Source organism: Sphaeramia orbicularis, chromosome 6, assembly GCF_902148855.1.
Source record: "Sphaeramia orbicularis chromosome 6, fSphaOr1.1, whole genome shotgun sequence".
Taxonomy (NCBI): domain Eukaryota; kingdom Metazoa; phylum Chordata; class Actinopteri; order Kurtiformes; family Apogonidae; genus Sphaeramia; species Sphaeramia orbicularis.
The window spans coordinates 37,537,472-37,681,650 of NC_043962.1; the positions used below are offsets into that span (position 1 = coordinate 37,537,472).

The 144,179-nt window shown below is 36.8% G+C and overlaps 2 protein-coding genes across 2 annotated transcripts; one reads left to right on the top strand and one right to left on the bottom strand.

The window, feature by feature from the left end:
- Positions 1-6,054: 6,054 nt before the first annotated feature.
- On the bottom strand, positions 6,055-70,143 carry spg11 (SPG11 vesicle trafficking associated, spatacsin). The gene is made up of 40 exons (XM_030136802.1): positions 69,794-70,143; positions 67,379-67,569; positions 65,891-66,118; positions 63,737-63,971; positions 62,576-62,713; positions 60,774-61,153; positions 59,853-59,998; positions 58,135-58,240; positions 55,842-55,997; positions 55,563-55,744; positions 53,927-54,103; positions 50,946-51,017; positions 49,801-49,928; positions 48,241-48,413; positions 47,924-48,116; positions 45,621-45,824; positions 43,746-43,852; positions 40,626-40,771; positions 39,780-39,944; positions 39,541-39,607; positions 38,035-38,197; positions 36,206-36,414; positions 34,694-34,802; positions 33,573-33,732; positions 33,082-33,357; positions 30,815-31,015; positions 27,845-27,952; positions 25,200-25,365; positions 23,185-23,399; positions 20,813-21,548; positions 19,987-20,132; positions 18,013-18,217; positions 17,770-17,904; positions 14,032-14,165; positions 13,150-13,269; positions 10,586-10,754; positions 8,688-8,764; positions 8,449-8,604; positions 6,501-6,652; positions 6,055-6,420 (listed from the first exon to the last, which is right to left on the bottom strand). Exons 1-40 carry the CDS (start codon positions 70,000-70,002, stop codon positions 6,246-6,248), a joined length of 7,215 nt encoding a protein of 2,404 aa, XP_029992662.1. The 5' UTR covers positions 70,003-70,143; the 3' UTR covers positions 6,055-6,245.
- Positions 70,144-73,784: 3,641 nt separating this feature from the next.
- ciao2a (cytosolic iron-sulfur assembly component 2A) lies at positions 73,785-102,345 on the top strand. The gene is given in 6 exon segments (XM_030135607.1): positions 73,785-73,813; positions 76,968-77,032; positions 77,035-77,130; positions 87,636-87,685; positions 98,828-98,873; positions 101,595-102,345. Coding segments are annotated over 6 exon segments (387 nt in total). The 3' UTR covers positions 101,696-102,345.
- Positions 102,346-144,179: the final 41,834 nt, after the last annotated feature.

Sequence of the window (144,179 nt, forward strand, 5' to 3'; positions counted from 1 at the left end):
TGCTCCAGTTTCAACCTGAAAGTATCCTATGTTGACATATAAAACTATACAGACCAGGATTTATATTAGGTCTGAAAACCCATTGTTTCAAACTGTTCTAATTTTAAAGAGCTTGGCTTGGAACTATTTGTCTATATTCTCACTTTAAGCTCATATTTACAGCATCTACAGCTGAAATATGTTTATTTACTTGTTATTTATATTTTATAGTTGGGCTAAAATTTACTTAGGGGGTCAAATGAGTGGCCATTTTTGTCAAAAAAAAAAAGTTGTAAGAAATGCATAGAACTGTGTTGAAATAATGCTAATACATTTGTGCACAGACTACTGATATTATTTGACAGTGGAAGCTCTATTTTCAGAAATATTGGATCTTGAATAGCACGTGTATGTGAAAACTTTTGCTGGTGGACGGACGTGACATTACCCATGATGCTCTGGTCAGTACCAGTACTTTATTAGTAATAAACTTATATACTTACTATTGCTAATTCTCCTCTTATTCATAAATGTTAGTATTGTGGATCTAAAACAATAACAGCTGACACAAAAACACAAAATGTGACAGTGGACGGATGTGACATGGTTGTTACAGATCCCATCATACTGATGCTCGGCAGCCATGTCACCGTTTCCACAAATGATCCCTGTGAAAAAACTAGGATCAGAATTATTTATTGTATAGTTTATCATCATACTAAAGAATAAATAACAATATAGAATTGTTATTTCTTTATAAAAATGCTTATTATTAGAAAACTGTTGATTTAAAAAGTGACGTGTGACATTCTTAACGTATGTATTGGTGTAACATAAGCAGGATGGATCAGCACCATACTCCATATTGCAACCTGTGAAAATAAAACATGTGATATGTAGGATAGAATCTTGTAAGAAAAATTGGGGAATCTAAAAGAATAGAATATTTGTTTTTCAGGTAAATTCAGTTAAAATATGACTTGGCCATTTGTGACATGAAAATATAGCATTAATTGTGATGAAATTGGACATTTTTGACCTGAAAACATAGTTCATATGACCATCAACATGTTGCAACAGAACTGAAATCCTGTAAATTTGCAGAACTGCATTTACCAACACAAAGTTCCTTTGGGGATTCACTTATATTGATTTCTTATGCACAAAGACAGAAATAAGACCTCTAAGCAAATTTTAGGCGAGTTATATTCTTAAGTGAAAATTTGCACAATGGATTTAAACTACAAGAGAAATATCATCAAAAAGTACACTTACAAAAAAAAAAAAAAAATTAGGAATGGACATGAATGAATTATTGCTAAATGTAAACAAGACTAAGGCATTGTTGTTTGGTAATTATTAAAAAAAACCTCGGAATTACTCATATGCATAGATAGCATTCCGTTAGAAACAGTGTCAGAACACACATTTCTAGGTATAATTATTGACAGTAAATTAAGCTGGAAATCACGCATCAGATTCATCCAATCAAAAGTATCCAAAGGCATTTCTATTATTAACAAAGCTAAACACATCCTGGATTATAAGGCACTCTATATATTGTGTTGTTGTCTGGTCCTGCCATTCCTAACCTACTGCATAGAATTATGGGGCAATAACTATAAAACTACACTACACCCTCTCTTCATATATTCCTCATCTTCCGGACAAGATTTCGCTGATTAATAGGGTTTAAGGCGCTGGGAGGACCCCTGCAATTAATACATCAAAATGTGCGGTTTCAATGGGTATAGTGTGCTATGACTCAAGGTAGAGATTCATGAATTTTTCACAGAGTTATTGGTGAAAAACATGCGAAAAAAGTCCCATAGAAATGAATGGGGAGAGGAAAAAATCAGCCACAAAAATCCACTTGTTTCTGACTGCTACTGCTTTGCCATACTTTGACCTACAGGCTTCATTTAAACTTTAAAACACAGGCATTTTTGTCGTCTCCGCAGGAATGTAACTTGTCTGAGGATGAGGTTTACAGTTTTTGATAGATGGGTCTTAGAAAAGGGTCAGATTTGTCAAAAATGACCAAAACAGAGCACGCATTCCTGGCATACCAATCTCATCAGAGTGGAAGAGAGCAGAAAAATCACCTCAAAATTTTCTGGATAACTCGTTCTCCTGGCCAAACGATACATTGGAGGCAAATGATTCTTTCCAAAAATGTAGCCACGGTTCCTGGGCTTCATATGAACCTGTGTTTGAAGACCTAGCTCTTTCTAAAGTGAAATGGCAGGCAGTAGAATGGAGGCTGACCCCTCCTTTGCCCGTATTCAAATCAATACAAACAGATTTTCCTGATAAGTTGACTGTTTTTCCACTGCTGTAACTCTGACATCTCTCACAGTACAAGGAAGAAAAACACATCTGTGTGTTCCAGAGCTCTTTGTGCCAGTCATGACCATTTTAGTTTTCACCTATCTTTTACAGTTTTTCCGTAATGCGCAGATGTTTTAGACTTATTCCAGAGCTCTTTCTGCCTGTCTCTGTGTCTTCTGAGGCCACTTCCCCCTAACAGCCTGAACGTCACCGTGGCAACGACAGGTCTATTAAGGGTCATTGGCACGGCCATTGATCAGGGCTGTTAACCTACACAGCTGTGAGGGGGCCCAAGGGAGAGGGGGGCCCATGGGAAGTTAAGATTTTTTTTTAAGTTTTTTTTTTCCTGTTGTTCAACTAAATTATATGATAAATATGGACCTATATGCAAGCTTCACGCATTAGATTTTATAAATTGGTATATTATTGTATTCCATAAAAGTACAGACTGCTGTCACTGCTCTGTGAACACTCCTTGAGAAAAGCGCAAAATGGTTCACTCCACACAGAGTTTGAGAAATGCACTTTGCTTGTTAGGCTGCGGTGACTCGTTGCATCTCTATTATAGAAGAAATCTTATCATGAGTTCGCAGTTTAAAAAAAAAAAAAAAAAAAGTTAGGATTTCAGAAAAGAAAGGAAAGAAAAGAAAGGGAGAGAAGGCAAAATGAAGGAAATCAAGTTCTGACCAACTTCTTTTCAAAGAAAGATGAACACAAACTTTTAAACACACAAGATGAAATGGCATTATTAGGTGCCGTTAATGCCTCCGTTATCGTTGCTAATATAAACAGAGGCAATCCAAAGCAAGAGCAACACTTTCAAATGAGGCTTTTGTTATTAAGGTAAAGGATAAATGAAGTGAACGGTAGGCTAGGATTGCAACAGCAGGCTACTGATTTGAGGCAAGCAAATATTAAACTAGAAGCACTCGGAGAGTGCAGACCTCCGCCAAGGCTGATCAGTGGCCCCCCCCGTGGGCCCCCCCACCCCCGATCACCACCAAAATTTAATCATTTCTTCCTTATCCCATTTCCAACAAACCCTGAAAATTTCATCCAAATCTGTCCATAACTTTTTGAGTTATGTTGCACACTAACGGACAAACAAACAGACAAACAAACAAACCCTGGCAAAAACATAACCTCCTTGGCAGAGGTAAATATTGTAAATTTTGCTTCCCCACCCTGTATATATAGTCACACGCAGTTTCAAAAAATCAAATGCGTGTAGATTTTTTCACTTAATCTACCCTTTACATATTGAACCATACTGGGAACATGAAGAATAATCAACATTAGCCTCTTAACAATTACCAAATGCACTAATGCCCTGTTAGGATGGATGACAGCCACTGGGAAGGCAAATATCATGACATCTGGGAACTATCCGCTATGCTATAGATTATTATTTAACATGTAGCCAGCATAACAGCTTGGTAGGCTATTCATTACCTCCACCAAGGAGGTTATGTTTTTGCCAGGGTTTGTTTGTTTGTTTGTCTGTCCGTTAGTGTGCAACATAATTCAAAAAGTTATGGACAGATTTGGATGAAATTTTCAGGGTTTGTTGGAAATGGGATAAGGAAGAAATGATTAAATTTTGGTGGTGATCGGGGGTGGGGGGGCCCACGGGGGGGCCCACTGATCAGCCTTGGCGGAGGTCTGCGCTCTCCGAGTGCTTCTAGTTTGAGGCGGGTATTGAAAGACAGTGTATGAGCAATTAGTTTATTGAAAGTCATGAGAGTTTATTTGCCACAAGAAAATTGACATAATAGAAAATGTTTTTATTCTATGTGTCCTCCTTCTTTCTCAATAACTGCCTTCACACGCTTCCTGAAACTTGCGCAAGTGTTCCTCAAATATTCAGGTGACAACTTCTCCCATTCTTCTTTAATAGTATCTTCCAGACTTTCTCGTAATAGTTTTGCTCATAGTCATTCTCTTCTTTCCATTATAAACAGTCTTTATGGACACTCCGACTATTTTTGAAATCTCCTTTGGTGTGACGAGTGCATTCAGCAAATCACACACTCTTTGACGTTTGCTTTCCTGATTACTCATATGGGCAAAAGTTTCTGAAAAGGTATGGATAATAGTGTTAGGTATGATTATGACATCAATATATGTTTGGTTTCAAAACAATTGATGTCGTGCCTGCTGAGAAAAAACAACTAAATGTTCATTGTAAATTTTGCTTCCCCACCCTGTACATGTTTCTTCGCTTCAAAAATTAAACGCATGGTGTCCAGCTAAGTGGACATTTTTGCAACTTCATGAAAAATAGGCTCATGAGAATTTTTTTTATTATTATTACTTTTTTGTTTTTAAATGTATTTTTTAAACATTTTTTTTATTGTTTAATTTATTTTATTTATTTTTCAAGAGAAATGAAAACACCCAGGGAAAAAATTCTCATAGTTTGTGCATGAAAGGGTTAAACAAATATCTATCATTTTTCCTTACATTATTACCAATAATACATCCAAAATACATCACCAGACATGTACACTACCAGGCAAAAGTTTGGACTCACCTGGTTTTTCTTTATTTTCATGACTATTTCCATTGTAGATTCTCACTGAAGGCATCAAAACTATAAATGAACACATATGGAATAATGTAGTTTAAAAAGATGTGACAAAACTCAAAGCATGTTTTATATTTTAGATTCTTCAAAATAGCCACATTTTGCTTTTATTACTGCTTTGTGCATTCTTGGCATTCTCTCGATGAGCTTCATGAGGTAATCACCTGAAATGTTTTCCAAATGATGCTGAGCACTTGTTGGCCATCTGTGGTCCATCTCATGTCATTTAAATAAGAAGGTGAGTCCAAACTTTTGCCTGGTAGTGTATTAGGAATTGCATAACCCAATATCTTAACAATTCTTGAATATACATTATCCCTAAATGATGCAAGTTTAGGACATAACCAAAAGACATGTGCATGATTTACACTGACATCTCCACATTCTCTCCAACAAGGTTGAACTCTGGACATATATTTAGCTGTAATTTTAGGAGTTATGAAAAATTGAATTATATTTTCCCAGCAATGTTCCCTCCATGTTCTTGAAGTAGTTGACTGTTGAATTCTCCAGATATTGATCCATTCCTCCTCTGATACACATATTTCTAGTTCTTTTTCCCATTTTCTGTTTCACATCCAAAGTGTTCCAACCTCTCTTCCCCATTAAATGTTTGTAAAGAGATGATATACTTTATTTTTTAGACTGATATACTCCAATTATCATTTTTACAAGCTCACTGTTATTAGAATCAATATTGTGCTTTATTTTTTTGTTATAAAAGTCCCTTAGTTGTAGCTACCGAAAGTGATCTTGATTTGCCAAGTCAAACTCCTGTTTTAATTCTTGAAAACTTTTAAAGCAGCCGTCTTTAATTAGTACACACCCAGCCGTTATACCTTTATTAATCCACTGCTTATATCTCAAGTCCTGGGTACCTGGGGTAAAGTTTTTATTATAAGCAGGCCATTGAAGTAAAGGGAGGTCCCTTTCTAATTTGTATTTTCGTATTACACTTAGCCATGTTCCTAAGGTGAAACTAGTCACTGTATCTACTTGGTTGAGTTTGTTCTTGACTGTATCTGTCTCTGCAATAATACTTGAGATTTCTCTTCCCTGTATCACATGTTCAATACAGTTTGACATTTTACCACCTCGTCTGTCTCCATCTTTACAGTCTATGAACCATGATGTGACAGAAGAAACAAGCCTTGGCATGTGCTCATTTTTTATAAAGTATTTATTCATTCATTTTACACAAAATAGATACCAGGGTGTGTGATTTTGGTCCTACCACACAGTCCTAATTATGATTAAAGGTATTTTAGTTATTGGTTACGGTGTTCATCTGAGTAGTCGGTCAGTCAGTTGATTAAACATCAGTCCAGTCAGTCGGTCGTTCAGCTGATCAGCTGGCCAGCCTGTCATTCAAATAGCTGGACGTCTTGGCATCTTGCAGCATAGCTTTGGTGACGTCGTACAGATTCTGCTGATAGGCCAGTCTGTAGCGGCTGTAAACATCGTCGCAGTGCGTCAGGAGGCGCTTCACATTGGCAGTGACTTTACTAGGAGTCCCGTCCAGCCTGAAACGACAGACACACAATGACATGACAAAGACGAAAACTTATGTCATGAACATTGAAGCCACTGCTGATAAACTCACTTCTTGAAAATGTCTTCAAATAAGCTTGAAGTCAGTGGCCGGTGGCGTTTGAGCTCCTCCAGGTAAACAAAATCTCCATTCAGAATCACTTTCTGGTACAAAATCTCTGCCCAGTCTGGACTGTAGCTGTACGCCTCCGAAACCACAAACACCTGAAACCAAAGAGACAGCGATATAGTCTGGATTCAGTCTGATGCTCTGGACCAGGACTTGACAAGAGGATGGCATACATTAAAAAACATAAAATACGTAATTGACATCATGATCACTGCATATAAATCCAAAGTCACCTGCAGGACAGGAATTGCCCTGAATTTTGACACCAAGCACAACTTGCTTCTATAAATCCCATATTTTAGCCATAAATGGCTGAAATATGGGGGTGAAAACGTCCATATTTAATTTGAACATTTAACATAGAAGGATTTATAGAAGCAAGTTGTGCTTGGTGTCAAAATTTAGGGCAATTCCTGTACTTTCACATGGTGTCTTTTACTTTTAAATTTTGACACCAAGCACAACTTGCTTCGATAAATCCTTCTATGTTAAATGTTCAAATTAAATATGGACGTTTTTGGCTAAAATATGGGATTTATAGAAGCAAGTTGTGCTTGGTGTCAAAATTTAGGGCAATTCCTGTCCTTTCACATGGTGTCTTATTTTGTGATCCTACCTGTCCCACATGCTGATGTTGACCTTTGAATCCAAATGTTGGACAGATATTTTTGATTTTCAGCTGTTCATATATCATACATAACATAACATAGGATCTTCATTTTACACAGATATATTCCCTAAGTAGCCAAGATATAGCACATCAAATTTCTAACGAATATGATGATTAGTTTCTGTGTAATGAGTGGCCAAAAGTAGCATTTTAGAAGTTTGCGATGGATAAAATCTCAAATTTGTCATTCTCTGTAACATGCAATTATAAATTTTAAGTGAATATTTTCACATTTCTTAGGACTATATATCCCAGTGAAATGATTCTGAAAATTTCAGACCTCTAGCTCTTGTTGTTCAGAAGTTATAGAAGCCTGAAAATAGCTGAAAATGTCAAGTCTTAATTTTGGTCGCAATTTTAGGGTACCCCCTACCTACTTCAAATGGTCATAACTTTGGAACTATTTACAATTAAGCCTTGAAAATTTTGGATTTACCCATCATCTACAATGTTCTATAAGTATGTAAAAATTTAGAAAAATCTGAGAGGGTCAGGTGGGAAATTTTCTTAAAATCTGTGGATTTCATACGGACTGACCCATCAATTATTCACATGTATTTATCGGATTAGTGGATCAAGGTATTAACCCTTTCATGCATGAATTATGAGAACCTTAATCAAGACTTTTTTTCCTGAGTGTTTTTATTCCTCTTTAGGCATGGAAAAAAAACCAATGTGATTGATTTTTTTTAAAAATCAACCTGTTTTTCATGGAGTTACAAAAATGTCCACTCAGCTACACCATGAATTTTATTCTTGAAGCAAAGAAACATGTATTTAAAACCCAATATCATAAAGCGATATGAAAACAATGAAATGAAACCATGTTTAATGCAGCTAATCTGATGTTTTCTCACATTTTAACATATTCTAATACTAGTTATTACTCATTTCATGGAGATAATATGCAAAAAATAAATATTAACAATTGATTTCCACTCAAGAACCAATCAAGAACAGCAAAGTTACAATAATGGTATGAATTGCAGTTTATGAGATGATGCATAAGTGTCCACTGTGTTGGTTGATATGGAACTAAAACAACAAAACCCATGAATATACAAGAGTAAAGCTGTAGAGTAATTGTCCACTGTAGTGACCACTATGCATGAAAGGGTTAAAGGTATTAAACAGGTCAGTTCAGTAGATAATTTTGATCAACCAGTGGATGTTTGGGTTTTTATGGGTTAATGTATAGAAATGACTGGAACAGAGGTAAACCTGGTAGCATCGTGGCAGTGCAATGACAGCGTTCAGCAGATCTGCAGGTCGCAGGTTGATGAGTCGCAGGTTTGAGCCCTGGTTCAGGAAGTGGAGCTGTAAAGCTACGAGCTTTGCGGTCCGAACGCAGCGAGTCGCCTGACGTACACATGAGTCCTGCGAACACATGAGGTTAATGTCTCAGTTGTTGGGTGATTAAAGGTATAAACACTGTAGAAAACAGAGGAGGATTCTGGTACCTTAGAGTAGCTCTCTGCAGCGTCCTTCAACAAACCCAAAACCTTCACCAACAAACTCTTCAGATCCGGAGTCACAACTGTTCAACCATAAACCAACAATATTCAGATGTAAGTACACTGATACAAACTACACAAAGAAAGGCAACAAAACACTGTGTATTAACGACAAGAAACAGACACCAGCTCATAAAATATATATATTTTAAAAAAGGCTAATAATATATCTCATTACTTAAGCTTTTCCCTAGTTAACATGACTTTCCTGAAATTCTTTTTTGCACTTACACACTCCTGTTTGGCATCAAGATGAGGCCAGATAACGCTGTAAACGTATGGGGAGTATTCTAAGTGAAGTGAAGTTTTGTAAACCAAAAATATACAGTATTTCTTTTAAAAATGCACCTACGAAACTTATTTTGCTGCTACAAACCTGTTTATTTACTCTTACAAAATGTTTTCTGCGTTTACCAAACTTTTCTGTGGTTACAAAACATTCTGGCGTCTTTTGACATGGGGGCGGGGATAGAAAAGAGGCGTGTCCAGACCCGGTCCAGACAGGAAGCAATATGAGTGGTGATGGACAGACATCGCCTCATTCACTACAATGGAGCGATTGTGAAGTACCACCATAATGTGTCTGCTTCACCTTAACCCTTTCATGCATGAATTATGAAAAAAGGTATCTAGGTTTTTTTTAGATTGATTTTACTACTCAAAATTAGGCTAAAGTTGAAATGTATTTTGATTTTTTTTTTTTTAAATATTGTTTATTAAGAAGATATTTAACCTCCTGACACCCAGGAAAGTACACGTTTTGGCATTTTTTTTTTAGTTAAATAATTGCCTATATTGGAAACATCTTGATACAACAGTTTTTTTCAGATGCATTTTTTCTATGGAATGTCCTTTGCGATGGACAGTTTTTGTTTTTTGTTTGTTTGTTTTTTTGTATAAAGCTGTGAAACTTGTTCACAAACATGGACAGAAAACCATAGCTGGGTCCTAGGAGGTTAACTTTATAAGATCACAGAGCAGTCCGAATTATAAAACTAAAATGATACTTTTTTTTATCGTATTGCTTAGGGTCTATCAGACTGCTCCCATGTGGTTTGGAGAATATTGCTTTTATAACCCTTTGGAAAGTGAACTTAAACTATGTGTCCACAAATGTGGATGTCATGCATGAAAGGGTTAAATAACACCACTTATAATTATCCAGCAGAGTGAAGTTGGTTCTGTTCTCGAAACCAGTTCCGAGATCCATAAACAAAACCAGTTTTGTTTACAGAACTCAGAACTAAGTTGTGCTCCAAGCTCCAAGCCCCACGTCAAAAAGACGCCACAATGTTTTGTAACCGCAGAAAAGTTTTATGAATGCAGAAAGCATTTTGTAAAAGCAAAAAACGGGTTTGTAGGAGTAAAATAAGTTTTGTGGGTGTATTTTTAAACAGAAATATATATTTTTGGTTTACAAAACTTCACTTACGCTTACAATACTTCATGTACATTTAAAATGTTATCTGGCATTATCTTGATGCCATACACTCCTGCTCTTAGTTTAAAATGTTGTATTTTACTTGATTTCATAAACTCTGTGTTTTCTACATTAACTTTGTTTCATTCACAGGGTTTTATTTTCCATCTTAGGCACTGAATATATTATATCACCTTTGTGTTTCTTTTATTATTATTATAAAATAGGCTTTATTTGCAGACTTATGTTATAAAAATGGCAGGTTTTATATGTGTTCTTATGTTCATTCTACAGTATGTCTATCTCATGTGAAGGATTCATTTAGTCTCTCATCTCAAAGCACTGTGAACTGCATTTCTTACATGAAATTATTCTTGTTTTCATTAATATTATTGCCAGTAACGGTTGTGTCCTCCTTCCTCACCCCAGTCCTGAGACTCAATAATCTTCAGTTGTGTTCTCGCAGCCATCTCATGGTTTTCTCCGATCTCTCTCCTCATGCTGAAGCACAGCGCCACCATATTGTGTTTTTCGCTGTCTGCAGGGAGGCAGCGCTTAAGGTAATCCAGCAGAGCCGTCTTCAGACTGGAGCTCTGCAACAGCGGAACATTGGGCATTAAGGTGAGGAGAATGAGGCTACGACATGGTTATGAAGCATAATATGAAGACCTCTACTTTCAGGGTTTGTAACCATTGTTCAAGGTCAAATTCAAGCATTTTTCGAGCACTTTTAAGGGTCCTTTTCAAATTTTTCCACCCCAGCACTTAATCACTGTAGTAAAATACATATCTACAGGAATACATATAGTCATGATTGGTTTTTTTTCAGTTTTTATCACAATGATGCACATTTTAAGTTTAAAAATTAAAGAACACAAAGTTTTATCCAAAAAAAGATTAGCCACTTGGTGCTCTTCAGGCACACTCGCACCCAGCCAAAGATAAAAATGTACCTGGAGTCAACCTGAGAGCACCTGCTAATTTTCCTTTTTGACATAAAGTTTTATTTTTTAAATGTATCACCTCTCTGTTAGTAGCTTTGGTTTGGCATCTAACCTGGTAGAGTTAATATTAAAAATAAAAAAATCACATCAGAGTTATAATTACAAGCACTTAAACTGAAATTCAGGCACTTTTCCAGGGTTCGTACACATTTTTAAATTTGTGCTTCAAAAATAAAAAATGGATTGGATTTTTCAAGGTCAAATTCAAGCACTTTTAAGGGTCATTTGCATGTTTTTCCAGCACAGCACCGTACCACTGGGGAAAAACACATAACTACAGGAATACATATACTTATGTTTTTGTTTTGTTTTTACCCTTCCCCCCCGAAGGGGAGGAAAGGGTTATTGTTTTTTGTTTGGTTTGTTTGTTTCTTTGTTTGTTGGTTAACACCCTAGCAGCAAAAAATATTGGTTGAATTCATACCAAATTGGGTTTATAGATTGCCAGTGACCCAGAATAGATGTCATTAAATTTTGGGAAAAGTATGTCGTAGTTAACATTTTTTATGATTTTTTTTTAATTCTTTTTTTTTTCTCCCATTTACTTCTAATGGGTGAAATATCAAATGTCTGTAGCAATGAAATTATTGGTTGAATTCATACCAAATTGGCTTTATAGATTGCCAGTGACCAGAATAGATGTGGTTATATTTTGGGAAAAATAGGTCAAAGTTCAAATTTTTTATGAATTTTTTTAATTCTTTTTTTTTCTCCCATTTACTTATAATGGATGAAATTTCAAAAGCTTATAAAAACATCAATTTTGTTTCAATTTCCTTCAAACTTGGCACATATATAGAGGCAACTGATATGCTGACATCAGCACACGCATAGACATGATGACACCAGCTGGATCGATGCCAAAACAAGCTACAATACGTGTGATGGGTGGGCCAAGCACCACTTGTGTCGCTTCCTTTTTCGATGTACATTGTAGTATGCTATAAACATCTGAAAGTATGTTTCAGAAAAGCAAAAAGTTTAGATTTAAAGGAGAACACAAAGTTTTATCAAAAAAAGCGAAGCCACTTAGTGTTCTTCTACCTACCTGAAAACACCCGCTAATTTTCTTTTTTGGCATCAAAGTTTTATTTTTTAAATGTATCCCCTCTCTGTTAGTAGCTTTGGCTTGACATCTAACATGGTAGAGTTAATATTGAAAATAAACAGATAAATCACATCACAAAGTTTTAATTGCAGGCACTCTCAAGCACTTAAAAGGTGCTGGAGACTTTCGTGACCAATTTTTCATCAAATCTGTCAAACCTCAGTCATAGCCTGAGTATCATGAATCTGTAAGTCTTTCTGTGATTACTCACCTGAATCTCTTGCATTACGGTGAACAATTTTGAAGTGCCATCCACCATAAACAAACCATGTGTTTACAAACAGTCGGCAGGTAACTCGGGCATCTTCGGAATTTTGTCGTCACGTACTTTGTGGGAAAGGGAGGTCTGTGCAGCCGCCTAGCAGCGACAGCGGCAGTGCAACCATATAATATTGTATGGATGAAAGAAACACGACGCAGAAACAGCTGGAGGAATATGCATAGAGGGAATGGAGCTCCTGCTGTTTCCGCGTTGTGTCTTTAGTAGCTGCCACTGCTAGGCGGCTGTGCAAAACTCCATTTTCCACAATGCATGTCATGACAAAATTCCAAAGATGCCCGAGTGACCTCCCGGCTCTGTTTGTAAACACACGGTTCGTTTATGGTGGATGGCACTAAGAAACTGTTCACTGTGATGCAAGAGATTCAGCTGAGTAATCACAGAAAGACTAACAGATTTGTGACACTTAGGATATGACTGAGGTTTGACAGATTTGATGAAAAATTGGTCATGAAAGTCTCCCGCACCTTTAAACTAAAATTCAAGCACTTTTCAGACCTTGAAAACACAACATTGAAATTCAAGCATTTTCAAGGATTTCAAGCCCCCGTACAAACCCTGTAGTTTACATGGATCACAGTGTAAGGATGTCGAACCTGTCCTCTGTCCGTGTCCATCTTCTTCCTCAACAGCATCTCAAAACGATGGTTCTGATGCAGCAGGTCAAAGATGTACGTCATCTCATTATACCGGCCGATACCCGTTAGCAGTCGCACCTACACACAACCGCACATAAGTAAGTAAGTAAGTAAATTTTATTTATAGAGCACTTTTCACAGACAGAGTCACAAAGTGCTTTATCAATTCAAATCAGAATCAAATTAAGTTTACAGAGACCCAACAGAATCCTTCAGGAGCAAACACTTGTGATTGGTGACAGTGGCGAGGAAAAGCTTCCCTTTAACAGGCAGAAACCTCGAGCAGACCCAGACTCCTGAAGGATGGCTGTCTGCCTTGACCAGTTGGGGTTAAAGAGAGAGAGAGAGAGAGAGAAGGAGGAGAAAAGAGAGAGCGATAGAGATATAGAGAGACTGGGGTGGGGGTGGGGGGGGATGACACATGGAGTACGTTATGATGAATACATAGAGTGTAATCAGTTTGTGGTGGTCCTGGGTCAGGTGGGAGACTAAAAAGCCTTTTTGAACAGGAGGGTTTTGAGGTGTTTCTTAAAGCTCTCTACAGAGTCCATGGACCGTAGGTGTAGAGGCAGGTCCTTCCATAGACGTGGTGCCACAGCTTTAAAAGACCTGTCACCGCGTGTGCTAAAACATGGCTCGTTTTAGCTTACAGTGGAATCAAAACCTGGAAACTCTACCATGAAGACTAACATGTTGTCCTGGTTCAACAGTAGCAGCTGTTTGAACCACATATGTCCTGCGTACGCATTATTGAACACCAATAAGCGCATGAAGCAAAAATGATGCTTACTACCCCATGTCTTAGGAGAAAGTGTGTGATTATAAGTGTGTGGGTCTTACCAACAGACTGTAATGTTCTCCTGGGGCGAGGTAGGTGTGGCTGAGGTGACGGGCAGCCTGCAGGACCCTGACGATCCCCTCCATGTTACAAGTGAGGCTAAAACAGTCATGGGTGACAATCAGCAGCTCCACGACTAAAAGACAAGAAAGATAAGTGATGATTTTTTTCTCAATTGGATCTTAACACTTTCAGTGCCATGGGCCGATTAAATCGGCTTTACGAATACAACCTGTAAAGTGCCACGCGCCGATCAGATCGGCTTTGGAGAACACGCCATATTTGAATGAATGAATGAATGAATGTTTATTTATTTCAGTTAAATACAAGATACAAAACACACACATATAAAAAAGACAACAAAACAAAACACCTACATATTAAAAAAGAAACAAACAAGCATAAAATTAACACATTTTGTAACTGAAAAAGGAAGAAGCTGAAGCCGGAGGCTTATTTCTGCTTCTCCTATTTACACCCTTAGTCCATGTCCACACCTTAAGTTGCAACAGATAAATACTTAAACTTAAATTATACTACATTCAGTGTAATAAGTTATTTTGTAAACATATTACTCTCATAGCCCTTCATAATTTGACCAATTAAATTCTTTTTGAAACTCAACAGTGAGCTACACAATTTCACTTCATCCTTCAATTCGTTCCATAGCTTGACACCAATAACTGAAACACTGTGATATTTAACGTTTGTTCTTACTTTACACTTTTCAAACACAAACATCCCTCTTAAATTATAATGTCCTTTTCTTAACTTAAAGATTTTCTGAATACAAAAAGGAAGGTTTTTACTTTTAACGTGAAACATAAATTCCATTGTTTTTAAATATACAATGTCAAGAAATTTTAGCAAACCAGATTCTACAAAAAGTGGATTACTTGATTGGAGATAACCAGCTTTGTTTATGACTCTAATAGCTTTTTTTTGGAGTTTAATTATTGGGTCTAAATTAGTCTTATACACATTGCCCCATATTTCCACACAATATGACATATATGGCATTACAAGTGAACAATACAACATATGCAAACATTTTTTGCTTAACAAGTCTCGAGTTTTATAAAGAATCGCAACAGCTTTGGACATTTTGCGTTTGATATATTCTATTTGTGGTTTCCAACAGAGTTTATGGTCAATAATCACTCCCAAAAATTTTGTTTCATACACCCTTTCAATTTCAATTTCATTAATTTTCAGTTTTATATCATCACTTCCCCTAGCACCACCAAAAACCATAAATTTTGTTTTATCTTCATTAAGTGATAACTTATTTACATCAAACCATTTGTTTGTTTGTTTGTTTGTGTACAAACAAACCATCCACCCCCATTTCTTTCTCACATTTCGATGACGTTCTTTTTGTGTCCCCCTTTTGAGACCAATCAGACGGGAATTTGAGGTCACGCAACCGAATAATATTTTTATATCTTTTTAATGTTTCTTATTCTCCGGTGTTTCATCAGAGGGAGCCCTCCATGCCGGGGGGCGGCTGTGGACTCTGGGGGCTGTGGCGCCTTCTCTCACTGGGGTCCGCTCCTTTCTGGTGGGTGGGGGTCCCAGTTGGCCCTCTCCCACTAGTTGGGATGCGGGGCTGTGTTGCTGGTGCCTGGTCGCCGGGGTCGGCGGCTGCCTCCTGGTGCGGATGGCTCCCTGAGACAGCGCCTCCTAAATTGATGTTTTACTTTTACTTGTACAATTTTGTTCTGGTCTACCCGTGCTCAGTCAGTCTTCTTAAGTATGTGTGAGCTTGTGGGTTTGCATGTATGTGTGTGTGTGTGTGTGTGTGTGTGTGTGCGGGTGAGTGGGTGGGTGTGGGTGGGGGGCGGTACTGATTTTTAAACTGATATGTAAAGCACTTTGTGCTACAGTTTTTAATGTATGAAAAGTGCTATATAAATAAAGATTATTATTATTATTATTATTATAAATTATGCAAATTACGATCAATAATGAATTGGCTGCGTCCGGTGCGTTTTGAATCTAATCAGCAATCGGTCGGATGTTACCGAGCGGTTTCCTGCAGGATTCTTCAAATATTATAAGAACGACGCGAAATACTGAAAAACGGCCAAATTCTGTGGCACTTTTAAGGCTTATTAGCCCCTTAACTGTCTGGCACCGAAAGAGTTAAAAAAGCCGGCAAAGACCAAAAGCATCAACTGATATAAATAGTTTAATAATTTTTCAATCAATAATCCTACCAATACACTGAAATAATTACAAGTAAAATGCATTTTTTAGCTTTTCACAGCAGCAGATTTGACTCATTTGGACGTTCAGAGGCTCCACAGTGAACGTGGAAACACCATCATCTTCTGGTGCATTGATTCACCAGTGAAACCCATGGAGTTAATACTGGTTATAGATGCTTGTTTTATATTCAGTTAATCATATATTTTGCTGAAAACATCACTTTTGCTTCTGTTTTCTCTGTTCTCATAAAATAAACCTTATGAATTTACTATAAGCTTTTATGAACACATACATGGTCAGTAAATTAACACAGGAAAAGACTTGAAGAGGGAAAAATAATAAATGATATCTCATGCAAAAAATTCATTTTGACGTCACCACAAACATAGTTCTATGTCTTTAAGAGTTAAATAAATTATGTTCTATGACACCTAACCTATGATTACACAGAACTGTTTGGAAGTCTTTAATATATTAATAAATATTCTCTAAATCTGTCAAGAACACTAACAACTACACAGGACAACTCTACAGTAATTAGCCAAGTAAACAAAAAAAAAATCATAGAAATCATAAATGCAGCTCTACTGTACTCTAATATCTAATAATCATATACCACTTGCATCATCTTTAAAAAGAATAATTCCATGATGTACATGTGTTACAGTGTTTACTGTGGAAAAACATAGTTTTGTTATATTAGTAACAGGCTGCTCCTGCAGTGGTGAGGGACCGGGGGTTCAGGGGGCAGATGCGAACATTTATATGATGGTTTTGGTCTGGGTTCCAGAACTGTTCCAGCTCTAGCAGGGTTCCTACAGGTTTCTACAAGTCAAATTTAAGACTTTTTAAGACCTTTTTAAGACTACTTCGAACAGAAGTTAATGCCCATGTCACAGCCTTACTGGCAACAATTCATGACTCCTAGAATCCTACTGTATAATGCACGTTCTGTGTCCGTCCAATCGATGTTGCAGCACAGGAGGGCTTTTGTATGGATTTTCCTCAGCCTTCACAGGCCCGATCGCTGCCAAACCCACCAAATGAATAGAAACGTTACCTGACTATCTACTAGGCACAATTTTATGTCTGTATTCAAATGTTGTGAGGTATTCTGGGTGATTTTAGCCTCTCATGCTATCGTACAATGGCACCATGGGTACAATGCCGCTAGTTTATGAAAATGTACACCTTGATTCCCACTGTTCCGAGTCATTTCTCACCAGGAGCTGCAAAGTTAGTGATAATTGGTCCCTAATTTCAATATAAATTTTCAGGTTGGAACGGGTGGACCTGAGTCGACTGACGTTACTTTCTTTGCAGTTTGGACATTTCCCAGACACATTTAAACACAACACATTGAACAAGTTTATAGTAACATAACTTGAGACCTACCATAGAAATGTAAAACCTTTTTTAAGACTTTTCTAAGGTATTAAATGCAGATTTGTAAATTCAAGACTGTTAAGACTTTTTAAGACCCTGTGGGAACCCTGTCTAGTGTGTGTGTGTGTGTGTGAGAGACGTACTGCAGCTCAGGTCTCTCAGAGGAACTGTGTTCAGGTTTTCCAGTAATTTGACTCCAACCAGGTTGGGGTCTTCACAGAGTTTGATCAGCTGCATTAGCGTGTCCCGCCCCTCTGACGGCCTATACACCTGCCTCTCTGCCGGGGAAAAGGATACAGAACAAACCATTGATATGTTCAGATTTTTACACTTCTTCTTATGTACATTCACAGATACTCGCAGAACTGTGTGGGTTGTAATCTTACCAGGTTGCAGCTCCTGTGTGGAGGCCAGCAGCGCCTGGACGACAGCTGAGGAGATGAGCTCGGACACAGTGTCTGCGCTGAGGCCTTGAGCTTTGATCAGGGCCTGAGCCTTCCTGAAGCGCTCTGGTTGGTCGGACAGCAGCAGCTTCTCCAGGATGGAGCGGGGTTCCTCACTGCAGATCTGACTGAAGGAACACTGCAGCTCCTGGACACACACACAAAGTTACACACAATCACCTGACAGGTGGATTTAATGCCTGCACAGATTGTTGTGGAGGATGAGCAGCTCTTACTTCACCGCTGTCATGTTATACATTTGGATTTACTAATGTTCGTTTTGTAAAGCAATCAGTTCATCACCAGTGATAACTAGATTTATATTTATAAAAGGAAAAGGAAAAATACCAAGGAACAAAGCAGCGGTCAGCAGTTACAGGAAAAACTACAAAGGGCTTAAATATTCCAGGTTTGCTTATTTGTTTCATAAATAAACTCATGTAAATCAAGAATGAGTTTATTAAGCAGTTAGTGTTTAAGTAGGTTACATGTCATAGAAGCAGGGCTGCGACAATTAAATTTTTTTTAGGACGATTTTTAAAAAAGGGAAATTATTAAATCAATTTAATCTCTCTTGTGTCTCCGGCTTGTGCGTCTCCAGGGCTACCATAGGCTCCTCCTCCTAACTGTGAGAGTGGCTTTCACAGAAGTCCATTTAATGACCATGGACCTTAAATCTGTGATGAGTCCGCAGTAGGTATACCAATGTAAGCCGTGGTCCACGCATGGATGCCCCAATTCAAACCTGCGTGAAGTTGGCCCCCCACCCAACGAAAATCTCTGGATAAATAGTCTCATTCGTTTTTGTTCATTTGTGCTGGTTTGTGCTGTTAAAATTTTTGTTTGTGCTATTATAGTTATTAACAATTCTTTTATAGGTCATTCTGAGGTCAGCCAGCCCCCCACTTGCTCCAAATTTAACCGAAATGATGGCGTTTGTTTGTGCTGGTTTGTGCAGTTAAAATTTTCATTTGTGCTGTTATGGTTTTATAGATATTACAAGATTTATTTTCAGCCGATGACATCACACAGCCCCCCACTTCCTCTAAATTGAGAGGAAATGGTTGCGTTTGTTTGTGCTTCGTTTGTGCCGTTTAAAGTTTCATTTGTGCTGTTAGCATTAACCCTGTTCCCCTCAGCTCCAAGTTAACTACAAGAAATTATTTTGTCCGTGTTTCCCGTTCATTAAAATGCGTTAAAAACAGCTGAAGCACAAACCAGATTCTAGAGGTTATGCTGTGGTCCATGCTCGTCTTTTTTCCTCCTAGTTCTATCTGTTTGGGTGCGTTTTTTGGGGGCTGAGTGACGTCATTGGCTGAAAATAAATCTTGTAATATCTATAAAACCATAACAGTACAAACGAAAATTTTAACTGCACAAACCAGCACAAACAAACGACACCATTTCGGTTAAATTTGGAACAAGTGGGGGGCTGGCTGACCTCAGAATGACCTATAAAAGAATTGTTAATAACTCGATAACTATAATAACGCAAACGAAAAGGAGCCCAGACAGCCCTCTCCCCAGATGCATCCACCAGATCTGGGGGAATCCTGAGGCTTTCCCAGGCCAGCCCAGAGATCTAATCCCTCCAGTGTGTCTTGGGTCGGTCTCCTCCACGCATGGATCCCCCAATTTAAATAGAACCACATGGGGATCACTCATATTACACGGTCCATGCACGTATGACTGATGCCTGTCACTGACTTACACTGGTATGACTTCTGTGGAGTTTTTGGGGATTCATTGTGGGCTGCTCACAAAAACAGCACGTCAACTTCTGTTGTCTTTTATAGTTTTACCCAAATATCAAAATTGAAAATCGAGTTTTTGGAGGAAAAAAAATGAGGATTTTATTTTTGGCCAAAATCGTGCAGCCCTATACAATATAGAAGCAGTTCATTTCTGGACTGGTACCTTAGAAAGCTGGTAGAGGCTGAGGACTTGTTTGCAGTAGTTTCCACCATGACGACACTGGTCCACCAGTCTCTGAAGACAGATGGCAACCTCGTCCTCAGGTAGAGGAAACATGATAAAAGATGACAGGCTGCTGAATGAGGTAGCTGGAGATGAGAAATAGAAAAGAAACATTAAAAAAGTGTGATAATAGTGTTTTTCAAGCAGTATCTCAGTCATAACATGATCTTACTGTTCAACAGGATGCCACTGAATTGTTTGTCTGATCTTTTTTGCATGTGTAAAACAAAGATCACATGAGTATAATTGACACCTCATCGTCGTGGTAATTGGACGATGTGTTTTTAACTTCCTCTAGGTTTGATTTCAGGTCACAGCCTTTTTCAGTTTGTATTCTTTTTGCTTTTACTCTGTAAATTGGGTCTGTGTTAACTTTGTTCCAAAACAGCTTTAGTTTTTGAACTGCTACTGTTATCAGCTTATCAAAACTCAACTTTACCCTTGGCCAGTCATTATTGCTTCAAGCCAAGGCAATTGTTAACATTTGCTAATCTGTCAATCATCAGGATTATCCAACCAGACAGATTTTTTATGATCAATGGGGCAAAAAGAACCCATTAAATTTAGTTCATTTTATAAGACAGAAAACAGACCGCTAACATAATCTAGCATCAGGTTCTCAAAAGTGAGACAGAAAAAGCTAATTGAATAAAAATCTGAAACACAATCTGGAGCTGTCAAAGACCAAGAACAATAAAAATAAAGGACAAAATGTTAATTAAACTTAATTTGAGTTTTTCCATGTATATAAGGTCAGAGAACGTACAGCTTTTGATGCCCTTCACTGATGCCGCTTCTGATGCATCTTCTTGCGGTTCTGGACTCAGTTCTCCAGACGCCAGACCTCGGCAGCGCAGCACCACCCACACGTCTGGATGATACAGACAGAAATAACGGCAGGCCCGGCTGGCTTCATGGATACCGCCCTCATCCAATAACTGACCAATCAGAAGAGCCAGAACCCTCCTCTCCTCTGAACTCAACACAGGGTCAACATTCAGCTCCTCCTGGTCCTCAGATGGACCTGGGAGCCCATCAAGACTAAGACAGGTCACGGTGTTCAGGCCTGAAATATTGGAGAAAGAGAACTCCTTCATGAGCGCTTCATACGTGTTCATCTCAGACGTGACGGTCGGCGGTGGCAAATTAAACACGCTCTCCTTCTCCATGGCGACCATCAGGATGTGTTGGCGGACTCTGCTGACCCACAGCTTTTTCTCCAGACTCTCCAGGGTGGACACTGGAGTCGGGCTCAGCTGTGAGAGCCAGTGAGAAGCGAGTCCGAGCAGCAGACAGTGTTCCTGCACGTCCAGCAGCTCCGTCTGATCCTCTGACCGGTCCGTGGTCCTGGTTTCAGCCTGTGACAGGAAAAACTGGGACGCAGATTCTGGATCAGTGCAGTCGGCTGTTAGCTGGTCATGACACCGCTTCCAGAAAGTGACTCGTGTCTCCAACCTCTTCCACTGCCGCTTGGCCTTCTGGGAGTTTACCTCCTGTAGAAGCTGTAGGAAAGAGAGAAAACACATCGCAATAATGATCTGAGTAACACAAACACACAGTTCTTTAAGAAGTACTTAAAAATGCTAATATCACACTGTGAATTATTCTTATTTTTATTATTATTATTTCATTATGACTATTACTGTCATCATCTTATTCTAACTTTTATCCTGTGATTATTAAACTATACATACATAGCATAGACAGTATGCACGAAGCTTGCTCTTGGCAACATGTTGAGAATAGATTATTAAAGAGCCTCCTGGTCTTTGTACAGTCGTGAAAAAAATTATTAGACCACCCTTGTTTTCTTCAATTTCTTGTTCATTTTAATGCCTGATATAACTACAGGTACATTTGTTTGGACAACTTTAATGATAACAACAAAAGTAGCTCATAAGAGTTTAATTTCAGAGCTGATATCTAGCCATTTTCCATGTTTTCTTGATAAAAACCAAAATCACTTCAGTTCTTACATCAATATCTATGGCATTGTACTGACAAAAACAGTGCTTTTAGGCATTCCATGTTTTCTTTTCTGTCTGTTTTAGTCACATGATACACACAGGAGTTAGTACTTGATTGCATAACCAATATTTTTGATGACTTCTGATGGTCTAATAATTTTTTTCTGTGACCGTATGTATCAATATGAAGCCTAGAATTTTGCATTCAAAAATAAATTATGTGGATAACAGACATGGTTATTCTACCAGGTAACGGACAAATGGTGACACAGTTGTTTCTGTAACTGGAACATGTGCAATGAAAAAAAAAAAAAAATCTAACAATATAAGAAGTTTTTAAATTATTCTTAAGAAAAGACTAAGTAAGAATCTGTCCAACTTTGAAAGACATTTGTAAGTTACAATACATTTTGTACATGTTTTAATTGTTTTATTATAAGGCACTGTAGCCATTTTGTAAACTTCTCTTTATATATGTGCATTAAAATGATGCATGTGCTATTTTAAGTGATGGATCCCAGGATGACTAGTTGTTACCTTGGTAGCAACTAATGGTAATCCATTTTAAACAAATAAACATATCATATACATACATAAAATATAATTAGCTATTTATTATTATTATTATTACTTTATTATTACCATATTGCTACTTGTTGTTTCTACTAGTAGCCTACTTTACAATGTACAATTGCCTATTTTTTTCAATACTGTTTTCTTTTTAAGAGTTATTGATTTGCTATTTTCTTGTAGTATTTCTTGTGTGTATATCTGGTGTTTTGTCGCCTGTTGGAACCTCAATTTCTTGAGTGCTCTGCATAAAGGATTAATAAAGTTCTATCTAATTTAATCTAATCTAATCTAATCTGAGAACACTCAAGTAAAAGTATCCAAGTATTATTATTAAGATACACTCGTTTACTGGATATTTTCATTTACAGCAAAACCTTATCTTTTTAAAGCATTTATTTAGTTTATAAAGGAGGAGAATGTTAAACTCAACTCATAAAAGAATATAGTTTATATCAAACACTAACAATCAATAAATATGGAAAAATGTGGTTTTCACTGATCAGGAAGGCAAACTGATAACCAGTGGTTAATTTTACTATAGTAGATTAGCAGTGTTTTATTGTAATTAAATAAGTATGTATTGTGTGCTGAAGTAGACCTGGCTGAGCAGCAGACGGTGGACAGGCAGACCGGCCAACAGGGCCACCTGCCTGGCCTGAGTGTAGCGCCCCCTGGCCTGCAGAGCGTCCACTGCGGCCTGGAATTCCTCCTGTTGGACCGACGTAGAAGTGCTGTGCAGCAGCCGTGTAGACAGGGTGACATCTGATCCCTGCAGCAGCTGACTGAGCTGACTGAGCTTCCTGAAGTCTGGACCTGAATGTACATACAACCACAGAGGACACAACAACCGCTCTAGGATTACAAGTCACGTAAAAAAAAAAAAAAAACACTTTAAAATAAACAACTGATAGTAGAGTTTGTCTAAACTGTAGCTAAATTACTGATAAGTCTCATTAGTGGCCAAAGAGATGTGTTCAGACTTCTTATTTTGTCTGTGCAGTTTAACTCATAAAGACCCAAACAGCCACCAACGACCAAAATCATCTACTGATCTACACTGTTTAATATCTGCTGATCCACTAATCCTATCATTACATGTAAATAACTGGTGCAAAATACAATTTATCATCTTTTCATGGTCATCAGATATGACCCATTTGGACGTTCAGAGGTTCCGTAGTGAATGTGGAAACACCGTCATCTTCTACAACATTGATTCACCAGTAAAACCCATGGAGTTGGATCAATGACAGTAGATGGACACACTTGGTTTATGTTCAGTTAATGATAGATTTTGTTGAAAAAGCCACGTTTTCTTGATTTTTCTCTGTTTCTGATATTATGACAATCAACTTTAATCTGAACTTTTATGAACATCTACATCAGAGGTCGGAAACCTTAAACACTCAAAGAACCATTTGGACCCATTTCCCACGGAAAAGAAAACACCGGGAGCCACAAAACCCTTATGACAACTCAAATGAATATAACACTGAATATATCTTTTTTTTTTTTTTTTTACCTTTATGCTATGTATAAAAAAGACTATATTGCATTGCATTTATGAAATCAACATACTGCTATAGAGAAAACCAAATTTTCTTCCTCCAATCAATAAAAACATTTTGAACTCATTTTGAAAAAAAAGACGCTGGGTCAAATAAAATACACAATGTGTATTTGAGTCCTCCTTGTACAGTATTTATGCAATAAAAAGCTGAATTTTAACTATCCACCTGCAGCAAAACAAACAGGAGTGCCAACTTGTGAGGCATTATTAAGAAAGTTGATGTTTAGTTTTATGTGTCGCCTGGATGAATCAGAGAACCACATTATAGAAGCTCTAGTTAGCCCCCTGAAAAGCTGCTATTATTTTACCTCCAAACTGAGACGGCATTGGTGCAATAGTTTGTATATTTTAGAATGTGCTTATTTTTTTTTATCTCCTTTTTATTCTTTTTTATTCGTTTTATTCTTTTTTTATCCTTTTTATTCTATTTATTCTGTATGTTTCTGTGTGTCATCCTTTTATCACATTCAGCGTGCAGTCTGTCAGCTGTCATCCTGAATAAAAAAAGGACTATTTCACTCAACAATGTCAAATATGGAGTCTCACTTCATTTGTCATTCTAAGCAAGAACATCTTCATCAACAACAGTATCTTCAAGATTAGCTGTCCAGCGTTTCAAACTTTCATACCGTTTAAACCTTTTGCCAGTATTTTATTGAGCGACAAAAAATTTAACATGTTTCATTTTAACGTTACAAGATCACCATAACCTTCAAATTTAGAATTACATCTAAAAAACTAACGGACTAAAATAAAATTAATTTAAATTAAATACTCATTATTAATTTTCCCAAAGCCACAGGGAGTGGCAGCAGAGGGATGAAAGAGCTGTGGGTTGCCGACCCCTGATCAACATGATCAGTGAATTAAATATAGGAAAATACCGGATTTTCACTGAAAATACAGAGGATAATATATGGTGATAAATCCCTTAAAAAAGTTAAATTGAAAGAAAAATTATTTTTGGGAATTGACACAAAAGTAGCACTGGCTCTTCATGGGTTAAAAAACATGGAATTTAACACTTTTAATACAGGTCTCACCATTTGATTTTAGGAACTTATCCACATCTGCCAGGAGCTGCAGCAGACGGTGGAGGTCGTACTGAGAGGAGCAACGCTGCAGCATAGTGAGGAGGAGCACAGAGGCCTGGCTCTCCACCCACTGCAGAGGAAGACCACCAGGGGGCGGTGGGCTACTGTTTCTGAGCTAGAAGTGGAAGGAAGCAGATTAGAGAGGGTAAGCACAATGCACTGTACATGCCAAGCACATGTCTCTAATTATGTGTTTAAGTGAAGAGCTGACTTATAAGGCTGCTTCCATGCTTTACAGTCACATCAATAACCTGCCATACTCATTTAACAGGAAAAGACGTACCAAGTAAGGATAGATATTTGATTAAAATCCTCTTGGTAGGGTCTAAAAAAGCCATCATGTGAAAATGGTATAAAGAGGAACACCCTGCCCTAAATGATTGGAGAGACACTGTGGAAGAAACTAACAACATGGAGAGACTTACTTATATCATAAGACTACAGCAAGCAACATGTGAAGATTGACAGAAAATATGGACAATATAAAGGAAGACAACTGACACTATGTTCTAAATGTTGGTGTTGTAAAATCTCAAAAATGAAACAATAAAAAATAAGTTTAAAAAAATTGACCTGCCATACAAATATTTGTAACTGTGATTGCTTTGTTTGACCACTGCCATTTTGCAAAAAGGTTTAGAATTATTTCCATTCCACTGTATAAAAGCTGAAATGTCGAATTCTCATCACTATTTATTTTTTCTATTGAGATTTCACTGCTCCTCTTTTAGTGACACTTTATTGTGCCTTCTTCTTCAGCTATAGATCACATCTGAGTGCTAACTGTTTATCTCAAAGTGCTTAAACGTCCATTATGTAGTATCAAGTGACATGTAGCAGTAAAGAGTCCCCCTCCCCTAAAATGAACACAAAAATATGAATAACTCAGTGCAATTATTTCTAGAGTAATTAATTGTCAACCAGAACTTCATGAAAGTGATAGTTCTAGTTGTTTGTGATGCCCAGCCACATAAAATCTTGGTTACAATTGTCACAAAACAAAGAAAAGTGTTTTTGAAAGTGTTAATACTAACATTATCTTATGGACACATAAAAACCAAATTAATGTTCAAGTTAAACTCATATTTAATGTACACTGGCCAGCCAAAAAAACATAAAATCACTATCTGGATTTAACTCCCATTGGATATTTACTGCAGCTAACGCTTTAAAACCTGATGTGTTGTCGCTGACACACTCTCTGCATATGCAGTTTAGATGGCTGTAACTCTGTCACTGTTTGTGCAATTGGAAAAATTGCAACGGTTTCCGAAACCTGAGACGTTGCACTTTATAGGTTTTACTGGGTCATTACAGAAATTTCACTCATGCCTGTACTAGAAACTGGAGAAGAAGCCGTTTTAACAGCCTTTTACACAATAATTGGTAGATTTTGAAAGATCTGGGAATAAAGCTTTGCAAAAATGGGCCAACGGACTCACTCACAGTATATTTTCTAACCTTTTTATAGTCAAAATAAGAAACTAGAAAAGCACTCGGAGAGCACAGAGCTCCGACAAGCCAGACCCCCCCCAACACCACCAAAATGTAATCATTTGTTCCTTGTGTCAGTATCAACATTTCCTGAAAATTTCATCCGAATCCATCCATAACTTTTTGAGTTATCTTGCTAACAGCCAAACAAACAAACAAAAAACAAACTAGAAAAGCACTCGGAGAGCACAGACCTCCGCCAAGGCAGATCAGTGCCGCCCCCCCCCCCCCCCCCTCCAATGTTTGTTTGTCTGTCTGTCTGTCCATGTGCAAGATAACGCAAAAAGTCATGGATGGATTTGGATGAAAAATTCAGGAAATGTTGATACTGGCACAAGAAATAAATGATTAAATTTTGGTGGTGATGGGGGGGGGGCGCACGGGGGCCCACTGATCTGCCTTGGTGGAGATCTGTGCTCTCTTTTCTAGAAAAGCACTCAGAGAGCACAGACTTTTATAACTTTTTGAGTTACCTTGCACACAGAAAAACAGACAAACCAATGCCGGCAAAAACATAACCTCCTTGGCAGAGGTAACAAACAGACAGACAGACAAACCCCGATGAAAACATAACCTCCGCTGTTACACTTGGCAGAGGTAAAAAAAAAAAAAAAAAAAAAAATCCAGTTGGACCATGTTAGGCTCAGGGTTTAAAGGGTTAATAATATGTTTCAGTTGCAACAGGTTCTTTAACCCTCTACCTGTAGCTTCTCATTTCTTAAACAACCATCAGTTTGATGGAGAGCGTAAAGATCAGACTGTGTTTCAGTGAAAAACACTCATGTGGTCTGAGTCCAGATTGACCCCAATCCAGAGTGATGGACACATCAGGGTGAGATGAGACGTGGATGAGGTGATCATCCATCATGCTTAGTGCCTACAGTACAAGCAGTAGGGGCAGTGTTCTGATCCGGTGCTGATTCAGTTGGTCAGATTTAGGTTCAGCGACGTTATGCATCCAAAAAAGTGATAGAAAGAAATGTTGTGGAAATGTTTTTGAGACAATGTAACAGCAAAGGTTTAATAAGACTAATATTAAATATGAGACTGTGGGACTTTTTTGGGCTGTCTCTCTTAAAATGTCGACAAGAGGGACTTACAGCAATGAGTGTCCTCTGGAAGTCCAACAACTTCGCTTTAGCCTCAGAGAAGTTCCTGTAGTCACAGCATAACTCAAACATCCTCAGCACCAAAACCAGAGGACAGTCCTGAGAGGAAAGGATACAGATGAATTATGAAGTCCCATTTTCAGTCACAGGTGTCAAACATGTGGACCGTGGACCAAAACTGGCCCGACAAAGGGCCTGATTTACTAAAGGTTTGTGTGTGTAAAAACGTGCGCAAACTTGACTGCGTGTGCAAAAACACATTGAAGCTTATCTACTAACAGGGCGCACTGAGGTTTGCGCCTCTCAAATGGGCAAAATAGCTCGCGCAACCCATTTAGCGTGTTTGCCCTGATGAACATGCAATATGGGCGTTTCTCCCATAACACGCAAAATTATTGGGAGGAGTAAATGCAAATATTTATTTAGCGCATTCAATGTGATTTACCACACCTGAAACTGATTGCAGTGGCTGATTTTGCATCTATATTTAGCGCATCTGAAAGGCAGGTTTTAACTGGCACAGCTTTGCGCAAAACTGGCTGCAGTAGTTGTGGCGAGGAGGCGCATAGGCCCAATGCAGAGAACCAATCTGTTCTGATCACAACAACATTTTTGGAATGACGGAAGAAAAAAAATAATTTGAGACATATGACCCCCCCACTACATGGGCCTGCCCCCCACGCCCAGTTCCTCCTGTGGCACATCACATTAGGCCAGGACCCGATTCCTGAGAGACGTCTCTCTCTCTCTCTCTCTCTCTGTCTCTCTCTCGAAATACCTATTCACCCCTCTGTGTGGAAAAAGAGCAACTTCATATTTATGAGTGCTGGGATATCCCACAGCATTTTTTACAGCGTACTGTCTCCATGACGACAACCAGTAGCACACGCAAAAGCCTCATTTAATTAAGGTGGTCTCCAAGACTTTGCGCCTGTTGTCATTTGCACAGGCAATCTTAGTTGATCACCCCTGACATGCAAATCAATAGTACGCGCATATTTTAGCGTGAGCAAGCACATTTGCACCTGTTATTTGCGATCTTAGTAAATCAGGTCCAAAGGGTCCAGTCTGTCCCGTAGGATGAATCTGTGAAATGCAAAAATTACACTGAAGAAATTATCAATCAATGTTTTTTTTATTTTAATTCAGGTCCCACATTCAGACCAAATCGATCTCAGGTAGGTCAGACCAGTAAAATACTCTCATAATAACTTAGAAATAATGAATAAAACAAAACTAATTTTCTCTTTGTTTTAGTGTAAAAAAAAGTAAAATTACATGAAAATATTTACATTTACAAACTATCCTTTTACAAAAAAATATGAGTAATCTGAAATGTCTTAAGAGAAATAAGTGCAATTTTACAAATTTTCACCCGTTTAAACTGGTTTTCAACCCTTAGCACTGAGACACTATTAGGTTTTAATCTGTGGTCTTTTTTTTAAACTGTGTATTGTGTCCTATTGTTGTATGCATATTTATGGTACTAGACTGTTTCTATCTTATAATTTAATCATGCTTTTAGATGTAAAGCACTTTGGTCTTCTTCATGTTGTTGTAGAGTGCTATATAAATAAACTTTGACTAATTGATTGAATTTTCTGCCTGTTACTAAATGTTTTGTGTATTTGTAATTCAAGGTGTAATGCACATGTGTAAATGATAAACTGAGGCAGAATATTGTTCAAATTGCAACCCTAACCCTTAAGACATTTCAGATTGTTCATGTTATTCAGACTTTTAAGGAAACTTTGTAGATATAAACATTTTCATAATATAATTTTACTTTTTTGACTGTTATCATTTTACTGGTCCGGCCCACTTAAGATCATATTAGATTGCATGTGGCCCCTGAACTAAAATGAGTTTGACACCTCTGTTCACAATGTTGGTTTTCAGGAACACACAAATCCACTATTTTTACAATCTAAAACTTTAAAACTCATTTATTTACGGGGAAATTTTAATTTAACGATTCATTAAGTACGCACTACGTTAAAAAGTTTTTGTATTATCATGTGTGGAGTAAAATTATGGAACAAATTGTGTGTGGAGATAAAACAAATATCAAACATAATTCAGTTTAAAAAAAGATATAAAAAATTGATTCTTAAAAGGTAAAATATTTAATAATGACAATGAGGCCTGTTTGTTTATGGATGATGTTGTACTGATAAATCTGCTGTAATTATCGAAGAAAATGGTTGGATTGTAGAGTCTGCTTGCATGACTGTACTGCCATGAACATTTTGTTGTGAATAATTCAGTTACTGCATTATGGATTTGTTGTGGTTCGATGCTAAAATTAGGAAAATAGCATTGTTTGATTCTTGTATTAAGTTAATGATAAAGGTGTAAAAGCACTGAGGGGTAGGATTAAATAAGTTTATACTTCTTCCTACTCCTTTTTGACCATGCAATATTCAGACTTGTATGTGCTTGAAGATAGATTCTGTCCATTTAAATGTTATTCCGTTTTTGTCTTAATTTGCTTTGTTTTGTTTTATTTTGTTTCTTTGCATGTTTGAAATAAATAAATCAAATCAAATGGTTCAGAACAACGGCATTGTGTATGGAATTTAATCTGCAAACAGAGGCTCATCATCACAACATTATTTGACTGTATGACTGTTTGAAGCCAATCACAAACACACTGGGAAGAACCAGCCAAACACCAGAACGACCCAGATATCAATTCTGGATTTAAATACCCACTTAATGCCTAATAATTCCCTAGAAGCCCTGTCAGGTGGAAACTAGGACACGCTTTTGAAAAGATCTAATATATTCAAAGAAGGAAAATCTGTCACAGTGTATTAAAAGTAGTATTAAAAAGTAGCATTAATCCAATTTGATGACACTTTGATCCAGCATTAGACCCAAAAACTAGGACCTGCAACAAAACCCTGAAGAACAACACTTTAATGAACTAATATTTTTTATGTTGCCTTTCGGTTTTACCCTCTGAAAGAGCTCAAAGCTTCGCAGTAACGGTCTGATGTGGCCCCGGCTCAGGAGGGTCCTCCAGATGATTGACAGGTCATGTAAGGTCCAGTCGTGGTGCTGGGGGGCTTCGTCCAAGTGAGTGGTGGCCTCCTCGACTGTGGCGTCATCGACGGAGGTCAGTACCCACACACAGAGGCATGACAGCAGCTCCACCCCCTGTCAGTCATATATACATTTACATTTACATCCTTCTATTTCCAAACACCCTGAAGCATTAACTGCATCTATCATGTTAAAAACCAACGAGGAGCTGCACATTTGTATTTTTATCCATATGATGAACTGATTATTTGTCAGTGTTTTGGTACCCTGGGGTAATTCTGTCTCATTAAAAGTTGGTCTTGAATGATTTGTATCCTTACTAAATAAACTCAGGAAAAAGTTTATTTAATCAGTGTTTTGGCTCGATGCTGACTCATTGTTCACTGTTGTTCTGCCACATCCAACCGGGGGATATTTATTGAGTCAGGTTTAAATGCAGTAGCTTTAAAAAGTTTTTTTTTTTTTTTTTTAACATTGCTTTCCAATAATTTGGATATTTGGATAACCAGTTAAATATTCTTTTTGTCCTCTGGGCTTTTTCCACAGTTTCATCAAATATTAATTATCTCATTTAGGTTTTTGTGACATGAACAGATGTCAAATCCTACTCTGAGGCACAAAACTTGTGACTGAGTGTGTTTTGTTATTATATGTGTCTATGTGTGATTGAAGTAACATGTACCATTGTTGTCCAAAACAAATGTCCCATATGGGACAATAACGTTTTTCCTGTTCCTGAAAATTAAGGTAATTGCTCCATCGTCTCAGGTAAAAGTTGGAATGTTCTGACAAATGTTGTCGGTCAAGTTTATTGTTTTACATGGATAAACAATTAAGGGGTTTCATTCATTTGGGAATGACGTGGCAACAGATGGCAGAGATGAAATGATGAAAATTAGCAGGATTTTTTTCCTGCAGTGGACTTAAATGTTATTTCAGAGTTTTAGGCCTAAAAAGGATCAACAACACGACAAAGAGTTTGACTCTAACTGAGAATCTTAAAGATCATGAGTATATCTGACCTGCGACTGACCACTGTATTGAACACAGAACTTTAAGCTCATGCAGCCGGAGCCTAGGAGGCTGGAGAGTCAGCCTGTGACCGAAGGGTCGCCGGTTCAATTCCCTGAACTGGCAGAAAGTTGTTGGTGGATGTGTCCTTGAGCAAGGCACTTAACCTCTAATTTGTTCCCTGGGCGCTTGATATGTCAAGCCCACTGCTCCTAGTGTGTGGTGTGTTCCTGCATGTTCTAGTGATGGGTTAAATGCAGAAGGTCCATTTCAGTGTGTGGTGCTTGTCTAAGGTTCAAGGTCACTTTATTTGTACCCGTGGGTAGATTTGTTTTGCAGTCGAGGTGATTGCTTTGGTATTACAGCAAGACATACATTGAACATGTTAGACAGGTAGACAGAACTAGGATAAATAACTAAAATAAGTAAATAAAGTGCAATGTCACTATTTCTTATTGAGCTCAGTGACGGCGACAGGAACAAAGCTGTTTTTATAACGCTGTGTCCTGCACATGTGATCTATACACTGACAAATAAAGAATCTTTAAATCGTGGAAATTTATTCATTTTGCGTTCAATCAAGTAACAATGAATCCTACTATATAGTACACATTCTGTGTCCCATCCATGTTGCAGCACAGGAGGGCGTTTGTATGGATTTTCCTCAGGCTTCACAGGCCCGATCGCTGCCAAACTCGCCAAATGAATAGAAACATTACCTGACTATCTACTAGGCACAATTTGATGTCCGTATTCAAATGTTGTGGGGTATGCTGGGGGATTTTAGCCTCTCTCCACTTTGAATTCTTCATCCCTGCCGCCATACTCCATTTTCAGAAGTGGTTTCATTCATGAAATTTCTACTGCTAGCAGACGATGCTACAATGTGAAGGCTGCATTTACAATAATGTATAGGCATTTTTCACACACAATGGCACCACGGGTACAATGCCGCTAGTTATATCAAACTATAATTATTACTATTACCATTATTAAAACAGAGAATGCCACACCTACTTTTTACTTTGTGTCACCTAAAAGCAGATGGATGACTACTAAAAAATATTAAATGCTGTTATTATAAGCTTTTAATAGAGTAGAGCAAAAAAAACAACTGTTCACAACACTGTAGTAAAACTTGCATCACTGTGGGGGTTTAATCAGTTTACCTGGTGACAGGCAGCCAGCACAGCCAGTGTCGGGCAGTGTTGCACCAATGCCTCCTGCAGGAGATACCTGGGGGGTACCACCTCCTCCTGACTACGCAGAAGGACCTGGAACAGCTCCCTGGGGTGCGCCGAGTTGCCAGGGGCTTCTTCATTAGTCAGAGACCCTATCTGCTCCTCAGGACCTGTGCTCCTCTGGCTGTACACCTGTATGTCCTGAAAGGCCAGGCTCAGGTGGGCCTGGAGGGCGGGGCCAAACTGAGTGGCTAATGACCTCACCTGAAAAACCAAATATGTTCAAAGGAAGAAGATGGACATGAAACACAGAAATTCAGAAACAAAATGACACAGCACTATGATTTTGGATACTTCATACACTATTGGCTGATTATATTCTATAAGTTATATGTTGATATAATGATGGGGTATTTTAAAAAGCATTTATTGGTAATTTAAAAAAAAACAAACAAAAAAAAAAACGTGCTGGTTTGCACCTGCTGTGGTGGGAAGTTGTGCAGTTGGACAAACAACAGGAAATGAATGAACTGTCCATCACTGGCGCAGTGGGTGGGGTAAACAGAACTGAGTGTCAGATTGTGGATCTGACAGAACTGAACAGGCAACGCCCACTCCAGAGCCGCCTCGTAGGATGACCTAACACACACATAGCACAAGAAAACATGTAAACCATATTAATAGAATAGTATAGTGCTTTACATTTGGGTTTTTTTTTGTTTTTTTTTCCTTCAATTTCTTTACTAAACTGTTCATACATAATTTAAGAAAGAACACAAAATCACAGACAAGAACTTACAACAAGAATGTTCAAGGATCAATAACACCGTAAAGCTATTAAAATAAAATAACACAGAAAAAACATACACAAAAAATAAAAAAGACATATAGAACAACACAAAACATGACATATGTATTACAAGCTGCTAGTGAAGCGGTATTGGGTTGTTAACACAAAATTGGAAGAAAAAATTAAAAGTTAAAAAAAAAAAAAATTCAATTGGAGTTTTCAGGGAAGTCCAGCTTCCGAACATATTTGAACATATTCAAAAAAAAGGGTCCCATATTTTAGAAAATTGACATTGTGAGCCCTCCAACAAGTGTCTGATTTTTTCCAAAGTGGTAAAATAAAGTCCATCCCAGACCCAATGAGAGTGAGACGGTGGAGTGGCTGATTTCCATTTTAGAAGAATCAATCGCCGTGCCAACAAACTGACAAAGGCTATAAAAGATCTGTTTCCTGAAGACAATGATAAAACATTTGAAGTTGCACCAAACAGAGCAATAGTAGAGCTTGGCACTTGGCGCTTTACATTTGTAAGTAAAATAACAGTAGAGCTGTTTCCACAACTGTCCTCCTATTTCTATCAGAATAGTTGATGAATCAATAACAAAAAAATCAACTCATGGTGTTTTGCTGTTCTGTAAAGACAGAAAAAGGCTAAAAAAAAAAAAAAAAAAAAAAAACTACCTCTGGTTTGTAGCTTAGAGCTTCTAATCTCCTCTGAGGAATATTTCATGTGAATTTGGAGTGGAACATTACTTGAGGAAAGAGGAGGCACAACGTGAGGAGGCCAACGCAGTAGGTGCTGACATTTACCTGCTGACTCCTTTCTGCTCCAGGCCGTCTGCTACTGCGGCTTCCATCAAACCAATCAGCTCCTCTGCAGCTCCAGGCTCTGCTTCCACTAGCTTCACACCTTTAGACACTTCGACACAAGAAAGCAGAGACAATGAGAGGATGACTGAGTACATGTGTGACTTAATCAAATGAAAATCAACTTATTAACAGACTTTACATTATCTGAAATTAACCCATAAAGACCCAGCGCTACTTTTGTGGTAGTTCCCAAATGATTTTTTTCTCTGTTTTTAACTTTTCTGAAGTGATTTATCACCGTTTATTCTAATAATATGCTCAGTATTTTGCATTCTTAAGTAAAAATAAGGTGCTTCTCTACAATGAATTCACTAATCATGATTGATGTCCATAAAAGCTCAAATTAAAATTGAAGGGTATTATATAAAAAACAGAAAAAATGGAGGAAATACATGACTTTTTCAGTAAAATACACAACCGGTCAAAAGTTTTAGAACACCCCAATTTTTCCAGTTTTGTACTGAAATTCAAGCAGTTCAAGTCCAATGAACAGCTTGAATTTCAATACAAACTAAAAAGAAACTGGACTTACTGACACCTTGACTTTCTTGGCAATTTCTCTGTAGGACAGACCTACATTTTTCAGTGTTATGATGCTCTGTCTCTCTTCTGTCGTTAATTGCCTTTTCCTCTTTTCCACGTTTATAGTAACACACTACTTTCTGCAGTACAATACTGTTCAAATAATGCTCCCAACGGTATGGTACCAAAGTGTGTTCCAACACTACTTTTATGCAGACACAGGGGGTTGGAAGGAATTCACAAATGTTGGGACACCTGTAGGAACTGATGGCACCAACTTTCGAGGCTTGATCAACCTCCATTGCTGCAGAACTGCTTTAAGTTGTTAACCCACTTCTTGTTCGCCTTTTTGTATAATTCTGAAATGTACATTATTTTTCAGTTTTGTTTAACCTTACCTTTTTTTTTTTTTTTTTACCTCTGGCACTTCATCGCTTACCTTTGTACCATTTCAAGCTGTTCATTGGACTTGAACTGCTTGAATTTCAATACAAAACTGGAAAAATTGGGGTGTTCTAAAACTTTTGACCGGTAGCGTATATCATTAACTGAACATAAAAACAAGTGTGTCCATCCACTGTTATTGATCCAACTCCATAGGTTTTACTGGTGAATCAATGCTGTAGAAGATGACGGTGTTTCCATGTTAACTACAGAGCTTCTGAACATCCAAATGGGTCACATCTGATGACCATGAAAAGATGAATTACTGTATTTTACACCAATTATTTACATGTATTGATAGAATTAGTGGATCAACTGTTATTTAACTTTTTATATCAGAAAACGATTTTGGTCGCCAGCGGGTGTTTGGGTCTTTATGGGTTAAACAATGTCAATGTAATGCTCTTTAGAGAAACATTTGTGTGCGCATGTGTGTGTGTGTGTGTGTGTGTGTGATGCAGTTTGAGCTGTGTATGCTGTGTATACCCAGTGTGTGCAGGTGTTGTGCTGGGCTGCTGTCAGTGTTCTGTTGGTTCCAGTGCTGCAGAATGATGTTCATGGCTCTGATGTCGACTCTCAACTTGAGGCTGCAAATCCCGAGCAGCTCACAGAAACAGACAGATGCTGACCCCACAGATGGAACATTAAACAACTGCAGGGCCAACCTGTACACCTGCTGCCAGACCTGCTGCAGCCTGAAACACACACCCAGGGGGATTTATTAGTAACAGATGTGATTAAGCGACAAAACTTCAGCACATGAGTTTTTGAGTAGATAATAGAAAAGTCGGTAACACTTTATAATAAGTACACACTATGAAGCATTAGTTATGGATTAAAAAATACTGAATTCATCATTTATAAAGCATATTTCTGACATGAATACTCATTAATATATGGTTTATAAGCACAGATATATATGTTTTGCTCATCATTAATAAGCTCATCTACATTGTGCTTAATGATTGTATTTTCATACTTCATAAATTATGGATTCAGCGTTTAAACATTTAGTATTGCATCACTTACAAACCAATTATGATGTGCATTTATGCTTGTACGTACACAGTTCTTAATATGGGAATTCATTATTTCAGGTAGTTATAAAGCACTTACTACTCATTAATTAAGTCTATGGTGTGAGCTCATCTAAAGTGTGCACTATTTATGTGCTCTAAAGCATTTACAAATGAGATTTTCTGATTCTGAATCCATAATTCATAAAATATGAAAATACAATCATTAAGCACATTGTAGATGATCTTATTAATGATGAGTAAAACATTTATAACTGTGCTTATAAACCATATATTAATGAGTATTCATGTCAGAAATATGAATGAATGAATGAATGAATGAAATCTTTATTTCGAACATGTAGACAATAAAATAAAAACAAAAATCAACCAGCAAAATATAAGTACTGGTACATAAATGATTGATAAGCAAACAAACCACAAAAGTAAATACACTAATAATAATAATAATAATAATAATAATAATAATAATAATAATAATAATATAAAGAAAACAAAGGAAATTGAATTATACATGCTTGAAAAGGAGTAGGAAGAAGTAAAAACGTATGTTCTTCTACCCCGTTACTATTCCTTATGATCACTATATAGTGATTATTATTTTGCATGAATATCAATATAATAATAATAATAATAATAATAATAATAATAATAATAATAATAATGATGACAATAATAATAGTAACAACAACAATAACAATAATAATAATAGTAGTATAATAATATCATTCATCCTTTTTCCTATATACACTAATATAATAATACCCATTTACAACTTATCCTTCCAGATATTAATAAAAACTTTAAAACAAAAACAAAACAAACAAAAACACCTATACATATATAATATAAAACATATAATATTCTATATTGTCCTCTATCGTAACATAGTAATAATACATTCATATATCCATATTTAAACTAGATATTATCAGCACATATATGGCACAGCCCCACTATGAAAAACACCCGGATTCCCCCCTCAGGCCCTTTCCTCTTTGTATTTTGTAAAAATCATTTGTTTGTATTTGTTTTTAAACTGTTTGATGTTTGGACATTGTTTCACCTTTAATACAGCTGTAATATACTTTATAAATGATGAATTCAGTATTTGTTACTGCTTAACTAATGCTTCATAGTGTGTACTTGTTATAAAGTGTTACCGAAAAGTCTAAATTACTTGGCCATACAAGAAAATAAAATGAGGTCAACAATGACTGTTCTCTTCCCTGACTCACCATAATCTGAGATTGAAAAAGAGACAGGAGTTGTACTCACAGCAGCCTGACGTCACTACAGCTGCTCATCTGCTGGACGAGAAAGGTCGCATAGGCGAAAGACGGTCGACCATGACGGAGGTAATACAAAAAGTCCAGATTCTCCACTAGTGCGAACCTGTTGACCAGATGAGGGCTGGAGAAATGAGGGAGCTCTGATGTTTCTGTGGAGGAAGAAATATTCAAACACACTGTGGATCAGAACCAAAAAACTTGGCTGGGTTTTTTGTTGAAGATCAGAAAGACCAAAGCTCTGGTTTTACTGCAGCCTGCGGCCAAATATATTTGAGGTATTTTATCTGTTCAGTCTGTGCTGAGGAGAAATGAAGCTTGTGAAGACAGGGATTTGTGAGGGATTGTGTAGAAGCATTAGAGCTTCCAGGGTTTGTACAGGTCCTAGTGGTCTTAGAAAGGTCCTATTAGAAGCATTCTAAGACCATTATGAACAAAACTTTAAACCGATTTCATGTCTGTTCAAAGGATATGAAGGCAAACTGTGTGTGAATACAGAACAGCAGCAGGCGTTAACTATGTTTTTCTTCTTTTTTTTTTTTTTTTTTTAACAGTTGCTTTATGTATTTGTGACTTCCTATTTGACTCTAATGCCTTTATACCTTACGTTTCTAATTGAATTTTTCTTGAGTCTTGATAGTGTTCTCAAACCAGATCATTTAACCATTTAATATTAAAAAAACATTTTAAAATTAGGCCAAACTACCCACAACGGAAGAATGGATTGACATCGTACAGGACATTTACATTCTGGAGAAGTTTACATTTTGTTTTAAGGGTCAAAGGGAATCTTTTTTCACTATTCGGTCAAAATGGACAAACTATGTTAAATTAAATAAATATATAAATAAATAAAATTAAACAAAAAAAACACAGAATGAAAAAAAAAAAATAGGCCAAACTTATTTACTTACTTATTTTCTTTATTTATATTTCTCCTCTTTTTTGCATGTGTGTGCTTCATGGACACATCCACAATTATTTATACATGTAGTTAAATGTATGTGCGTGTAAGTAAATGTAAATATGTTTGTTTATAATCTTTATTATACTATTCATGTTATTGTTCTGCAAAATTAGGATGGCCATGAAAAGCATTGATTTTTTTCACAAATTACCCCTCTGTTTTGTATTGCACTGGAAAGTCTATATTCATATGACGATATTCATGCAACAAAGATTCACAAATTATCTTTTTTTTTCTTTCTTTCTTTCTTTCTTTCTGTGAGCAATATTGACACCTTTTTTTCTTTCTTCAAAAAAAAAAAGAGAACAGTGTACTTTGTATCAGTGATGTCCTGTGTAAAATGTGAGACTAATTTTGAATATAAATTTGAATAAAAAAAAATAAAATAAAAAATTAGGCCAAACTTATGACAACGCTTCACAAAAATGAAAAACTAACTTTATCATTCAATAAAAAAAGACATGTCTAAGTTGTACATGTGAGATTGTAAAACATATTTAAAAACCCAGAGCTGTTTTTAGATCTTACCAGTGGAGTTGAGGGTGTTTGCAGTCTGCCAGCCGAACAGTTTGGACGGATCCAGAGGATGAAGTGACTAAAAAACACACACACTTAGAGCTGTCAGTTTATCTCTTGGAGCAACACGACTGACTCCTTATGGATCCTTCTCAGCAAAACCACGAAGTTTAGAATTTCATTAAAACTTGCCCAACTGTGGAACAGCACATTAATTGGCTCCTGGAGTTTCAGCGTTTTAACGGACTGACCTGCAAGAGGTGGTAGACCGAGACATCAGAAGGAAGGCTGTTTCCTCGAGGGCCTGCAGGGAACAGGGCTGCCTTTAATTTAGGGTGAGGGGCCAGAGCCATCTTCAGAAGCTGAGGGTCTAATGATCTCTCTGACCGGCTTGATTTTTCACTCTGAACCAGGACCTGCCCACAGAATGCAGGATGTTACATCATTAGGGAGTTTGTAATGAGAACAAATGGTTATTTTCAAATACTTTTATTGAGTTACTAAATCATGTAACCTCACTAATATCACTGGTCTACAATTTTTTAGAAATGATTTGCTTCAGACATTAAATGTGCTAAATGTTACGTATTTTAATAAGATTAATTGGAAAATAAATGACAAAAGTGCCGGTTTGCTGATGTTTTCAAGGTATATGATAAAGTGTTATTACACATATATATTGGTTTATGTACATTTATATAATAGTTTTATAAATCTTCTACTAAACAGAACCTGTAAAGTGAATGTATTCTAATGTGCAGACAGTGTTTTGAAGTAGATCTTGTAGCTCTGAGACAAATATTCCTTTTGAGTCAAACCCATTCTCTCGTTAATTCTTGAATTTCACATTTTGACCCAAAGCTGTATCTTGGAAAGTTCAGCCAACCAGCATTTTTGACATGATTTTTTTTTTATCAGTGACTCTCATGTCGTAAAATTTCATTACTTTTATTCTGGAAGCATTTTCCTTGTAGACCAGTGTATTTAACAAATGCACCATAAAAAATGTAAACCCATGGCACTGTTTCACCTGACAGCAGATATGGACACTGGCTGGGTTTTTTCATTAAACCCAGTGGGATTGGAGGTTTGTTTACCTGGTCGATTCCCCCAGGAGCAAACATGATAGCAGCCAACACCAGCAGACTGTGACCCTCCAACAGCAGACTGCTAAGAGACGCCTGACTGCCAGGTAACAACACCTGAGCGCTGGTTAGACCGGCCTGGAAGATCAGCCCAGGATCTGGTACAGCACCAAGACAAGACAGACAGTGAGCCCCCTGTGAAAGGCTGAGTCATAATAATGTCAGAGCTGATAGTTAGTCCTTAAAGACCTATTACTATTTTTATGTCAGCTTTTAAATTAATTTTTCTCTACATATAACCTCCTCTAAGTGCATTTTCACTATATCTAATTTACTGATTATGTCGAAGTTCATAAAACCTCACAGTAAAGTAAAAGGTTATCATATCAAAACTGAAGAAAAAGTGTCTATTTTCATATTGGGATGCAAGTGCATTTCAAACAAGGTACAATGAGATGCATATGTATATGCTATAAGTTCCCGAAAGGGGAAATGGAAGATGAGTGAATAAATAAATACACACATAATATATGCATCAAACCAAATAAAACAAGACAAAACAAAGTAACAAGAGAGAAAAAAAAAAAACACAGAAGATGTCATATGTTCTTTAGGTTTTTGTTTTTTTTTGGTCCTATTTATGATGACTTATTTTTAATATAATGGTCAATGAATGGTTGCCATGTTGAATAAAATATGATTACTTTGTCCTGTATTCCATTTAAATCCAGGTTAAAGACCCACTTGTTCTCAGCTGCATTTCAATAGAGTTTTTATTCATCAGTTCAGATCTGCACTGTTTCTTTTAAGCTTAAAGTTTTTATCTGTTTTATCTGTTTATCTGTTTTTGGTTTTTTGTTCTTTTTTTTTTTTTTGTTTGTTTGTTTGGGTTTTTTTTCCTCATGCCTATACTTTTTATTGCTTCCCTGCTGTAATGCGTTGAATGTTTTCTGTAAAGCACTTAGAATTGTCTTGTACATGAAATGTGCTATATAAATACACCTTCCTTGCCTTGCCTTTAGGGAGTATCGTATTTTTTCTAACTGCATGTGCCCCATAACATTATTGAGTAAAGCTAAATGTGCTGGAGGGCTTTTATGTTTCCAGTTCTTCTAGCCAACAGTGTCACAAAGCATATCAAGTTATTATGGTCCAACCCCAAATATGGGAAGGATTGGGTCCAGTGTTAGGGGTTTCTTGATAATCTCAGATAATATTTGAGAAAAAGTGTTATTTTAAGCAAAGTACATCATTAATTGTACACAAAAGGAAGCATCTGCAAATACTGTCATTTGTGAAACTACATGGGTTTTACTGGTGAATCAATGTTGCAGAAAATGGTGTTTCCGTGTTCATTACGGAGCCTCTGAATGTCCAAATGGGTTGCATCTGAAAACCTGAGGAACTGCATTTTACCTGAATTATTTAATTGCATTGATAGGATTAATGATGCAAAGGTTATTAAATATTTTCTATCAGCAGATTTCTTTGGTCTCTGGTGATTGTTTAGGTCTTTGAGTGTTAATGAAATTGTTATAATTCTTTGTCCTGCCTCTGTGGAGTAAAATTCAGCTTTAACTTCTGAGACGCTGATGGTAAATTACAACAGATAACATATGTATTTAAAAAAAAAAAAAAGTTTTTACCAAATATTGCAGAAATGACCAAAAGATCAGCTCAAACACATTAAATCAATGGTTCAGTCCTGTTTTTCTCACAGAAACGCTGCAAGAATTAGATTATTTCCTTCTATCAAAAATCTGGAAACTATTCTATTTTCTAAACTGCTGTAGTTCCTCTCTCTGGTATCAGTAAAAAACATGCTGCTGTGTCTGAAACTCATATAAACTCTGTCAGGATTTTATCATTACAGTGACCCTGGCAACTTGTTGCTTTTAGAAAATGTTTTATAAGTTTTAATTTATTACTCAAAAACAGACAGGCCTTGCAAAAAGCTATTTATCAGATTTTTTCTTGCCTTATGTTATGTCTTGTTTGCTGAAGTCCTTGGTTGTGTTGTTAATACAAGGTCCAGACTGATTTAGAAAAATGAAAGGAGATCAGGTCTACAAATCCAAGTCTCGTTTTTAACTCCTTTTTGAAAACATTTAACTTTTCAGTGCTTTATTATATATTTTACAACATATTAATTAGTGTTACTAGTTTGACAATGTGCTTAGTTTTAACAGTATTTTATTTCTGTGCTTTAAGTATGTTCCATTTTTTACTCTTATTTATAAAACGGGGGAAAAAAATGTGGCACATTTTAGTGAGAGATATTTAACATTGGAGTGAATGAGAGAAAAATCATCAGTCTTTGCACTTGGAGGCCTGTATATCAAAAACTAAACAGTTTAACATCAAAATGTGAACAGTCATTAACAGAAAAGACTTTTTCCAACATTTTGATGTATAATTTGTTACTGAAACCCCAGATATGTGAGAGTTATGAAGAGTTGTTTCTAGATTTTCTAAAATAAAACCCAAACCTCTTATGAGACGTGTGTCTGTGTTCAATTCAGTGAGAAACCAGCTCTCTAATAAACTGCGATTAATCCATAACTACACATCGTATCTGAAAAATTTTTGCACCAGAGACTTGTGGAGAGTCTTGCGAACGTATCAATATATAATATGTGGGGGAAAAGTCTAAAATGAATAATCAGAGTCAGACTTCGCAACTTTCAGGGCTTCTAACAAAAAAACTAAGATTGTTATAAAAAAGTTACTGTGAAGAGTTGTTTCTAGATTTTCTAAAATAAAACCCAAACCTCTTATGAGACGTGTGTCTGTGTTCAATTCAGTGAGAAACCAGCTCTCTAATAAGCTGCGATTAATCCATAACCACAGATCGTATCTGAAAAATTTTTGCACCAGAGACTTGTGGAGAGTCTTGCGAACGTATCAATATATAATATGTGGGGGAAAAGTCCAAAATGAATAATCAGAGTTAGACTTTGCAACTTTCAGGGCTTCTAAAAAAAAAACAACTAAGATTGTTATAAAAAAGTTACTGATAACTTTTTTTGATAAGCGTTTACTCTATCTTTTCGTGCTATTTAGAAGCCAATATGACAACCACCCTAGGACGAAAAGAAAGAAATGTGTCCTCAAATAGGTGACACCTGATACCTGACAGATCTCTGGTGATCTCCTGGATTTTGACCAGCATCTCAAACCATGGATGACTCACACACAGGCTCTGATTAGACAGGAGGGGGCAGTTTCTGGGCGTCAACCTGCAGAGACGAAGCACAGTATTAATGAGCAGTTTATTAACCATCACTAGGGATGTAATGATTACCGGTATAATGATAAACCGCGGTAAAATTGCAGACAGTTAGTATTACCATTTAAATTCTAATTATCATGATAACCGTGTTTGATTACCACACTTCAAGGGGAAAAAACCCTATGTAAAGATCTGCTTTTATGTCAGATATTTGAGTCTAGTTTTAATTTATTACAATTTTAATTTTATATACCTAATATTTGGAACCAATACTCACTTTTAAAGTCTTTGAAAAGGTTTGTTAAGTGTCTTTGTGTTATTTATGCAATAAATTATCAGGGCTCAAAATTAACTTTTTGACCTAGGAGCACTGTGCTCCTAACCCTAAAAAGTTAGGAGCACAGGCTAAAATCTAGGCGCACCACTATTATATAAAAAATTTGGAGAACAAGCAAAACTCTTGGCCATACCAAGTAATATTCCTATATGTATTTAAGCAATGTTAACAACCTAGAATAAAGTATTTGAATAGAGTATGAAAGAAAAAGCTTACATTGACACAGGTGCAAAACAATTGTCAATGTGTGGTATATACTTTAGTATCTTCCACATCGCTCTGGTGCGGTTCATCACGGGTTTCTGTGCTCTTCGGTGGCTCCGGGCGCTCTCGCTCTTTTGAAACAGAAGCCATCAAAAAATAATCCGAAATAGAGCGCTTCATCTTCCCTGTTTACACAAACAACGCCCACAGGCTCGCAGAAACTTTTGACGAATCATGTACACGTCTGGATACCGCTTGTTGTTTATTCATTAGCCCCTCGATTCGCTGGTTATGGTCAGCTGATCGTGTAGCAAGTTGATTCGCGCAACATGATCATCTGACTTGCAGGATACATTACGTCATGGGAAAATACTTGGAACAACGCCAGCGCTACTAACCAGGTTTGGCGGGAGATTGTTTCAAACGTCGGTGGAGTTATTTGATCCCTTTGTTTATGCCGCCTGCGCACGCGAGGGGGCGGGGACTAGATTTTCCGCTTCAGTCAGCGGCGCGTGGAGCTTGTTTATTTTCAGCTGACGAGTTACTTCTGCAGCCATTATTCTAGGCACACGTATTCATTTTCGCTCATTTTTTTATTGGCGCACCGTGCGATCGTAATCTCAAAAACAGTCGCACTACCGAAATTCTCAGGCGCATGCGACCGTAATTCAGTCGCAGTCACGAGCCCTGATTATATACATTTTTCAAATCGGATTTTATATGTTTTTGTGTGTTTTTTGTCCTTTTATGTTGATATAGTAGGTTAAAGTGAAAAAAATAATAAGTAGTTGACATAAATGAAGTTGTGCTGAAAAAAAAAAAGATACCAAACATGGGTATGATAAACATTTGTTTATATAGTATATAAAGGCAGAATCAAAAGTACTGAAAAACGGCCAAAATAGGCTCAGACCATTAAGGGTTAATATTTGAATGTTTCTGCCAACAGAAGGTACATTATGCCAATTATTTTATTTGTTTTTTTTGTTTTTTTTCAAAATACAGTTTGGTGAAATTATTTCAGTGTGTGTATTTCTACTTTTTGAACATTTTAAGCACAGTTTCAACAATGTCACGATAATAATGATAACCATGATAGTTTTGGTCACAATTACTTTGATATGAAATTTTCATATTGTTACATCCCTAACCATCACACAGAATAGCAGCGAGTGTGTGGAATGTTTTCAACACACGCGCATGCGCACGCGCACACGCACACACACACACACACCTGTAGTGCTCCAGATAGGAGTAGAGCAGGTACTGCAAACCGTGCTCCAGACAGAAGGTGATGAAGAGGCTGTGGAGGTCCAGGCCGAGGGGGGAGCGGTACTGAGGGACGGGAGGGGATGGCGCCATCACCCCTCCACCTTGAGCCAGCCTCCACAGCAGCTGCTCCAAAACTGCCAGCTCCTCTGGGATGAACAAGCCTCTCCTGGAAAATCACAGACAACAACCAAAATACATACATACATACTGTTATGTGTTATAAACTGAAAATATTTGTGTATTAACCCTTTCATGCATAGTCTTCACTACAGTGGACAGCCATTCTACAGCTGTTCTCTTGTATATTTATGGGTTTTGTTGTTTAAGTTCCATATCAACCAACACAGTGAACGCTCATGCATCATCTCATACACTACAATTCATACCATTACTGTAACTTTGCTGTTCTCGATAAACCTGATCTGCACTAACATGTTTGAGTGTCAATCAATTGCTTTTTTTTTTTTTTTTTATTAGACCGTAATTAACAGGGTTTTTTGTTTTGTTTTGTTTTGTTTTTAACAAAAATTTGTGTTTTTTTTTTTTTTTTTTTTTTGCATATTATCTCCATGAGGTGAGTAATGACTGTATTAGAGTATGTTAAAATGAGAGAAAACATCAGATTAGCTGCATTTTTATTTCATAGTTTTCACTCAGTATATCAGTAAATACGTGTCTTTGCTTCAAAAATTAAATGCATGATGTTCAGGTGAGTGGAGATTTTTGCAACTCCATGAAAAATAGGTTCATTAAAAAAATTTCAATTGCATTGTTTTTTTAATGCCTAGAGGAATAAGAACACTGAGGAAAAAAATCTTGATTAAGGCTCTCCTAATTCATGCATGAAAGGGTTAATACGCAGCAAGAACATAAAAATATGCAATACATTTACTCACATTATAATATATTATTACATAAGTTGTGGCAGCTCTAAGGATTACATTTTGAATAAAGTGAGGCTTTCAGTTGGTTTTTCCGGAGCCCTGTCTAATATCACAGCAGCCGTCAATCCTGTTTCAAATAAAAGCTTGAGTTTTTACCAGATTGGATTTGATATGAAATTCCCCAGACGGCTGAACTACAGATAAATATAAAACACGGATCATATTATTGCTCTTGTGCCTGTTCCAACTACAAATCTGATCTAATTTAATATTAATGAAGTTTAATTTACCTTGATTGTTAAAAGTGTAACTTGTACAGATTATATGTTTTGGTAGGTTATTGCATAATGCACTCCATTATTGCATTTCTAGCATGAAAAACATTACTGCATTTTGTATAAACATTACAATACGTCATAACTTGCTACAAAATGTTGGGAAAACATATATTGTGTTGAAGCTGTTTCACAAAATGCTGCTCTTGTTCCAGAATGAAAATAATTGAAAAACCACCCCCTCAGTCAAATGGACAACGTAATACTCCCCCTACCCCAAAGCAAAAATCACACCCTTGCACCTCATTTTTAATTTTACAGTGTACATACCCTTTATTGTCTGTATATATTCTTATATGTTGTACATATGTCTTATCTGTAGTATAGTGTTAGCTTTTTGTATTTTTTTTTAGTATTTAGTGGTATTTTAGTCGTATTTGTATATTTAAGGCTTTAACTCTGTAGTTTTTATATATTGCCAATATTTTTCAGTACTTTGCATCATATTTTTATACAGTCTTTTTGCACTTGTAAGCGTTGGCTGCTAAACAGAAACAGCTAAATGGATTTCCATTGTTCTTGTAACAATGATAATAAAGATCTATTCTATTCTATTCTATTCTATTCTATTCTATTCCACAATACAAGGTGTTTTACTTGAAGGCTGAACTTGTATCAGGGTTCCAACAGGTTTCTACAAGTTAAATTTAAGACTTTTTAAGATGACGTAAAACAGAATTTAATGCCAATTTCACAGCCGTACTGGTAAAACTGTGACTCCTAGAATTTAGGAAAATGTATTTATTTAATCCATTGCCATGATTCCCACCGTTCCAAGTCATTTCTCACCAGGAGCTGTGAAGTTAATGATAATCGGTTCCTAATTTCAACATAAATTGTCGGGTTGGAAAAAGTAGAACTGAGTAAACTAATGTTACTTTCTTTGCAAGTTGGACGTTTAACAGACACATTTAAACACAATACAGAAAAGAAGTTTAAAGCAACTTAACACTTAACAGGTAATTAAACCTTTTCAACTGGATTTCTTTAACTTGTGTGACACTATTAATTTGATCATTTCTATTGAAGCAATTAAAAAACTGCACCTTGCCAGCAGGTCCAGGATGCTCTCCCTCATGTAGGTGCTGCAGGCTGTGTTGTTATTGACCAGCTCTGGGGTTAACTCAGGCCAGCCGGGGGCATCAGAGTTACTGTTTTGGATCCATTGGACCACCTGGCGCTGGTCGTGGAGGGCAGTCAGGTAATTCCACAAAACAGCTGAGTCACAGGAACTCAGCTCTGACAAACCGAGAGCACAGCAGAAGAGCGTCACTGAAACTGTCTGTGTGTTTACAGGAGTGTTAGGACGTGTTTTGGAGTGGATGTTTCCTGTGTTGTGTGTGTTTGTGGTTCAGTGTTTTACCTCTGTGCTGAAGTCTGGACAGGAGAACGGCGGTGCGGCTGCTCTGGTCCCAGTTCCTCACCCAGTCCAGTTTGATGTTCATCCAGAGCCCTGCATCCTCAGGCTTCCTTAGATCCACCACGTTCTTCAACAACTCCTCACCGAACCCGCCCGTAGCAACCAACTGAAGAGCACTGGGATAAGAAAAGAAATGCACGATTAACCCATAAAGACCCAAACAGATACCAATGACCAAAACCATCTACTGATCTAAACTGTTTAATACCTGTTGATCCATTAATCCTATCAATACATGTAAATAATTGGTGTAAAATACAGTTTATCGTCTTTTATGGTCAGCAGATATGACCCATTTGGATGTTTCCCTTTTCGGGCATGTAAATGGAATTATTGTGCTTTTCTTCTGACTAAGATTGTTATGATTCTTGATATTTTTATTATCATGTATGTTTTGCTAGTGCATATATGTTAAATTTCATTGCATGTCCGGAATAAATCACTAAATCACAAAAAAATCACATTCAGAGGCTCCGTAGTGGACGTGGAAACACCGTCATCTTCTACAACATTGATTCACCAGTAAAACCCATGGAGTTGGATCAATGACAGTGGATGGAGACAATGGGTTTATGTTCAGTTAATGATATATTTTACTGGAAAAAGTCACTTTTTCTTCAGTTTTCTCTGTTTTTGATATAATAACTATCAACTTTAAACTGAGCTTTTCTGAACATCTACATGATCAGTCAACTAAATATCGGAAAATACCTAATGTTCACTGAAAACACAAAATACAGAGAATAATGTCATAATAAATTGTGATATATCACTTAAGAAAAGTTAAACATACTGATTTTGCACTATTAAGTTACCATTTTTAAATACTTTTCCATTATCTACAGCGGGTGTGCAGGGGGGTGGGTATGTGCTTTGGTTTGTTTTTAGTAAATGTTGAAAAATTCAATAAAAAACAATTTTATATATAAGAAAAGTTAAACAGAGAAAAAATATTTTGGGACTGAAACAAAAGTAACACTGGGTCTTTATGGGTTAAATCCAATTCTCGAATCAAGCATTTTGTATTCTATAAAAGAACGACAGAAATTATTTGAAGGAACTTCTCATGACGAACATCAATTTGATATTATCTGTATCTAAATAACACTGGTGTTTAAAAAAACAAATGTGTCCTTTGAGTAAGAAGAGTTGTTATCTGGAGAGCAACCACAAAATGCTCATTTGAAATGACAATAAAGGCAGATTATGATAAAATTTCAGAAGGATGAAGAGTAAATTCAGGAGAGAATAAAGTATCTGAGACACTGAAAGCAAGAGGGGAACAGATGGAGGTACAAGAGGAACTCTCTGTTTTTGTAAGTGGCATCATACTATCTTTTAAAAAACACAAATAAGTAGTTTCCTTGAATTAAAAGAAGAAAAATTTAAAATGGGAAATCTAATATTTTGATGCAAAAATATACAACTTCATATGCCCTGACAGAGGAATATACAACACATGAAGAGTTTGTGTGATATTATCAGTATAATGAGTGTCTTTACCTTTGTGTTGTGGTAGTCACTGGACAGCGGGAAGCTGGTTGTGACCCCAGTTCCTCCACCTTCCTGATGAATGAAACACTCTGCATCTCCTCTCCAGTGAAATAACTCTGTTTAGTAAGCTCCTTCACCTGATAAACCAACAAGCCAGATATTAATGTGTATTCAGCTGACAGGTGAATTCTGACACTGATGAGAGTCATGTAAAAATGTTAAATAAAGCAAAGAAAGTAACAGAAATAATCCGTCTTTCATGTGTAGATAGAGGTTAATATGATCTGAAGAGAAAGCTGTCTTTAATCAAAAAAACAGAAATCAAGGAAAACTACTCTAAAATGTACAGTTAACAGAGCGCTTTTAAAAAAAAAAACGGAACTAAACTGTAAACTAGGGCTGCACAATATATCGAAAAAATATCGGTGTTGTGATAACGGAGTGTGCAATATTCATATTGCAAAAATGTGCAATTATTTATTTTCTTTTTTTTGTTTCTCATTAACTTTCTGTTTTACACCATGAGGTACCAGAGTGGTTTTCTATACCCCTCTTATTACATATTACATACTAGTTTTTTTTGGCAAAAAACTGAAGTAATGCTACTAGTGCTGGTTGAATGCAAGTTTACATGTTATTAATGTTGAAAAGATGTGAATATTTTCCGAGCACAACTTTAGGCAAGGCCTGAACACTTATATTTAAAGATTTTATTTTTATATGCAGTATTTACTAAACCAGGCAAGCAATGGAATAGTGTTTTGTTAAAGCTCTTACGTGGTGGTACGATGACACTTGTGTTATTATGAAATACATCCATGTCATTTACACATTGTTATATGTGAATAGAACGACAAAATATTTGACTATGTTTGTGTCTGAAGGTCTATGGTAGCAGCATCACCAGGTTCTTGGACAGAATTGTGCGATTGACTGTAGTAGTACAGTATTTTGTCTTGAATTATAAATAAATGAGTCAGCATACAAACAATTGGCTCATTTTAATATTGTTAAGGAACATTTTTCTTAGTAGATGAAATTGGTATTTCTTTAGGTGAACGAGAAATATCGCAATATTATCATTATCGCAATGCTATACATCCATATTGCATATTGGAAGTTTTGCCAATATGGTAACTGTAAACCAGACTCACCACAAACTCTCTGAGGTCCTTATCGTCCGTGTAGAGGCAAATGCTGTGGAGCTGCTTCTTCACACTGAAACCCTGAAAACAGAATATTTATTTAATTTTATGCCAACCGTGACAACAAAAGCATTTTTAGAGAAAATAGCCTGTTGGTTCATGCTGCACACTAAGGTTAATGGTAGAAAGAGACTTAAATGAATGCAATAATAACACCGTTTATTAAAAATGCATTAATGTTAACGCATTATGTGCCAATTGTTTATAATATGCTACCATTTATGACCACAGCTTTGCTAACTGTGATGGGTGTGAAAGACAAAATGTGTAATAGTAGAACTTCAGATTTAAAAAGTATGAAATAAACTGTGCTTGGAAGTAGGATTTTTAGTTTGCATGTATTTAAATTTATAATTCAATATTTTGTGCATCAATTAATAGAGTCATGGCATGCATGGATTTACAATTTGAAACTCAGAAACATTGCTGCAGTGAAAAAAAAAATTGTTAATCCTTATATTTCATTTGTTTATTCCAAACAGATATTTAATGCGGGTATTAAGAACACATACCGTACTGTGGTTGTTTTCTGTCTAAAAACAGAGCTAAACTAATGGACATATAATGTAAACTATCAGCAGATGCAGCACACAAAAAACAACTATGAGATTTTTTTTGAAGGACAAAACTTGATGATACTATAATACAGATGTGTGAAAACGATGAGTTTTTGATACTTTATTCAGTGAATGATACGGTCTGTGGATACAAGGTGCTCATTCGTTGGTGGTTTTGGTAGAAAGTATGTTCTGGCGTGAGACTGCCCCCTGCTGTTGACAGTTTGGAATATCAACACGACATAGAAGTCTTAAATGCATCAGAAATATTTAATGTCCTCAAAAATTCTTCGTTCTGGAGTTTGTGTCGTTACATTACACTGGTCAACAACAAATTTATTGTTTAAGTTTTTTGAGCTGATTTAGGATAATTTTGGTGTGCTGAATCCAAAAATCACATTAATTTTGCTCAATCAGGTCAACTTTCTGAACTATGCTACATATTGGCTTTTTAACATTTTTGCTTACATTTATGGGCATTTTCACATCATGATACAAAATTCTTTCATATTTCTTGCAATAAACGAGTTCTGAAGATTTTACTTTTGCCAATTTATGACTAATGGTTTTTTTAATATTACAGGTGAATGAAATGGCTTCGACTAGAAGATCTTGCAAAAATAAGCCTGACGTATTCTGCTACATCTGCGGTGAATACACCATTGTACCTAACAGGAATCAAGTCACAAGTTTTATAAAGTGTGCTTACCAATCTTATTTTGGTATTAATTATTATATTTTGTGAGAAGATCAAATTTTTCAACATCAAATTAGCAAAAAAACCTGACCTGATTGAGAAAAACAGATGCCATTTTTGGATTTAGCGGTGCAAAATGGTCCTAATTCAGTTGAAAAAACCTAGACAACTTGCAAAAAACATTTTTTTGTAACCCAGTGTTATTAATCAGGTTCATATGAATGTGTAGCTTCTCGTGGTGAATGTGGGTGCCTATTCTAATGATTATAAAAGGTGACAGTACTTCTGTTATTAAATTTGATGCAATATGTTAATGTTTCTGTATATATCCACACTGTCCCTGTAGAGGGATTCTCTGTGTGTGTGACATGAAGTTGTGCAGGTGCAAGCTTATGGAACTGATGGTAGAAGATTTGTGATAGAAGGATTCTCTGTCTGTGACATGATTTCGCTGTGTGTGATATGAAAATGACTTCTGAGTCTGAGATACGAGATTTGTAACCTGCAGGTGTGGGCTTATGTAACCGTTGGCAGTGTGCCCAAGACAGTATGCCCGGACCTGCTAGTGGCACAGTTGGCCCATGTCTTCAGCATGTACCCCTGCACAGCTGCACTGACCTAGTGTGAGACAGGCTAAGAGAAAAAAAAAGTGAAAATGACCTAGTGGGAGACAGAATAAGAGATAAGAAGAGTGAAAATGACCTAGTGTGAGACAGAATAAGAGAAAAGGAGTGAAAATGACCTAGTGTGAGACAGAATAAGAGAAAAGAAGAGTGAAAATGACCTAGTGTGAGACAGAATAAGAGAAAAAAAAAAGTGAAAATGACCTAGTGTGAGACAGAATAAGAGAAAAGGAGTGAAAATGACCTAGTGTGAGACAGAATAAGAGAAAAGAAGAGTGAAAATGACCTAGTGTGAGACAGAATAAGAGAAAAAAAAAAGTGAAAATGACCTAGTGTGAGACAGAATAAGAGAAAAGGAGTGAAAATGACCTAGTGTGAGACAGAATAAGAGACAAGAAGAGTGAAAATGACCTAGTGTGAGACAGAATAAGAGACAAGAAGAGTGAAAATGACCTAGTGTGAGACAGAATAAGAGAAAAGGAGTGAAAATGACCTAGTGTGAGACAGAATAAGAGACAAGAAGAGTGAAAATGACCTAGTGTGAGACAGAATAAGAGACAAGAAGAGACTAAATGATTCTGTGTGACCTAGTGTGTGTGTATGTAGTAAATAGGGTAAATAAGACAGATATGCCTGACCAAAGATAATTTTACTGAGAAAGCAAGAGCTTCTGAAGGCAATTGAAATCATAAGACAATTTTTGCCAGTGGACAACACCTAGAAACTTCTTAAAGGTCGGGCAAAAAGGGTATAAAAGGCTGTGAGTTTAGGGCAACGTCGGCTCTTCTCCGGAGAAACTGCACCGTGTGTTTGATTGGTGAATAAACACATGAAAAAGGCTTCTGAAGACTGGCTGACTCGACTCTTATTTTTTGACTCCAAGTGTGAGTTTTTACTTCTATTAGGGTAAGGACTTAGTATTAAGTTACAGTAAATTAGAATTAAAATATAGTGATTTAGTCTATTTTTGACGGACTGGTTTTCCACGTCATCCCCTTTACATAATGATCTACCTCAGACCCTGTGCTCATGACAGTTGTTAAATATTCTGACCATGTTGGTGAGGAGTGTGCTGGCGGTCTGCAGGTCCCTGAGCTGAAGGCAGGAGAAGACCTGACGCAAGCCCTCCATCCTCAGAGCAGACAGACGCTGCTCTGGTTGGCTCCGCCTCCTCAGTACAGCTTGAGCTCTGGGGATCTGGTTGGTCAGGATGGACTGGCGGACTATGTCCTGTAAAATACACACAAAACATTAGCATTCAACAAGATTCAAGATTCAAAGTGTTTATTGTCATGTGTACAGTAAAGAAACAGGTTTCCCTCTACAATGAAAACCTTACTTTACTGTAAACACTGAATGCCACAAAAATTTAAGATAAGTATAAAAGTATAAGTATAAAAAAACTGAAATAGAATAATTTAACTAGGAGTTACACAACCAAAACAAATGGGCATTTAAAAAATTGCATGCAAGAGAAAAAGAGCATAAAAATACAGAAATATAAACTACTATTACTAAGAGAAAAAATATATATGTACATAAATGTGCAACATCTGGGAATTGTGCAAACTGACAGAGGTAAATGGCACACAGCATGTGCAAAACTGCCTGAGACAGGTGAGATGGTAATGTGCAAAATTGTCAGAGATAAACAGTACGAACAGTCAGAGATAACAGTAGGACATGTTATAAGCAGTATGATAAATCCTCCTGAGACCCAGCAATACATTTTTGTCTTCTGTAGGGGACAAGAGTTTCACAGCTTTACTTAGAAAAAAACCCCGTCCACTGCAAAGCATTCCATCAAAAAATAAAATAAAAATAAATATTGTATCCGAAAAACTATTGCATTCTGCTTTTTCCAATCAAGACAATTATTTAATGTAAAAAAGCAGTAAAAAAAAACAGTTACCTTCCTGGATCTCAGGAGGATATGATAAACAGTATGATACATAAGGTGTATAAAGTGTCAGACAGAATCAGTATGGTGTGAATATATGTGTCGAGGCCCAAAACGGAATCTGGCCTGATTCAGAATCGGGCCGGCCCAGAATGGAATTCTATTCTAGGCCGGCCTAGAATGGAATCCTGCTGCTATAATGTTATTTTTATACCATGTTTAATGCAAATGATCCATAATTCCATATTTTGTCATAATTTTACATTTTCAGTCTTACATACCTTGAGTAACTATTGTCAATTTCAGTCGATTTCACTGTACCATGTATTGGTGGGGAGTACCACTAGGTTCTATTTGTGAATAAAGTGTATTATAGTTTACAATTAAAATGTTGTTTGTTTCATTTCTTTTCACATATTTGCAAATTCCATGTATTGATTTTTGTCATAATTTAGATCATTTGCATTAAACATGGTATAAAAATAACATTATAGCAGCAGGATTCCATTCTAGGCCGGCCTAGAATAGAATTCCATTCTGGGCCGGCCCGATTCTGAATCGGGCCAGATTCCGTTTTGGGCCTCGGCATATGTATATAAGGTGCATACACAGTGTCACAGTTGAAGTGTAAACACTGTAAACAGTTAGTGCAGCTATTGTTGTGGACTCCTGTCAGCTGTTCAGGAGCCTGAAGGTGAAGGGAAAGAAAGAGTTCCTGAGTCTGGATGTTTTTTTTTACTACAGTTCCAAACCAAAGGTGTAAAAGCTAATAATGTCTGCAAATGTCACCTCTGTGGGCAGATGCTCCCACTCATCCTCCTCCTCCTCCTCCTCTACATGAGTAGACCCAGCAGAGCCCATGCTGGAGGTGTCACTCCTTACTGCCCAGGGGAATCTCTTCATGTAGCTCCTCAGTTTGGTGAGGTACCGATCCAGAACGGTCACGCAGCTCTGCACTCCCGGGTCCTCGTCTGTAGACACGGTAAAGCAGGTTTATCAACAGAATAAAGTAGGTGAAAACTGAACAACCACATACAAGTTCATACAGAGGTTTGTGTGTTATCGTACAATGTGCGTTGGAGAGCACAGAGCGAATCTGTGTGTTGACGAAGTTCAGGGTGATGTTGAGCAGCTGTTCTGAGAACTGTCGGCTCTGGGCTTCACTGTGTGAGTCTCTGACGGCCGAACACAGCAGATCCAAGGCAGGGCACAACTCCTGGACACCTGCACACACAAAACACACATCAACATACACTACACACAGACATTTATATACTAGGGATGGAACGATGTGAAAATTTCATATCACGGTTATTGTGACCAAAATTATCACGGTTCTCATTATTATCGCGGTATTGTTGAAATTGTGCTCAAAATGTTCAAAAAGTACTTATACACATACTGAAATAATTTAACCAAGTTGTATTTTATAAATAAATAAATAAATAAAGTAATAGGCACAATGTACTTTCTGTTGGCAGAAACATTCAAATATTAACCCTTTGTGGTCTGAGCCTATTTTGTCTGTTTTTCAGTCCTTTTGATTTTGCCTTTATAAACTATATACACAAATGTTTACTATACCCATGTTTGGGATATTTTTTTTCAGCACAACTTCATTTATATCAACTGCCTATTATTTTTTCACTTTAACCTACTATATTAAAATAAAAGAGCCAGAAAACACAAAAAAATATATAAAATCCGATTTGAACAATGTATATCATTTATTGCATAAATAACACAAAGATGCTTAATGAACCTTTTCAAAGACTTTAAAAGTGAATATTGGTTCAAGTATTAGGTATAGAAAATTAAAATTGTAATAAATTAAAACTATACTCAAATATTTGACATAAAAGCAGATCTTTACATGGGCGTTTTCTCCGGAAAAGTGCGGTAATCAAACACGGTTATCATGATAATTAGAATTTAAATGATAATACTAACTGTCTGCAATTTTACCGTGGTTTATCATTATACCGGTAATCGTTACATCCCTATTATATACACTGCAAAAATCTAAATCTTACCAAGTGTATTTTTCTCATTTCTAGTCAAAATATCTCATCACACTTAAAATAAGACATAATCACCTAAAGAGTAACTTTTCAGTGAGATATAAGAAGTTATTTTTAGACAATACATCTTGAAAATCTTATTTCAAGAAATCTTAAAAAGATCATTTTCACTTGTTCCATTGCTTGAATTAAGCAAAAAAAAATCTTGAACTAAGCAAAAAAAAAATTTGCTAATGGAACAAATGAAAATTATCTTGATCTAGTGATGGTTTAAAGACAAATTTCAGTCTGTGGTGAATGTTTACGTGTGTGACAAACTACTACTGACAAAATAAAGATTCTATTCTATATTTGTGTTCAAACCTGCAATACCTAGCTGTAATTTTATATTTTTCTTCTAATGCCATGTGAAACCTCATCCTAAAATGAAGTGATCCTGAAGTCGAGCACATCCACTTACAATTACATCTAAAACTCATAATCCTACTATAATGGACGTTCTGTGTCTGACGTGCATCCCGATATTGCACCACGGGAGGGCGTACAGGTGCAATGCTGCTGTTGCACCACGGGAGGGCGCTATCGTACAGGGTGGGGAAGCTAAATTTACAATGAACATTTAGTTGTTTTTTCTCAGCAGGCACTATGTCAATTGTTTTGAAACCAAACATATATTGATGTCATAATCATACCTAACACTATTATCCATACCTTTTCAGAAACTTTTGCCCATATGAGTAATCAGGAAAGCAAACGTCAAAGAGTGTGTGATTTGCTGAATGCACTCGTCACACCAAAGGAGATTTCAAAAATAGTTGGAGTGTCCATAAAGACTGTTTATAATGGAAAGAAGAGAATGACTATGAGCAAAACTATTACCAGAAAGTCTGGAAGATACTATTAAAGAAGAATGGGAGAAGTTGTCACCCGAATATTTGAGGAACACTTGCGCAAGTTTCAGGAAGCGTGTGAAGGCAGTTATTGAGAAAGAAGGAGGACACATAGAATAAAAACATTTTCTATTATGTAAATTTTCTTGTGGCAAATAAATTCTCATGACTTTCAATAAACTAATTGGTCATACACTGTCTTTCAATCCCTGCCTCAAAATACTGTAAATTATGCTTCCCCACCCTGTACAATGGCACCACGGGTACAATGCCGCTAGTATTAACCATTTATAACATGAAAAATAGCATATTTACCAAAGTGTTTAAAGTTAAGTGCAAATAATTTAATTTGAAAAAGTAAATCAAATATTACATGATTAAAGGCAGGTTAAGAATTAAATCAACAATCAAATCAGCCTTTTAGAGAATCTCCAAGAGCTCCAGACATACTCTCTGTGAGTGTGGAGGATGCTGGCTGCTCAGACGGGTCCAGGACATTTTCTTTACTCTTCAGGTAGAATTCCACTGTGTCGAGCTGACGGTTCTTCAACCCAGCCTGTAAAACAAAAACAGCTTTTAAAATGACATCATGCAGTCACAGGGAGGCCATGATAATATGTCAAAACCTATGTTCAAACTGCAAATAAAAGGAACACAAGCAGATTTTTTTTTTTTTTTGCTCATGCATGACTAAGATTTATTTTTTCGCTCATGGTAGTGTGAACTCCACAAATCACGTAAAACCTCATCTTTTGGTGATGATTTGATCGACTTCCATATGTTAAAGTTTTTCACAATTTCTTTATGTTGTCTTCTGTTATTCACAACTTTCCGACACGATTTTCAAGCAAATTTTATCTTCTGTACTGCCAAACTTCAGTCTGTCAGTATTCTCTGAAATATCATGGACCAAATTTGTGGAATAATCTAAGACCTAAACTTCAATCAACATCTACTTTATCATTGTTTAAAAAGCATCTGAAAAGGACTTTAATTCATGAAAAAATGTAAGGCTGTATATCACTTGATTTGTATTTGATGATTTGTAATGTGATGTGGATTACATTTTTATAGTTTTTACTTTAGTTTATTATTTCAGTTGTATTGTATTTTTTTAATTCTTTTTTTTGTGTATTGTTCATTTCGGGGGAGGTATTCATATAAGCCTTCTTTTTTGGCTTCTAACCTCTCCTGCACAATTTTGTTACTTGTTTGAATGTTGTTGTTTTTTCCATTGCTGTTTTTATTTTGTGCTAAATAAATAAATAAATAAATAAATAAATGTTCCTCAATTAAATAAAGGCTGTACTGAACAGTCTGCACAGTCGTATCAGAATAAATGCAACTTTTACATTAACCATAATCTACATAAACTCATCTGGCAGTAATCGGTACACCAAGGAACGCGGCTGTGATGGAGGCATTTAATTAACTTTCCCCTTCCTCTCATCTCATATCTTCTCAAATTCTCTTCCACTGTACACACTGGTCTACACTTTTTTTTTTAATTATCTGCCTAAATCTTGCATGCTTTAATAAAATGAATTGGAAAATAAAAGTGCTGGTTTGCTAAAGTTTTCAATGTATATGATAAAGTGTTATTACACATATATGTTGATTTATGTACATTTATACAATACATTTATAAATCTTCCACCAGAAAGAACCTGTAAAGTGACTGTATTATAATGTGCAGACAGTGTTTTGAAGTAGATCTGGTGGCTCAGAGACAAACATTGCTTGGAGTAAAACCCCTTCTCTTATTAATTTTCTGAATTTCACATTTTGACCCAAGACTGTATCTTGTAAAATAGAGCAAACCAAAATTTTTAATGTAATTTTTCATTATTAGTGACTCAAACTTGGTTTCATTCACTAGTAAAAAGTTTCAGTACTTTTACTTTGGAGGTATTTGACTTGTGGACCACTGACATTAACTTATAATTAATCATTAACATTGAGGTGTAGCCTCCATGTTTACTTCTATATGTCAGTCTGCTGCTTCTGATATCTATTGTGTTGCTCTTTTGATATTCACAGCCTAAAAAAGGCACAAAGTTAGAGATGAGCATCAAATCTGAAGTGACACTAGAGTTAGAGCTTGCAGTATAAACATGGGCTAACATCTAAGTCTGTCAGAAAACAGTGGATCCAGTACTGAGTCATACCTGTAGAGAATGGATGGGGATGGAACAGCGCCCCCAGTTGTTCAGGTGACAGACTGCATCTACTGTTGCTGCGCTGCCAAACAACATCAACTTACTAAGCAAGTCCTGTTGGGTAATGGAGAACAAGACCTGGAATATACCAGTCTCTGGAATGAAAGATACAAAAAAATCTGTTTAGTATTTAAGTTCATTTTTAACAGCATTTTAAAACCTTAAATTATTATTATTATTTTTTTTTTATCATTCATTCATTTTCTGAACTCACATTATCCTCACTAGGGTCACAGGGGTCACTGGAGCCTATCCCAGCTACTTATGGGCGAAGGCAGGGTACACCGAGAACATGTCGCCAGTTCATCATATGATGCATTACAATAATAAAATAATAATAATAATTCACTTATGTTTTATTTATTTCATATAGCATACAATTTCCCCACAGCTGGAGATCTTATCTTATCTGAACCCGTTTTATCCTCACTAGGGTCATGGGGGTCAGCTACTTATGGGTGAAGGCGGGTACACCCTGGACGAGTCGCCACTTCTTCTCAGGGCTGACATATAGAGACAAACAAACAATCACTCTCACATTCACACCTATGGGCAATTTAGATTGACCAATTAACCTATCAGTGCATGTGTTTGGATGGTGGGAGGAAGACGGAGAGCACCGGGGAGAGAGACGGGGAGAACATGCAAACTCCACACAGATGTGTTGGAACTGAACCCAGGACCTTCTTGCTGTGAGGCACGAGTGCTATCCACTGCACCACCGTGTTGCTTCTATCTTATCTTATCTGATCTTATCTGATCTTATCTGCTCTTATCTGATCTCATCTCGTGTGAGTTCCCTGAATTCTTCTGTAACAGTTTCAGCTCCACTCATTCCTGACTCGTCTGCTCAGTTTAAATGTCACTTACGTTTCAGCAGTAGTATATGCCGTTTCTCTCCACAGTGCTGGACTGGAGCCCCCTCACCCTCCACCTGATGGTAGCTCACACTTCCAGACCCCAAGTCCCATAAGGCCACTGTGGTCTGTCTGTTGCTAGGGGAGACGAAGGTGAGCAAGGCAGAGAATTCGGTGACATTCAGTAACGACAGAGTGGATGACGCGGGGACAGAGAATGAGGTGGTGGACCCTCTGGGAGGGGCTCTGCTGCAGCCTGATACTTGAGCCTGGTGGGACTTCAGATGGGGAAGTGAGGAGGACCAGGAGGTGCCAGGAGACGGGGAGGAGGAGGAGGGAGCTGCAGTCTGCTGGGCTCTGCTGTACATGGACGCCAGCCGGGCCTCCCAGGAGCTGGAGCGGGGATTAATTCAGTGTTTCATAGCCAATAAAGTTTGCAAGTGTCATTAAGTTGTGATGAAGCTCAAAGGATTAGCTACAACAGTCGGTCCTGCATACATGAGGAATGTTTTAATTATTAGCTGTGTGATTTAAAATTAAAAAATAAATAATGTTGCTTCACTGTTTACAATAAAACAGGAGCCTATACAATGATGTTAGTTAGTGATGTTACATCATTTTTTACCTCAAAGTGGTTCATTTTCATGCTACCTCCTACTGTAGACCTAATCCACCCCAGATATGGAGCGATACTGGATCAAAAGATATAAAAGCACTACTTACTGACCAACCAGTTTCCTCTGAATATGTTTTTACCCTGCCCCCCGAAGGGGAGGCAAGGGGAATTGTTTTTGGTTCGGTTTGTTTCTTTGTCTGTTTGTAAATACTTTAGCAGCAAAACTGTAGGATGAATTCATGCCAAATTGTTTTTTTACATTGTCAGTGACCCATAATAGATGTGATTATATTTTGGGAAAAGTAGGTCAAAGTTAAAATTTTTAATGAATTTTTAAATTCTTATTTTTCTCCCATTTACTTATAATGGGTGAAATTTCACATGTCTATAAAAACACATTAATTTTGTTTCAATTTACTCCAAACTTGGCACATATACAGGGTGGGGAAGCAAAATTTACAATGAACATTTAGTTGTTTTTTCTCAGCAGGCACTACGTCAGTTGTTCTGAAACCAAACATATATTGATGTCATAATCATACCTAACACTATTATCCATACCTTTTCAGAAACTTTTGCCCATATGAGTAATCAGGAAGGCACACGTCAAAGAGTGTGTGATTTGCTGAATGCACTCGTCACACCAAAGGAGATTTCAAAAATAGTTGGAGTGTCCATAAAGACTGTTTATAATGGAAAGAAGAGAATGACTATGAGCAAAACTATTACCAGAAAGTCTGGAAGATACTATTAAAGAAGAATGGGAGAAGTTGTCACCCAAATATTTGAGGAGCACTTGCGCAAGTTTCAGGAAGCGTGTGAAGGCAGTTATTGAGAAAGAAGGAGGACACATAGAATAAAAACATTTTCTATTATGTAAATTTTCTTGTGGCAAATAAATTCTCATGACTTTCAATAAACTAACTGGTCATACACTGTCTTTCAATCCCTGCCTCAAAATATTGTAAATTATGCTTCCCCACCCTGTACAATGGCACCACGGGTACAATGTCATGGTAGATGACGATATCCAATAACACACTAAGGTTGAAATTTTGACTTTCAGAGTATTACAATGAGTGCCCTATAAAGGGTTAAACTGGTCATTTACCTCTTGATTAAAACCTACAGGTCCTGTAAATACTATAGTGACACATATTTAAGAGGTCAGGCTTTGAGTCTGACTGTCAGTAGCTTACCGGTCAGCGTTGAAGGTCAATCCTAGAGCAGAAAGACAATAGTTAGAACTGGAAACGCCGTCCTGGTCTCTTGAGTCCTGGTGCTGGAGTGGAGGAGCAGGGGAGGCAACGGCACACACTAGATGGTCTGGAAATGACCTAGAAGATCAAAAATATTACAGCTTACTTCGTCTGAATAAGGTGAAATCAGTGTTCGATCATCTTCATAATGGTGCCATTGGACTAGGCCAGGGGTGTCAAACTCATTTTCGTTCAGGGGCCACATTCAGCTAAATTTGATCTGAAATGGGCCGCACCAGTAAAATAATAACATAATAATATATAAATACTGCAAGTCCAAAATTTTCTCTATGTTTTATTGTGAAAAAGTAAAATCAGACTATTAAAGTGTTTGCATCTACAAACTATCCTTTCAAACAATGTGAATAACATGAACAAACTGAAAAAATAAGTGTAATTTTACAAATATTCTGCCTCAGTTTATAATTTCCACATGTTCATTATAACTCACAGATCACAGTGGATCTACAAATACACAAAACATTTAATAACAGACAGAATATCGGTACAATTGTACTTACTTCTCTTGAAACATTTCAGGTTATTCACATTTTTTGTAAAATTATACTTTGTTTTAGTGTAAATACATGAAAATATTTAGAGAAATTTGGAGTTGTGAGTATTTATAGATTATTATGACAGTATTTGACTGGTCCTGCCCACTTGAGATTGAATTGGTCTGAATGTGGAACCTGAACTAAAATAACTGTTAATATCATAGTGTAAATTTTGCATTTCACAAATTCGTCCCAAGGGCCGGACTGGACCCTTGAGTGGGCCGGATTTGGCCCCCGGGCCGCATGTTTGACACTTGTGGACTAGGCAGTTCTGTTTGTTGGATTATTGGATTGTTTATTATTCTTCCAGATAATCAGAAACACACACATCAGAATATTTGGCAGATGAGGTAAACAGGCTCTGAGCCATTTCTCTCGAATCAGGATCAAAAATATTGAGCGTAGGCAGACAAAACCTCAGTCTGCCCACATGCAACATTATCCACTCAGTGTCCGGAGTTATTATCCACAACAATATGACATAACTAAAAATACAGAATACAAAAACACAAAGGAAACTTGGGGATGTTTTCTGGTGTCGTACCTGAAGTAGTGATTCAGGTCCACCGCGGTCGCAGTGTGGGATTCTGTGACAGCTACAACTGTACTGAGATCAGCTGACACCTGAAGGAGGCAGAAAGAAGAAGACGAAGCAGAGGAGGAGGAAGAGGAGGGGGAGGAGGGGGAGGAAGTGAGCTCGTCCTCTTGCAGGCCAGACCTCAGGTAGGACGGGAGGTCAATACTGGCCAGCAGACGACCATCAGTGGTATCACACACAGCTGGAAGCAACGGTTAAAGAAGCCTGTGTGGACGTACTAAGAACAAATGACTAAAGAAAAGCAAAAGTCCTTCTCATCCACACTTTTCTGTTGTTAAAACTCAATTACAAAGCCACTCTATATACTATAAATCAATGATTTGTTTCACTGGGCTCAATCCACCTAGTTAATGGGAATGTGTTTTTGGCTTTTATAGAGGGTTTTATCATTGGATGGATTTTAATACAAATTTTTCTTATAAATTCTGAATTAAATAATTTATTATTATCATCATTAACAATTGTATTTTATTGTGTGTCAAATGTTAATGTTCACTTTAATTATTATCACATATTCAATGATAATTACTGTTTTAATTTTGTGTAATATGTTATAATGGTATTTATGGTTGTATTATCTGTTATTTACATTATGTCGATTCCATGTGAGGTATTTTTAATTGCATTTCTATTTGTCTGAAATGTGCTGTATGAAAAACGTTTGATCAGTTGGACTCATTGGATAATTTTCACAATTATAGGGCAAGATTATGATGAAACAATAATATTGTGTTCAATTCACTTACTGTTGATTGTACAAAGGACTATATTAATGTAAATATAATCACACATCCATAAATGAGCACTTTTTTCCTATTATTATTTATTATTTTGACTCATTACACCTTATTACACCTACTGTACACTTATTACTTTATTATCATTATTACTATTTTGTCATTTTTAGTCACTTCAATAAATTTTTTATATTTTTTTATTTTTCTGTTGTATTTGATGCATATTGTCTTGTGCTGGTGTACATTTGAATTTCCCCATGGGACAGCAATAAAGTATGTCTTATCTTATTTTATCTTATCTTATCTTACTGATAACTCCTGAAATTTAGATAAGCTTAGTTTATCTCATTAAAATCCATTAAAAACAATATGTAATTAAAATCAGAACCACCTCCTATAGTTTAACATCAGTTAGGACTGTTGATACCTGGCATTAACGTCCATCCTGGTAAATCTAATCACATGCTGACAGCTCTAATGCACAGTCTGAACACACTCTGGATGTTTTCCAGAACACATTTTGTCAGATTCTAAGTTAAAGGAGTGATATTTCGCCTTTTTTTTTTTTTTTTGAAATGGAATTATGCATTTTAAAACATTTCCCTGTGGTCTACATAAACTGTAAATGCTATACTTGGGTCTGAATTCTTCATTAATTCAACTCCACAGGTCCATCTTCAACCCTATTTCTGAGTAATGACACCAGAAAGGTCATTTTGAGCGCTGGCCCTTTAAATGCAAATGAGCCACTTCACGCCCCACCTCCTCCAGGTTGTTGGCTGTGCTGCTCTGTCAAATTCAACCAACAACTGAACATTTTAGGTAATCGGCTCGAAGTTTGGACATATTTTCAGGATGGAGTATAACCGCTGCTGCTGCTAAACAATTATGTCGTACTCGGAGAAATGTTCGTTGGAAGTCTTGACCTTATATGGGCAAATGTTGTGACGTAACTAGTTATAAAACATAAATTAAGAAGGAATTAAAACAGGTTGAAGAAATCCACTTGATTTTTGCCAGAATTAATATAAAGATAGCTTTGCAGCACCTGGAGGGTTCAAATTCAAACTTTTTGAACTATTAGTCCAAATACACAAATAAATGTACCAAAGATTAATAAAAGTGGGTTTAGCAAAATATGACCCCTTTATGGTTTATTCCTATTTAGCTCCAACTCCTGTCTGCATTTGTATATTTGACCTGGTTAACTTTTCATTTAGATTAGCTTTTGATTTCATTGATTTTAAACTGGTAACAACAGTAGAATAAACCACAGTACCTTCAGCAGTATTAATTGTAATAGTATTAGTACCAGTATTAGAATCCATTCTACTGTAGAGCTTTGGTACGTTCCTAAGGATACAGATGAGTCCTGTGCAGCTGAGGATGAACAGGGTTTCTCTGCAGACACAGTGGTGTGCAGCTGATTGTCCGTCGCTGTCGCTGAGCTGGAGTTTGCAGAAGGATAATATCTGTAACTCCTCATCTGTCTGTTGCCACTGCAGCTGCAGCAGCCGATCACCATTCAGCAACACACAACACCGTCCAGAAGTACATGATAATAACCGGACCGTCTGCAGCTCAGTCACACCTGAAAACATTAGGATGGTAAAGGGAGACATTCTGTAACTGTCTACACAAAAAACTCACGTATGCTACTGCAGATAGCTTGCTCTTTATTTTCTGTGTTGTTTTTATTAATAACTAAACTACAATACATGTTCTGAATATATACAATGTTACATATCGTTTTCCTTATAGCATAATTGCCTAATTCATACACAAATGGACAAACGTATTGGGACACGTTGAATTCAGGCGTTTCTTTTCTAACAGGGCTCTAGCATAAAAAAAATAATAATGACAAATATTATAATATACAGTCGTGGAAAAAAAATATAAGACCATCAAAAGTCATCAGAAACAATGGTTATGCAATCAAGTACTAACTCTTGTGTGTATGATGTGACTAAAACAGGCAGAAAAGAAAACATGGAATGCCTAAAAGCACTGTTTTTGTCAGTACAATGCCATAGATATTGATGTAAGAACTGAAGTGATTTTGGTTATTATCAAGAAAACATGGAAAATGTCTAGATATCAGCTCAGAAATTAAATTATTTTGAGCTATTTTTGTTGTTATCATTATATTTGTCCAAACACATGTACCTTTTGTTGTACCAGGCATTAAAATGAACAAGAAATTAAAGAAAACAAGGGTGGTCTAATATTTTTTTTCCACGACTATAGTTTTATATTGTGATAAGTATCATATTGATTACTAATATTTATATTTATATGTCAAATCAGCATGAACAGGACATCTTACAACTATAGTTATGATGTGTCCCAATATTTTTGTCCATATAGTTTGTAAACATCAATATTTCTTTAAAGTTTAATGGGAGATTTTTCTTCCTAAGTGAGATGTGAAGAAAGTAGATGGTTAGATGCAGAAAATTATTATTTAGTCAGAGCATGAAAAACATTTTAGAAATGTAGAGGTAGAGCATTTAAAATCATACTCATGGATAAAAACAAAAAAAAAAATCAATGTTGAGAGAAATTAAGAAAAACTCATCTCTGACGCATTTTGGAAGCCAAGATAATTTAAACCGATCTAACGGATGCAATGCAATGAAATTTATCACAATATAAATGTTATTATGACAGCTGTCTTCATTTTTTTTTTTACATCCCAGACCTCTGTTAGAAATGAAACACCTGAATTCATTGTGACCCACTACTTTTGTCCATTAGGCAATTATGCTACGAGGCTAATAATATGTAGTCATTCAGTATTGCCGAACAGAGTCTGACAGTGTAATGGTAGTCATGTTGTGATACTTACTGTTGTCCTGCTGTTTGACAATCTGCAGCAGGTGGTCTGCAGAACATTCAGAAACACAGAGCAGTGAAACAGAAGCTGAACGTTCTGTTTCTACTTCCAACAGTTTCAGGTCCCACTGAGATCCAACAACCAGAAGTCTGATGCTGCTGGCTGAGCCCCGACTGTGGACGGCCTCCTCCTCCCACAAAAAACTAGAATAGAACAGAAAATAAATGAATGTGTCCTTTACTTTATCAACACTGTAATGCAGGGGTGTCAAACTCATTTTAGTTCAGGGGCCACATACAGCCTAATATCATATAAAGTGGGCCGGACCAGTAAAATAATATAAATAATAGGATAAGAACTTATAAATAATGTCAACTCCAAAGTTTTCTCTGTGTTTTTGAGTGAAAACAGTAAAATTCCATTATGAAAATGTTGACACCTATGAACCGTACTTGAACATAACATGAACAAATATGAACAACCTGAAAATTCTTAAGAAAAAAAGTGCATTGTTGACAATATTACACCTAAGTTGATCATTTATACATGTGCATCACAACTTAAAGATTTAGTAACAGGCAGAATATTGTTAAAATTCCACATACTTCTCTTAAAACATTTCAGATTGTTCATATTTGTTCAGATTATTCATATTTTTTGTAAAAGGATAGTCTGTAAATGTAACTTTTTTTGTCTAATTTTACTTTTTTTTAATACTAAAACAAAGAGGAAAATTTACAGATTTCATTATTTATAGGTTATTATGATAATATTTTACTAGTCTGATCCACTTTAGATTGAATTGACCTAAAATGATTTTAACATCCTTGATTATTAACCCTTTCATGCATGACTTATGAGAACCTTAGTCAAGATTTTTTTCTTGAGTGTTTTTATTCCTCTTTAGGCATAAAAAACACAATGTGATCGAGTTTTTTTTCTGCAGTTACAAAAATATCCATACATTTAATTTCTGAAGTAAAAAAAACATGTGTTTAAAACCCAATATCAGAAAGTGATATGAAAACAATGAAATAAAATAATTTTTAATGCTGCTAATCTGATGTCTTCTCACATTTTAACATATTCTAATGCTAGTAATAACTCACTTCATGGAAAAAAAAAACCTTTTTGTCCAACAAATAACAATTGATTTACACTAAAACATGTCACTGCACATCAGGTTTATCAAGAACAGCAAAGTTACAGTAATGGTATGAATGTCAGGGTATGAGATGGTGTGTAAGCGTCCACTGTGTTGGCTAATATGGAACTAAAACAACAAAACCCATGAATATACGAGAGAACAGTTGTAGAATAACTGTCCACTGTAGTGACTTATGCACGAAAGGGTTAATATCGTCAGTGTAATTTTCGTATTTCACAAATTCATTCTAGGGGCCAGACTGGACCCTTTGGTGGGCTGGTTTTGGCACCCGGGCCGCATGTTTGACGCCTGTGCTGTAAGCTGTTACACTGAACAGTCTGACCATATTCTACAAAACCTAGTTAGAGCAGAAATGGAACAAAATGCTTTTAAATATACTTTCTCCTTTTTCTGGTATCATTTACAGAAGAGTTAATTACTGGGTGAACTGAAGTCAATTTCAAAACAAAAATACACTGAATTTTTTATCCTTGATCTCTTATTGCATATTGTGCACTTGTTTATTATGAGTGACAGTTTCAATTTGGTTTTGTTGGTGTAACAGTATTTAAGCTTCTTTTTCAGCTCTTAGTTAAATAAAGGACAGACATTTGGAAATAATTATTAGACTTGTAATATTAATTATTTCCATTATTGTTTTAATGTTTTTCATTATCAGCTGAGCACCTTGTCGGTGTTACGTTTGGAAACCAGAGAACATTTCATTTGTCTTTTGCCAGATTTTTGTCTCATACTGGCACACAGAAAAACCCAAATAGCTTTACAAGTAATATTTATGACAAATGACATTTTACAGTTTTGTTACGGCGGTCCAATAGTTATTTTAAATACTGTACATACACACATATAACTTTAAAAAAGAAAACTGAATTTTCTAAACACACTATCCTATGATTGACGGATATTGGCTGAAAAATTTGATTAATTTCATGAAAATAAACTAAAAACTAAATCATTAGCTAGCTGTATCTGTAAAGTGTAAACATACCATGTATTTGATGTCATTGTGTAATTCTAAATCAGGTTGTTGGACTAGGTAGAGATAAGTTCCTCATATGTTCTTCTCTATTGCAGCACACAGATTGACATTTGATAACAATCTTCTGTTTGCAAAACAGGCATTACTGTTGTGGTGATGAAGTCAGAAATAGAAATAGTTCCACAGTGCAGAGAAATTCTGCAATGACAGTGGTTCAGCTGTGTAAAAACATCACTGAAACAGAAGAAGAGTGAACAGACACATGTTCTGCTGAACTCACTCTGTGTAGGATCCATCCAGTGGAGCCGGACAGGCCTGTGTGTCCGTGGGGTCCCACACCACCAGCCGCCCACTGGGTCCCAGACAGCCGAGCAGGGAGCCTCCAGGAGCCAGCTCAGCCTTCTGGAGGTCCACTGTCTGGCCCCAGAGCTGGTTCTGCGGGACCACGGCCACCTCTATGGAGGTACTGAGAGGAGCCGAACCCAACATGATGATCCGGTCTGAGGGTTCAGAGGACACTTAAGGAGACATTACGGAAAAAAAAACAAACACTTAAATAAACAACACCACAGAAATAAGGACAGAAGTCTAACAGTTTGGCCACTTCTTCCGTCATGTAAACAGCAGCCTGGTCACGTGTTCTGTCAGCTGACCCGGTCTGACAAGGCCAGACTAAACCAAAGTCGATCTAGTTTTATCGATCTGTTATTACTTGGATGTATTGTTATTGGAGACATTTAAAATTTCAAAAATAGATTTATTTTACATTTTTTTGGTTTATTTAATAGGGACCATGCATATTTATGAACATTGCTGTGTAAAAAATACACCCATGTAAATATGCCAAAATTAGTAAAAAATAACTACTTGTCATCTACAGACCTAACAGAAACAAGACATAAAACAGCCAACATTAATACATCATTCGTTTGCTATAAATTAAAAATATTTAAAATACACATATAATGACATAGGCATCATCAAACAAACAAACAGACAACCCCTCAACCCTGCGGAGATCAGGTTGTATTGTACTGATAAAATGAGACATAAATAAAAATTGTTTAAAAAAAAAAAAAGAAAGACAAGAAAAAAAAATTGTAGAGGATGACAGGTTAACATCAGGGATAAAACAAAAGAAAAAATAATTAGAAATATTGAGAAAGTGAATGAAAAAAGAGAAGTGTGTTTAAAAGGAGGCATAAATCAATCTTAAATGAAAGTAGCTTTATCCCAACAAATGCTTTTAGCAATAAATTGCGTGAAAATATTACTTAAAAAGTATTTTTAAGAAAAAGACTGACTGGCTATTTGAGCCATAATTTAATTGGCATGCATAGATTATTATCATTATTATACAGATTGAGGATTATAATTGCACAGGGAGGCATTGCAATTTCAATTCATTGTGCAACTCTGGTGTTTATGTTGGTATAAATCAGAGGTTATTTCTCATAGACTGCAAGGGAAGCTCAGCTTCCCCTAAAATTACAAAAATGAAATGGTCTAATATGTACGGTTGTGTTGACATTTCATTGGCTACAAATGTGTTAGAACATGTTCATCTCACAGACGAGTTCGTTCAGAATCAGCTTTGTCACAAATCGATGTTGTTCACTTCTCATACATTCCCGTTGCGCTGTTTTCTCATTCGATCTCTGCTCAGTGCATTTGCCTGTAGACCAGGGGTCGGCAACCCGCGGCTCCGGAGCCGCATGCGGCTCTTTCATCCTTATGTTGCGGCTCTGCGTGGCTTGGGAAAATAAATTATAAGTGTCCGATTGAAGTGTATGTTATTTGTCTCAAAAACGTGTATCATGTCTTCTTATTAAGTCAAAGTTTTTAACTTCTTTCTTCAGACCTTGTGCAATTTCGGTGATCAGCATTCGCCTTCTTCAGAGACGTTTGACAGCACTTGACGTGGCAGCCGGCATGCGCGGAATGCCCTGCGACACCAAAACTGCACAATATCTGAACAAAGTATTTTATTTGTGTTTGTTCATTTGTTTAATTGTAGTTGTAAATTGTAAGATATTGTGATCTCGAAATATTAAAATAAAATTGTATATATAATATATATATATATATATATAATATATATATATATATATATATATATATATATAGTATTATTTTTCTCAAAATATGCGTCACACTCTCCGACAGCCCGCCCAAAACGCCATACATTTATCGAGACTTTCAACCCCAGGTAGGCCAAGTATGGAGAAATCTAAGAAAAGAAAAATATCTGAAAGAAAATAGAACATTTAATGATGCCAGGTGCCATGGCACGACCAAGGTGCCGGGGCACCTCGGGGCCAACGCTAGGTGCCGTGGCACTGCAGTACTACGGCTCAGTGCCAGGTGCCGTGGCACCGCGGTGCCACAACTGGGTGCCACCGGTGCCGCGGCACCACCGGCACCTCTAGCCGAGGCACCACTGCGGTGCCACGGCACCTGGCACCGAGCCATGGTACGGCGGTGCAACGGCACCTAGCGTTGGTCCCGAGGTGCGCTGCGGCACCTCCGCGGCGGCACCAAGCCGTGGTACCGGTAAAATCGTTGTATAAGCCGCGTCGGAGTAAAGCCGCAGTGTTTAAAGTGTGGGAAAAAGTAGCGGCTCTATAGTTCGGAATTTACGGTATATATAGGCTAACATCTTCATTTCAGATGTCAAAAAGTGTTTGCGGCTCCCAGTGTTGTCTTTTCCGTGGAAACCGGGTCGAAATGGCTCTTTGAGTGTTAAAGGTTGCCGACCCCTGCCGTAGACGCTCAGCGTCCATGTACTTCAATGGGACTGAGTGGAACAGTTTTTTTTCATTGCCTCAAAACTGGATAAAATTGGATAAATGCTATGATGTTGTCCCGCCCCCGGATGCTCAGCGTCTCTGGGGGTGAATGGAGCTGTGGGCGGACCTCGGCCAGGCTGGATGCCAGGCTTCCACTTGCTGATTGGAGGATCAGTCGAAAGGCTGAATCCCGTTTGATTGACAGCTATTTTGAGATCTGGTCCTTCACTTGACTTGAGTTCAGTTTAATACCGTCACACATTCTGCTGAGAAATCGAGAGAGAAACCACTAAGAAATTACTTGTTCATTTCTTGTTCATTTCTTGAACAAGAAATTACTTGTTCATTTCTTAATACCGTCGCGCATTCTGCTGTGAAATCGAGAGAGAAACCATTACGAAATTACTTGTTCATTTCTTGCACTGTAAATAAAACACACTCATTGTACTTGCTTGTTTCAATTTAACATAATTTCAACATTTTCTTGTTTCAGTTACATAATTTAATTATTTCTTGTTCGAGTTTAATATCGTTTTGTAGATAGTTAAATAAATCATACAGTTGGCTAAGTCGGAGTGAACTAGCTATCAAGTCCCTGGAAAAGAGGCCTACTTGGTATGATAAGGTCACTGACCATTTTGTTAAAAAGGAACGGAGGGCCAAATTTATATTTAAATAACTTGACAATTTTTTTAATGTAAGCCGACAATGAGCTTCCCCTGTCTGAAAGACGAGCAGCCACCACTGGTATAAATGTAGTGGAGTTAAATGAATGAATAGAAGTAGAATTAGGTTAAAGTGGAAATACTTATGTAATATAGAGTGAAAGTACAGCGATCAGGTGCCTCATTGCATACCCTGTTAATCCTATGCTCCACTTTCTTCTGTATAATGTAATATATAATATTTGGAAGAGAAAACATCAGTTCAAGCAGATTAAAGTCAGGTTTTCATCAAATGTGTTTCAGCTTTTAAAATACGTGTTAGAACCCTGTGAAAAAGTGAATTTGTGGTTGTTTCTACATTATTTCAGAGTAAAACTGGAGATTGGATGATTATTTTATCGCTCATTTCATTTCATTTATTTATTTGTTTAGTTTGTTTTGTGAATTGTTTGGTTAGTTCTCTTATTTTTTGATTTAACCGTGATCGTTTTTCTATTGCTTTTGCCTGAACACCACACTCGGACGCTGATGGCTGGAGGACAACCAGCTGACCTCTACTCAGTTTGACAGTTAGCTTAAAGGCTAAATGCTAACGTCGGAACCTGTGAAGCTGTTTTAGGTAGATGTGCTAAAGTCACGACTTGCTGTCACTAAAAGCTGTCTCGTCTGTGTCCTCGTCAGTTCTCGGTGTGTTCCTGTTTATCATGGCACTTTTCCAGAACATGGACACAGTATTTAGCTTCGTATCATTGACCGTCACGAAAGTTTTACAGTTACTCGGACTCGATCTCAACAGTAATGACCTGAAGACTAAAAGATGGAGGAGGAAAGCATTAGAAGTGTACGGTAGGTGAAGAATGGACCTACTAATGCCAAATATGACTGTAGTTTATCACAGAGGGTCTTATACAACAGAGAAAATGCGTCCAGTAAAGTGTCAAATAGAGGTGAACTTTTCTGTTGGCAGTTAACTCTATAACACGATAGGAGGAAGTATTAGTACACAGAAAACTGGGGTAAGTACATGAAAACTAAAGGTGTGTGTAAATACTTAGGCTACATGGAACATAAATTGCCTAAATTTTGCTTAGAGGTCTTATTTATGTCTTTGTGCATAAGAAATCAATATAAGTGAATCCTCAAAGGAACTTTGTGTTGGTAAATGCAAGTTATGCAAATTTACAGGATTTCAGTTCTGTTGCAGCATGTTTATGGTCATATGAACTATGTTTTCAGGTCAAAAATGTCCAATTTCATCACAATCAATGCTATATTTTCATGTCACAATGGTCAAGTTATATTTGAACTGAATTTACCTGAAAAAACAAATATTATATTCTTTTAGATTCCCAGTTTTTCTTACAAGATTCTATCCTACATATCACATGTTTTATTTTCACAGGTTGCAATATGGAGTATGGTGCTGATCCAGCCTGCTTATGTTACACACAATAACATACATTAAGAATGTCACACGTCACTTTAAATCAACTGTTTTCTAATAATAAGCATTTTTATAAAGAAATAACAATTCTATATTGTTATTTACTCTTTAGTATGATGATAAACTATACAATAAATAATTATGATACTAGTTTTTGCACAGGGATCCTTTCGGGAAATGATGGGATCCGTAACAACCATGTCACATCCGTCCACTGCCACATTTTGTGTTTTTGTGTCAGCTGTTATTGTTTTAGATCCACAATACTAAATTGTGAAGAAGAGGTTAATTAGCAATAGTAAGTATAAGTTTATTACTTAATAAAGTACTGGTACAGACCAGAGCATCATGGGTAATGTCACGGTCCGTCCCCAGCAAAGTTTTTCACATACACGTGCTATTCAAAAGCCAATACTTCTGAAAATATAGCTTCCACTGTCAAATAATATCAGTAGTCTGTGCACAAATGTATTAGCATTATTTCAACACAGTTCTGTGCATTTCTTACAACTTTTTTTTTTTTTTTTTTTTTGACAAAAATGGCCACTCATTTGACCCCCCTTAGTAAATTTTAGCCGAAATATATTGTCTTGTATAACAATGTATAAAACCCAGTCCTGTGATGACATTTACTTCTTAGGTCTCGAAATATATTGAGATATTTCAATATTTAACACAGTCATTTCTTAGAATTGTAGTTGATGCTATAAAAGTATTGATTGTAGGTGTCCATCCCTAAAATGATACAGAACTGAATAGATGAACAAGTAAACAGACAGCAGAAAGGAATGACCTGTGGTGTGTCCTTTATGCATGCTGTGGGTGAAGGAGCTGCCCACACTGTCACTGTGTCTACAATAGGAGGCTGATAGCTTGTTCTTTAACCCCTATTTACCTTCCACTTCCACTGAGTTGAAGATGTTGTGCAGAATTTTAGTCCCTGCCTAAGTCAGCCATGAAGAGGACAATATTGCAGTTATGTTTTTTATTTGTTTAATACTAAAGATTGTGCAAACTGTAAGCCGGGGTTTTTCAATCTTGGGGTCGCCTGGAACTTCTAGTAATTAATAAAAAAAAAAGCAAACAAAAAAAAAAACTTGCTAATAAAAAAATATGGTGAGTTGAGAGACAATCACAATCCATTAAGACATGACAACTCTGAAGCTGAAACTGAAGCACTGTGGTACTGTTATCTTTCAGATGTTCATTGTTGTCGGTTTCAGATGCTGCAACTCTTTCATGAGTTCTTGTTTGTTCAGTATTAATTGTCAGACTTGTAAATCAAAGCTGGACTGACTGTACATATTCTGACCAAGGGAAATAAAATTCTCACTTTGTGCAGTAATCTACACCTGGCTTTTCTGCCTCCGTCCATAATAATATACATTATGTAGACTAAATGTTGTCTAAAATTAAAGTTTATTTGCAACATAGTATAGCAAACTATTACATGATCAAAAACAAATTAATTTTAGCCAAAAAATGTCTGTTTTGAATATCTGGGGTTGCCAAAAATTTATGATTTTAAAATGAGGTCATGAGGCAAAAAGGTTGAGAATCATTGCTGTAAGGTGTATATAAAACTTTCAAAAGTTAAATCTTAGATACACAACACACAAAATATATAACAATAAAAACAGATACTGCTGAAAACTGCATCCCCCATCAGAATAAGCATGTGAAGCCAAAGGAGTGAAATGACTTTAGCAGCTCACATTTGGAGCTGTTCTTGGGTGTGGCAGGGTGAATTTTGGGCACATTGTCCTCTCATGGCTGACTTTAGAAGAGGGATCTGTTTGAGGCGGCTAATGCATGATGCAGTTTTTGCAGGGAGTAGAATTCGGCAGAACAGAGGAAGCTTCCCCAGAACAGGGCCATCCTTCATAACCAGCTTGTGAAGTGTTTTCTTGTCAACAGTATCCTGGCAGACCACTCCACAGAAGACAGCTGAGTCCTGCAAAGTCCTCAAGAGTTTTTGCTTCAATTCAAAGACCTCTAAAGTGGAGCTTAGAGTCTGCTCAGATCTTTCTTACTGCATCTGTGCTGTCAGTACACTCAGTTTATTATCCAGATGGAAACCCCAGTGCTTGTAAAATGTCACCACATCAGTGTTCTTTCTCTGGATACTGTCTGGTGTAGGAGTAGAGAGTTTGCACTTGTGAAAGTCCACCACCAGCTCAGTTATCCCCGCATTGAACTGTAGTTATGCTGACCAATATATTGCGTCTTCACTGTGAGTAGCAAATCTGAATTGTGTGGCACACCTAAAATAGTGTGACCCCATTTTGTGTTTTTTTTACTTTTTACTTTTTTTTTTACTGTAACCTGTATTTGCATAATTTAACTTTCACACAATACTCATCAGTCATTCTTCATTTATTCTGATCTTATGTAGCAGTTTAAAACTAAAATCAGATATTGAACCTCTCTGGTTGTTAATTAGTTATTTGATTGGCATTGAACGGTTGAGCGGTGTTAAACAGATTAATTGCATACTCGTTTTGTAATCCTGATGTATTTAACTACGACACATCTTGTTTCCCCTCTTTCCATCAGATGTGATCGATCAATCAGGGACCCAGAGAAGCCAAACACCCTGGAGGAGCTGGATGTGGTGACAGAGAATGTGTGGAGGTCCAGGAGCTTGGAGAAGACGAGTACCTTATCATTATCAAGTTCTCGCCAACCGTCCCTCACTGCTCTCTTGCGACGCTGATCGGTGAGTCTCTTAGCTGATAATATAATGGACACGGTGAAGCCAGCTGAGAACTGCCATAAGAAGGCTGATTTAGATATGTTTTAACGGATTTCAACGAGTCAAAACATGTCAGGAGAGATCTCATAACTCATTAAATAATATTAGCACTTTTTTTTTTTTTTTTTCAGTGGTTGGATAACTACGTAGGTAACACTACTGACTGTGGTACAAAAGGTCAGAGTTCAAATCCCGATAGGAGCGTAAACCAAAACATTTTATTGTGGCATGATAAAATTAAAAAGATAATAAAATGAAAAGTGACATAACTATTCAATCACACAGCCTACACATTAAAACAGAAAAAAAATCATATTACATAAGTTGTGGGCAATGTGAGGACAATATAATAGAATTACTTGTGAATTAACATGACCATTGACCGTAGGCTACACAACGACTCCCCCTCCTCACAAAAGCTAATTTAACCACTGGGAGTTTCAGAGACGAAACAGTGTCAAACACTGGCCCGCCAAAGGTTCCAATCCAACCCATGGGATGAATTTGCAAAGTGCAAAAATTACACTGAAGATATTAATAGTAAATGGTGTCAAACTTGTTTTAGTTCAGGTTCCAAATACAGATGAATATGATCTTAAGAAAAATAATAGGAAAACAACCTATAAATAATGACTTAAAATTTTCTTCTTAGTTTAATGTGAAAAAATAGTATTACATTATGCCTATAAGTAATGACAACTCCAATTTTTTTTTTCTTTTAGTGCAAAAACGTAACATTAAATTACGAAAATATTTACATTAACAAACAATCTTTTAACAATGATGAGGCATAATATCATTAAAATTGCACTGATTTTTCTTAAGAAATGTAAATTTTTTTTCAGGTTATTCACATCTTTTTTGTTCGAATAGTTTGTAAATGTACCGTACTTTCCGGTCTATAAGCTGCTACTTTTTTTCCACACACTGTGAACCCACAGCTCTAAAATGATGCAGCTAATTTATGTTTTCTGGGCTAACGATCGATCCGGCTGACGAAGAAGGAAATAGAGCTGCTGCACGTAGCTTGGCAATCAATGAAGTGATGGTGACGATGTCGGAGACGGGTGATTGCGGCTTATAGTCAGGTGCGGCTTATAGTCCGGAAAGTACAGTAAATACTTTAATAATTTAATGTTTTTTTTTTTGTTTTTTTTTTAACTAACACAAAGAGAAAAATTTGGAGTTGTTATTATTTATAAGCTATTATGTTATTATTTTACTGGTCTGACCCACGTGAGATTAAATTGGACTGAATGTGGAACCTGAATAAAAATGAGTTTGACGTCCCTGGTCTAATTTCTGGAGTCTTTCTGCAGCTGTTTTTCTAACACAGCTGCTGCGAGTGATTCACATGTCAATTTCAGGTCCATTCAGACAGATTTTGTCACTCATTTCCTGTAGCTCTGTCAGAGTTTGAATGTCGGAGTAATTTACAGTGACTTACAGGCTGATTTAATGTCGCTGCAAGAGGATCAAAGAATGAAGGGTTTCTGCCTCATTTGTACTGACAAAGTCACCAGACAAAAAGAAAAAAAAAAAGCATTATCTGCTACTGTTTATTCACAAACGATAACATTTCTAGAGCCATATAGTAAAGTGCATAACTCACCAAGTTAACTCTGTTTCCTTGGTGTTGTACATAAATCAAACGGTGAAACCTCTGACTGAAAATAAGGTCTTTAGACTTGTTTTTTGTACATCACAAGTGTCAAACATCCAGCTCTCTAAAGGGTCCACTCCGGCCCATGGGATGGATTTGTGAATTTTAAAATGACCCTTAAAAGAGCTTGAAAAGTGCTCGAATTTGACCTTGAAAATTCTGTACGAACCCTGTGTATAACTTTGTGATGATCAACTTCAAAACATTTAATCAGCCTATCTTATCTCCTCCTAATTTATTACCCAACATGATTAAGATTGTCTTTAAATTCATCTCTTCTAGCTGGATATATGAGTTTTAAAACTCAATATTCACTGATGCTCATGGACTGGAGTGAAGTTGGCATTTTTCTACACTGATGACTGTTTCTACTGCCTTTTAACTCTGTCTGAAGTCGTTTCAGACTGTGGTTTATCTGTGAAAATCTCCTAGTCTCAGCCTCTTTTCTGCTCATCTACAGCAGCAACATTGTAGAACAATAGCAACTGTTGAAAAAAGGCAAAGGCTACCACTTATTCCATTCATCAAGTCAAAGATTAATGGTTTGTTGGGTGCTTTTGTGGAATGCACAGATGAAACAGGGAAGAAATCCACTGAAAATACGAAATATCAATTGGCTTTATAGTAATAACGAGACTAACACATGAAAAAAAAACACCAATAAAGTGGTTTTCATGATGCTTTGTGTAGCTCTGATCAAAGGCATGGGCATAATACAGGCTTTTCATGTTTCTTCTCACAGATTTATAATTTTTTGTGTGGAATGAATTAATTTCTCCCCTGTTTTTGAATAGCTACTCTTATCCTAGAATCAGAGTCTGGTGATATCCACAAATGATTCTTAATCTTACAAATTGAACCTGATTAGCAAAGTTTCCTTCTTTTTTCTCCATGCTGCCATTGTTATGTCTGTTATTCTGTCTTTTCAAATGCAGAAAGGAAAGTCCAAAGTTTAATGCTGTTTTTAAAATTGCGGCTTGAACACTGAAGTTTTTTCGATTTAATATGCGGTTGATTGGACATTTCTTGACGCTAACTGCAGATTGCGTGGCATCAGCGTCCAATCCAAGACCTCTCAACACTCTAAGGCTGTCAGTGCATATGCGATAAATCCCATATATAGTTTTCTTATTTTTTTAATCTTGCTTTGTGTTGAAAAATACAGCACAAAGAGCAAAAAAACACTCATGATTGTGTTCAGTTTACAGATGACAGAGAAGCAATTACTTGGAAAAATGTGATTGTGGAAACACAATCATTTTCCCTGCCTAAATCCATCTTTGTTATTTATATATTCAACACTGTGCAGCTTGTTTTATTTTCTGCTTATTTGGTAGTTATTTATGTTATTTCAATAATTTGCTCATATGTAATTTTCTCTCCAGAGATTGAAACCAAACACGCAAACAGGAATTATCTGAAATACTGAAATCCCCCTGGCTATGTTTTGTTTTCTCTTTCAACATTTTTTTTTTCCTTTAATTGTATAGTATAAGAGTAACTGTAAGACATGGCTGCCTTTTTTTATAATACATATACGCAGAATAAATTGGATTTAGAGGTTCATTAGCTAAAAGTTATTAAGGTGGCATATGTCCAGTGCTAGAATAAACTCCTGCCTGCAGCCAGACTCTCTTCGTTAATGACGGTTTTATTCTCTCTACATAGGCTGTGTGCTGGCAGGGTTTGTAATGGCATTATTCTCCCGTCAATCACCAATTAAATGAAATCCTTCAATTATTGACTTTTTTACTTAGAATGTAGGCATGTTACCAAGACTCTTCCGCAGGCAGTTATGCAGTATAGCTGTAACAAGTCAACATTGACCTTTATTTAACTTGTCAGTGGTTGTTTTTACTCTGTTTTGTTTGAGAAACTGAGCCACATCCTTCAGGGTTTTAAGTAATGTATGTAATAACATATGAATAAGATAAGAATAAGATAAGGATAAGATTAAGATATGAATAAAATTAAGATAATGATAAGAATAAGGTAAGAATAACATTAAGATATGAATAAAATTAAGATAAAGATAAGAATAAGATAAGATTAATATTAAGATAAGGATATAATTACGATAAAGGTTAAAAATGAGGTAAGAATAAGATTAAGATAAGATTAACATTAAGATAAGAATAAGGTATGGATAAGCTGAAGATAAGAGTAAGGTAAGAATAAGATTAAGATGTGAATAAAATAAGATTAACATTGAGATAAGGTTAAGATAAGAATAAGATAGAGATGAGATTAAGATAAAAATAAGGTAAGAGCAAGATTAAGATATGAATAGCATAAGATTAACTTTAAAATAAGATTAAGACCAAAATACAATTTAGATAAAGATAAGAACAAGGTAAGAATGAGATTAAGATAAGATTAACATTAAAATAAGAATAAGATATGGATGAGATAAGGATAAGAGTAAAGTAAGAATAAGATTACCCTAAAATATGAATAAGATTAACATTAAAATAAGATTAAGATAAGTATAAGATAAATTTCAAGTTTTGATTATTATGTCAATGAATTAATTAGTTAATGCATTATATACAGGGTGGGGAAGCAAAATTTACAATGAACATTTAGTTGTTTTTTCTCAGCAGGCACTGCGTCAGTTGTTTTGAAACCAAACATATATTGATGTCATAATCATACCTAACACTATTATCCATACCTTTTCAGAAACTTTTGCCCATATGAGTAATCAGGAAAGCAAACGTCAAAGAGTGTGTGATTTGCTGAATGCACTCGTCACCAAAGGAGATTTCAAAAATAGTTGGAGTGTCCATAAAGACTGTTTATAATGTAAAGAAGAGAATGACTATGAGCAAAACTATTACGAGAAAGTCTGGAAGATACTATTAAAGAAGAATGGGAGAAGTTGTCACCCGAATATTTGAGGAAGACTTGCGCAAGTTTCAGGAAGCGTGTGAAGGCAGTTATTGAGAAAGAAGGAGGACACATAGAATAAAAACATTTTCTATTATGTCAATTTTCTTGTGGCAAATAAATTCTCATGACTTTCAATAAACTAATTGGTCATACACTGTCTTTCAATCCCTGCCTCAAAATATTGTAAATTTTGCTTCCCCACCCTGTAATATTTAATTTCTTCTCTAATTAAATATTAGTTTTTCTACAGATTGTAAATGTAAAATGTAAATCTCAGGACAGATCAATGAGCCAGACTGAAGGTAAATATACTCGATGATCGTCCTCCACAAACACATACATCACATTCAGACTGATGAACTCTCTTGTTATTCAGAGCCTCAGTTGACTGTCAGTGTGCAGCTTTGAGCGTCATCAAACGGACAGAGTTTGACTGAGGAGGTTGTTCTTAGTAGAGTGAACGGATATGATTGACAGGTTCAGGTTCAGATAGTCTCTGCCTTTTTTCACCCTGGCCCGTGCGTCAGATCAGAGTGATTTTCCTGATTTCTGCAGCACTTTTATTCTCACTGACAACCTGTAACCTCACTGTGGATGCTGCTGGTTAACACCCCCCCCCTATATCTCAGGTCAGGTTTCAGAGGTGTTACGTTACTTGTTTCCTGTAGGCCCTTTGTCAGAATCAGAGAATAAAGGTTTCTGCCTCATTCACAGATCATACCAGCAAGAATTCACCACAAAGGATGCAATTACACAACAGTATTTATTCACAAAGCGAACAGTAATGGTCCACTTTAGGTTCATGGTCAAAATCATTTTCATCATTTCATCATCATCATCATGTCATCATCATTTCAAATCCAACTAGCAATACTTAAAGGCGGGGTACGAGATCTTAGAAAAACAGTTCGAGTAAGCTACATTTTGAAAAGACTCAATTCAAAAGTCCAAATCCCTTTCTTCAGACATCCCCCCGAAGCCACGCCTCCAGAGTACTGGCACGCGCAATGCTTGTTCTTGAAGATTCACAAGCGTTGCACAGCAACAATTCGCCCGGCTCTGGCGGCCCCGATCCATGCATACCTCATTCAGTCTCCTCCAACACCCCCGCTCTTACAGAACAGCCCCAGTTCATACCTATCTTACTAACGTTGCATTTCCTAGTGATTTATGTTAGTGACAAATAGGGATGTAACGATTACCGGTATAATGATAAACCACGGTAAAATTGCAGACGGTTAGTACTACTGTTTAAATTCTAATTATCATGATAACCGTGTTTGATTACCAAACTTTTAGGGGAAAAAACCTTAAGTAAAGATTTGCTTTTATGTCAAATATTTGAGTATAGTTTAATTTATTACAAATTTAATTTTCTATACCTAATATTTGGAACCAATATTCACTTTTAAGTTCTTTGAAAAGATTTGTTAAGTGTCTGTGTGTTATTTATGCAATAAATTATAAAAATTTTCCAGATCAGATTTTATATATTTTTAGTTTTCTGTCCTTTTTTGTTGATATAGTAGGTTAAAGTGAAAAAATAATAGGCAGATGAGATAGATGAAGTTATGCTGAAAAAAAAGATACCAAACATGGCTATAGTAAACATTTGTTTATATAGTATATAAAGGCAAAATCAAAAGTACTGAAAAACGGACAAAATAGGCTCAGACCACTAAGGGTTCATATTTGATTGTTTCTGCAACAGAAAGTGCATTGTGCCAATTATTTTATTTCTTTTTTTTAAATTACAACTTGGTTAAATTGTTTCAGTGTGTGTATCAGTACTTTTTGAACATTTTGAGCACAATTTCAACAATACCGCGATAATAATGATAACCGGGATAATTTTGGTCACAATAACCGTGATATGACATTTTAATATCGTTACATCCCTAGTGACAAAACAATTTGCTGGTGAACTTTCCATCCTAATATAACTAATATAGCCAAGCTCTGGCTCTGGCTTTGTTTCCTGTGCAAGTGCTCCAAGCCTCCTAGAATGCACGATTCATGCACGAAGAGGGGTACGCGCAGAGGGGGGAGGGGGGGAGGGACAAATGGCAGTTGAGTTTGATAGACATATCACCATTCAATCATTTCAATTGGGCGCTTACAATGATTGGATGGTGTTTTTTCAGTCCTGTCCCTTCCACAGGTGACTACATTTTTAAAAATTTTTCTATTAGAACATTTAATGAATTGGTTGTAATCGGGGTGTGAATTGGATTTTAAGCAATATAGTAAAAAATGCTCCAGGACAACCTCTCGCACCCCACCTTTAACATAATATAGCACATTATGTGTAAATTCCATGAATAATTGACCATTATCTTGAATGTCAATGAATCCCTTATTATACAGGGCAGGGAAGGGCAACTTCAGTCCTTGAGAGCTGGTATCCTGCATGTTTTTGATATTTCCCTCTTCTAGCACACCTGGTTCAATTAATGATCAGCTCATTGTCATGCTATGCAGAAGCCTGATAATGATGTAATGGCTTCCAGGTGTGCTGGAAGAAGGAAATATTTAAAACATGCAGGATACCGACCCTTGAGGACCAGAGTTGCCCACCCCTGATATAGGGTGTCCATAAAATCTCTTTACAGTTTTACAGATATATTACCAAAACAAATGAATAGACAAATCTGTGGAAATTATTACAAAATTAAATGTAGATATTGAAAAGGTTTTTTGCCTAATTTAATCCACCTCTGTGTGGGACCATTAGTTGTGCAAAGCACATCAAAATGGTCCTGGATTTCTTCCCATGTTGGCTGTATCATAGCCTCATCAATGGTGTCAATGGCATCAGTGATCTTTTACTTCAGGTCGTTGATGTCCCGTATCTTTGTTTGATACTCCATCTTTAACATAACCACATAGAAAGAAATGCATGGCAGTGATATCTCATGAAGGAGGTGTCCAGGGAATCGGATTCCAATCCACTGGTCTGGAAATGTTTGATTTAGGAACCCACCAACATGCAATCCCCAATGTGGTGGTGCACCATCTACCTGGAACATGATGGTTGGTTGAAAGTCATCCAGTTGTGGTGACACATATTCAGTCAAAAGGTCAAGGTGATCATTTACAGTAATTGCAAAGAAAAACGGACTAATGATTCCATTGTACATGATCCCACAATTTTGATAATCACCAAGTATATAGAACAAATCTGATGAACGTATCTCAGCAATTGATTTTTTAAACTGTAAAGAGACTTTGTGGACACCCTGTACTGTCAGTTAATTGGTTCAGTGTTTGGTCTATAAAATGATGAAAACTGATTTCTTAAGTTCAAAATGCCTTCCTCAGATTTTGTCCACATCCAAAAGATCTTCTGCTTACATCATGGAGGAGTTAAAAAATCAGAAACTACTCAACTAAGAGGCTGGAACCTGATATTGTTATTGTCTCAAACTGATTTACTATCTAAACAGTTGGAAATTCATTTTATCGTTGGTAGCTCCAAGCTCTGTGTTTTAGGAATCTGTCAGAGTCCTGCTGTTTAGAATCTACCCCATTCTGGGCCACATTCACTCTCTGTATGTGTATTTTTCCTTCATGCAAATGTCTTGCTTGAATCCCGACTCTGTGGAAGAACAGAAAGCGCCGGAAACCACAACCTTAAAGACCGGTTTCTGTCAAAACAAAATAAACAACAGAGCACACTTAAATGTATTAAATTTGGAGATATTAAAGGAGCAGCTTTTTAGACAGTCACTCCTGGAAGACATCCATAATTCCTTTATGAAGAGTGACAGACATAGATGTGAAGTGGATCAATGAAAACAGAGCCGAGAGATGTTTTATACCCTGGATGGTTTTTCTGAAGTGACTGTCAGAGTCCCTTTTGGCAAGTAAGGGAACCTGTCAGATGCAGGTCTAGTGTTGGAGAGAGATTTGAATGAAGCATAAATTAGTACACTTGCTATAAAAATGTGGCACATTCTCCCAGTTAGACAGAATAACTTTGCATATAATAATCCATTTTTGCCCAAACAGTTTAATCACTGCCTGAAGTATTTAAACACAAAGTTGAAGGTTGAATTAACCCATAAAAACACTTTATCACAGTACATTTGCGCCTGAGACTAATTGTATTTAATTCATGTATACACAGGGAAATTACTTTTCAGTCTAATTGGAGACGTGTGAAATTTTCCAACCTTCAACAAATAGAATAACTGTGAACGACTGATAATTTTAACCCTTAAAGACTAGAAGTATTTTTGTAGCAAGTTACAGATAATTTTACAGAACATTTTAAGCCTGCCATTATAACAGACCGCCTAGGTGTCTTCATGTTTTCTTTACAATAAAAGTGTCAGAAAATGTTTTTTTTGCTCATTCTTCTGCACCTTTGTTTTCAAAGGAGTTAACTTTCAATATCTTACCATTAATTATGATTATTGTAAATAACAAGTGGTGCCAGGCACAACAAACCCCACCCCTCGCACATACTGTAGCTTATTCTGGCATCGATCCAGCTGATGTCATCTTGTCTATGTGTGTGCTGATGTCAGCATATCAATTACCTGTATCAATGTGCCAAGTTTGAAGTAAATTTAAATAAAATTGATGTTTTTATATACACATTTGAAATGTCGCCCATTATAAGTAAATGGGAGAAGAAAAAAGATTTTTTAAAAATTATTAAAAATGTGAACTTGGAATTACTTTTCCCAAAATGTAACCACACTTATTCTGGGTTACTGGTAATCTATAAACTCAAATTGGGTATGAATTCAACCAGTATTTCTGCTCCTGGAGTGTTAACAAACAAACCAAACCAAAAAAAAACACCCCTTGCCTCCCCTTTTGGGGGGGCAGGGTAATAAATGCATAAAACAGTGTGTTGTCATAAAAAAGGGAAAAGTAAGGACTTTTAAGTTTTTAGCATATTTATTATCATAAACAACTGTAAATGTCCGTAACGACACTTTTTGAGATTGCAGAATGAAACTTTCAACTATTTTACATCTGCTCAAACATGCTTTCTGGTCTTGAACATTCAGTATCCACATGATGGCTTAATATTTTTTGTTATTTCCAGGGGTTTTTTTAGCCTGTGTGGAAGTCTCTGAAACAGTTCCTTTCTACTTGTAATGGAGTCCCACATTACTGCTATAAAGTGTTAGGCTATATAGGTAGTGTCGGAAAGCTCAGGATCTCAGCTTTCTGATGCTGTTTGAATTTTGTGGATAGTGGTCCAGGCAAACAGTCCAGGAGTTACAGTCGTTTGAATGCTGTAAAGTACAAAATGCAGGGCTGGAGAGGTTGCCATTGTTAAAGGGTTAAGTGACTTATCACCATTTATTATAATGTTGTCCTGCGCACTTTGTATTTTTCAATAAAAATCAGGCATTTACGTATAATTGGTTTTACTGTTTTTGTAAGTGTTCATAAAAACTCAGTAAATTCAGAGGTTTTTATATCAAAGCAGAGAAAATTGAAGAAAAAAGTGACACTTTCAGAAAATGTATTCATATGAACATAAAAACTGAAACTGCCATTCATCAAACTACTGTACATGGGTTTTACTGGTGAATGTTGCAGAAGTAGACAATATGTCCACTATTGAGCCTCTGAATGTCCAAATGGGTCAAATCTGATGATGCTGAAAAGCTGAGAAACTGTTTTTATTAGAATTATTTACATGTCTCAGTAGGATTAGTGGATCAACAGTTATTTAACATGTTACATGAGCAGATGCTTTGGATCACTGGGACACTTATATCACATCCTCACCTCTGCTTGCTCTTCTCTGTTTTTATCCAGCAGTCGTGTATCTTCCAGCAGACAACGATCTTTTATGTCTGTAATCTGCGGGTTATTTTCCCCATGAGTGCTCAAATGTTTCTGATAACTATCTGTTGTCTGATGGTGATGTTTCGTGTGTTTACAGGCCTGTGCTTACAAGTGAAACTGCAGAGGTGTCTGCCCTTTAAACACAAGGTGAGTACAAGACGATTATTGTTATCATGTTGAAGTGACACGACCAACGCAAAACCAAGAACATGCAAACATCACTTCCCTGTATTCTATCCAACCTCAGTGGTGTACACAAATTACACTGCAAATACAAACAATACTTCTAGCATTTCAGTGCACAAAACTACTTCACTTCTTGACAAAGTTTTTATTGTGAAATTAGGAACAACACAGAAACATGTGTCACTGTCCTGGAGTTGACAGATAAATCTCATTTAACCCATAAAGACCCAGCACTACATTCATGCAAAATTTGAAATGAAATTTTCTCTCTGTGATTTATCACCATTTATTATAAAATTATCTTCTGTATTTTGTGTTTTATCAGTAAATCAGATATTTCCCTGGATTTAATTTACTGATCATGTATATGTTCATAAAAGCTCAGATTGAAGTTTAGGGTAATTATATCAAAAACGGAGAAAACTGTAGAAGACTGACTTTTTCAGTAAAATATATCATTAACTGAACATAAACCAAGCATTCCATCCACTGTCATTCATCAAACTCCATGGGTTTTACTGGTGAATCAGTGTTGTAGAAGATGACAATGTTTCCACTAGGGATGGGAATTGGTTCTCGATTCCCAGTAGCTCAGTTCCTTGGAATCGTTTGCCTGCCTGCTTAACGATTCTACTTATCGATTCCGCCTCTATTGCACATGCGTGATGACGTCACATGAATGCTACATTATTTTGGTTTAGATCGTAGCCAACACGGTGTCGAGGCAGAGACACCCCAAAGTATGGCTACATTTCTCGCAAAAAGATGACACCAGGGCCACTTGTAACATTTTCAAAGCTTCCATTTCTTCAAAGGTGGGGAATCCCTCTAATATGCTCAAACATTTGTCCACGCAGCATGCAATGCATCTGCAGGAATGTCATGTGTTTGATACGCTATTTAGTGACGCTTGTGAATGTAGCAGCAGAGCAAACACTAGGGCGTTGGGGGGGGGGGGGGGGGGGCTGGCTCAAAGAAAAGTTTTTGAAAGTAGAGAAAAGGAAAATGACAACAGTTGGAGACTTATGCCGCGTTTCCACTACATGGAACCGGCTCGACTCGGTATTCCTGGAGACCGTTTTCCATTAAAGGATACTACTGACTTTACAGTACCTGGATGTCATAGTGATGTGGCACGTTATTTCTGTGTCATCTGCTCAGAGAGTTGCTGAGAACTTGCTCATTGAGTGTTGTCCCATCTGAATTTTTATGTCGGCCACCAAAGACTGAATCTCCTCGACCAACCATGATGTAGTTTTGGGCTGTTATTATGTGGATTAATGTACCACTATATTTACTGTCAACTTCTGCATCTGTTTTTTTGTAAAATGGCGGGTCACAGAGAAAACTGTCTGACCAATCAGTGGTCTGCAGTGTAATACGTCACGGTTTAATATCACTTGGAACCTCGGCGGAGGTGATGCCAAAAAAGTAGTACCGGGTATCAGATTCCAGGTCCTTTTTCATAATGGAAACGCATAAAGGCCAAGCCAAGTGGAGTTGAGTTGAGCCAGTACCATGTAGTGGAAATGCGGTAATAGTGAAATTAGTAAAGTGTCTTAAGTTTCACTTTCACATTGTATGGTGTGACCCCCCCCGTCAGTGCTTTTGTCACTAGCATGTGCGTTAACATTCCTGATTGCCACCTCATACTATCGTGACTATCTGGAACCAGGTTCGCCGTCATCTGTTATTATTATTTGTACATACTCTATATGTTATATTTTCTGTGGAGAGATGGAAATATAAAAGACAGTTAAAGCATACACACCCCATTTGTACTCTTTTATTCCCTCACCCAATGAGAATTGATAAGAGAATTGATAATGGAATTGTTAAATTCTCATCCTTAGTTTCCACATTCGCTGTGGAGTCTCTGAACGTCCAAATGGGTCATATCTGATGACCATGAAAATATGACAAACTGCATTTTACACCAGTTATTTACATGTATTGATAGGATTCGTGGATCAACAGGTATTAAACAGTTTAGATCAGTAGATGCTTTCGGTTGGTGGTGGATGTTTGGGTCTTTATGGGCTAATGTCTTTTTAACTCCTCTACAGTTTGGCTTAGTGTTTCAGGCCTGAATCTCTTTCACTTTGAGACCACTGTTTTGAGCTTCTGTTACTTTAAATACAGTAGTTATGTTTTTTTTTGTTTTTTTGTTTTTTTTTTTGCTGCCTGCATCCATCCCAAAAAAGTAAGGTGAATGCATAACATGAAATATCAGTACCACATTTGTTTTCCTTGTGTCCCCATTACTGCAATTGAGACTCATCTCACTATGTACTGTTTTTAAAGGGAATGCATCACCTTTATAAAGCAGTTCCAGTGAAAATGAGTAATTTTAAGTTGGCCAAAACCAAGCAAGACAAATTGAGTACTCCCACAGACAACAAATGCAGGCGGAGGAGTTGAAGAGGATGACCTCATTGTCTGATTCAGAGGCAGAGGAGTGGAATGCTGTCTGTAGAGAAGCCCGATAGGTTTTTTTATTTACAAGTTAAGGGTCCCTTAGAGTTCTGGGATGACCATCAAACAGACAGTACTTTGTAGTCATGTGTTAGGAAAGAAAGGCTTCACTGGAGCTTTAAAGCAGCTTTAAGAAGATGAGTAACTGCTTGATAAGAGGAGCGTTTTCTTCCAGGAAGCTGCTTAATGTAGGAGGCGGGGATTCAGGACGGGGGATCAGGATACTGTGTTACAAGAAGGTGGAAATAATAAGCTGTTGTTCAGTTTCTTTTCAGGTTATTTGTCGGTGTGTGTTTGGGACAGAGGGATGTTTTCCAAGATCCATACGGGTGCTTGAAATCCTTGAAAATGCTTGAATTTTAACAGGGCTCAAAATTAACTTTTTGACCAAGGAGCACTGTGCTCCTAACCCTAAAAAGTTAGGAGCACAGGCTAAAATCTAGGCGCACCACTATTATATAAAAAATTTGGAGAACAAGCAAAACTCTTGGCCATACCAAGTAATATTCCTATTAGGGCTGCACGATATTGGCAAAAAAAAAAAATCCGATTTTTTTTTCCTCTAAAAACTCGATTTTCGATTTTGATTTCGATTTTTTGGGGTAAAACTACAAAAGACAAAGGTCAGCATGTCGTTTTCGTGAGCAGCCCACAATGCAAGGCACTGCTCTGACCTCAAATCTGTGATGGTATCACGTGATGAACCCCCAGAAGTTTATTTTTCTTAATTAAATCTTTCTTGAATGAAATAGAGTCTACAAACAAGTATGCAACAAGAAAATAACATAAGTTTGCCAGGGGGAATACACATATAATACAATGTCCAAATCAAAGGCAAATACTTATGTTTTTATAGCTTTTTGTTTCCAGATTTATCTAACAGCTTTTAAATAAAGTAACATCTTTCAAAAAATAAATAATATTTATTTTTGTGTTACAGAACTTACATTTGTGAATGAAAAATTTAGCAAGTAAGAGGACTAAATTAATTATTTAAATTTGAATATATATATATATATATATATATATATATATATATATATATATATTGGTGTATATGTGTGTGTTGTTGTGTTTGTTGTTGTGTTGTTGTTGTTTTTAAATTTGATTTATTTTATTTTTTTTTTCCTGGGTATCTGGGCCACAGAAGTGATACCAATGTAAGTCAGTGACAGGCATCAGTCGTGCGTGCGTGCGTGCGTGGACCAGGTTAATATAAGTGATCCACATGCGGTTCTGTTTAAACTGAGGGATCCGTGCGTGGGAACAGGACGACCCAGGACACGCTGGAGGATTCTATCCTGGATGCGGGTGGATGTGGTGGGCACAGGGCTGTGTGGGCTCCTCTGCTGAGGCTGATGACCCCGAGACCCGGACCCGGATCGGAAGAAGACAGTACGGTACGGATCCGGGACAACGGAAGATGAGTGATCCGCATGCAGTTCTATTTCAGTTGCGGGATCCGTGCGTGAAGCCACGGCTTACATTGGTATAAGTACTGCGGGCTCATGAACACATTTAAAGTCCGGCCATTGCACGGAGTTCTGTGACAGACCGCTGTCACTGATAGGAGGAGGAGCCTACGGGAGCCCGCAAGCGCACGGCCCGCAGGCACGAGAGAGATGAAATCGATTTTACGATTTCCCTTTTTTAAAAATCGTCCTAATTAAAAAATCCGATTTCGATTTAAAATCGATTAATCGTGCAGCCCTAATTCCTAATGTATTTAAGCAATGTTAACAACCTAGAATAAAGTATTGAATAGAGTATGAAAGAAAAAGCTTACATTGACAGGTGCAAAACAATTGTCAATGTGTGGTATATACTTTAGTTGGTTCTTGGAGAAGAAAGACGAATCACACCATTATTTGCAACAACCAACTTTTTTATTTCATGGCCTAAAGGCCCTTAGTCACTGTGGTCTACACCACGCCTAAAGTCTACCTGTAGATATCTATTTTACCATAGTGATAAGGTGCTGTGCTAGAAAAATTTGAAAAATGACCCTCAAAAGTGCTTGAATTTGACCTTGAAAAATGTGTACAAACCCTGGAAAAGTGCTTGAATTCCAGTTTAAGTTCTTTGACAATGCTTGTAATTATAACTCTGATGTGATTGATTTATTTATTTCTAATATTAACTCAGACCAATGCTGCTTACAGAGAGGGGATTCATTTAGAAAAAATAAAACATGTCAAAAAAAGAAAATTAGCAGGGGATCTCAGGTCGACTCAAGGTACATTTTTATCGAGTGTGTTTGGAGAACGCCAAGTCATTTCCCCTTTTTTTTTTGGATTAAACTTTGTGTTCTCCTTTAATTTCTAAACTTTTTGCTATTCTGAAACATAATTTTAGATGTTTATAGCTTAATACAATGTACATTATTGTGATAAAAAGTGAAAAAAATAACCATGACTATATGTATTCCTGTAGGTATGTATTTTACCCCAGTGATAAGGTGCTGGGCTGGAAAAATTTGAAAATGACCCTTAGAAGTGCTTGAATTTGACCTTGGAAAATGAAAACGAACCCTTTTTTCATGCCTGTGCTGTGTAATCCAGATAAATGATACGTTTGCTCTGTAATTACACATTGAAGTCATCAAATCTACCACAACAAAACCATTTAGAGGTCATGTTCAGTTGGAACAGTTTGGCGTAAAAGCCTCCTGTATTCTGAGGGTCAGCAGAGCATACAAATTGTGATAGCTTGTGTAGTAGTAGTAGTAGTAGTAGTAGTAGTAGTAGTAGTAGTAGTAGTATTAGTCCTCCTGTATTTTTTTTTTTTTTTTTTGCAAATAAGTGACATTTGACAAATGGAAAACAACCAGGTGCAACATAGAATACACACACTCAAATAATGCAACTCATACGAGACAATACAACACACTTGTTAACAGACCTAGACAGACAACAGAGGAAACAGACAGTATATTTAAATATTTGTTGCTAAATCGAAGGGGGAGAGTTGGGGGTGATGGAAAAGGGAGAGAAAGGTACCTGTACTATGTGTGTTTGTGAGTATATACTATGTCTGTGTGTGTGTGTGTGTGTGTGTGTGTGTGTGTGTGTGTGTACATAGTGTGCCTGTGTGTGTATGCAAGCAGTTTATCTTGTTTGTGGAAATGGAAGTGGGCTCAAGAAAAGAAAAAAAAAAAAAAAACTCACTCACTCTAGATCCCACTAAATTTTATGGCAGAGAAGGACGCTGATATGTTGAGTATGAGATATGTGTAGTTATAGATAAATTTCAGGTAAAGAGGATATGTAAGGTTGTGATTGTATGAAGGTGATGAATGATGACCAAAAGGAGGATGTATCTTGTATGTTATATTGTTTGGAAGTAGGTAGATTATCCATTGATATGTGGTCTATTAATACGTTTTATATGTGTAGTGTTCCTTGATTTACAGTTCATGAGGATAGTTTTCTTGGCGATGGTCAGTGCAACCAGCAGAAATTTGTTTTTTGTGTGGCTTAGATTGATTGTAGTTCTGTCTCCCAGGATGCAGAGCGAGGGCGAGGTTAGGATGTGACAGCCCATAGTAGTGGAAAGTGCCTCTGTGATGCTTAAACAGAATCGATTTATTGGAGTGCAGTGCCAAGTAGCATGAATGGATGTGTCAGGTTTGTTTTGCATGTCAGTGTGAACAAATATCAGAGGTAAAACCCATTTTAAACAATTTCTGTCCAGTGAGGTGAAATCTGTGAAGTACCTTGTACTGTATTAGCAGCAAGTTGGTATTTTTCATCATTAGGTAATTTTTTTTTTGTTTTTTGTTTTACAAATTTGTGTCCAGAAGTTGGTGTCAGATGGAAGAGTGTTTTCTGTTATACAATTCTGACACACACATCCCTTATGCAAAAGTGACCCACCCGCAATAAGTCACCAAATTTGTAAAAAAAAATAAAAATAAAAAATTCAAGGTGTATATATAAGCACAGTACATGTTGTGAAAAGCACAAAAATGTATTAACAATTATGCACTGCACAAATATTTAAGCACATATTACAAATATATGTGATTAACACCTGTTATTTACTTAAAAAAAATTTTTTATTGATTCAAATCCCATAACCTTTACTGCAATCTGTTTTCATCCATTCAGTGTTACATAGTTTTTTGTTACAAATATTGCTAAACTAATATGTATATATATATATATATATATATATATATATATATATATATATATATATATATATATATATATATATATGTATGTATGTATGTATGTATGTATGTATATATATATATATATATATATATATATATATATGTACTAGAAAATAAATACACTAAACCTATTTTTTCCACAATATTTTCATAATTCGGGGTAGATTTCATATCTATGATGTCCAGCAACTCTTAAATGAACACAGATTATTTACTTCAATGGCTATATGAATTAATTAATTTTGTAGTTTCTAGGAAAAATTTCAAGTTATACACATGTATTTGAACATTTTTATTAACATACAGTACAAATTCACATAAGGGGTCACACTTCTATGGAGTGGGTGAGTTTTCCGTTCTAGAAAATTGACTCATGGGTCACAATTCTATATAGAAAAGGGACCCGGGGGTCAGATTTCCATAGGGTCAGAATTCTATATGACACCGGCATCGAGAGTAATGGATAGGTCTGATTTCCATTTGAGATATGGAACTTTTAAAGTATTGTCTGATTGAGATAATGCTCTAAATATTTTGGAAAATATTTTTTGGGGGGAGGGTATATTGATTAATTTGAGAATCGGTGGTGGGAGGTCAAGGTTATTGATCTGAATATTGGACTTTGATTGGATAGATGATTTAATCTATAGGTATTCCAAGAAATGTAATGATAAAAATGTGGTGTTTCTAGTCCTCTTATAGTTTTTGGTTTTTGAAAAGTGGCCAATTTGATTCCAGGGGGTCCTGTTTTTCCAGTACAGTTTGATTATAGCTGAGTTAAGGGATTTAAACCATGAGAGGGTAGGCTATATTGGTATCACTGTGAATAGATAGTTTAGTTTTGGAAGTACTGTCATTTTGATGACTGATATCCGGCCTGTGATAGCTAATGCGAGATTCATCTAGTGCTGAAGATAGGGCTGCACGATTAATCGATTTTAAATCGAAATCGGATTTTTTAATTACGACAATTTTTAAAAAAGGGAAATCGTAAAATCGATTTCTTCTCTCTCATGCCTCCGGGCCACGCGCCTCCGCGTGCCCGCGGGCTACCGTAGGCTCTTCCTGTGACAGCGGTCTGTCACAGAAGTCCGTGTAATGACCGGACGTTAAATCTGTTCATGAACCCGCAGTACTTATACCAATATAAGCCGTGGCTTCACGCACGGATCCCGCAATTGAAATATAACTGCAAGCGGATCACTCATCTTCCGTTGTCCCGGATCCGTACCGTACTGTCTTCTTCCGAACCGGGTCCGGGTCTTGGGGTCATCAGCCTCAGCAGAGGAGCCCACACAGCCCTGTGCCCACACACATCCACCAGCTCCAGGGATAGAATCCCTCCAGTGTGTCCTGGGTCGGTCTATTCCACGCACGGATCCCCCAGTTTAAATAGAACCACATGTGGATCACTCATATTAACCTGGTCCACGCACACACGCACGACAGATGCCTGTCACTGACTGACACTGGTATCACTTCTGTGGGCCAGATACCCAGAAAAGAAAGAAAAAAAAAAAAAATTTTTTTTTTTTTAATAATTAATTTAGTCCTCTTACTTGCTAAATTTTTCATTCACAAATGTAAGTTCTGTAACACAAAACCAAATATTATTTATGTTTTGTAAGATGTTGAAATTTATTTAAAGCTGTTAGATAAATGTGGAAACAAAAAGGTTGTAACAACTATCAGTATTTGCTCTGATTTGGACATTTTCTTATAGTGTATTCCCCCTGACAAACTTATGTTATTTTCTTGTTGTATACATTGTTTGTATACTCTACTTCATTTCAAAGATTTAATGAAGAGAAAAAACAAAACAAAACTGTAGGTTCATCACGTGATCCCATCACAGGTTTGAGGTCAGAGCAGTGGCTTGCATTGTGGGCTGCTCACGAAAACGACATCTTGACTGCTGTTGCCTTTTCTATTTATACCCAAAAATCGAAATCGAAAATCGAGTTTTTAGAGGAAAAAATCGGGATTTTGTTTTTTGCCAAAATCGTGCAGCCCTAGCTGAAGATCATCGTCTATTTATTTGAGTCATGGGGTCAAATTAAGACCAAGTAGATCTGACAGCCTGGGGGAAACCCTGATCCCCAAATATATGACATCACTAGAGCAAAGTGGGATAGGTGATGAGTGGGCTGCCACGTCCCAGCCATTTAGTTGTAATGGAGGAATTGCAGACTTACTCCAGTCGATTGAGTATTTAGAGATCTTGGAGAAAGTATCAATTACATTAATAGTCTCATGTAATGATGCTGGTGGGTTTTGTAGAAACAGTCAAATATCATCAGCATAGAGGTTGATTTTATGTTGCATATTTATGGTTTGAACTCCTTTGATGTGGGAGTTTTGTTGGTCCTCCTGTATTTACTTTCTTGCTCCCCAGATACATCTGACCGTTAAGTAAACTGGATGTTTTTTTGTGCAAGTCACCTGTTAGTTGCATCTGCAATCGATGTCAGTTTTTTTTTTTAATCACACCTGTGCTTTTCAGTCCTGTTAACTTCCTGCTTTAGTGCGTCGGAGGCACTGTGAGTTGCAATTTATATCAAATGCTTAAAAGAACCTGTGGAGGCGGTTGCTTTGATCCAGGTCCAAATTAACTCTGAAGTGCTGTGTTCAGTGGGGATGCATCCAGTCTCAGTTCAGTCCAGTCCAACAGCCTCGTGTACTCTGAGAATTAAAAAGCCAAGTGGCTCCTGTGGACATGTGTGCGTCACATTGTGGGATGAAGCTGAGCCATCCAAAATCTTCGATCTATATTTACTTTGTTAATCCCGTCCAGAAACAAACAAGGGGAAACATTGCAGGCTTTAGTCAGACTGCAAAAATCAAGCTCCTCTAATCACTGTTTTGTCAAATTAATACACAGTGAAACCATCATATCTACACCTTTACTGAGGCTATAAGCCAAGTCCTCAGATTCTGAATTTGCAGCACTGAAAAAGCATCACATCCTGCTTAGAGCATAGGTGATGTTTACCTGCTTTTAACGCTTATCTGTATTATAAATCATTCATTTCCTCCATAAGTCAACATTTTGCTAAGTTTATCTAGCTTAGCAATATCATTTATTGTTTGAATTTATTGATTTTATCAGTCACATTTAACACTGGTTGTTTATATCATTCGTCCACATTTTATGTATTAACAGTCCTTTAACTTATTCTCAATTACATCATTGAAACATTTTTATTGTTAAGTTGCTAACTGTATTGATTTGAACTTTTTGTTTTTAAACTTAATTGCTAGTCCACTCTATTTATAAATGACTTTAAAAACAACACAGATGATCAAAGTGCTGCAGACAATCAATCAATCAGAGTATTGGTTTAAGTGTCTTTTTAACCTTATTGAAGTGCTTTAAAACTATGGTAACTTTTGCTGTTGTTATGCTTATAATTTCTTCTTTCATGTTTTTACTCCTTTTAGGCCTTATGTCAGTGATCCCCAACCTTTTTTGGCTCGTGACCCCATTTTAACATCACAAATTTGTGGTGACCCCAGACATTCAAAACAGAGACATTTTTTGGTTGAAATGAATTTGTTTTTGATCATGTAATAGTTTGCTGTACTATGTTACAAATAAATGTTAATTTTAGACACATTTAGTCTATATAATGTATATTATTATGGACGGAGGCAGAAAACCCAGGTGTAGATTACTGCACAAAGTGAAAATTTTATTTTCCTTGGTCAGGATATGTACAGTCAGTCCAACTTGGATTTACAAGACTAACAATTAATACTGAACAAACAAGAACTCAAACTATGAATTATGAAAGAGCTGCAGCATCTGAAACCGACCACAATGAACATTTGAAAGATAAACAGTATCACAGTGCTTCAGTTTCAGCTTCACAGTTTGTCATGTCTTTTATGGGTTGTGATTGTCTCTGTCAACTCACCATGTATTTTTTATTAGTAAGGTTTTATTTTTATCAATTACTAGAAATTTCAGGCGACCCCATTTGAATTCCAGGTGACCCCACATGGGGTCCTGACCCCAAGGTTGAAAAACACTGCCTCATGTTCCGTCTGTATTTACTTTAATTTTATTTTATGTGCCTTTGCAGCATTAAAAAATTAAGTCTAAGGGTATGAAGGAGTGAATTTATGATTATGATTATTTAATGAATTTTAATTCTGAAGGAATTAACAGAGATGCTCAGATGCTCTGTAAATATTGCATTATGGTACATTTATATTACATTTGTTTGCATTCAGTAGTGAAGAGCTACTGAATGTAAACAAAATGGTCAAGTCCAAATGGCCTGAATTTCTGAGCGGTATCTCTGTTAAAAAGAGTGTATTTTACTCTTTAAACCAGGCAACAGTATTGTTTGTTCTTAATTAAAATGTCTGCATAATCACTAAATACCAAAAAATGAATAAAGAATAAGCCATATCGTTTGACAACACTTGTTTTTTTGTCTCCTCAGTTGGAAATTTACATTTCAGAAGGAACCCATTCTACAGAAGAGGATAGTAAGTCTATTTTATTTATTTATTCATTTTAAAGAGCAAATGGCAAATAGATTAAACAGTCTTTTACTGAGAGTGTTTGGAATCATTGGAATGACTGTTTGTATTTAAAGGCTTTGAAGTCTTGTTTACCATTGGCTTTGATGGTGTATAAAGCATTAGATTTATGATTAGATTTATGTCTGCCCTCATACACAAAGACAAACAACAGGGACAAGTCATCACATCAAGAGGGTTATTAATTATGAGTAAAAAAAAAAAAAGTTTCCTAAAATGGAAGCACTGGAAAACCTATTAATATTACATATATTTATATTGGACACCACTGAAAAAGACAACTTTTCAGAGTCTAGGGCTGTAATAATCGGAAAATGTTAATCGGCAATGAATTACCATGAAGATAATTTGATCAACCAATAATGCAGTAATGTTTTTATGTTCATTTTATTGTGCTATTATAATATAAGCCTCATAATATTTCAATTATACACATAAACTTTATGAAGAAGAGCTATTTGGCACTGATCACTATGTAAAACTTTCTACTACAACACCCAAAGCACTTTCTAAAGTGTCGTCGTGCTGTGATGTGTGGACTGGAGCCAGGGATGGAACTGCCAACTATCTGGTTTGTGGTCGACCCACTCCCAACTCCTGAGCCACCACCAGCCTGACCACTTTGAAACATGAGGCGTTCAATGTTTAAATTACATTTCTGCATAACTTTGAGGCTTTTAGTGAACAAAAGTTGCATAGCACAGATATGACGAATAATTTCAGTAAAATAACTGACATTGCTTTCAAAAGATGCTCATAAAAATGATGAATATGTGGATATACGGATGTGACATGTGATTTACATACCATTAAACCATAGTAGAAACAACATCATGTAAATATCATAAAACATCATATCGTTGAAAACTTTGTGATTCGTTGTCTTCGTTAGCAATTTCTTCATACATCTTGTCTGACGAAAGTACTGGTTGAATTCATTTCAAATTTTATATGTGTCTTCCTTGTGACTGTGTCTACAAAGTTTGATCACAGTTTTGAGAAATTTCAGATTTTGGAAATATTAAAAAATTTGTCTTTACTTATAATGGTTCATATTTTAATGGCCTATAAAATGGAAATGGTTACAGATGTTACTATTGAGCACTGTTCGGGAGTCATATATGGACTTTCATTTGGGTCAATGACCTTTGACCTTGAGCGACCTTGAAGGGTCAAACTCAAGATCACTAATGCCTAGATTTCAACAATCTTCTTCGAAACTACTGGTTGGATTCATTTCAAATTTTATATACATCTTTCTTGGGACAGTGTCTACAAATTTTGTTCACGGTTTTGAGAAATTTAGATTTTTTTAATTTTTGATGATTTTTTTTTTTTTTAATATTACAAATTTGCTTTTGCTGGTTAGAAATATCAATGTAGTTACTATTGAGCACTGGCAGGAAGTCATATATGGACTTTCACTTAATTAGTTGAGTTACCCTCCAGTGAAAGTACCACCCTCTTCTATTGTGAGATTGATCTCCTACATCAGGACCACAGGACTTTAACATAGAGACAGAATCTCAGTACCTGACAAATTCATCTGGTTATTGATAGACCATGCCAGTGAGCTACAGGGCCATTGGTCCTGTTTTTATACAGAAGATATGGAAGTGATTCTAACTAGGGATGCACCGATACCACTTTTTTCCAGACCGAGTACAAGTACTTGCATTTGAGTACTTGCCGATACCGAGTACTGATACGAGTACTTAATAATCCCATTCCAGTTCTTAGTTCCTTTTGTAAATGTGCTTTATTGTCGTTGTCATTAGTCTGACTGGAACAAAGTGCTGCTACTGACATTTAATGCATTGGAATGAGTGTTTCTCAATTAATCCACCAGGGGGTGCTGCTCTTAATTAACTATACTGGACAAATACCACGAAGAAGAGTAAAGTTTTTTGAGAAGAAGAAGAAGAAAGTCAGTAATAACAAACATGGAGACGACAGAGGTAACACTAATGTGATACTAATATTGCACCGTTTTCTCTGGTAAGGTTTAAAAGCTTAGCTTCAGCAGGAAGAGAAAAGAGAAATGACCCATAAGTTTTGTTTTCACTTCTGCTGGCGGCGGTCTGCACCACTCCATACCCCCGCTGGTATTCTCCGTCTTGGTACGCATCTGCCAGCACCTGGAAAACGGATGGAATGTACGCAGAGGACGGACAGAACGCTGCGTCTGTATCTGTCTGTGTCTTGAACGTTACTTGCAGTCAGCGTTACTTTTATCACCGTCATTTATTTTGAAAAATCTCCGCACTCTTCACACTCCACACACATTATTCCACTGCTGCATACCTGCTGCACTGAACTGTGAATGTCACACGGCCGGAAGTGGTATTGGTGCATTTGTATCGGATATCTTTTACGAGTACGAGTACGCACACTGAGTATCGGAGCCGATGCCTGATACTCGTATCGGTATCGGTGCATCCCTAATTCTAACTTCTAGTTAAAACTAATGGAAACAGCTCCAGTCATCAGACAACTGTGTAAAACCTATTTCAGGCTTTGTGGTGTCATCATGAAAGGTAATAACCACCATAAACGAGGGTTCAGAACAAAATCAGAACATCAACCATGATAAACAAGTGTTGCAGTAGTCTTAGAGACCTTTATCTCAGTGTACTATCAGTGATGTCATTTAATTTGTGTTTCCAGTTAACAAACAGATCAATGATAAGGAGCGGGTGGCGGCTGCCATGGAGAACCCAAACCTGAGGGAGATCGTGGAGCAGTGTGTCACCGAACCGGACGACTGATGGACCAAGCTCCGCCCACCTGAGGCCAACACCTCAGGGTCCTTGTGTGTGTTTGAGTGCCTGGATGTTCTTCACAGAAACCGTGCGTGTCTGTCTCATGGCAGAGGCTTGTGTCGCCTCTGGGGAGTTTGCAGATTTTTGGGGATCCTTTTCATTTTCAGTCCTCTGAATAATAGAGCAGATGGATGCCAGAATAAAGGGACAGACGTGTTGTGACTCTCTCATCATTCCCTGCTGGACGGCCTCGCGGTGAACGACAGTGTGCTTTTGTCGTTGGCAGTGGAGCTTTGGATCAGACTCTGCAGAGGAAGAGGATGAGCGACTGAAGAAGATAACTTGTATCCTACATCCATCCCATCTGGCCTTGTTCTGTTTCATCCTCTGTGAACCAAACACATTGCAAAGAGAAAAGGATCTACTGTCAGAAGTTTTTTTGTTGTGTTTTGTAAGAATAAAACGGCATTGACATATTCCTTCTATGATTGACACTGAACGTGTCCTTTTGTAAATGCACTCGTCAGGTGAATCACTGAGATTGATTTGAAATTATTCTTCTAAAGGTGATTTTTTTTTTTTTTTTGTTCCTTTTTTATGTGATATACAAAAGAAACCAGGTATTGAAAGCTTGAATAAAAGCGGCTTTTAAGTCATGTTGTATGCATCTCTTTCAATTAGCCTTTGTTCATGAAAGGACATGGCACAGTAAGAAAACAAGCTTTAAAACACCCTCCTACTTATCTGACTGGGAACATAACCAACAAAACAGAAGCATCAAATGTTGTCAGGGTTCTCACGGAGTCTTAAAAAGTCTTAAAGTCTTGAATTTACAAATCTGCATTTAATACCTTTGAAAAGTATTAAGTTTGATATAGCAGGTCTTAAGTTATGCTGCCATAAACTTATTTGTTGTGTTTAAGTGTGTCTGGGAAATGTCTAAACTGCAAAGAAAGTAGCATTAGTCTACTCTGTTCCATCCTTTCCAACCCGACAATTTATATTGAAATTAGGAACCAGTTATCACTAACTTTGCAGCCCCCGGTGAGAAATTATCACAGAAAAGTGAATGCCTGGTTGGAGAAAAGATCATTCTCACCCTGGTTGACATGAGTGGAGGGGAATGTGTTGGAAGCTCACTGCACCTTATGCAAATCAATTCAGCTCGGAACTGTGGGAATCAAGGTGTTGGAGTAAATAAATACATCTTCCTAAATTTGAGGAGTCATGGATTTTTGCCAGTATGGCCATGAAAATTGGAAATTGGCAAAAAATTCTGTTCCAAATTGTCTTAAAAAGGTGTTAAAGGAGTGATATTTTACTTTTTTAAATGGAATTCTGCATTTTAAAACATATCCCTCTGGTCTACATAAACTGTAAATGCTCTGCTTGGGTCTGAATTCTTCATTAATTCAACTCCACAGGTCCATCTTCAACCCTATTTCTGAGTAATGACACCAGAAAGGTTGTTTTGAGCGCTGGCCCTTTAAATGCAAATGAGCCACTTCATGCCCCACCCCCTCTAGGTTGTTAATCATGCTTTCTGTCCCATTCATCCAAGAACTGAACATTTTAGGTAATCAGCTCGAAGTTTGGACATATTTTCAGTATGGACTACAACCGCTGCTGCTGACAAACAATTATGTCATACTCGGAGAAATGTTCGTCCGAAGTCTTGACCTTGTATGTGCAAATGTGACGTAATTAGTTATAGACGTAACAAATTAAGCAGGAATTAGTAGAAATCCACTTGATTTTTTCTGGAATGAATATAAAGATAGCTATGCAGCACATGGAGGGTTCAAATTCAAACTTTTGGAACTATTAGGGTCCAAATGAACAAATAAATGAACCAAAGACTAATAAAAGTGGGTTTAGTACAATATAACCCCTTTAAAAAGTCTTAAATGTTACTTGTAGAAACCTGTTGGAACCCAGATTGTGTTTTTTAGATAATTTTATACCTACCTGGTGGTACAAGCACAAAACCGGACACATTCTAATTAAGAGTAACTTCTCCTTATGTTTCAAGCCAAACTATGCAAGTTCCGCTTCTGCAGACTTTAATAAAGCAGCTAAAATTTGCTTAGAGGTCTTATTTCTGTCTTTGTGCATAAGAAATCAATATAAGTGAATCCTCAAAGGAACTTTGTGTTGGTAAATGCAAATTCTGCAAATTTACAGGATTTCAGTTCTGTTGCAACATGTTGATGGTCATATGAACTATGTTTTCAGGTCAAAAATGTCCAATTTCATCACAATTAATGCTATATTTTCATGTCACAAATGGCCAAGTTATATTTGAACTGAATTTACCTGAAAAACAAATATTCTATTCTTTTAGATTCCCCAGTTTTTCTTACAAGATTCTATCCTACATATCACATGTTTTATTTTTACAGGTTGCAATATGGAGTATGGTGCTGATCCATCCTGCTTATGTTACACCAATACATACATTAAGAATGTCACACGTCACTTTTTAAATCAACAGTTTTCTAATAATAAGCATTTTTATAAAGAAATAACAATTCTATATTGTTATTTACTCTTTAGAATGATGATAAACTATACAATAAATAATTCTGATCCTAGTTTTTGCACAGGGATCATTAGTGGAAACGGTGACATGGCTGCTGAGCATCAGTATGATGGGATCTGTAACAGCCATGTCACATCCGTCCACTGACACATTTTGTGTTTTTGTGTCAGCTGTTATTGTTTTAGATCCACAATACTAACATTTATGAATAAGAGGAGAATTAGCAATAGTAAGTATATAAGTTTATTACTAATAAAGTACTGGTACTGACCAGAGTATCATGGGTAATGTCACGTCCGTCCACCAGCAAAAGCTTTCACATACATGTGCTATTCAAAATCCAATATTTCTGAAAATATAGCTTCCACTGTCAAATAATATCAGTAGTCTGTGCACAAATGGATTAGCATTATTTCAACACAGTTCTATGCGTTTCTTACAACTTTTTTTTTTTTTTTTTTTGACAAAAATGGCCACTCATTTGACCCCCTAAGTAAATTTCAGCTGAAAGACATTTATTTTTCTGTTTGAAATAGAAGAATAGATTCCTTTTATACAACCCCTGACTCTGAGACATGTTTGAAGTTGTCAGTTGTGGGTTCACCTGTTGGGGGCAGTGTTGATTTACATCTATGATGATGATGATGATGATGATGAGCGCTGTTAGAAACCTGAAGACAGAGAAAACCGTATAGACAGACTCAGGCTCTCATTACTGTTTTCAACACTTTTAATGCGCTGTAATTATCAGTTGAATTAAAGTTCTACCTGAATTGTTGGCTACAAGTCAGTCTGGACGTCTGTGTGTGAACAGCAGCAGGAGCAGCAGTGTTTTCTGAATCCACATTGTAGGCCATGTGATACCCAAACAGAAGAAAGTAAACAGTCTGTTTAAAAGTCTTCTCACACAAATCATATATGACTCACCACCTTCACAAACAAAACTTCAGGAGAACACGAAGACCTGCTGAGATTTGTAACAAGCAACATAGAATACAACACAGACACTGATTATTCACAATGTCCCTGAGCATTTACACAACTGCACCAGTTTTGTAAAATTGCAGAAATTGTCAACTACAGGCTTCCATCTGTTCTCATCAATATTCTGGGCTCTTCAAAAAAAAAGACACCGCAAGCTTTTTAAATGCATCTGTTTATGCATTTCTGCCACATATTGAACTTTTCCTCTAGTGTTAGTCCTTTTCTGTGATAACGACTGGAGCTTAAGTTGACCTTTAAGTAGTTCGATGAGCTGTCCTTGAAGCTTGTGGTGTCTTTTTTTTTTGTTTTGAAGAGCCCTGAATATTTATGAGAACAGATGGACAGCCTGTAGTTGACAATTTTTGCAATTTTACAAAACTGGCGATTGGACACTGGCAACATTTTGGCAAAATTCTTTCCAATTTTCTAGATGGGTCCGATCAAGTGAAAGCGAACATCAACATGAAAAAGTAAGTTTGTACACATTATTTTTCAAGTGGGCTCATTTTTAGGTAAAAATCTCTATTTTATGGAACTTTTTAAAATACCACTTATAGAAAAAAAAAGTTACAACTGAATTTATCGATTCCTCTTTTAACACCATAGCTCAAATTTGACGCTAAAAATGATATCAAATTTTTTTATATGTGTTCAGTCTGTTGAGTATGTAGATGACTGTAAGTTTCAAAGTATTTTCAATATTTTGTGAATATTATTGATGTTTATAAGTTTGAACATTTGTGAGTTGCTTAAAAGGCCCTGTCCACGTGTTACCACAAAAATACCACTTCTTAATTTCCAAGTTATTTTTAATTCAGATATTTAAGTGAAACCTTCACAAAGTAATGATCTTTTGATACATTTTGGGTGATACATACAGTAGTAAAGAGTTGTCCACGTGTTACTATGGCAACCTGTCCATGTGTTACCACATTCTCATGTCAATAAAACCAAGACTTTTCAATATTTTACTATAAAATTTATTTTCAGCATAGTTGAACATTATATCTAAAAGGTTTTGTCCTACTTGATATCAATTCCTGTCGAGAACTGCATGTTTTGAATGTCTGCGTAAAGCGTAAAAAATCGATGTCTGTTTCAAGTCCACATGTTACCGAGCAGCAATTTGACATTTTTCACCTAAGAAATGTTATCTCCCCAAATGTTGTTATACATAATGTTAAAGTGCTTACAAATACCTACTCAAATACGTATAATGCATGCATATAAGTTAGTCTGATTACATGACAGAGACTGTTGAACACCAAATGCATCCATGATGGATTCGAAAAAGGGTAAAAAAAACAGACCAAATGGTAAATCAACACTGGGAGTTTGGTTTCGACCAGTTCTAATATGTAAAGTGTCAGGAGATAATTTTTATTATGATTAGGCACTATATAAATAAAATTTGATTGATTGATTGAACACTGTCAGTACAGCGCTGTCTGGTTTGATGCTCTTAAACTCCCAACTGCTTTGACACATCAGTGAGCAGTTGTTGTCTTGACAGTGCTGTAATCCTAACAAAACCATCTATGAAACATCTTGTCCACCTACAAAGAGCAATAAATTGTATGGCATAATTATTTCTCAGGGTTTTGACATTGCTTGTCAATAGCTCTCTCCCTTCATTTGTTCCCAATAGAACTGAAGGAGAATAACAACAGAGCTCATCTAAAGCATAGACTCACGTTCTGTGATTGTATCTCACATTATGACCTTGGTTTGACAACATGATTTTGATACAATCAAGGCACTGGCACACAAAGAAATACAATGGCACTTACCAGGTTTTCCACAGAAATAAAGTCAGCAGAAGAATTTGCACACTGACATTTTTGTGACTGATTTCCCGTCTTTGTACAAAAGTGGAAAATATGTCTTGAATTTAATACACTGTTGTCCATAAAGTTGGAATAAGTTTGTTTTCAGACACATTCCTCTTTTTATTCCTATTTATACACATCAGTAATCACCTTTGACCAGGTTCAATGGTTACATACGGAGTCCTAGTTGAGAATAATTCACATTATACATAAAATGACTGTATATCAGATTAAAGAGAAGTCTTATTTGTTGTTTTGATATATTTAATCATTTCAAATAACACGGCACATCTAACTATTCCCAAGTGATGTTTATCACCATTTATTATAATATTATCCTCTGCATTTTGTGTTTTTCAGTGAAAAGCAGGTTTCTTTTTATCTTTCATTTACTGATCATGTCAGTGTTCATAACAGTGTGACATTCAAAGGTTATTAGAACAGAGAAAGCTGAAGCAAAAGTGACTTTTTCACCAAAATATATCACTAACTGAACATAAAACCAGCCACTACCACTGCCATTTGTCAAACTACATGGGTTTTACCAGTGAATCAGTGTTATAGAGCATGACAGTGTTTCCAAATGTGTTAAATCTGATGCTGGTGAAAAGCTGAGAAACTGAATTTTACCTAAATTATTCAAATGTGTTGATTAGGGGTTCAACAGTTATTACACATTTTCCATCAATAGAAGCTTTTGGTCGTGACAACATATATACACAAAGTAAGACACAAAACAGATATGCAAATTGGAATTACAATAAAATAACAGCATTACAGGTAATGCAATAGGAAATTGTCTTTCACTCACCATCAAAACAACAATCAGTATAACATTATAACAATTAACGCATGTATCCATATATAAGAGTTTTTCTGTGAATGTTCACTGCTCTTATTTGTTTTGCTTGTTTTTTAGCATACTGACTTGTTTTGGCACAAAGGACCTCTTACATCTGTTTACTGGCCAGAGGAGGCCTGTTTTCCTGAAGGCATCAATTTAAATTCAGGGAATGTTCTGTGTCAGAAACAATGAATCAAGCTGTCCTGTACACAGGAAGTCTAACAGTGTTTGTTGTGCACCAAGATTTTTTCCAGGATCTGGTTAATTATGGAAAGACGGAATATTATTATACCCCCCCACAGGTGTAATAGTCTAAACGTAGGTATATACTATAGTATATAACTACAGGTGTAATAGTACAAACCTATAGGAACCGGCCTCAGGTGTATTGTGATAATCGACTGAAACACCCCCTGATGCTGAGGTACACAACTGACGATGTGTCCCGCTGGTAAAGCCTTGAAACAGCCATCAAGAACTCCTAAATTAGAAGTAGTGCAAACACTAGGGATTACAACATCTAGTCCTTTTAAGGAACCAGTATATACCAACAGGTGTAATAACATAAGCCTATAGGTATACCTATAGGTATATAATATAGTATATACCTACATGTGTAATAATATAAACCTGTAGGTACATGTTATAGTATATACCTACAGGTGTAATAATATAAACCTACAAGTTTATCTAGAGTAAATAAAAAGTTCTGTCCGTCTGTCAAGATTTTGGTCCACACGATTTCTCAAAGACTATTTATCCGATTATTTTCATATTCAACCCTTATTTTCTTTACCACCAGGATAGGTGTACTGCACAGTTTAATGGCCAAATTGCAATTGTTTGGACTTTTTTTTTTCTTTTTTTCTTTTTTTTTTTTTTTTTTTTTTTTTTTTACAAATATTGGAACATTTTTAAAAAAGATTGACAGTCAGGACTTAGGCAGAACAATGTTTGCCAGGACAGTAACTTAGTTGAATCTAGTTTACAGTTATCTTTCATTTAAAATTCCAAACTAACCCATGACAAGGTACCAGGGCCAGGAGGGGTGGGGGTAGTAGTGAGCTCCACTTACTTTTTCACTTGTTTGTTTTTGTTTTCCACAGTCAGAATACTACACCTGACAGAATCTTAAAGTCCACGATGCCCTTGCACTCTGTCCAAAACATTCTGACTGACCGTGAAGCTCTTCAGTACCAATAAATCATAACAGAAACACACACTATGAAATTCTCTGCTGTGAGTGTATGACAACAAGCTGTTGTCAAAATGACAACTTGTACAAACTTAGCTGAATAGATGTTCCAGAGTCTAAAAGAAGCTCCTTCATATTGACAGTGGATACTCAAAACAGTTAAACATACTTTGATGATCATTTATAATTGGACAACACATCTGAGCAGTTGAACAGTTGGATCTGAAGCTGTCAGATCATCTGATAGACACTTTGAGGCATAAGTTGGCTGAACCACAAACAGAACAGTAAAAAAAACAAAAAAAAAACAAACAAAAAAAAAACTGATGATGGTTCAGTGTTGGATGGGCTGGTTTGTTTGGACAGGCAAACTGAGGAACTGACATGGAACAGACTCAGAAAATTACAACATATACAGGGTGGGGAAGCAAAATTTACAATGAACATTTAGTTGTTTTTTTTCTCAGCAGGCACTACGTCAATTGTTTTGAAACCAAACATATATTGATGTCATAATCATACCTAACACTATTATCCATACCTTTTCAGAAACTTTTGCCCATATGAGTAATCAGGAAAGCAAACGTCAAAGAGTGTGTGATTTGCTGAATGCACCCGTCACACCAAAGGAGATTTCAAAAATAGTTGGAGTGTTCATAAAGACTGTTTATAATGGAAAGAAGAGAATGACTATGAGCAAAACTATTATGAGAAAGTCTGGAAGATACTATTAAAGAAGAATGGGAGAAGTTGTCACCCGAATATTTGAGGAAGACTTGCGCAAGTTTCAGGAAGCGTGTGAAGGCAGTTATTGAGAAAGAAGGAGGACACATAGAATAAAAACATTTTCTATTATGTAAATTTTCTTGTGGCAAATAAATTCTCATGACTTTCAATAAACTAACTGGTCATACACTGTCTTTCAATCCCTGCCTCAAAATATTGTACATTTTGCTTCCCCACCCTGTATTCACTGCTCAGTTTTAATTTCTTTACTTTTTCTCAGCAGGAAACACAGGAACAATTTAGGGCAGTGGACTCCATTTTAACATCACAAATTTCTGTCAACCCCAGACATTCAAAACGGAGACATTTTTTTTGGCTAAAATTAATTTGTTGTTGATCATGTAAAAGTTTGCTGTACTATGTTGTAAATGTTAATTTTAGACAACATTTAGTCTATATAATGTATATTATTATGGAGGGAGGCGGAAAAGCCAGGTGTAGATGACTGCACAAAGTCAGGATTTTATTTTCCTTGGTCAGGATATGTACAGTCAGTCCAGCTTGGATTTACAAGGCTGACAGTTAATACTGAACAAACAATAACTCAAACTATGAATTATGAAAGAGCTGCAGCATCTGAAACCGACCACAATGAACATTTGAAAGATAAACAGAACCACAGTGCTTCAGTTTCAGCTTCAGTTTGTCATGTCTTTTATGGATTGGGATTGTCTCTGTCAACTCACCACATATTTTTTATTAGTAAGTGTTTTTTTTTTTTGTTTGTTTTTTTAAATCAATTACCGTACTTTCTGGGCTGTAAGGCGCACCTGACTATAAGCCGCAGGTGTCCACGTTGTGACATGAAATATTTACACAGACAGATGGTAAACAGAAAGATTATTGAAATATTTATTTCCATACCTTAACTGCTTTTTTCCAAACAGTGCCTGTAACACGGCAGTAAAACGGCAGGAACATGGCTGGTTCAAAAAAGCAGAAAAGTCATTGATCTCTATCTTCATCTTCTGCTCACTGAAACCACTGCAGTTGTCTTCTTCAGTGTTGGAGTTGAACAGCCTCAAAGGCTCCGTCACACACCTATGTCTCTCCTCCGTTGTTGCTCAATGGCACTTCCGTGCTGCTGCTCTATTTCCTTCTTAGACAGACACATCGATTGCTTTTAACTTAAAAGCTGCAAAATATGCATTTTTTCATGTGTTTTCCATGATGAGGATTTGTGCATGACACACAAAATGATTGTTAAAAGTTAAACTTAAAACTTCTCCTCTTCGCATCACCTCTTCCACCTGTCTGTCTCACTTTTGTGCTTCCTGCTAGAGCGCCCCCTGGAGGCCGGTAGCCCATATAAATCCATACTTGAGCTACATTGTTGTGTAAGACGCACGGTTCAAAACGAGAAAAAAGTGGTGGCTTATAGTCCAGAAAGTACGGTATTAGAAATTTAAGGCAACCCCATTTGAATTCCAGGTGACCCCATGTGGGGTCGCAACCCCAAGTTTGAAAAACACTGGTTTAGGGTAAAAGGAGACAAAACCAGGAAAAGAGGAAGAGCAAACGATGTTTAAATCACTAACTTTCAGGTTCAGTTCCTGCATTAAATGACTAAATCTGAGTTATCACAGATCACTCCTGACACTTTTCTATCTCCACCCATTCCATCCTGACCACACAGGCTGTAAAAGACTCAGTATATACATATATTTATACAATGATAATCTGCGGTGGTGTATTTACACATATAAACCCTACCCTCCACTTGTAGTCTCAAATTTTCTCTCGTTTATCTGAACATTTCTGGACGTCAGCATTCAGATGGTGAGTTTGTGTCTTTGTCTGACAAACAGAACTGACAGATCCCACTGTTAATGTGTCTCCTGGAGGGGGGAGGAGGAGGAGGAGGAGGCGTACGCTGAGATTGAACAGTAACACAAGTACAAACACAAGTGAGAAATGTTAACATAGTTCCCCAGTAAATATTAGTTTTGTTTCAACTTAAAATGTTAAGCTACACAAGCTGTTGAACTAATGATAAACTTGATCCTTTGATTTAAGTGACAATATTTTTTCTTCCTTCATTTTGCCAAACAGTTATGCTGCATAATTTACACACTATTTCAACCCGTAATTTCAAGGAAAAGTTCCACAAGGTCCACTGTGTAAGATTTATGTGGATTTAAAAGAATTTAACTACAGAGGTGCAATATAATATTAATAATTCACCTGAAAATAGGAATTATGTTTTGTTATTTGTCACTTTTATTATACTATTATATTTATATATTATATTTACAAAGAGAACAGGTCATTATATGGGGCAACATAATAGTCTGTGCATTAAAAATTCACTAAGAACTATATTCATACTGTCATTTCTAAAGAAGCCTGTTTTCTTATGTGTCAGAAAAAAGCAAACAGTCACTTTATAACTAAAAAGTATTTCTTATGTTAAAACATTTTCACATTATTATGATATACATCCATATTCTTTTCAATGTAATGTGTTATATTGTTAAATTTTCATATTTTAATGTGATAATGTCTACAGACAGACAAATGTAGGACATTCACATACTATTTTAACAGTATAATGTGAAATTATCCTCTGATGCAACAGAAATGAGATCAATCCAATCATAATGCACTCCAAGTTTTTACATATATATAAATAAATAAATCAACTCATAAAGACAGAAAGTGTGACAGTAATTCCAGATGTGTGCTTCTATTAAACTGGGTTCATTTTGGTACCTGGCACTTTGCCAGCTTTTTTAGACCCAATATTAAAAGACAAATTTAGACATATTTCCCCCCAGGATGTACCTAATGATGACCTCCGATAAATGTAAAAACAAATTGTACACTTACTCTGAGCCATCCCAAAATTAATACATTTTTAATAAAATATTAGGGCCAAAAATAGGACCAAAATTGGGACATGGGACTGCCTAGATGTCAGTGCGTTTTACTTTGAAAACATGGCTTGAAATGGTCCTATATAGACTATAAATAGGCTGTGTTAAATTTGATGATCCTAGTGGTTTTTCTAATCTAGACATGTGGGTTTTTCATGAATCTCAGTCTCATTCCAGGTTTTGTATGTAACCCATCGTGTCCACTTGCGTTACATATAGAACCTGCCCATTTAAACGTATATAAATCACAAATGATTTTGCAACAGTGGTCATTTTTGTGAAACACTCTGCCTTGCATAATTAGTTCAATTCCCAAAATGTACCTGTGAGAGAATAAAGAGATATTAAAAAAAAAAAAAAAAAAAAAGTAGCACCTAATTTTTGTGTTCTTTTGACTGTTACATGCAGATTTTTGTATTAAATATAAAATAAAATAAAATAAAATAAAAATGTGTTTAATCTGAAAAGTAGTTTCTCTTTTACCACAGTAAATACTAATTTTTAAAACAGACCCAAAGTGCTTCCAAACTTGCTTCATAACATTAGTCTACATCTGGATTGAATTTTTAGCCCCTCTGTCCTGTTTTTAGGGACCAGTTTCATAGAAGCACTCAGATATGAGTAGTGTTTTATTTCTATGTAATTATCGGTGAATATTTGGGTGTACAGTGCACTGTAGTTTCTGCAAAATGAGCAATATGAACCTGGAACGAGACCATGATAGTAGAGGAAACCACTAAGTCTGCTAATAAAGAGGATTACTGTAATGTAATACATGAATTATGCTTTCAAGCTCCGAATATATTAGGTTATGATTATTTTATAGATCATGTCTTTTTCAGATTTCCTCTTCTTATTTGTCAGATAGATGGAAAAAGAGTTCATTCTTTTACCTTGACATGTTTCGGCTACAACCTGTAGCCTTCCTCAGAAGGGTCACTTGTTGCTTCTGTGATGTGTCATTGTCAGCTGTTTTATCCTGGTTTGGCTGGCAACAGGGGGTGATTATGCCCCCTACTGCCTGGCATCCCACAGAGGACAGCATCCCAGGTGTGGGATAAGCTGTAGGATCCCTCATCCCTGTTCATGGTCCTTGGGGTCTGCAAGACACACCTGCAAAACCAAAGAAAAGACAGAAAATGAAATCAGGATCATCATCTAGGATCGTCAAATTTAACACAGTGTCTTTATTTATAGTCTATATAAGACCATTTCAAGCCATGTTTTCAAAATAAAATGCACGGACACCTAGGTAGCTTTTCCTGTCCCAATTTGGGGCCTATTTTTGGCCCCAACATTTTATTAAAAGTGTATTAATTTGGGATAGCTCAGAGCAGGAATGTAATTTTTTTTGCATTTCTCTGAGGTCATCATTAGGTACATCCTAAGGGAAAATATTTCTAAATTTGACAGTATGAACCTATTTGGACGATCATGTCTTTTTGCCTATTAATTTTTCACACATTATGCTGCTGATGTAAGTGTGTTCACTCCAATATGGTTAGTTAGCATCATCACCATTCAGAGCTGATTCTAGTTGTCCTCTGGTGGAGTTGGCCAGTCTCTTTAAAAAAAAAACAATTTTCACACATTGGGCCGCGGGGCATGTGAACACTGGTGCTTTTGAATGGGCAAAAACTCAAAGGAAAAAACTATAAACACATCTGAAAAATGGGCCGGTGCATTTTTATTCTGTATTAGTTTGGGAGGTAGTGTACTGCAGTGGCCCTGGTCTGCCTCAGCCTCACATCCGACACTGCCTTCGTCTATGATCAAAGCCAAGGTTTAAACACCACACAACAATACAGCCTTCCAACATTGGCACATGCAGCAGTCAGAGGGGTGGTGGTGGTGGGGGGGCATAAAGCGAGTATCTCTGACTCCACAGTGTTGAATTATCTTGTCTGACAGGAGAGGCTGAGAGCCCTGTGGGAAAGCCTTTGATTAGAGGAGGAGAGAGGCTCATTTGCATTCAGTGCCAAAAACATCATTTTTTGAACTCTGGTAATGAAACCGGGTGTAAGGAGACATACCAGGCCATAAAGACCGCTTTATTGTTGGCTCAGATGTGAGGTATATTTTCAGTGTTTTTATGAGCATTCAGTCAACATTTGATTTCATACCACACATTACCTGATGTTCTTTTCGTTTTCTGAGCAGCTTGTCTGGCCACAAAGCTCCACTGCCACCCACCATTTACATAATAGGCTTAAGTAAGTGGTAAAAGAGTTGTTCCAAGTTACATAAAACCTCACAACTTTAAGCTGCTTGTCCACAACTCCTGAGTAGACTTTAGGCAAAGTCTGTGGGGAACTCTGCCCCTGAACAGTGGGGGATTTATTTATTTATTTATTTTTTGCTCTCTGAATTCATCTTTATCACACCTATATCAAACATATTATAAATTATATATATTATACATATTATATTATATTTTCTTCAAAAACCTGTCTATCAATCACATTTGATGATAAAAGTATAAACAAGTGTTCAGAGAACGCAAACCTCTGCCAAGCACCCCGAACGGTATGCATGTGTGACTATTGTGACTATGTGACTCATGTGACTATTTCTTTTTAAATTAAACAATTTCAAGGTTGTTCCATACAGCAGAAAAAGCTGAAGCTTGGTACCAGTCATGTGTATGTCAAATTATATTCAATTCTAATCAATATTTGTTGAATTATAATGAAAAATGTAAATGGGGTTTTCACTGTTAAATTGAAATGTCCACAGAGTCCACATTCCACAGTGGAATGTGGACAATTTTGTGCCAGATACAAGATATTGTTATAAGTTACAGGTGTATCAAATTGGAGGCTAATTGGAGTCGTTTTGAATTTTTTTATGAATTTTGGAAAATTGCTCAATGATGACAGATAGGAAAATTGTAGATTTTGTGACCTTGCTGTGACCTTGAACTTTGGCCTACTTGACCCAAAATTTAATGGGTTCGTCCCAGGGCCTAGGCCTATCTGTGGGTAAAATTTGGTAAAGATGGTTGTAATAGATTTCCCGTAAAGTTGCTGACAAACAAACAAACAAAGCAAAGTGATCACAATACCTCCTGGTGGAGGTAACAAGAAAAGTAAAAAAGGAAAAAAAGTCATTTGTTATCAGCAAAGCGTCGAAATCATCTGTCATCATTGTATGTGTCCACAAAATAGTAATAATCACAATGAAAAAAAAAAGTATATATGCTGTGTTTCCCCTAGAATTTTTTGTAGCAGCAGTGCTGTGTCGGTAACCTAGCAACACTAGGGGGGTACAGGGGTAGGGTCCCCGGAGGAAAAGTTTGCAAAATAACCCTTTAAACTGTGACTTCTGGTGAGATGCCAAAAAAAAAAAAAAAACAGGGAGATGTCGTATTGCTACTATTTTTTCCCTCGACGCATAACTGTAGATGTAGCAGGACTGATGCATGATGGGATAGGTTATAGGCACAGAACTCTCAAAAGATGTTTTTTATTTTATGCAACACAGAACATTACAACTTGGATTGTCTGCCATTTTCCACACTCACGTTTTCTAGGTTTGTCTTATTTTTCTTCTGACCCAGGTCAACCTGGTGACGTTCACTCATGTTGTCACGCTTCGCTTAAAAAAACTACGTTTTTCTTCATGCCCATCAGGAGCCACATTTTCGGTTCCCGAACGCTCTGACCTTCAGTGTGAACATGTTTGAGATTAGGTGTAGGAACTGGCACCGGCACAGTTCTCTGTGGGTCTGAAAAGGCCGCTACAGTATGCACCTGGTTCTACAGTGTTTCTGTTCCATTCTATATGGATTCAGATCGTTTGCTTCAGTAGCGCAGGCAGAGAGGGAAGGGAGGGAGGAGGTTGTGTCATGACGTCTAAAGCAACAGCCAAGTTTGTTAACTAGTGGCTAACAACTTGTAATAAAATTTAGCACATCCTGTTACTTCAGTCAGTGTATGGAGGGGAAACCCTGTATATGCATATATTTCAAGATATGTGTTTTATGTTCCCATAACATGTTTGAGCCAAGTTTTTTAATGCTTAGGTTTACACCCTGACAGCGTTAGGGTTTGGAAAAGATACCAGGGCTCGGTTTAACACACATTATGTAACTTCTGCCACTAGGGGTCTCTAAATTAAAACTAGAAGCACTCGGAGAGCGCAGACCTCCGCCAAGGCTGATCAGTGGCCCCCCCCGTGGGCCCCCCCACCCCTGATCACCACCAAAATTTAATCATTTCTTCCTTATCCCATTTCCAACAAACCCTGAAAATTTCATCCAAATCTGTCCATAACTTTTTGAGTTATGTTGCACACTAACGGACAGACAAACAAACAAACAAACAAACAAACAAACAGACAAACAAACAAACAAACAGACAAACAAACAAACCCTGGCAAAAACATAACCTCCTTGGCGGAGGTAATAAAAGGACTGAAATAAAAGGACTGCCACTGAAAAGTTAATACATTAAAGTTTTTTTCACTTTACTCTAAAGATGCAGGAGATGAAATCTGGAGGAAAAAAACTTCAGAATTTAAAAATACACACTGACTTCTGCAGCTCTCTCCCCTCAGTCCAATCAATAGACTAAATATATAGCTAGGTGATCTAATGTCATTTTATGCTTTTAAAAGGGTCCCATGTAGTAATGATATTCTAAACTCTCAGCAGGACGGAGAAATCATGAACCAAAACACCAGCTAATCAATACTATATACCCCAGACGTTATCATTCACTGGATAAAGTATATAGCTCAAGATTTACTCATTAGGGTGGTTCACAATATGATGGTATAAGTAGAAGTTTTCTAAATTATGCCAGATCGTATTTTGCCTTGTTCCTATTGCCATTGTGAACATCTGTACCAAAAATTGAGCCAATAGGATGCCAGTAAAGGGTGGCACACTTTTTCCATAATTTTTATTGTTCTACATAAGAATGCGTAACTTTCTCAGAAACATAACTTGAACAATACAAAGATAAACATGCTCATTGATAATCTCTCCCCGTCTCCCAGTACTTATGCTACATGTGTTCCAACATTAGAACAGTTCAAACACTATATTCCATATACGATGACTGTGTTCTCTTTGATACTTTATCTCTGTGTCTTTGCACAACGCGGAAAAAAAATTGCTTTTGGTCTTCATTTCGCACAGATTGTTGACAGCGTTTAATAAGGGCAGTGCCTCTCTCTGCACTGTCACTGATGACCTTCAAAGGAATAGACTTTTTGTCGCAGATTCTCATCTGTGAGAATGGAACTCACATCATCAGGGTTACTTGTGCTGTTAATTTGGCCTTCAATAAGAACTTCAAAGAAGTGGATTGAGCGGTGAGTGACGAGGCTAGAGATGGTAGTTGTACTGTTCTTGCGGAAGAAAGACGTGGCATCAAGTCTTTTGAGCATCTTCCCAGGGCGTCTTTCAAGATTTCTCAGCATTGCCTCCTTTTCTTCAGCATCAATGCGAGCATCAAAAAATGCCAGGGCAACGAGTTCTCCTGACAGATACCACAAATGTCATCCAATGCTCTTCAGTGCAGCATCTGCAATGCTTTTATCCAGATATAGATGCAAACTCTGGATCAAGTCCAAATCCTTCTTTGGAGCATGTGTTGCCAGGGCAGCCTCATGCCAATACATTATGTAGACAAAACAGATGAAGTTGATAACTCTCCTCACGGATTGCCTCTGCTTCAATGTCAGACTTGTCTGGGCCTAGAATAAAGTTATTTTGATGCAGTAAATAGCCTTAGCCATCCACCGTGCCTGATGGTAAGCTCCTGGTGCTCGAAAATGGAACGTTAACAATTTGAAAATTGTGAAAAGTGTGCCATCCCTAAATGTGCAACAATTGACTCCATTTTTGGGACAGATGCTTCTAATATCAATTGGAACAAGGCAAAAAGTGATCTGGCAAAATTTGACTAAAGTTTATTTTGTGAACCACCCTATTACACATATCTGTATTATGGTATTATCAAGTGTTCTTCGTCAAACTAAAACTCATAGCTGGTTATTTTTTTCAAAGTACCACTGCATCAGCCGATAGTTTACATTATAGCTCTGTTTTTAGATAAAAAAACATCACTGTAAAACCACAAAATACCTTCTTTTTCTGTATGGTTTGTGTTGTTACAGTTTTTCCCAGTTGCTAAAACACAAAAGCCAATTCTCTTAACCAAATGACCAGTCCTCTAAACATATTTAATAAAAGTAGCCCCCGTTTGCCAAAACCATAAACACATTTCACATGAAGACAATTCACAAAACAATCCTCCTTTTTTCATAAATCTAAACACATTTTGTCTTGCTAAAACACAAGTTGCAAAAAACTCTGCTCAAATTCTCAAATTAAAGCTCATGTGATGCAAAATACTTGCCACAGTCAGCAAAATTTGAACACAGTGAACACACCTGGCTTCATTCATTAAACACAACGACTCAAAATTGAAGACACTTGTTGCAAATGATGTGATTCCACCAATAAAAGCCAGTTCAGAGTGCACAGTTTACTGAAGGTTCAAACAAACACAAAGGACAGAGGAAGAGGAAGAGGAGTACAATGACATGATGCCACAAAATATATGTGTGTGGGGGATAAATACTGTAAATAAACAAGAAAAGCACTCGGAGAGCGCAGACCTCCGCCAAGACAGGTCTAACCCCCCCCATGTTTGTTTGTTAACAAGATAACTCAAAAAGTTATGGACGGATTTTCATGAAATTTTCAGAAATGTTGATACTGGCGCAAGGAAGAAATGATTAAATTTTGGTGGTGATCGGGGGAGGGGGGGGGGGGTAAGGTTTTTAAAAATATGTTTTGGCAGTTGTGGGAAAAAAAAGACCATTCTCACACACTGAACACTGTGTTTTCAGTTGCTTTTTTGTTGTGTGTAATGATGTGTATAATGTTTAAATTTTTTGCAGGCTTGAACGGCTGTTTTGGAGTGAAAGTTTGAATTTTGAAGAGAGAAGGTGTAGTTGTGTTCATGTAGCTTTACAAAAGTGTGCTGTGTTTAGAGTTTTGGAAAAATGGAGGAAAATTTAGTGAAATGTGTTTTAGCAGTTGAGAAAAACTGTAATAGCAGCACAAACGCTCTGTTTGGAATCGTCCAAACAAAGTCAGAACTGTCACAGTTTACTTGTGGATCAACAGACAAACTTTGCATAAGATATAATAACATCACACTTTATACCTACTTTAACTTTAAACCTTTCAGAAGACTTATAATCAAACTCAGCATTTAAAGGAGTGATAATTTGCTTTTTTAAACCGAATTCTGCATTTTAAATCATGTCCCTGTGGTCTACATAAACTGTAAATGCTATGCTTGGGTCTGAATTCTTCATTAATTCAACTCCACAGGTTCATCTTCAACCCTATTTCTGAGTAATGACACCAGAAAGGTCATTTGAGCGGCTGGCCCTTTAAATGCAAATGAGCCACTTACACACCCCACCCCCTCCAGGTTTGTTGGACTGTGCCTTCTTTCCCATTCAGCCACTTGTGTTCTCTTTAATACAGTGTTTCCCAACCAGCGTGCCGCGGGCACATTAGTGTGCCGTAAAAATCATCAGGTTTGCCGTGGAAGATGATCCAATTTGACCTGACTGGTACTGGAAGAACAGCGTTGATATAGATACATACGAGTGGACGCACTACTGATCCACTCAACCACAAACAGTCTCTCTGTTTGCCTTTGCAAAAATAAAATAAAAGTGAAAGTGAACCGCCCCGATGCGGTGCGTTTCTGCAGATAAAGCCCCCCCTCATAGTGACGCACGGAATTAGCGAGTACCCCCAAACCCCAGGTATCAGGCTGGGGCAGGGGGGATATCCCTCCCATACTATTACACATCGGACTTCAATCGGAGGTTCCTCTGAGGGGTCGCTGACGAACCGCTCTCAGCTTTTCTTGTTCCAACACTCCGTGACAATGTGCCCCGATGTGCCTTGCCCACCCCCCCCCCGAAAAAAAGAGAGCGACTCAGAGCTGTTGAGGAGTATTTGTGTGTGTCTTCCTTCAATTCCTGCAGGAATATGAGCTTTGTGTTCAACTGAACAGGTCCAGGTTTCACACCCAGTAAGTACATTGACACTAGATTTGTATAATATTTCAGTAAATACACTTTTTGTGACATTTTGTTTGGTGGTGTGCCTTGTGATTTTTCTAAAGTAAAATATGTGCCGTGGCTCAAAAAAGGTTGGGAAACACTGCTTTAATACAACCAACAACTAAACATTTCAGGTAATCCGCCTCAAAGTTTGGACATATTTTCAGTTTTAACTACAACCGCTGCTACTGATAAACAATTATGTCGTACTCGGAGAAATGTTCGTTGGAAGTCTTGACCTTATATGTACAAATGTTGTGATGTAACTAGTTAAAAAATGTAACAAATTAAGCAGGAATTGAAATGTGTGTAACATGAGGGTTCGTTGGTGGTTAATAGTTCATTCTTGATAAAATGAGACTGCAGGATGGAGACGGATTTCTTCATACAACAGCGCTTTACTTTTCCTGTGCTGTGACAGCTACAACAACACTTCCTGAAAACAACAACCACATGACCGAACCAGCCAATCAGAACTAACAGTACCTAGACCGGTAAATGTAAATGATTAGAAAAGGCATATTCAACACATTATTTTAGCTGCTTATATACAACAACTGAAATAATTAAATGTGTATATGTGTAAATAATAATTCTGCAACATAAATGTAATAGTTATTTGTGTAAACACTGTCAATATATTTTTTAACAAATACCTGAGTTAACTTATTCCCTGTAATTAACTCCATTGTTAAACCTTACATTCCTTCAACATAAATTATTTTAACTTCTGAGCCTTACACGTGTTGTAGAAATCCACTTGATTTTTGCCAAATGAATATAAAGATAGCTTTGCAGCACCTGGAGGGTTCACATTCAAAACTATATGAACTATTAGGGTCCAAATACACAAATAAATGAATCAAAGACTAATAAAAGTGGGTTTCGCAAAATATGAGCCCTTTAATCATCAAAACTCCAATCTTTTCATTTAGAGTTATGTCCAGTGGAGACCAACAGAATGACTCTCTACTCCCTCTAGTGGCCACAACTTTATGTTCATTACTTTAAAACTCTGTGTATTGGTCTTTGTCTTAAATTTAGGGACTCTACGCCTGAACACTAATGATCATTTTGGGTCATATTTGAATATTTTTAAGTAGAAATATTCCACATAGCCCCTTTAAGAAAAGTGAAACTACTTTTTCGTGGTTCTTTGTGAGATGCAGAACAGTAGAAACTTCATTCAGGTCACATCTGACAGAATCTGGGCAGTGACTGTTAATTTCAGATGTCAATGATGTCCTTAACCCTCCTGTCTGAATACACCGATGACTGACTAAAACTGGTTCATCAGGGGGGTAGATTTTCTATAGCCTGAAAACACAGTCCAAAGAAGAGATGCAGTAATTTTGTGGTCCTTTCAGACTACTACTGAATTTCCCCCAAGGTATTAATAAAGTTCCTGTATCTGTACTGACAATGTGCCTGAAACATAATTAGAATTTTTTTGCCCAGTGGAGCCTGAAAAACTTAAGCACTGCAGCTTTAGGTGACATACCATATTCACTTTATGGGATTTTTTTTTTTTACATGAAATAGCTGCAAGTGATGTTAAATGTAGATGTTATTAACACTTTAACCCGAGACATTATTCTAGGTAAATGTGCCGCTGTTAACTGTCGTCTGTTTTAGTTTCATAAAAGCTGCTGTGAGTATGTGCTTATGTTCCGTTTCTTCAGTGGTTTTGTTTTACGGTGTGTTTTAGGGTCAAAATAGGGTGGAATAACGGAAATAAACAAAGAGAGGAATTGAAGTTTGGCAGGTTTTTACCAAATAAGGCACTCAGAATGTAGTAATAATAATAATAATAATAATAATAATAATAATAATAATAATAGCTTTATTTATATAGCACCTTTTAAAACAAAGTTTACAAAGTGCTTTTGACAAAGTAAAGGGCACAACAGCAGGATACAAGATGCAAGTAAAAACACTAAAACAGAAGCAACACAATAGGAGAGATGTGTACAACAATGCAGAAACATGACACTTCGAATAAATTAAATGAATCGGAATAAATCAGTATGAGATTTAGGATGATGAACATGAACTGTGAACTGGAACATGCTGAAGTATTTGAATTTGGGCCCAGTAGTTTTTGTTTTGGGCTGTTTTTTTTTTTTTTTTTTTTTTTTTTAAATCAGTCCAGCTGTTTTTTGGCAGCTGGTTGAACTCCGAAAAGCAGTTACAGAGTCAAAACCTGGTAAAAACATAGTAAAAAAACAAAACAAAACAAAGGAAAATCATCACAACACTGCAAACAACAGTAAAAATAGAAAACAAGGAAAATGGTAATTTAAAAAAAATATATGTATATATTTTTATAGTGAGTCGGTCTCACCCTATTCTGTGTTTTGCCCCCATTACACAGGCAGTGGGGGGTGGGTGCACTGAGCATGCTCAGAAGTCTATGGAAAGAACAAGGTCCATCCTATTTATTTTGAAATTTTTCCTATCGAGCAATTTTTATGAATATTTAAAATTAGTCTTTTATTCAGAGTGCTCTCCACAGACACGTTAGGTTTAAAGGGTTGAAAGGGATATGTTGCCTTTGATGGAAAACGCCATGAAATTGATGATTGCGTGGAATATATTGCTAATTCGAACACTGTTGGAAACATGTTGGTCTGATGGAGCTTCTCTGAACTGTGGACTCCTGCTGCGGCCTCCTGTAGAGACTGGGCCAGGATCTGCTCTGGAAACTTATACAGCAATGTCTCTGCATAATATTTATGGACAGAGCTTAATAGGTGACCAAACCAGCATCTGGGCACAGAGGCTTCATTGATTTAACCCAGAAAGACCCAAGAGCCACTGGCAACTAAAATCATCTACTGACCGAAAATGTTTAAGAACTTCTGATCCACTAATCCTATCAATACGTTTGAAATAATTAGTGTAAAATACAGTTTATCATCTTTTCATGGTCATCAGATATGACCCATTTGGATGTTCAGAGGTTCCATAGTTACCATGGAACACAGTCATCTTCTACAAACCTTAGCCCTATTCGGACAGGATTAGTTTTACATAGGTACGTGGGGTAAAGCAATAATTGCCAGAGATTTTAGTCCTATCCGAATGTGCTACGTCAGTAATCATTACCGCACGATGTCAGTAAAGATTACCGCGACTTTTACCTTCTGTAAAATGGTCCGGGGAAATGACCCCAGGTAATACTAATCCTGTGCAAATAGAGCAGTAGTTAATATGTGTGTAATATCCTGTTTACAAGTGGGTTTTTTTTGCAGATTTTCAAGCATGGAGGCTCTTGAAGAAGCACTCTGTTTTCCAGTAGGCAGTCGGACAAGTGCGTATGAAACCTCGCGCACTGTCAGAATTGGCGTATGACAAACACGATTCACAAGCAAAAGAAGGTCGGAAGCACTGGTTAGAGGCACGGGACTCCTGTTTGCTTTAGGTAAGCTAAGCAATGTAGCAGGGTCATGTGACTACTAAAAAAATGTTAGTAGCTTAATCATCTGGTTGATGGACAATATTATTATTCTAATCATGATGTTATTAACTGATAACAGGAAGCAACATCATATGCACATGACGACAGGAGGGATGGCGGATGCATGAATGGATTTACCCCTTCCACTTGTGGCAGTTTTACCGATATTTCTTATCCCGTGCGAACTGGCCATTAAAATTACCGACATCATGTGGTAAAGTGGCATTACCCCGCATACCCATGTAAAACTAATCCAGTCCGAACAGTGGTACTGATTCACCAGTAAAACTCATGGAGTTTGATCAATGACAGTGGATGGAGACACTTGTTTTTACATTCAGTTAATGATATATTTAAAAAAAACAAAAAAAAAAACAAAAAAAACTCACTTTTTCTTCAGTTGTCTCTGTTTCTGATATAATAACCCTCAACATTAATCTGAGCTTTATGAACATCTACAGCAGGGGTGTCAGACTCATTTTGGTTCAGGGGCCATATTCAGCCCAATTTGATCTCAAGTGGGCCAGACCAGTAAAATAATGACTTAATAACCTATAAATAATGACAATTCCAAGTTTTTATTTTTGTTTTAGTACAAAAAAACCCCAATTAAATTATAAAAATATTTACATTTTACAAAAAAGATGTGAAAAACCTGAAAAAACAGAAATTTCATTTGAAAAATTAGTGCAATTTTAACAATATTATGCCTTGACTTATTATTTATACATGTACATTACACACAGTGTTACATAAACATTTGGTAACAGGCAGAATATTGTTAGAATTTTGGAATTTGGAGCTAAAATTTGAACAATTTCTACAATATTCCATCTCTTATTATTAACACAACTACAGATCACAGTGGATCTATAAATGCACAAAACATTTAGTAACAGGCAGAATTTAGTTAAAATTGCACATTTCAGGTTGTTCATCTTTGTTTATATTCATGTATTTATTTGCATTTTTTGTGAAAGAATAGTTTTGTAAATGTTAATATTTTCCCAGTAATGTAATGTTATTTTTTTCATTTAAATATTTACCTCCGCCAAGGACGTTATGTTTTTGCCAGGGTTTGTTTGTTTGTTTGTCTGTCTGTTTGTTTGTCTGTCCGTTAGTGTGCAACATAACTCAAAAAGTTAAGGACAGATTTGGATGAAATTTTCAGGGTTTGTTGGAAATGGGATAAGGAAGAAATGATTAAATTTTGGTGGTTATCGGGGGTGGGGGGGCCCACGGGGGGGGGGGGGGGGGGGGGCACTGATCGTTACTGTGCACATAACTCAAAAAGTTCTGGACAGATTTGGATGAAATTTCAGGGTTTGTTGGAAATGGGATAAGGAAGAAATGATTAAATTTTGGTGGTGATTGGGGGTGGGGGGGCCCACGGGGGGGGGGGGGGGGGGGCACTGATCAGCCTTGGCGGAGGTCTGCGCTCTCCGAGTGCTTCTAGTTTCCACATATTTTTGACAAAGACAATTTGTAGTTGTCATTATTTATGGATTACTGTGTTGTTATTTTTACTGTAGATCACATTGGTCTGTATGTGGAACCTGAACCAAAAGGATTTTGACAACCTTGACTGTTCAGGTTAATTTTTGCTCTTTCATCCTGCGGGCCGGAATGGAACCGTTGGCGGGCCAGATTTGGCCCCCCGGCCGCATGTTTGACACCTGTGATCTACATGGTCAGTAAATGAAATGTAGGAAAATCCACAATTTTCACTGAAAAAATGCAAAGTACAAAGGATAATATTACTAAAAAAAATGGTGATAAAGCACTTTTAGAACTAAATATGGAGAAAAATTCATTTGGCAACTGCCCCAAAAGTAGCATTGGGTCATCATGGGTGAAAAGGAACAGGCAGGGGAGCAAATGCATAAAATAGTAACTGAATCCAAAGGATAACACACAGACAAGCAGGCAATAGATGGAATTATATACAAATAGATTAAAAAGTTACGTCGGGCAGCCATGTTGGTTGATGACGGCACACACGACTGACAACACAGGGACCCTTAAAGTCTGAGGAAGCTCTAAATTTAAGGCTATTAAATGTCTCCAAAAGTCTAGTATGGTTAAAATGTGTTATTTTTGTGACTAATGGCATCAAATTGACACCCTTTAAATGCACCGGGTATTATGGAGTTGATTACCTCCTTTGCACTAAGATCTATTATGCAGATAAATATGACACGGGAGAATATTAATACTACATCTGACGCTGACATATCATTTGCTGGACTGACAAAAGGGTATAAACTCATTTTGAGTTCTTAAAGGACAAGAAAATCTGATTTGACTGAGTTCAGGGAAGATAAAGAATGATATGATCTAAAAAGATGATGAGCTTGAGGCTGCAAAGCATTTAGACAAAAGAGAAAAAGGATATGGTAATTTAATGTCACACCTGGTGTCAAAAGCTTTTGATTTCTACATTTTTCCAAATTCAAAACAGGTTAATTTAATGCGATTTTACACTAAGAGAGGACAAGATGGTCAAAATCACTTTTATGTATCTCAGTGTTTCTACAAAAAAAGGCTTTAACAGGTGGACTGGTAGCTTAAATCTTAAATGTTTAGTTAATTTAGTAAAAACTGACCTACAAAACATCATCAAGAATGGGGCGACGGTGCAGAGGATGGCACGGGTCCTGGGTTCGATTCCAACACCAGGTGAACTTTCTGTGTGGAGTTTGCATGTTCTCCCCATGTTCCTGTGGGTTCTCTCCAGGTACTCTGCCTTCCAAATTAATACAGGGGTGTCAAACTCATTTTAGTTCAGGGGCCACATTCAGCCTAATATAATCTAAAATGGGCTGGACTAGTAAAATAATATAAATAAGAGGTTAACAACTTATAAATAAAGTCAACACCAAAGTTTTCTCTGTCTCTAAAATTCTATAATGAAAATGTTTACATCTATGAACTGTACTTGAACATAACATGAACAAATATGAACAACCTGAAAACTCTTGAGAAAAATAAGTGTAATTTTAACAATATTACGCCTCAGTTCATCGTTTATACATGTGCATCACAACTTACAGATCACAGTGGATCTACAAATACACAAAATATTTGGTAACAGGCAGAATACACTGGTCTCCAAGGAAAATGCTTCCAGAATAAAAGTAATGAAATTTTACCACATGAGAGTCATTGATAAAGAAAAATCAACTAAAAAAATGCTGGTTGGCTGAACTTTCCAAGATACAGCTTTGGGTCAAAATGTGAAATTCTAGAATTAACAAGAGAATGGGTTTGACTCAAAAGGAATATTTGTCTCAGAGCTACAAGATCTACTTCAAAACACTGTCTGCACATTAGAATACATTCACTTTACAGGTTCTATTTAGTGGAAGATTTATAAAACTATTATATAAGTATACATAAACCAATATATATGTGTAATAACACTTAATCATATACCTTGAAAACATCAGTAAACCAGCACTTTTGTCATTTATTTTCCAATTAATCTTAAAAAAAAAAACGTAACATTTAGCACATTTAATCTCTGAAGCAAATCATTTCTAAAAAATTGTAAACCAGTGGTATTGGTACAATTCTGCATACGTCTCTTAAGACATTTAATATTGTTCATATTTGTTCAAGTTATTCACATTTTTTGTACAAGTATAGTCTGTAAATATAAACATTTTTGTGTAATTTTGCTTTTTTTTTTTTTTTTTTTTTTTTACATTAAAACAAAGACAAAAATTAGCATTTTCATTATTTACAGGTTGTTATGATTGTATTTTACTGGTATGACCCACTTCAGACTGAATTGGCCCAAAATGATTTTCACATCCTTGATTGTTAACATCTTCATTATCATATTTGCATTTCACAAATTCATCCGAGGGGCCGGATTAGACCCTTTGGCAGGCCGGTTTTGGCCCCCGGGCCGCATGTTTGACACCTGTGCATTAATAGGTAAATTGGTTAATCTAAATTACCCATAGGTGTGGATGTGAGAGTGACCGGTTGTTTGTCTCTCTGTGTCAGCTCTGGTGATGTCTATGTGCTTTGTAAATGTATAAATTGTAATACTCTAATATTGTGAATGGACCCCAGGAAGAATAGCCTCTACTTGGGTACAGACTAATGGGGATCCTTAAATAAAGAAATGTCCAGGGTGTACCCGCCTTCGCCTATAATGCAGCTGGGATAGGCTCCAGCACCCCCCACGACCCTCTGGAGGATAAAGCGATTCAGAAAATGAATGACCCACAAAACCAACTGAGCTTGACAAAAACAGTAAAGTCTCATTGCATCATTTTCTTCACATTGGTACAGCTATCTGATTCTTTAAATAATCAGGACGGGTGGTTATATCTGACAACATGTCATCCTTTAGATTTGGATCATTGGATATGGAGTTCTGGAGACCAAATCCCTGGAGGTTTCATTAATATGAGATTCAGATTCTACATAGTATTGATATTCCAAAGTCTCAAGTCCCATACCAGAACACACTTAGGATCATCAAAACTACCACCCAACAGTGCTATGTGCCCAGAAACGGTAACACTTCCTGAATAAAGTATAAAGCTAAGTGTTTACACACATCTGTATTATAGTATATTGCAGGGGTGTCAAACTCATTTTAGTTCAGGGGCCACATTCAGCTAAATTTGATCTGCAGTGGGCTGAACCAGTAAAATAATTACATAATAATATATAAATAATGTCACCTCCAAACTTTTCTCCATGTTTTACAGCAAAAAAAGTTGATTTATATAATGAAAAGGTTTACATCTACAAACTATCTTTTCAAAAGACATGACTAACATGAACAAACTGAAAAAATAAGTGTAATTTTAACAATATTCTGCCTCATTTTATCATTTACACACGTACATTATAACTTACAGATCACAGTGGATCTACAAATACACAAAACATTTAGCAAAAGGCAGAATCTTGTTAAAATTGTACTTCTCTTAAGACATTTCAGGTTATTCGCATTTTTTGCAAAATTATACTTTGTTTTAGTGTAAATACATGAAAATATTTACATTTGCAAAGAGAAACATTTGGAGTTGTCATTATTGTTATGTTCTTATGATAGTATTTTACTGGTCCTGCCCACCTGAGTTTGAATTAGTCTGAATGTGCAACCTGAACTAAAAGGATTGTTAATATCTGAGTGTAATTTTTGCATTTCGCAAATTCATCCCAAGGACCGGACTGGACCCTTTGGCGGGCTGGATTTGCCCCCTGGCCGTGTGTTTGACACCTGTGGTATATTGTATTACGCTGTATTGTATTGTATTGCCACATTGTATTCAGTCGAAATGACATTCTCTTATAATCTTCTTATAATCTTCATGTTCTGCATCAGTTTATATTCTAGCTCTGTTGGCTTATCCCCGTTTTTAGAGAGAAAACAGCTACAGTAAAACCACTAATCACCCATATTTTCTGCAGCGTTTGTGTTGTCAGTATCTGCACTAAATACCTGTTTGGAATCATCCGAACAAGGTTAGAACTGTCACAGTTTAGTTTGAACCGTGGATCAACAAACAAACTTTTCAAAGATAAAAACCTCATAATAACTTCAGACCTTCAGAAGCCTCATAATAAAACTCACCTGTGTCGAAGAAACACTATGATTTCAAACTCCATTTTTTCGTTTAGAGCTGTGTCCAGTGGAGAAAAGCACTACAGAGCTTCTAGCTTTTATCACATCTTTCCAATTTTTTTTGTGCTTCTTTTCACTGTCTGACGCTTTGTTCAAAGGCTCTGTGATGTTAGTTTTCCACACAATAGGAAGCCAACAGTGACTCACTACTGCCTCTAGTGGTCACATAAATCTGTCAGACCATGTGTATGAATAGACTGAGTGGACATTTCTACAAAAAAATACATTTATGTTTTTGGCATAATTTCAGAGCTCCTTATTCTCACAATCTAATGAGCATTTTTCAGTATTTGATGGTAACAATATGACATACAGCCCTTTAAATATCTCATCACCTCTAAAATATGCAAATAATATTTTAATTCTTTTAAGGGAGTGATATTTTGCTTTTTTTAAAAAGTAAATATGCATTTTAAAACATTTCCCTGTGGTCTACATAAACTGTAAATGCTCTGCTTGGGTCTGAATTCTTCATTAATTCAACTCCACAGGTCCATCTTCAACCCTATTTCTGAGTAATGACACCAGAAAGGTTGTTTTGAGCGCTGGCCCTTTAAATGCAAATGAGTCACTTCACGCCCCACCCTCTCCAGGATTTTGACTGTGCTGCTCTGTCCCGTTCAGCCACTTGTGTTCGTTAATACAACCAACAACTGAACATTTTAGGTAATCAACTCAAAGTTTGGACATATTTTCAGTTTTTACTACAACCGCTGCTGCTGACAAACGATTGTCATACTCAGAGAAAGGCTCGTCGGAAGTCTTGACCTTATATGTGCAAATGTCACGATGTAACTAGTAATAAAATGTAACAAATTAAGAAGGAATTGAAACCGGTTGTAGAAATCCACCAGATTTTTGCTGGAATGAATACCAAGATAGCTTTGTAGCACCTGGAGGGTTCAAATTCAAACTTTATGAACTGTTAGGGTTAGGGATGGGAATCGAGAACCGGTTCTTTTTGAGAACCAGTTCCCAGTAGCTCGATTCCTTGGAATCGTTTGCCTGCCTGCTTAACGATTCTGCTTATCAGTTCCGCCTTTGTTGCACATGTGCGATGATGTCACACATACACTGCATTGTTTTGGTCAGAACGTAGCCAAAATGGCGTTGAGGCAGAAACGGTCTAAAAAGACGACACCAGGTCCACTTACTTGTAACACTGTCAAAGCTTCTATGTCTTCAAAAGGGTGGAATCCCTCCAATATGCTCAAACATTTGTCCACAGCATGTGAATCATTTACAGGAATGTCACGTATTTGATACGCAACTTAGCGGCGCTTGTGAATGTAGTGGCAGATGCCAGCCGGGCCAGGTTCCAGTTCCGGTGCGGGCAACAAACGTCGTACTCCCTCAAATACAAGTTTCCGAAGGTAGGGGAAAGGAAATGAGGTGCACAACAACGGGAGCCGAGCCGAGTCGAACTGGTTCCATGTAGTGGAAATGCGGCAATAGAGGAATAAATAAAGCGCCACACCCCCCCCAAACTGGGCCCAGCGCCATCTGTTATTGTAATTTGTACATACTGTATATGGTATATTTTCTGTGCAGAGATGGAAATATAAAAGACAGTTAATGCAAACACACCCGTTTGCACTCTTTTATTCCCTCACCCAATGAGAATCGATAAGGAATCGGATCAATAAGCAAAATCGATAATGGAAACGGCATCGTTAAATTCTTATCGATTCCCATCCCTAGTTAGGGTCCAAATACACAAATAAATGAACCAAGGACTAATAAAAGTGGGTTTAGCAAAATATGACTTCTATAAAAAAGTACAGAGTCTTTGAGGTAGTTAATTAAGTTAAATGAATGCTGATCCTTCACATGTGGACGGCTTAGACCAGCAGCACCTACACCTGTATCTGGCTCCTTCCAACACTGAAACATAAATACAGGCCATATGGTGGATTAGAGACCAACACAGCAGCCTAGATGTACACTGCTCTACCAGCTGTCTATGTGTATGCTGAAAGGTCTTTGAACATAAGCCCTGCTGGGAGAAAAGATGGATAGGACACACGTTTTTATAAGATGTTATCATGATGTGTACCCCTTCATCTCAGAAATAAAGTTTGTGAGTTAAAAGTCAAAAATACTTGTGAAAAGATTCTACTGCCTGCACAGCACAGCTACCTTTGAGCTACCACAGTGAGTGAAACAGGTTTTCTTCAACTCTTTCAACAGTGAATCCAGCTGTGTTCGGACACCGAAGACTACCGAGACATTTTGTTCTAATATTGTGGTAATGCTGCCATTTAAGGCTCAGTACAAAACAAATACATTAGTTTTGCAAGACGTCAATCTGTTTATTCATAGAGCACATTCAAAACATTTTGATTCATGCAGTACTTTGCAGTGAGATGACATTTACAATTAAATATCAACATGAACAATAGGTAGGAAAACTGATGAACACAAACACTGGACGTTGTAACTTAGAAACCTCAGGAGCCTCCCACCATCTAAAGGCAAGTAGTCCTGAATCGAAAAAAATAGAACCAATGTCCCTGTATCTCACTGGCATGTTCTGCCTAGAATCAATAACAAGTTGAATTTGCGAGGTTATCAGGTTCTGTCTGCATGTTAGAGTCCTGCGGTGTTGATGCAGGAGATCGATCTCCCAATAGAAGTGGGGCGTACTTTCACTGGAGGAGAACTCAACTAATTAAAGTCCGTATGTGACTTCCTATCAGTGCTCAATAGTAACTATATTTATATCTGTATCCATTTCCATGTTGTAAACCATCAAAGTTTGGACCATTATAAGTAAAGGTGAATGTTTAATATTTCAGAAATCAAAATTACTCAAAATTGTGAAGCAACTTTGCAGATATTGTCCCATGGAAGACACATAAAACAATGAATCCAACTAGTAGTTTCAGAGAAGAAGACTGTTGAAATGTAGACATCGGTGACCTTGAGTTTGACTCTTCAAGGTCACTCAAAGTCAAAGGTCATGGACCCAAACAAAAGTCCATAAAAGACTTCCTACCAGTGCTCAGTAGTAATTACATTGATATCTCTGACCATTTCCATGTTATAAGCCATCAGAATTTGGACCAATGTAAGTAAAGGCAGTTTTTTTAATATTTCAAAAATTCTTCAAAAATCTAAATATCTCAAAACTGTGAACAAATTTTGTTCACATTATCCCAATGAAGCTACATATTGAATTTGAAATGAATCCGACCAGTAATTGTCAGAGAAGATGTTTGAAGAAATTGCTAATGAAGACGAGGGACAGACTACAACAGACAATGCTTTCACCATACCTCATGGCATATCGGTCAGTGGGCTAAAAACCTGAACAGTTGTGCATCTGTATACGTCAGCCCTGTGATGAACTGATGACATGTCCAGTGTTTACCCCACCTTCGCTAAGTGGTGATCGGGGTAGTCTCCAGCATCTCTACAGCCCTCTGGAGGTCTGAAAATGAATGAATGTTCATACTTCAGTGTATGGCATGCTAAAGGAAGCACTGGACTGCTCATATCGTGGCTGACAACCAGAGACTTCTGGGTCATTTCACTCAGTCAGGACCCTTCCAAGACTGAAAGGAATATTCGGACGCACCTATTTTATATGTGGCTCTGCAAACCTGTGGTGGGGTCCTCCACTGAAGCTTTATTCCCATTGGAGAGTTAAAGATTCACCAACACAACATTTGCACCCTTTAGGTACTTCAAATCGTCTTTATTTTTTTGCCTTTATATTACTAGATGATTTACACTGGGTTGCCATGTGGCCTTGAGTGAGATACAGACAGTGTCAGGACTCTGAAATGAACATAAAAGCACAGGAGTAACGTCTTCCATATGTCACAGGTAACCCTGTTCAGCCCACTATGCCTTTGTTTTGTCGCCTCCACCTCTTTGGTTTACATATAAACTTTAGTTCAACACAGTATGAGGCTAAATACTACTTATCTATCAGAGGTGATTTCTCAGAGACTGCAAGGGAAGCACGGCTTCCCCTAAAATTACAAAAATTAAATGGTTAAATATGTACAGTTGTGCTGACATTTCATTGACTACAAATGTGTTAGAACACGTTCATCTCACAGACGAGTTCGTTCAGAATCAGCTTTATCACAAATCAGCGGACTCGATGTTGTTCACTTCTCATACATTCCCGTTGCGCTGTTTTCTCATTCGATCTCTGCTCAGTGCATTTGCCCGTAGACGCTCAGCGTCCATGCACTTCAATGGGACTGAGTGGAACAATTTTTTTCATTGCCTCAAAACTGGACGGTAATTGGATAAATGCCATGATGTTGTCCCGCCCCCGGACGCTCAGCATCTCTGGGGGTGAATGAAGCTGTGGGCGGAGCTCGGCTGGGCTGGACGCCAGGATTCCACGTGCTGATTGGAGGATCAGTCAAAAGGCTGAATCCTATTTGATTGACAGCTGTTTTCAGATTTACTCCTTCACTGACACAGCTCAGTTTAATACCGTCGCACGTTCTGCTGTGAAATGGAGGGAGAAACCACTATGAAATTACTCGTTCATTTCTTGCACTGTAAATAAAACACACTCATTGTACTTCCTTGTTTCAATTTAACATAATTTCAGTGTTTTCTTGTTTACTTGGTACGATAAGGTCACTGACCATTTTCTTAAAAAGGAACGGAGGGCTGAATTTATGTTTAAATAACTTGATCATTTTTTGATGTAAGCCGACAATGAGCTTCCCCTCTCTGAAAGACGAGCAGCCACCACTGTTGTCTGTTGAGCTGCAGAGGTAATCCAGGACCATGCCAGAGCAGCAGACCAGCAGTGGAGTGGTTAGATTATGGTTTTACAACATGACATATAAAAGTGAAAGCCTCTGTTTCTCTCTGATGTTACTATGTTTAAAGCCTAGATGTGTTTACTGCTTCTTTTACTTGGTATCTGAGCCTCCACTTTGAAGCTCTACATTGTGTCTTGGGGTGTCCCATTTCACAAATCTCCATTTATAGCGGCCCTTATATTTTGCGGGTCTGAATAAAATGAACTGAACTGAACTGACTCACATATAAAAAGTCATGGCAAAAGACAGACTGAGAGCCACTGAGCTAGCATTCAGTTTCTTTAGTGTGTGATGTCTGGAGGACAAGACAGTTGCATAATATCTGAGGGGAACAGAGAGAATCTAAAATGGTGAATACTGGTCGGACATCACAAAGAAAATATGTGAAATCCATTCCTCCTGCCAATGCCAGTGCTGGGAAAATGCATTATCTCCACCAATTTGCTGCAGCTCTGCCTGCAGCAACACAGTCCTATAGGAGGAAAAAAAATGATTCAAGCATGAGAGTCTCACTATAACGCTGTGACAAAATTCATGTGTTTTGTTGTTCAGTTGAACAGTTTTTAAATGTTAAACAGTCATGGAGTGACAGCCGAGGACTGCAACAAGGACGCATATCCAATGGAAGTGCTGGTCTGTAGAAAATCAGGGAATTATCCCGAAAACTTACAATGAGAGCTGTGTTTGCAAAGAGGCGATGTGATCCATTAACCATGAGCTGACATACACAAAGCTAACAGTGAGTGAACCAATTTATTTTGCAGAAGTCTGAAATAACATGATTTTACAGTCTCCGAGTGGAAGATGTTTCCTAATTGCTGTCATATAATATCAGGAGTCAGAAAAGTGGAGCATTTAATGTCTGCTGCTGAAAGGACTCTAAGTTCACAACTGGCTGTCGTCATTTTCAGATATTGATATAAATGAGGAACGACACAGATAATCCTGAGGGGGAATAAAAGACTGTAATTTCAGTGGGTGTAATTTGTCAAACTCTAGTGTCAAACTCTCTTATGATGAATCATGCTTTCAGGAGTTCTATAAACTCTTCACATGTTGGCACACTGTATGAAAAATAGTTGGAGAAGTGGAAAAGATTTTCTGCAGTGTCTGATATTAATGACCAGGGTACTCCATGAGGTTTGTTTTATGGCTTTTCATCAGTTGTGCAAAGTTGAAGTACTTTTACATAACTTGAGTATTTCCATTATATGCCAACTTCTACTTTTCTACATTTCAGTACATTTATTTGTGGCTCCTTTGCATACTATTTCCGCTGTACCATATTTTGTTGTATTTTTATTCACTATTATTTGTGACTTCATGCCACAGTGATATTTTTGAGAGCTGTGAGAGCCAAAACATATTTCAGTCTGACTTTTAATTAAATTCACTTGTATTGGAAAAGTGACTAGGTTTACACCCTGAGCTCATTCACTACACATCTAAAACAGGGGTGTCAAACTCATTTTCTTTCAGGGGCCACACTCAGCCCGATATGATCTCTAGTGGGCCGGAACCAGTAAAATAATAGCATAATAGCCTATAAATAATGACAACTCCAAATTTTTTAGTGCAAAAAATAACATTAAATGATGAAACTATTTCTATCCAAAACAAAAAAGATGTGAATAACTGAAAAAAATGAAATTTTTGAAGAAAAATAAGTACAATTTTATCAATATTATGCCTCAACTTATGATTTATACATGTGCACAGATCTACCACGGCACAAAATAGGCAGACTATTGTTAAAATTGCACTTATTTTTCTTTAGACATTCCAGGTTGTTCATATTTGTTCAGATGATTGACATTTTATTGTTAAAGGATATCAGAATTTAATGTTCTTTGCAATAAATAAAAGAGAAAAAAATGGTGTTGCCATTATTTATAAGCATAATATATTATTTTTCTCACATTAAACCAAGAAGAAAATTTGGAGTCATTATGTCTAGGTTATTGTGCTATCATTTTTGAGTTTGATGCCCTTGACTGTTAATATCTTCAGGGTAATTTTTGCATTTTGCACTTTGTAAATTCATCTCACGGGCTAGATTGGAACCTTTAGCGGGCCACTTTCGACCCCCGGGCCACATGTTTGACACCTGTAATCTAAAATCATGGTTATTGGACAAGCGTATGGTCTTATTTTGGCGCCTTTATTCTAAGAGGACAGTGGGACACTTTGAGCACAGAAAAATGCCAACTCAGGAGATTTCTCTCGCATTTACACAATTTTTGCTCAGTCGCTCAAACTGTGCACACCGTTACGTTTCAGCCACAATTATCAACCAATCAGAAACTTCAAGGGAGATAAATTGTCATTGGCTGCTGCAGCTCCAATTAGATTGCAGCATCCCGGAAGTGTATCCAAACTTTTTACTGTCAGCGGGGAAGTAATACGTCGCATGAAAATACATCTTCGGTTAATATTTTATTGTAAATATCATTATTTGACAGATATTATGTTAAAATGCTGCCTATGGTGTTGTTTGGATTAATGTCACCGTTACATCTGTCAAGGGACGATGTGAGTCTTATACCACAGATAACCCCTTTAAATATCTATAACAGTAAAACACAGGGTAGCACGTTATAATAAGTACACACTATGAAGCATTAGTTAAGCATTAACAAATACTGAATTCATCATTTATAAAGCAGATTTCTGACATGAATACTCATTAGTATATGGTTTAAAGCACTACTAGAAAGGTTTTACTCATCATTCATCAGCTCATCTACATTGTGCCTAATGATTGTATTTTCATACTTTATAAATTATGGATTCAGCTTTTAAACATTTAGTATTGCATCACTTACAAACCAGTTATGATGTGCATTTATGCTCGCACATACACTATTCAGACATGTACTAATGGTTAGTGAATATTTTAGTGGGTATTTTATACTAATTCACAGATTTCTTTTCCAATAGATGTCCTATAAACAGTTATTAATAAAGAAATTCATTATTTCAGGTAGTTATAAAGCACTTACTACTCATTAATTAAGTCTATGGTGTGAGCTCATCTAAAGTGTGCACTGTCTATGCCATATAAAACATTTACAAATGAGATTTAAAGGTTGGCAATGTCTAAAGACTCACAAAAGTCTCAGTTATTCTAACAAAGGAAAGACACAGCACATGAGATTATCAAACAAAGCAGGATACAGAGAACATACAAACCCACTATTTATAAAATCACACAAATTGAAATTCATGGATTTAGTTAAATTTAAAACAGTGCAGATAATGTACAAAGCAAGAAATAATCTACCGCCAAAAAATATTCGGGGAATGTTGACTAAAAGAGAAGGAGGCTACAATCTAAGGGGAGAGCTAAATTTTAAAAAGCATAAAGTAAGAACAGCAATGAAAAGTATGTGCATAACAAGCTGTGGAGTGATTGTGTGGAATAATCTAGAACAGGAGATAAAGGAAAGTACAAACATAAATGTATTTAAAAAGAGGTATGAAGATTTGTTTCTAAATAGGTATATGGAACATGAAGGATAAAAATAGTATTGGTCATGGTGTATTGGAATTAAGAGAGAATAATTTGAATTTCAGAGATTTTCATATGTGTGAGTGGATTAGAGTGAGGGCAGATGTGAAGTCTAGATGGACTGGGACTGTGGGTGTGAAATTATGGGATGGACTTTATGATGCATTTAAGTTATCCACTCCTTTGGCGATGTTTAAAAAAAAAAAAAAAAAAAAGAGTACTTAAAGTTTAAATTATTCAGAAATATTGAATTGAGATGGTATGACATGCCTGCAGCCAGACGTTAGTCTGGTTTTGTCTGTCTTTTATGTTTTGTTTGTCAGTTCCTGTTTTATTTTGTTAAGTTTCCCCTCATGTGTCTTGTCTGTCGTCTTTATTTCCTGTTCCCTGATCGTTCTTACCTTTCACCTGATTACCTGTCTCCGCCCTGATTTGCTCCACCTGTGTCTAGTTGTCTTCCCTCCCTTTTGTGTATTTAAACCCTGTCTCTTCCCCCTGTCAGTCGCCAGTTTGTTACTCTTGTAGTACTTACCAGCGTTCTGATCTTGTCTGTCTGTTTTGGATTCCTGTTTTTGCTTACCCGGTTTTTGCCTACTGCCTGCTCCCTGTCGGTTTTTCTGCCTCATCTGATTCCTGGTTCTGATCGCCTTGCCTGACTTTTGGTACGTGAGTTTTTGCCTTTCCCTTATGTCCTGTCGCCTGATTAATAGCTTACCTGTGTATGACCTGTTTCCATCCCTGACCTCCCTTTGCTTTTCCCCAGTCGGGAAAAAGACCCCGCTAACCACACGGGGAGACGGGTTGCCGTTCTCGGTCCGGAGGACTGATTCGAAGAGGAAATTACCACCCATTATCCTCAAGATTTTGTCATTTATATTTTTCTTACACCTGTGTGTGACTAATAAATCTTTTGAACTTTACATTTTGACTCTGAGTTCTGCATTTGGATTCTGTGCCTGTACTAGCGCCATAACATGGTAGATCTGTTTTTGTTGTTGATTTTTGAAATTTTTTTATTTGTTATGGTGTGAATGCTCGATGCTGTACACATTTAAGTTGATGTAAGCAGTGTATTAGTTGAAAAGGATAGGCAAAAAAATAAGCTTTTGCTTCTAGCCTATTCTTTTTTGGTTTTTATGTTTATTATGATTGAAGCACTGAGTACAATGATTGAAGTAAAACCAAAAAAAAAAAATCATTCAAACAAACTGCAGGATTGAATGAATGATTATGAATAATTAGTAAAACATTTATAGCTTTGCTTATAAACCATATATTGAGTATTCACGTCAGAAATACGCTTTAGAAATGATGAATTCAGTATTTGTTAATGCTTAACTAATGCTTCATAGTGTGTACTTATTATAAAGTGTTACCAAACACAATAATACAGCAATAACATCATGAATCCAAAAACACCACATGTATATCAGTAGAGCACTCACGCTACTGTCTAAGGCTTAGACAGTAGCGTGACCCTTAGACTCTAAGGGTATTACACAGGGACTTTTCATACACTCAGTACACTTTACATACTTTAAACTTCACCTGAAATTATAGATTTGAATGCAGAGCTTGTGTGTTCCCTGTGCCACTTGGACTTAAGCAAAGACACTTCTCCCATCACTGCTTTTGCTCTTAGTGGGTTGAAAAGTTTCCTCTCTGACTCAACGAAGTGTTTCATTTGTGTGAATGAAATAGGATGTGGTCCAGTTCAAGCACCTCTTGGAATATACGACGTGAAACGAACGAGTGCAGATCACAGATGAATGACCTGTGAAAGTGGAAGACAAGTGAAAAGCAAAAGTCTGAAAGTGGAGCTTGACATTTGGGTTGACATGCTAATCTGACCAAGTGGATGAAGGAAAATGGTCTCAGGATACATGTCGGGGGGGGGGGGGGGTTAAATAACGTATAAATATTTGAATTTCTAGCACCCTGAAAATACATAAACCTCTGCAAGTATGCCTGGATTAATCAGCAGCTATTGTTTCAAAAGTTCTAAACTGGCAAACAACTGTGCAGCAAAGTGAGAAATTAAACCTCTTTAAACCACAGTCGATACTTTCACCTCTTTAATGAGACTGTTGAGTAACATGGAGTGCTGTAGTCCACTATAGAGACCACGTTATGCCCTAGAACACAGACTGAAACAACAGAGTTTCAGAGTTTCAGGGCAGGGTGAGACCAGTTCAAGGCTGAGACCAGACTAGATACAGTTTAAGTGTGACAGCTGGGGGTGTATGAAAATAGCAGCTCCATTATATGTCATGATATTTTATTTCACGATACGGTTTTCGATTTTAAAAACGTATTGTATCGATATTTTTAGGTATTTATTCAAATGCAGAGGTTCAGTTTGTTTTTTGGTTCTCTTTTTTGTGAATCCTGCAAACTCTTATTTCTGTATTCACGTGGGTATTTTGCTCTTTTATTTCTATATTCACGTGGGTATTTTGCTCTTTTATTTCTATATTCACGTGGGTATTTTGCTCTTTTATTTCTGTATTCACGTGGGTATTTTGCTCTTTTATTTTTATATTCACGTGGGTATTTTGCTCTTTTATTTTTATGTTCACGTGGATATTTTGCTCTTTTATTTCTATATTCACATGGGTATTTTGCTCTTTTATTTCTATATTCACATGGGTATTTTGCTCTTTTATTTCTATATTCACATGGGTATTTTGCTCTGTTGTTTGTATACTATAAATGTAGTATTGTGATACTGTAGGTCATACATGTAGTTTTTTTGAAACTGATAACACTGTTTTGTTAAATAATGGTTATTTCAAACATCCTAAAAGCTCTTTTTACTTTCAGAGAGGCAGATGTTAGTTCCTTTATTGGGACTGAACAAATATAGTGTTCTGATGTTGGATGATTCAGGGACTGTAACTATGCATTCTTTTCACAACTAATAGAATATGAACATTTGAGCAGGATCATATTTTTTATTTATTTTGTGTGTGTTTTGTACAGGTAAAGCCGGATGTTAAAACTTTATTTATCCAAATCCTGAACTTTAAGTTTCTACAGAGGAATGTTTTGTGATCTAGCATTAGATCCTGTTCGGATCAAATAAAATTTGTTTAGGATTTGTGCATATTTCTGGTGTAATTCAAATTTTTGGAGAAATAGTCTTTTGAAAAAAATGAAACAAAACAAAAAAAATTGTCTTGTTGACAGTAACATGTATGGGAATCGAGAACCGGTTCTTTTTGAGAACCAGTTCCCAGTAGCTCGATTCCTTGGAATCGTTTGCCTGCCTGCTTAACGATTCTGCTTATCAATTCCGCCTTCGTTGCACATACGCGATGATGTCACACGTACGCTGCATTGTTTTGGTCAGAACATAGCCAACATGGTGTTGAGGCAGAAACGGTCTAAAAAGACGACACCAGGTCCACTGGAACACTGTCAAAGCTTCCATGTCTTCAAAAGGGTGGAATCCCTCCAATATCCTCAAACATTTGTCCACAGTATCTGAATCATTTACAGGAATGTCACGTATTTAATGCGCTACTTAGCGGCGCTTATGAATGTAGCGGCAGAGTGAATGCCGGGCCAGTTCCGGTTCTGGTGCGGGCAACAAACGTACCCAAATACAAGTTTCTGAAGGTAGGGGAAAGGAAATGAGGTGCACAACAACAGGAGACAAGCTGAGCCGAGTCGAACCGGTTCCACGTAGTGGACATGCGGCAATAGAGGAATTAGTAAAGCATCTTTAGTTTCACTTTCACTGTACCCCCCCCCCCCCCCCCCCCCCCCAACCGGGCCCGACATCATCTGTTCTTATTATTTGTACATACTGTATATGTTATATTTTCTGTGCAGAGATGGAAATATAAAAGACAGTTAATACAAACACACCCGTTTGTACTCTTGTATTCCCTCATCCAATGGGAATCCAGAAGAGAATCGATAAGGAATCGGATCGATAAGCAATATCGATAATGGAATCGGAATCATTAAACTCTTAACAATTCCCATCCCTAGTAACATGATATATCATATTGTGATGCTAGTTCTGCATCATATTGCCAGATTCTTACCAATACAGACTCCTAGTTACAGCAGACATACATTTTGAAATATTACAGATTGACAGGGTATAAATGGGTGAGGTGAGAATGAGACAGCTTCTGGAGAATCGAAACAAGAATTGTTCAAAACTTTTAATGCCTATTCATTTTTTCCAAATCAGAGACTTTGTTGAAAAGAATTTTCCACACTTCCCTATTTGTCCCCCTGAAACCCTGACAAACACCCTGTTAGCGGTGAACCCCAAACAAAAGAAATGCATGTCAGGATTGTACAACTCCCTCGGGTCGACTACCTAATCAGGACCACATGGGAGAATGACCTGTCTATGGTGTTGACAGATCAGCAGCGGACCTCTGCTTTAAACCTGGTCCACACCTCCTCCATCTGCACCCGTCACAGCTTGATTCTATGTAAAGTCCTCCATAGAATCCATTACACAAATGCAAAACTGGTCAGGATTTATCCCAGTTAGTGATGCCTGTAACAGATGTAATCAGTCCCCTGATAAGTCATTCTCATATGTTCATGGCCTTTTGGCAAAGTGTTTTTGGTACCATAGGCAGAGCTTATGGTCGGACTACTTCCCCCAACCCAGTATCAGCTATTTTTGGCTCCCCTCCTGACATTTACCCTTCTCTTGCTGACTCACTGGCTGATTCTGCTTGGTTGGAGGCTTACCCGCCCACCATCGTACAGCCGCTGGGTTAAAGAAGTCCTGTACAATCTGAAACTTGGAAAACTTAAGTTTTCCCAAAGTTGCTCCACTAAGAGATTTTTCGATACATGGCACCCCTTCTTGGAATTTGTTAACTCCCCTGACCTATCTGTGGATGTGGAGGAGGACTAAGAGCCTGCCCCTTTAATTTAAAAAAAAAAGTTTATTTATTGTTTTTTATTATTTATTTATTTTATGTAGGTGTGTGTGTTGTTTGTCCTAGTTCAGTTCTGACCTAAAGTGGGTGGGTTTATGGGCAGGTGGGCGGGGATGGATGTAGAGGATTTGTTGACATTTTTATACCACTGTCAGTCTTTTTTTTTTTTTTTTTTAAAAACCTGAATAAAAAAAAGAAGTTGGAAAAAAAATTAAAACTTAAATTAGTTATTGTGCTAAACAGTCTCTATCCATGGTTTACTATCATATTTCTGTAATATACGATGTTGATAACAGTAAATACCTAAAAAAAAAAAAAGTTTAAATAAAAAATATAAAGTTAGTTTTCATGACTTCAGGAAAAGTTTTCCCCTTTGTGAAAAGGCAGGTCATTGATTTAAAAAAAAAAAAAAAAAGAAAAAAAAAAACATCATAAAAGGGGCTAAATTTAGTATTTCTGATTTTAAATATTAAAAAAAGTTTACCATTAATGTAATGGGTGGTGGTTCATGGAGGACCCAAATGCAGCACAGTTCTTTGTAGTTTAGAGGCAGATTTTTATAAAGAACAGTTTCTTAATATGTGGACAGACAAAAGCACAAATGTAGACTGACAGTTTTAGACACTGGTAGAGTTCAGAATCAAAGTAACTCAGGTGTGGTACCCAGACTCAGTCCCAGGGCTCAGATGTGACCGCCGCCATCGTTGCCACTAGGCCAAACGAACAGATGGAAGCACTGGGTCAGGGGCTCACCTAGGAACAGCTGTATCTGATCGGTGAAATGCCACGTAGTCACCGGCAGAAGGCTCAGGACATCCACGATCAGATAGTGATGGGCAGATGAAGCTTCATGAAGCATTGAAGCCGTTCATTAAACTGGTTCACTCCAGCGCAAAGCTTGTTGAGGCCTCATTTGCTCTAGTAGGTCATCTACAGGACAAACAATGTATAACAGGAAAAAAAATACCAGTTGACATGAATTTTAAATG

What these genes read in the sequence shown, in the direction of transcription:
- spg11 (XM_030136802.1), bottom strand. Translation starts at nt 70,002, where the DNA reads ATGTTGGGTTCGGCTCCTCTCAGTACCTCCATAGAGGTGGCCGTGGTC. An exon ending in TCCCCATCCATTCTCTACAG is followed by an intron (nt 58,241 to 59,852) that starts GTATGACTCAGT and finishes TTTGTTTTACAG; the next exon opens with GCTGGGTTGAAGAACCGTCA. An exon ending in ACAACTTCCCACCACAGCAG is followed by an intron (nt 33,358 to 33,572) that starts GTGCAAACCAGC and finishes TTGGTTTTTCAG; the next exon opens with GTGAGGTCATTAGCCACTCA.